The sequence below is a fragment of the Spea bombifrons genome, chromosome 4 (assembly GCF_027358695.1).
Source record: "Spea bombifrons isolate aSpeBom1 chromosome 4, aSpeBom1.2.pri, whole genome shotgun sequence".
NCBI classification, from domain to species: domain Eukaryota; kingdom Metazoa; phylum Chordata; class Amphibia; order Anura; family Pelobatidae; genus Spea; species Spea bombifrons.
In genome coordinates, this window is record NC_071090.1 from 63,973,426 (window position 1) to 64,117,604 (window position 144,179).

The 144,179-nt window shown below is 35.1% G+C and overlaps 1 protein-coding gene across 2 annotated transcripts; it reads right to left on the reverse strand.

The window, feature by feature from the left end:
* Positions 1-1,479: 1,479 nt before the first annotated feature.
* Positions 1,480-110,553, reverse strand: SEMA3A (semaphorin 3A). 2 transcript variants are annotated; one of them, XM_053465246.1, is made up of 17 exons: positions 109,964-110,553; positions 78,333-78,490; positions 74,800-74,862; positions 57,192-57,311; positions 38,528-38,621; positions 34,760-34,879; positions 29,419-29,561; positions 27,584-27,698; positions 27,299-27,368; positions 27,060-27,204; positions 25,927-26,146; positions 20,515-20,606; positions 17,504-17,545; positions 16,113-16,270; positions 12,609-12,676; positions 4,877-5,019; positions 1,480-3,112 (listed from the first exon to the last, which is right to left on the reverse strand). In XM_053465246.1, exons 1-17 carry the CDS (start codon positions 110,073-110,075, stop codon positions 2,657-2,659), a joined length of 2,319 nt encoding a protein of 772 aa, XP_053321221.1. In that variant the 5' UTR covers positions 110,076-110,553; the 3' UTR covers positions 1,480-2,656. The 2 variants fall into 2 exon arrangements, with proteins under 2 accessions (XP_053321221.1, XP_053321220.1); XM_053465245.1 differs by having other exon boundaries at positions 38,528-38,624.
* Between the last annotated feature and the right edge of the window lie 33,626 nt (positions 110,554-144,179).

Genomic DNA, 144,179 nt, shown 5'->3' on the forward strand with positions numbered 1-144,179 from the left:
ACTCATTGCACATATGTAGGTCACATGGGTTCCTAAGAATTACTGTGCCAGCACGTAAGTGCCATGGTCGTTAAAAAAAAATAACATTGTGCTATTGCAACCACTGTGACAATGAGATGTAATTGCAAACAAAAATATTCTGAATCAAATTCATATTTTGGATCCAAAGAATTGTGATTCTAGATTTTTTTTTTAGCCAGCAAGAACAAAAATTGAACAATTGCTGAATTCTTAATTAAAGTGAACTCAAAAATTAATGATATATATATATATATATATATATATATATATATATATATATATATATATATATATATATATATATATATATATATATATATATATATATATATATATATATATAGACTAGACCCCAGGGATTTCAATACAATCTTGAGTTTTAAAATAGTTTTACACATCAGACATGTTTTCTTTTGGGTGCTTAAGGGGGCTGAAACTCTAAAACTACTGGAGTAGTTCCAGAGTGTATGAGTTCAGAAACTTGGGAAAATTCATCAAGGATTAAGGAAATAGTACAAAACATGTATGTAATTAGAATAGGGCCAACAAAAGTACCAATCTTTCCCTAGGAAGATTCTTGTTCCGTGTCTGCGTTTTTACTGGCTTATATATCACATCACTGCTCGTGACATCACAATACATGTGATATTTCAGGAAACATTCAGCCTGGTGACAGTAGGCAGAAAATATCTACCCCCAAGAATACATATTTTTTTAAATTTTGTCCAGCTCTATATAGGATGTCTAAAGTCTGATGTATTTTATTACATTTCTAATGTTTGCTTGTGGTCTGTGTAGAGTCCATGTGTATGATAAGTTAAGTTCTTCTTAACCCCTTCACGACAAAGCCCATACATGTATGAGCTCACATGCATTGTCATTAATGGGTTTACGGAAAACCCGTTGTCCTTAAGGGGTTAAACTTGTTCGGGCTGAGGCCATGGATCTAGTCTGAACCTAGAAATGCCACAGTAAGGAAATACACCCTTAAAGGTATTCCTTATACACTTTTGAAATATGCTTTTATGCTTGAATACACCATAAATTCTAATGACATTTCTCAAAACCATGACTGACAGGCTCAGTCCAGAGACCTGGTCTGGGTTGTTGTTAAAGTGAACTTAAAGGGATGCTGGACCCCCATTTTAGGAAAATTATTGGGGTCGAGCATCTGTTACAAATAACACTTCCCCTCCAGCCAGATGTTCCTTCCAGTTGTGCACATGGACTTTTGTCTGCTGAAGGTCTGGTTTGGCTCCAGCTCAACTGGTGTCATGCATTGGCAGATTCAACTACAACTATTAAGAAACAAGAACTTCTAAGCACGACATCAGGCAAAAGATCCATTTTGACCACCAACTATAGACTCTATAAGGAGGATTATTTATAGAAAAACTATTTTTGTTCTCAAAATTTGGCCATTGTTATGGACAAGGTTCTACTGACTGCAAAAACTAATTTATTTTGTTGTGATACTTTTTATTTACACTTTTCATGAATGTTCATAACAATTGTGTATTTCATATCACTACAACCTTTGAATATACCAGTTACCAGCCCCTTAAATATTCTGAAAAATTTGTGATAGAGTTACATAATCTTACAAATTGACCCAGGAAGTGATGATCTGTCTGATGCATCAAACCAATTTCATTTTCAGTTTCAAAAATAACCAAATATCAGTATTTTCTTAGATTGTTTACTAGATCCAAAACATTCCCTCTTTTATTCAGAATATCTTTAAAACACGATAGGATGAAACATTTATCTTATTTCAATTTAAAGACAGTTGGGAATGTTATATTTAAATTAAGATGTTAATTAGTGTTACTACCATAGATATGTAACAAATAATAGGCTTGGTGAGCGTTCAATGGTCGACTCAATAAAATAATTATCCAATAAAATAACAATGCGAATAAAGATAAGGTTCAAATAATTACAAAGAAGTATACCAAACAAGTCAATGTTATTAAAAAAATGGAGAGAAAACACTAACTGCATATTTGTTATGGTACATTTAAATTATACTTAAGCAAATAAAACCAAAGTTCAAAGCTAGAAGGAGGCATCAGTAGTAGACCAATAAACTCCACCTGCTTGCTGAATAGTGGACAATTATTGGTACGGTTAACGGACTGTATATTTGTATATTCCCAGGGAGAGTTCATAAACACATGAAGGTTAGAAAGAAAAAAAAAATCACAGATTTAATCTAAAGTCGCTGTGTTGTCTTCAGAAGAAGGATGTGCAACAAAATGTCCGGATGGACAAAAACTCCGAATGGTAGCGGTGACTGACAAAAGGCCTTTTTCATTTCAGTTGCTGGGTTATGAATAGTTTCTTCTTGGGAAGGGAAGGAAGTATGAAAAAAAGTATTCTAATGAAAATTGCTTTAAAAATGGAAAACCAAGCTTAGTCATGTTGTCTTTAACATTTTAAATGTTGACTATGTAGTCTAAGTCTATTTGGAAAGTTACTAATGTGTTTTATTTAGACTTGGTGGAAAATTGGGTGAGCTTTCCACTTTGTAAACATCCAAATAATGCCATGAAAAACTTCATGAATATTGCATTTTTCCAGTTAAATGTCTATACAAATCCTACTCGGATGAGGTTTGAAGAGGTAATGCAGATCAGACACTCCTCGGTGCCCTTTCAAATTCATGGGTCCTCCTATTTCTACCCTTCTTATTTTCTTGTAGGTGCTTCCATTTATTTGTGTTGACTTGGGCATTAGCATTTTTTTGTCGACGTTGTTTGCGGTCTCTTTTCCACACTTGCTCACAGAATTCATCCATTGTGTTCAGATTGGGATGGTTAATTAGCTGCATGAAATCTCTATACCAGATTTTCTGAGTTGGTGACATGCTATTTGATGGCTCTTTGTGCTTATGGTTCTCCCCGTCATCATCTTTGTGAAGCAGTTCGTCTAGATGTTCTGTGTCAATTATTTCCAGAGTTACTTTGAGCAGACTCTGTATGAAACCATGTTCTATAGCATTGCAATAATATATTCCAGCATCTTTCTTCTTAAGGATACGGAGCAGAAGGCCGTGTTCTGTCTTTATTGTACGATCGTCTATTTTTATCTGTTCAATAAAGGAGAGAAAAAAAAAAGTCATTTCATTTTATTCTCAGACCAGATTTTAACACATTTGTGTGTTTTTATAAATCATTATTAATGGGGAATTTATGTGATTTTATTCTTTAAGATCTGTCTTTTTGCATAAGTAAATTACAGGCTTATTTAAAAAATGTTCTCTTTTCGAAGATTTAATTTTAATATATTCCTTTTTGAGAAAACGGCTTTTAGCTGTAGTTTCAAAAGAAGGCAACGGTGACGCTTTATATACTTTTTTCTAACTTACTCTAAAGTAATTTTACAAGCTTTTAACATTTTATAGGTGCTTATTGTATTGCCAAAGTCTTGTTTCCGTTACTCTCAAAAAGCTACATTCCCTGTAGTGTGATAAATACAAACACAGAAAAAAGGTTACTTCGCTATGGACTCAGGGGTTTATTCACTAAAGTGGACGTTTGCAGGAGTGCTATGGTTTCAACTAACTGAATTTACTATGTATTATAAAAGATTGTAATAATACATAGAGCTGAGATGGCCCTGCATAATCCATAGTTCAAACCATTAACCAGATGCACTGAAGAAATCTCACTTATTTAAATATCCTTTATAAAGGTCCAACCAAGCTATTTGTGGATAAGAAGCTAACCGGGGTTGTGCCTTCATAAACTAAGGAGAGGTCATGGAGATGAAACTTACTCTCATGTGAACTCCCTCTTTAGTAAATAAACCCCACAGCCTACTCCTTGGGTTTATGTACTTTGGCATCCTGATTAACTTATTTAGATTGCATATCAGAGCATCCATTAATGAGCTAAGACAAAGGAGGAGGTATTATCAATAAAGGAGCCTGGAACAGTTATACAAACATCAAGATTCTACAAAACTGTATAATTCCATTGGTGGAATGTATATGAAATAGTAACTTTAAGCAAATGCTATGAAACAACAAATATTTACTTTATGCACTTATAAGGTCACTATCAATATAATTCTCAGTTCGTAGAAAACAATACAATGTCCCAGTTTACTTGATTGCTGAAGGATCAGTTTAATGGCATCTGTCTAAAATGTTCAGTATGTGTAAACGAATTCCAAACTGTTAGATGTTTAGTTCATATAACAAAGAATTCATAATGACATCATATATCATAAAAAGAGTCTATTCCAGAACAAGGGTCTACAAAAGTTGATCTGTTAAGAAGTTGGAAGTTACTATTCAGCAACATCTGGAAAGCCGTAATATTGCTTTTCCTGACTGTATATGTAAAAAAGCTTTTCATAGAACTAAGAAGGTTGCACACTGAGCAACATAATTATTATATACCATAAAAAGTTAACAGTGTAAAAACGGCCTACTTTTAAAATCATTAAGTTAGACAGAACTTTTAAAATCATTAAGTTGGAGAGAACTTTTAAAATCACTAAGTTGGACAGAGCTTTTAAAATAGGGATGTTTTAATAAAAAGATATTTAAGGTTTCTTCACAAAAGTGGGAGTTTGCTAGGCAGCTGATCGTTTAACCCCATGGTTATTATTTATGAAGGTTTAATTCGTAAAATGGTACATATACAGCATAGTTATAGCACTGAGGGTTTCTGAAAATCATCTCACTCATTGAACTATACCTATGAATTAGGTTGATTTTACTTACTTTACATGGGACAAGATTTGGTAATTTGTAATATTTAATACAGAACACAAAAAAAGACAATATTAAGTGAAATGCATGGGTCAGAAGGAAGTCTGATTTATTATTCAGAATTGTAGTTACCTCTTCTTTTTTCTCTTCATTCAGCTTTTGAAACTGCCAGAAGACCAGGGCACGCTGTGATTTAGGGCTGCACTCCAAAAATGTGCTACTGTTTTCAACACCATAGATAATTTTTTCTTCCAGATTTTGTCTATGTGGATCATCTGTAGGAAGGGAAAACAATCAGGTCAGAACAATATAAAAGCAAATTTTGTTCCAAATATGTTCTTACAGCATACATTGGCTGGATTTGAGTATATTCATGCTCATGAAACATTTTTACCAATATCTCTATAGGCAGCAGAGTTCTGCAGAAGATGATATTTTTCACATAATTGATTATTACTAAAATCACAAACAATCGCATGCACAACTAGGTCATCCGGGGAAAATAAGTAATTATGGACATAAATTCTTGATTTAAAGAAATATCTGTATTTAACGAAATGGGTTCAGCGCTTAGTAAACTTACTACAGCTGAATAAAACTTGCAAATATGAGAAAACTGATATGGCAATTAGCTATTTTATATTAGAGGTCCCACGAATAAATATATTAGCATTCTGATTTACACCTTTAAGTCCTATTTAAATACAACAATAGAAAATAATAATTAAAGACTTATGCTGTATCCGAAGTCTTATTCTGTACATATGCTGGACTGAAATAGCCTGTATTTATTTGACCATCAAAATGTGGTTAGGACACAGATGTGAAATTTGAAGCAATTCACCATTTAAACAATAATCCCCCCCCCTCTCCCCACCACAAATTTCCTTAGTCCGCACACAAAAGTACTTAACTAAAGTAGAAGCATGTTAATATTGGTGGGATTGATTTCATTTGTATTGAGGTAAAGCCCTCTTTAACCAGTGAGACTTTTAAAAATACATTAAGCGGGGCAGTAACGATTTTAATATTATTTCCATAAATGTCACTAGTGAAGAGGGAAATCGGTCTACCCTCGTTTGTATTTAACAAGCAGAAAAAGCAACAAATGTAATATTTCTTCCCGCTAATATAGCATTTACATACAGGACATTCTGCAAGGGATTCTGTTAAAAGTATTCTAAATTCCTTTTTCCTCACTTGGTAGAATGCGTAGGGATTTTATTCATGGAAAATGTTGCACATATAAACTTGAAAAGATGTTGTGGTTTATCCTAAACCAACTTGTATTGCTGGTCATACAGGGTCCTTATAATTTACTACGTTTGCATATTGTTCTCTTCACGTTTATGGGAACAATTTACAATCAGTGGCAATGTTATTGAGGAAGCAATCTCCAATCAATTATTCCCATAATATATTTATACTCAACAAATTGGGAGAACAACAATGCTGTTGAAATGATTCTACTAATTATTTCCTTTCACAAAAAAAACCAAAAAAAAAACACGGTTTCCTGAGTATTAATCATGCTGTAAAAATCACTTTGCAATTATAGGCTATTATCCTCTTTTCGGACTGAAAATGGTGTTTATATTCCAAATCTTCAAAACAAACCACATCATTTAGAAAATTAGTATTTAAGGCAGTTGATTGACATAAAGCATGAGAATCCCTGAACATATGATAAAAACTTAACAGCCGTGTAACTCTGACAATGTCTAATTAGTATGGGGACCACCAATGCACAAGGTGACAAGGTCACAATTCCATTCCAACCTGTTACAAGCTGTTAAAAGAACAACACTGGGAACCAATCACAAGCCTGCTTTGGGTCTCTGTTTTAAGTGAAGGTGTTCCATGCCATACCACACAAGAAGAAGGACTCTCTTCAACTCTCTCCTTCAGGGCAAATATAATTTTGATGGTAAAACAAAAAGGGCTTAAGACACATAAATAAGGATGATTCCAGGCCAGTTCTGCTGTGGCTTGGTAGGGATTAAACCGTACACATTTTATATAGCCCATCATTTCAGTTTTACTACTATTTTAATGATCAGTTTTCAATGTTCTTAATGTTCGTAGGTCTATTCAATTATAACAGAAGCTGGCTTTACTAAAAAAAAAGACAATTTGTTGACTTAAGGACGAGTTTGCTAGTGGGTTACACTTCGCCAATAATAACTGTAAGGTGCCTTGTCTGTAGACTTACATGCATCTTTGTTGTAAGGACGTTTCATAATTTAAATGTATTTAGCATGTATATTGCTTTTAAATTTAAAAAGTTGTGATTTTTGTAGCTTCACTTACTCTACTCTAGTGATATACTGGTTCTGATTTCTCACTAAGCTTTAGGTGGTATCATACACACACACATTCACTTGCTAGCCTATGGGAACTCCAAGATAGCATGGTGGTTTTAGTGCCAAAAAACATGTAAGCTCCTGAAGCTGTTATAGTGGCGTTTTGTCCAGCGTCAGTCCTCCTTGTCTGAATAACCTTGAATACCGATGGACTGTAAACCTAGTATAAATATTTACAACTTTGACGATGGACTCTGACGCAGACTGGAGGGCTTTGGCGGGTCTGGTCTATCTGAATCTCTCGCCTATGCCACAGAATTAAAGTGTATTGCTGTGTATTACAGAGTTATAGAGTCTCTAGTTTACCCCTAGATGTTGGGTTCAACAGCTGCACAGTCTTTAACAGAGACACATACATTGAACCCTGGTTGGTGGGATGGAAAGGTCATTATCTCCTCGGACTAACGTGACAAATTTCAATGTTTTATTCAACACCTGAAGGAAAGAGAAACACACCGACCACATAGCCCCAGTCTAGAGTTAATTAGATCCCATCGGCCCAAGTGGTCTCCTGGGAAGATGTAGAGGACTCCAATCAGATATTTCGGAAGCAAACGTAAATAATATTCTACATACTTGAGGAAAGACAGGAAGAAACCTCTTTGGGCTCTTCCTCGAAACAAATTAAGGATAAACTTTATTTGTTCTAAAGAGACTGGTTAATCAGGTGGGAAATCATATTACTGTACTGATATATTTAGAATACACTTCATATGACAAATTCAGGATTAAATTAGTGACTTGACAAAATCAAGGATCAACATTATTCTAATGAGACTGGTTAATCAGGTGTAAATATTTTATTAAGTCCTAATCAAGCTTAGATAGGACACTTCAATTCTTGGCATTGATTTTTCCCAGATATACAGTATATCATGATAGCATTCATAATAAAAATCCATATTTTGCCCAAAGTACTATAAATAATCTTTATCCGCAAAGCATTGAGGACACAATGCTTTGATCGTGGATTGTATATGACTGAATTTATTTCTAGCCAAACTGTTTAAATGGAAGTCTTTATAAAACAATAAACTTCTGCAAAAATGACTTTCTATTTGTTTGTGCCTGCTTTCATCATTTTGATAAAGGGTACAATAATTTGAGCAGCACAGATAAAGAATACAAGCAAAATAATATGAATCATATGGTAACATTTTGTGATGTCCTTGAAATCTAAATCAAAATAATGTGGTAAACAAGTATATTACACAAGTAAGTTGTACAAAGAGGAGGCTCCCTAATTAAATACTAACAGAATTCATATGTGTAATCAAAGTCTGTAACAACAGGATAGAAGCAAACTGAAATCCTGCATCTAAAAAATAACTTTTATTGGTGTATCTGTATCCTCAAATAATCACATTTTTGCAACTAATCATCTAATAAACAGCATACACTCCTTCTATGAAAGGTAAAAATAGCCATTGCAATATTACATATATATATATATATATATATATATATATATATATATATATATATATATATATATATATATATATATATCACTGCTCCTATGTCTAGCTCTTAACACTGAGTCCTTACTAACATAGTGCTATTCACTGTGGAGTAGAAGACTTATTATAGCCTTATCTGGCTATCCACTAATTCATATCTATGGACTGCAAATTGTAGTTCACTAAAAATTCTATCATCTAACCCAATGTGCATTTTCACAAAGTGTTCACTATGATTTAATCAGGGAATTTATTACCCAAGTTAAAAAAAAAAAAAATGATGAAAATCATTCAGACACTAAATAATATACGGTATAATACAGTATACGCATAAAGTAAATACACTGGTGCAATATCTCCATGACATCATGTTGATTTGCAAAGTTCTAAAGATTTGGGTTTGAAATGCATTTCATACATTCAATTGCATATATTATATTATAAAACATGTATTATAGAACACGGGGCCAGGAAACAGTCTACTAAAGGTAAGTTATTGTGAAATGTTTTTGGTAGGGGGTGGTCTTCTATATCCAGTTCTTTTTAAATGTGGTCCCCAGACTTAAAACATTAAACCACTGCACTCAGTCATGCACTATTAGGTCTGCATCAGTTGAGCTATTAATCAGTAGTCTTAGGACCCTGAACCCTCCCAGACATACTGTCTCTATTTGTGGCCACAATACACCCATATCCAGTTGCACTTTGCCTATTTAAAATTGTTGGGTAATATATGTATACATAATATACACTAAATGAACAAAAGTATTGGGACACGAACATGGACTGTTATGATATCACATTCTAAATACATTGACATTAATATGTGGTTGTTCCCCCCTTTTACAGCTATAACTGCTTCCACTCTTCTGGGAAGGCTTTCAACAAGATTTTGGAGTGTTTCCATGGAAATTATTACCTACCAATGTCATAAAAGTCCCTGTTGGTGTAATGGTCAGGTGTCCAAATACTTTTGTCCATATAGTGATTATTATATGTGTTTAGTGTATTTTTTTCTCAATAAACTATAAAAAAAATACTATTACATTGGCTATTGTGCTAAAATGACACATTTCCATGTTTCGTGTGCGATTTTCAAAGTCATGTACATATCACATTGTAACATATACTTGACATTTCCTGGTAGACTTGATAAACTTTACCTGTGTATCACTAAATGCCATGTCTTGTATTTATTAGGATTTCTCAGTAGATTTTGTATGAAACTCAAAAACAATGATTTGACAACTCACTGTTATTTAATTTTAGGTTCATAGTCAATATTTGTCTTTTTTCTTCCCTTTTTAATATTACACCAGGGGAAACATAAAGAAAGGCATATGTGGTTCATATGACAGCTTAGGGAAATATGTTTCAGGCCATAGCTCTACATATAAGTTGTTTAATATTTGTGGATATCCGATATCCTTTAAATTGTTCGTGCAATGCAAGAATATATAGAAAAGTACTGTATTTACAAAAAACATGCTTCAATCTGTTAAGGTCCAACACCCCTGTTAGATCCTGAGGGAGTCTTGATGTTTAAAATAGTATTAGTGCTACGTATAAAGAAAATCAAAAAGTTCCCATGCAATGAAGCTTCCAAACTGATTTTTAAAAAAGGGGGCAAGCTAAAAAAAAATATTTCTCTACTATTTAAGTGGAAAACCTATGTGATACAAGCTATGTGAAATATATTGTCTTGTAAAACTGTGCCAATTAACTAAGTGACTGAGCCCCCAGTTTGGAAGCAGAAGGGCTGCTGTCCCCTGTACCAGCACCCACAATATGCAGCAAACCATAAACAATTTTTAGCCAACGTATATATCAAATCATAGTAAATACAGTGAGTGTGATATAACATTGTTCATGGTCATATAATAGAGATAGAGAGAAGCTGCATGTTTGTTTTAATTTCTGACTAAATAAAATTTGACCGAAACTAAAATGTAGCACTATAATTTTCCCCATGTAATGTTTCATCTTTAAAAGTAAGTTGTATCATTATTATTAAAATATGTAATATATTACATGTGCCATACTCTTATTATATATTTTGCTTATTTGTTTTGTTTATATATATATATATTTCTATATGCATGAAATAAATGGAGGAAATCCTTCACAGTCATCAAAGTTTTATTGTAGGAGTTAAATCTCTTCCAGATCAGTTAAAAATCTATACTATCTGATAATAAGAGATGTAGTTGTGTTAATAAGGGAAAAGACACTGCATGGCATAAATGAACTATTATCTGTATAATAGTTTATTTACTGCAACTGTTATTACCTAAATCTGCACACCAGGGGGAGCTATTTATCCATGTTTTGCATTAACCTGAAGTTTTAGTCACTTGTTCAATCTTCTTTATTAACCATAATTTAGCTTGCATGACATTTCAAAGTCTATCCTGTTAACAAAACGAAGTCTTTGATCTGGTTTTGTTTTTATACGTTAAAATGTTGATCAGAGTACCTTAAAACATGTAATCTATAAAACCACATATTTGGCGACAAACCACCACTAAGACTGTGGTGGTGTCTGGGACTTTGATGTAACCGAAGCCTTCCAGGGTAGGAATGACTCAAATCTATGTATAGATTAATAAGCAGATGTCTGTTTTATTTTGGCAGAGTTACCTAAACAGAATAAACAAACAAACAAATCCTTGTTCTTCTAAACACTTACTAAACACTGAAAGTGAATCGGTGAAGAGAACCTAGCGCCTTTCCCCACATCAGCAGTTTTCCTCCACACACATACAGAACAATCGACAACAACAATTCTGTTATACACTGGACAAGGATCATACCAGGAGAAGTGTTTAACCATTGAAGGGTCTTGATTACCCTTCACTCTTGAGAGTGCCATATAATCAGCAGGGTTGGGTTAATTTGTTTCCACAGTACATTTTTTGTCTCCTCTGTATGCAAGCCTGTCCAGGCATTTTTTTTTTTTGCTTCCATTAGATTGCACTAACCATACTTACTAAACTCTGTAGTTTTGCTTACTACCCTTGGGCAGCTTCTCTGCTTAGTCTGCCCTTAATAGGTCACATGTGGCCAGTTATTAGGAAAATATGGACTGCACTCTCCTATACCGCTTTCATATTTAAGATGAGTTTTATACATAATTAGAATGCTTTTCTGGTCCTGTCATAAAATACAAAGCCACGCATTTGCCTCTTATTCGCAATCATATTACTAAATTCTTTAGATTTTCTGTATTTATCTCAAAATGTACTCTAAAAACTCCCTTAAAGGAAGGTTTCTTCACAAGGCACTAAAACTCATCACATACAATTTTCTTGCCAACAGATCTGTCTTTACCTCAAATTTTGCTCATTTTTCACAAACATTTTTTTCCCCATTTATAAACTATGATAGCCAAAAGACTAATCTAACCATTTAGCCAGCAAAATGTATACATAAACTAGTTCTTCAAATGTTTAAAACTCATGCCCATAAATGATTTTCTATTATACGCTAAATCGCACTATCCATAGTTATATCACCTAAAAAGCATTTTATTTTAGTAGCGTATTTTATATCAAGGTCAGGTCTATGAACAAGACAAAACTGCAGATAAAATTGTTGAGTCTAGCTGGAACGACTGTTTACTTTTACATTGATATGGATGAATATTGCACCATTCTGTACACTTTATTTCTTTGTTTTCATTTGTTATGAAATGATTATTAATAGCTTAAATTTTAACAAGGCACACAGTTAAATATATTTGAAAATAACTGAATTATTATTTTGCATTTTATTATATATAGTTTGTGTAACTGTTTGTTACATCAAATACATTCTTAATGTATTTGAAGAAAGGGTCTTTTTACCTCTCTGCATTGAATATTAATATTGTAGTTATTAAGTAAAACAATATAGGGTTATAACTAAGTATGCCTGATGTCATTTTCTTACATGTGTACAAAACATTTTTTTACTTAAAAACTGTCATATTGAGTTAATTCTCCATACATGCAGGTTTTATGCGTTATTCTCAGTTAGGTTTAAAAGCGGATATTTGCTTACCATGGTGCTGTAGATCAGAACAGTGAGTTAAAGGATCCCCATTGCGAACGTCTTGCCTCCTTGTACGCCTGTGACATGAATACAAATGGTTAATTAAAGTGTCATTGGACCCAACATGTGTAATAAACTGCTTTCCTGCATGTGTGTGTGCGCAAAGCTGTTTTAAAAAAATATATATATATATAATATTAATATAATAAATATTAATATTAATAAAATTAATCTGTTAAGTCTATAGACAGCAAGTACGAAACAGTAGCAATACTTGGCCAAAGTAATGAATTTGGAAAAGGTATGGAAGATCCTTAACTGAATGTTTAGACTAATTGTCTCTAATACAGAACTGTCAACAAACTAACTTGCTTGAGATTTGCCTTCGTAAACATAGAGCAAAAAATCACTATTGTGCATCGTAAAAGAAATTTGTTAAACTTTTTTTAATGTTTGCAACTGCTTGAAATTTTTTTTTCTTCATTCTAGATGCTAGATAAAATAAACTGCAGTGACGTTATTTTATTCATTCTTGTTTTTAGTGGTGAATAATGTTTTATATGCTCTCATTAAATAACATAAAATCAAAGCATCAATAAATAATTCATTTTGAATTTGCTTTTGAAAACTTGCAAAGTGATGTTCTTTAACAAATGCAGGGGACAGCCTGAGGGCTTTCAAACTGTTTCACATTTCATATAGCACGCTATTGGCAAGTATTCTTTTTTTCCATTTGTTGTCATTTAATAGTTTCTTATCAAGTTCTTTACACATCCAATAACATGTTGCCGTGAGATCAATATGTGTTATTCCGAATACTTCTATTAGTGAGGTGTTTCGCAGTTTCTTCCAAGGCAATTGGAAATATTGATTTAAGTTAAATCGTAGACTTGCTGATGTTCGGCTCAATAAAACACAACAACCGTTTTCAAGGTAGCACATTTTTTGTTCAACCTACTGAAAGAACTGAAGGATTTAAAGTAGTCTCTCTTGCGAAAGAACTAAAGCCCTCTGTAAAATAAATGTTTGACACTTTGTGCTGTCTGATTTCTTCTGCGAAACCTGATAAAGGAGAGATCAAGCCTTCTTCATGATGTATTAAGAAAGAGTGGAAGAGCAATTATGTATTTCTCTCCTCTCACTGCGTATACAGCTCTATTGTGCTACTTAACAGGCATACCCAGTGTTTTTAGAGAAGCGGTACTAATGCTGTTCCTCTGTGACTCTTGTTTGCAGTCACCTGAGGACAGGCAGGACATTAAACACAATATCTTTTTATTTTAATTTTTTTTACATGACTTGCATTCCTGTACAATAATAAATAAAATGTATAAACATGCAGGTTTCAGTTTGTCTGCCAATTCTAGCTTTTCCAAACATTTTAATGTGTATATTGTAAGAAGCGCTATATACAATGTTGGTGATTAATAATAATAATAATAAAAGTAATAATAATAATGTGATAGGATACATGGTTTGCCTAACTGCATAGCTTAATTTGTCCTGAAAATGTGTCATTAATAAATGTAAGCTGTTTCTAAATCAATCACCTAAATATAGCCATGGCAAAATGCTATTTTTGGTTCTTATTTTTACAAGAACCTCTTCATTGATCATTTTAAACTAACACTTATAGTTGACCAGAGCCGAATTCAATTCATAAATAAATGCTAAGTGAACAAAGATTGGTTTAACTGGTGAAATGTCATTGTAAAAAGCCACTAGAGGATTTGCAAAGTCAGGACACAGCAAAGGGGATTAGTCTAAGAACAGAGCTGTAAATCCATTCCTAATCATCTCACTCAGCTTCCTCTATACAAAAGTCAAGTATTCTTGGTGTAGAGACACTTGGTTGCATCAGTCATGTCAGCTGTTACAGGAGGATAATCAGTTATTTTCTGCTGGGGATCAAAGTCATTTCATACAAAAGCTGGAAAGGAAGCACTGTGTGTCTTGACTGCCTTGGAAGGTTGTTTATAAAATAGATTACGTACATGGAACAATCTATGCTCTCTGTGCATGGAGCTGATTTGTAAAATTGTGTTGAGATGATTACATTTATCCAAGGACACCTTCAGTAAGAAGCCATATCATTTGAATAGAAGATCCAATTGTATACATTGAAATCTGTTTTACGCTGAGAAGCCCATTAGGGCTACTTGTGTGAGTTTTCTTGGTATAAGCATAACCAGGGCGAGAGAGAGAGAGAGAATCAATTTTGAAAACCATTTATCTAGAAACCACATTTAATCTTTCACTTTGATTAGTTAGAAAATCTTGCAGAATACTATTGTCATTTAGTAAGATCTAATTATAGAATTGCTGGGCATATCAAACAAATGTCATGTATGGAAATTAAGTCAACAGACACGTTTATGAAACATGACCCACAAAGCATCTGCATGCAGCTAAGTGGTAACTTTGTAAGCTCTCAACTGTCGCTCCATCTCTTTGAAAATGTAATGAATGGGAGGGCCCTAGAAGTGGAACGTCTCTCTTTGAAGAGCAGTGAGCCTAAGAAGCTGCTTCCTTAATTACATTTGTGCAAGGATCTCTAAAATCCCCTCCCATGGTCACCACTCACAATATGTTTTGTTTTGTTTAATGAAAGTACAGATGGCAAGTATGTTCCACAAAGTATTGGTAATTTTAGACTTTTGAACATGGCATCACCGTATTACACAATTTCATTGTGAAGACTGAAACAAGTAATGTATGAGCTCGTCATTCAACAATAAATATTTTATGTTATAGTTTTTTAAGGGATATCAATTTACACACTACTATGTAATAGATAAGTGCTCAAAATAATGTATGTAAAACTACATTAGAAAAGACCTGTTTACTAGTAGGATACACTATATTTAATAAGACTAACACACTGTAGATATTATATATATAGATATATATATATATATATATATATATATATATGTGTGTGTATATATATAAATAAATATATATATATATATGTGTGTGTGTGTTTGTGCGTGTGTGTTCAAAAGTCTTTTTTTTTTTTTAAATATAAAAATGTTGGCTGGTATGTATATAATGATGAAATGTGTCAAAATTGGCCAAAAAGCAAAACTATTCTGTAATTTGACCTTTACCCATATTAATAAACCTAGACAGAGTGAAATGTAGGAATGTGTGTTGATGTAATAACTCAAGACAAGTGCTGGCAAAATTGAAAGAACTCTATTATAAATACCTAATATAAATCGTGAATACTGTGTATAATACAATATTATTGTATTGATGGAGGTATGTCTAGACAATCAAAAGCTGTAACCAAAATGATGCATTATTTACACTCTGAAAATTAACTTCCCATCTAGGTAACCTTTCTCATTTGTATACAGAGCAGGGTAACTGTACTTGTATTGGGTTATATGTTACCTATTTATCTGTAAGATCTGGTTATTGTATGACAGACACGAAGGAATTTACAAGACATAAGATAAAACGTAGAAGACTAACAGTATACGCTCCTTGTATCTGAAAGGTTATCACCTTTTAGCAGTAGGAAAGTAACGAGAGCATGAAGATCCATCCCAGGCACAATAGGGGTCCCTGGCAAGACAACATTCAGCACATGCTTTTCCATAAACATCACAGCGGTGCAAAGGCATCTGGGAAACACCCATGGATGAACCAATATACAACTGTTGCTGTAAAAACAGATAATTTATTGTTAAAACAAAATGCGAAGTGAAAGCACATGTTTAAGTGCATTGTTTATTCCTTACAGAATTAGTTATTACTACAAGGAATTGCATGTAACATTATGCATGTGCAAATATTAAAAACACAATCTGGTTTATGTTCGCGATTTCTTACACAAAAGCTTGATCCAGCATCTAGGTCACGACTCAAACATTCTTTCCTAGAGCATGTGCAGAGTCTCTACTCGTACACTTAATGCCATTCAGGCAACACTTTCAAAACCCCTACTTTGTGGTTGCTTTATCTGGAGTTATCTAAGGAAACTATGTTTAGGTGCAGTTAATTGTTTCTCTGCCAACACAATGGATTTTTTTTTTCCGTAGTCAAAGGGTATTCTTGCCAGATACATTAAACTAAAACAGGAAACAAACACTCCTGTATGTATAGAGCTAGTCATTGCCAAGCTGTGTATGTTTACATTGTTGTGATATTGTTGTAAGGTTCTATATCAGAGCCAAATGTTCTGTTTGTAATATATACGTTAAACACAAGCTCACATATATGCACGTGATGTGTGAGCATTTAAATCTCAATACGCCATAAAATTACGAGACAGCCATGTCATAATCCTCTTTAATATAAATTCCTTGTTGCATTGTTTTGCGTATGTATTATGCATGGCTTCATCTGGAATTACAGAACGTGGCATTTAAGCGTGAAAAAAAGATATATCAAGGGACAAAAGGTCACATAATGTCTAACTTCAGCTTCTGCTTTCCAAGTTACATTAAAGAAACACAATGGTAAATTCCGCTACACCCTGGACTTATGGAAGGATAAACATTTGTTATATTTCATATCCTTAGCAGAGATGTTCAATTTAAATATAAAAAATTACTTTTTTAAACGGTATAAATAAATATTATGCTTTAGGGTGGATGTTTAATTTAAACATGATGATAGAAAACAAATTTTAGTATAAATCGGGTTTTCCTTTTTTAAATTTGTTTTTTTCTTCTAAGAAACTGTAATTTACGTTCCTAGTATGTATACATTTTGTTTTCCCAAGTATTATCAACATATGTCCACGTTTTCATCTTTAGATGGCTTTACTGCTGGTTTTATAATTTCTCATTAATGACTAAGTAAAGGAAAAATCTCCTATGAATGCCAAACCATTGTCATGAGAACATAAAAAACACTGTAAAATGAGTAAGTTAATTAAAGTCGCTGCATACTTGCTTTGTGGAAATCTCCATGGCTGATATAGTAGTTGGCTCCTAGAAAACAAAACAATACAGATTTAAGTACTTTTATCATCTGCCCTTTACTTTGTAAAGCTACATTTAACTAACACTATATTTCACAATATGAATTTTTTAAATATTAAGGAAAAACTAGAGAAGGTTTGGACCATATTCATTAAAAAAAACAACCACATTTCTATATTTGATAAGCAATGTTATAGTTAAAGCTGGAGGAAGTTTTACATTATTTTTTACATAATTTATTCTGCATTCTGTTTCCTTTCAAACATATGATGACATAACCTACCCAAATGCACATTGTTTGATGGAATAATGCTTTCTGCCTTCTGCCAGCTCATTGACTGATTCCATCAAATGGTATGGTGTACTACAAAACTCCCAAAGTTGAACTTCCTTCATTATTATTGCTAATATGTGTGGGGGCGTTACAAAATTGTGACTTAAAAAGGACATATGACATGATTTATGGTTTTGTACCACACGTTTATTGTAAATTAAGTGTAGCCAACAGGTAGCTGTTCAACTTTTACTAAATTGCAATACCAATAAACCTCAAAAAGCACAAAACTGTTTTCAGAGTGGTTGAATATCCTGATATACACAAAAATCACACTTCCTGAAAATATGACCATTAACTTTGTGTCCAAATCTGACCTCAGAATCACTTTAAAGCAGCTAGAACTATGCGTAACAATTATGTTAAAATATTTAGACCAGTATTTCGCATCAGAATTATAACCCATGCATTATATGACCATGGAAATCCTACCCTGAACATATCTCTCAAAAATATGTTGCCTACAGCCATAGCTAGTGACTAGTTTAGTTTGTCTGAGAGACCACCAGTCATCGCTTAAATTTAAGAGCATCTTGTACATTTGAATAAAACATACATAGTAATAGATGAAATCAATAATGGTAATAGCCCTCTTTAAGTTTTACTGCATATTGGTGTAAACAAAGCTGAATATAGATAGTCATGACAAAGAGCACAAGCCTCTTATTCTTCTTTTATAGTTTCTATGACAACTACAAAGTGAAACATCATGGCAAACCTAGCCAGGGGATTTTTTATAGTTAAGAATATTAATAAATGTACATATTTGTACAATACACAACATAAAAATCTCCTATGAAAAAATTATTTACAAAGCAAAAACACTGGCTTAATGTAGAACAGCAAATTAACAAAAGGCAATGGCTGAATAAATTGTCTAATAACTTCATGGCACATACAAATAAGAGTCAATACATGCTAATCCAAATTTACTGTGTAGATAGGTGTAGGTTCCTGTTGGTCCAGTGGTCTGCAATCTCCTCATTTGGGTCAGTTTAAGGCTAGGTGGTTTGGGCATGGTATATGGACAAATGGGTTGAGATGTTCATGATCTGATGCTATGTCCTTGTCATGATTTCACCCTGCTTGGCAGGGTCTTGTATGGATAATATAGGTTGTGGTGCTAATTCCACTGTTAGCCTGTAGTAAGCACTCAACGTAGAGTTCTTGTTCCTCTCTGATGGTGTCAGCTGGGCCTCATTATCTAGTCCAGCCCTGCTCTTTAAATACCTGGTGCTTATTGAAACAGGGCTTTGAATTTGGGTTTCTATGTTGTGGTGACATGCTTGATCTTTCTCCTGCTGCTGGTCCTGACTAGTGTTTCCTGTTCGAAGCTTCCTGTCCAAAGGCTATCCTGCCAAGTGCTCTATCTGAGGGCTTTCTGCCAAGTGCCCTACCCCAAAGCTATCCTGCCAAGTGCTCTATCTGAGAGCTCCCTCCCAAGCATCTTGTCTGAGGGCTATCCAACCAGTGTCCTATCCAAATGCTATCCTACCAAGTGCCCTATCTGATGGCTTCCTGCTTAGATCCCTGTCCAAGGGCTATCCTGCCAGATGCTTTGTCCTGAGGACTATCAAGCTTCTGCCCTGTTCATGAGCTTCCAGTCTGTTCTGCCCTTCTGGCTAAGTCACTGCCCTGCCTCAGTGCTCAGCCCTGCTGTCGGTGCTAACCCTGTGTTAATCAGTCCTGTTAGTACTATCTAGTCTTGCCTGTACCAATCAGCCTTGCCTGTATCAATCAGCACAGCCTATACCTAACAGTCCTGTTGGTACTCTCAAATCCAGGCTGTACTATTCAACCCTGTCTGTATGATCCAGACCTGTTTGTACCTTTCAGTCATATGTCAAGCATCATGGGGTACAGACAGAGTCCATCCTATCCCCTGCAGCGAGGCTTATCGTTGACCTTCACACCCAGGTTGTGGCATTCCTCTCCCTCCACCAAAGAATAATATTCCAAATACAGGGCTAGCTTGTTACGAACACAAACTTTGATTGTACTACTTTTTTGTTATGACCATTAATTTAAGACTTTTTTAGGAATCATGTTAGTTCTTGTTACAATGATATCACTTGTCATGATGCATTGACAACTTGAGCACCTCTTCAAACCAAATTATGTCTTTTGTAGTGGTGTGAAAATGGCAGCTAATATATGTATAAATGTACAAAAGGTCAACAATGCATCTTGCCTCAAGTAATCCTAGTTTCACTCAACAGCCTTTCTTGGAATTATACACATGGGGATACATTTCTTGTTCTTTCTTTGCAAATTTTTCCTTGGAAATTAAGGAACTATGGAGGACTATCAGCTATCAGCCTGGGAGCCAAACCCAGACAAATGGCCTAGCAATGCATCAAACCAAATCCAATTTCTTTTTAGGACTAACTAACTTTCTTAGTGGTCATTAACCAAAGAACATTTACTGTAAAAACTTCCTAAAGGCATTGTTACTCTACATACGTCATTGGCCACATGCACTTTAACATGGCCCAGGGGAAAAATGACCCAAATGAATCCCTGATATGACTATTCATTTCCAAAAAAAAAGAAATAAAATCCCTACAAAAGTGCTATGATGGTCATTAGGAACTGTGCTAAAGATACATAAGTTTCCATATAAAGAAATAACATTTACACTTACCCTAAATACAGTCATTTCTTCAAGTAGAACCTCTTCCAAATCATGCCAAGTTTCCCTTGGCACAGAAACTACTTTCAAAACTGTCCCCATATCTTAAAAGAATGAAGAAAATATTTTTACTGAAAAAAATGCATTCATTTAAAGGAATTTGTTTACAACCTACAAATGATACACATTTTCATTTGATTTGACAGTTAAAAACCACCGGAAAACACAAATATATACATATATGTGAGAATGTAAGGCAAATGTGTAAATTACAGATCTGTAAATCATGCTAAACATTTTCCAGAGTTGAGTTAATACTATAAATACTTATAGATCTTTTAACAAGGGATAAGACAGTAATAGTGCTAAGACACTCAAAAAGGCGCCCACTGGTTCATTAACTATTGCAGTCAATCTTTTGTCGATACCTACATACTTGACTGATTTAATGACTTTGTAAAATTCAATTTCTCACTATCCCAGCTGTTGTCAGCAATAAGCATGTGTGTGGGCAAGCATGCATGTCTAACCCGAGTGTTCTCCATTCTTTTAATGCCATCTACAAAATTATTAAATGGTACATAGCTTGGAAACAGTCTTTTTTCCCCCCTTTCATTTAAAAAGAAAATAACAATCGTAAAAAGGTATGCTTGGTTTTAAAATATTTCAACACAATAAAGCTGTAGGATATGCTCGTAGGAAAATGTGTATAATGCAGCCAGCATTACAATAGTATGAAGATCACCAGTTTTTGCTTTGGAATTTGCAATAAAATATAATGAACCAAAGCATGCATTTAGAATGGGAGCCAAAAACCCTATGTGTGATAATTTTATGTGGGTTATTTTTAATGATGGCTTTGAGGTACGGGGTTGTCAGAATGGGAAATTCTGGTTTTCACATGCATTAGGAAACTACAAGTGTACTTTATGGTATGGCTTCACTAGTTTTTATTAGAATCTCTAGAAAAAAAAGGTGTGTGTTTTCAATAAAAATGTTTTAACTACAGTCTGGCAAGGATGAAAGAGGACTTTTTTTCTTGCAAAGATAAAGACATTATACAGTAAAGCCATTAACATTTTCAGGCAGTTCAGTGATATACAAAACAATGTTGAGGTGACTGTTCTGGTCCTCTTGACCAGAAGTTGTACATTTTTTTGTCTCAAGATTCTGAGCCAGAGCACAAGAACAACTTGGAAATGTTGTTTTTTTTTAAAAAAGGAAACCTTCCTATTTAACTTTTCTCTCTAGTCAACCATATGTTTTAATACGAAAAACGATCAAAATGTTATTTGACCTTCAAAGTAAACATCTACATGTTATTCATATTTTGAGTAAATAACGCTATAATGTTTTGTTTTTTTACAAGAGGAAGGAACTTGTTTTAAAGCCACTTAAGATTTAGACACTGTATATTGAACTATGTTGTGTTACAAATATACAGCAGGATAGATAAGATCTGGGATGGTCTGTACGGGCATTTGTCAAGTAAAAATATGACTGCATTTACACTTCTGAATCCGTGCAGCTGCATGCTTGAGGCTGTTCAGTTAATATTGCCAAGCTGTATACCTGTAAAGAGCAAAGTTCATCAAGAATGAAATGTGTATCGCTGTCAGGTAACGGCTGACAAACTTTGGTGTCTGGGGCATTTTTCTCTCTTTTTTTTTTCTTACTTGTAATCAGACTATTACTATGGATGGGCAGGGACGTTTAAAGCAAAATTATGTTGGGCCCATGAGTGGGCAAAACAATTCAGTTAAGCTAATTGAGTCAACACTTAGAATACATGATTGCTTAAAGTATATTCTAATGATGTAACATAGTAAATGTGTGTCAACCCTGCAATGAAATGGCCCAATCAGCAACCAGAGTTCTGTCCTACTACATTTCCATTTCATTGCATTATTATGTTTGACAAGTTTTATAGTGGCACAAAATTTAATTCATAATGAAGTCCTAAGATCAAAAGGCTACCAGTATGCCATGTAATAAAAGTATTCAATTTACTAACCCTGGCCAAGGAGACAAGACAGCTGGACATGACAGCAAATATTGTTTGACTGGCTGCGGTATATTTGTATCAACATACTATGCAGGGGAATTCACATCCATCAATGCGGTTTTTGAAAGCTAATGGTGATAAATTGTGAGGATCCTTCAAATGGTTCATGTTGTATTAAAAGTGGTGCACATATTTACAGGGCTGAAATAGTAGAAACTTGTTGAGAACTTTTTTCAAGATTCTTATAGCCAATATGAAAAACAAAGTTAGTTCTTAACATGAACCAACATTGGGAATCAACACCGTGTGTACAAATTTCAAAGTGTTAGACTGTAGATGGAAAGGTTGATAAGGGTAATCTGACAGCTAACCTCTGAGCACCTAACGTACAACATAATCTTCATACCCTTTGCATCTGCAGAATCTTTTGAGGTCAAAGGTAACATAACTAAGTTAATTACTATGAAGACTCTGATCGAGCCTCAGGTACCAAAACTATACATTATCAGGGTTGCAGATCAAACTTTTACAGAGTAGAATTTCAAATAGTTTTACACAAAATAAAACTTTTCAAGATCAATAGATTCCAGTCTAGAGCGTACTTAAAGGATATGAGGGCTGATAATTTACTTTAATGACACGTTTGCTTCCCGTACTTGAGATATTTCCTTAGGATACGCATTCAAAGAATTGATTGACCAAGACGTTGATTCTGTATTCTTACTGTTTCAGGTCGTAGTGACAAAAAAGGCTTACATGTCATATACTCACTGTGTATTGAGCATTTTGCAGAGTTTTTTTTAATTGGGTCAAATGCTAATGAAGACAATTTAAATTATTAGCTTAAATGGTTCTAGCATATTTAAAAATATCAAGAAAATCTTTGTCATGCTCTAAATATATTTCATTAATTGACCCTGTGATTATTTTATTTTGACTGATAGGAGCATGTTTAAGTATTACAAGCTAAGGATGTGACAGTGATGAGGATTATCTAAGGAAGTAAGACAGCATTCTGGCAGCCAATTTCTGTCCCCTCTGAGTTGTGGACTTCACATTCAGAAAGAAGATCTGATGACCAGCTGGAGTTTAACCAAAATAACATGTTTAAAAATGATGTTATAGGATCTTAGTGGATTAAGTATACTACTAGTAGTAGTGTGTTTTGATGCATTGCACAGCACTTTCACAACTGTATAAATAAACATCATTGTGGAAAGAGTTAGGGAATTGCTTTTTAAAGTCTCTGGTGACCTGCTCAATTCTTGTTGTATTGTGTTTTCATTTTTCACTAACTTTTATTCACATTGATTTTTTTAAACTGGGTGATTTTTATTTTTGTGTTGATCTAATATTATCATGTATTTTGATGTTTCCTCATGCTTTGATATTTTACTCATAGGATGATCGTGTGAGAAACGTAAAAAGTAAATAAATGGAAAAAAAATCTACTCCGTCTTAGATTTATGAACTAGTTTTAAGAAGTTAAGGAATTTAAAAATCTTCTCATTGTAAAAAGATACAAATTGTATAATTTGTACCAAACATTAATATTGAATACCAAAACCACTACATAATAAATTATATGGATTTCATTTTGCTTTGCTCAACAAAATATAAGCACGCAGCTGGAAATATACTACATTTTATGTAAAGTCCTTATAACCGATTTCATGCTGCCTTAGATACGGTTACTAATGTGGTTAGAACACATTTAAATGAGTGAAAAAAGGGATACGACAAAATGGAAAGCAAAGTTTTAAAGTCATATATATTTGTAAGAATGGTTACAGTAATGTTTTAAGCTTTAGCTAGGAAAAAGTTTTGCTTAATTGTGCAAAAAAATATTGTGCAGGAGTTTAGTGCATAGTCTAAATTATTATGGAGAATGAAAACATTTTAATACAATAAACCGTTGAATTCTTTTGGAGTAGCTAACGGTTCTTTTGAGGACATAACAGCAGATTTGACCATGTGTCAAAAACTGCTATTTGTAAGTTAAGTAGCCTTAACTTACATACAACTGTAGCTAGGCATTCGAATTATGGTTGCTAGTGATGGCGTTATTACAAATTAAAACTGTGATTTCCTCGAAGTTACATTTCAAACAGTGCATTTAACAAGTATACTGTTTATTATAGAAATAAACCACAATAATTGCCTAAATCACCACTAATGTTAGGAACCTAAAGTATAATTCATGATTTCGGATCATAGTCACTGCTACAGCAGTTCCATTATCATGCATATTTATTGTCTTTTGCAGATCTGCAATGTTTGCATCCATAAAAAGTACCTCTAACGTTTCTCCATTGAAACACACATTTAATAAATATCTGAAGTCCATCAGAGTAATTTACAGATAGGTGTACTCATAATAAAATAATTATCATACTTTTTTCATAAAAGCTACATTAACGTTACCCTATTATGGACTGAAGAAGCTTTATGTGTTTACAATTTACATTTAACATATATAAAACATGTTAAACACAGAATGTTACGCCTACTAATGGTTGTGCTTAGCTCTGTGTGCCAAGGACCACTATAGGCATGATCAACCCGGCATTGAGCATAGATTTTACTTAATACATCTTTTGCTAGTGCCCTAGACGACTCTCTACTAATGCAGTAGCTTGCTAACAATATAACGTACCTCAAGCACACAGAATTATAACAAGCTGCTTAATTTATCTGTTTGATGGCGCTGGCCATGTATTGGGAGCAGTGGTTCTATACTGTCAGTAAAACATATGTTCCTGTGTTCAAATGACTTCACATACTGCCAAAAACTATTTGTCTGGCCTCAGTATTGATGGTATTATTGACTTATGTTTTTAAGACAGATACAGTATCATGGTTAAGCCCGTGTTCATGTGAGTAACAAAGAATGCACAGTATATAGCACCCAGATAATCAGATTAGCAGAAAAGGAACTAATTGTAAGAGCTCAACACTATAACACCCAGAGCAAAAAACATTTCACACTTTAATTCTCAATCCACAAATGCCCTTGCCTTGAACTAACTGTAAGACTTTCCCACACATGTAACATGTTAGTAACTGAAGATCCAGCTCAGTTTTCAGTTTTCCCCTGATTTATGTCAGGCATCAATTTGACCTGAGTCAGGAGATTTACGGCACAGGAATCTGAAAACTGACCCTCACGTACCCAATTGCATTCTTTGATGGCGGCATTTAGCAATAATATCACACTCATGAATGAAACAGATCCCTCTAACACACGTCTCTTTACTGTGATCTCATCCCAGCGTTAATATTTAAGCAATGCCTTTTATTCACATTTTGTACTGGTTCCTGTTTACCCTGCTGCCTAAAATTGCAAATGTTCGTAGGCGGCTATAACATATACTCCGTAGAAAACAACTAGACAGTCAACGGTTGGAACTTGAGTATACCTGTTCCGATAAACATGACATCATACTGGCCGTCTTCCGCTTCTACTCGATCAACCACTATCTGAGAAAACTGATAATCCACTTCCGTTTTAATTATTATCGGTCTGTTATTGATAGGATAAACAGCGTTGTACATGGCAGGGTGACTTCGTGCAAACATAATAACATCATCTGGAAGGTCCTTAGTCGAGTCAAAGCCTCCAAATGTCTTGCTTGGGCACTAAACATATAACATAGACAAAATGAATGAAAAAGTAAACACTTGAGCTTCTTGAAATCAAAATAATTCGTTATTTGCAACCAAAGGTGCAGTCTTAAAATCACATACACCAGGTGATAATATATATATTCGAAGAACATAATGTACTCCAAAATCAAAATCATTTGTTAAAAAATGTATTATTACGGCGATGATTTTTGTTGAAGTTCAAAGTAATCTATACGAGCTTCCATTAATTAGCTTGACTCCATAGTTTATTAGTAAGAAATCTTAGCTGAAGCCAAACCCTAAGTGACTGATAGAGAGACATATGTTGCCATGATAAATCATGTACACATTTAAACAATTCCACCATTGTTTTATTTTATTGAATACACAGCAAATGACAAAGGACTGAATACTAATGTGTCTGAAAGTGTATTTTATTTCGAGTTAAATATTACCAATGCATTCACATCATTCTGTTGAGAAGTACTCTATAATCTGTTAATTTAGTTAATATTATATACTTAAAGTATTTAAATGTGAATTTTGGTATGCCCAACTCCTATGAGAGAGTTTAAAAAAACAGAAGTGTTGGGTTCACATGAAATACAGGGAAAATCAATTCTCTTTCTTTTAACCTTGATCCACTTAATATTAATATTTAAATAGCAATGGGCTAAAAAAATCAATACCATCACACATACTGGTTCTAATAAATATGGTTTGACAAAATGCACACAATTAGTACAATGAGTTCACTGTGATTTGTTTTTCAAAAGTTACATTTTATTAACAGATTAGAATACCAATACCTGTGTTGATAGACTATACAATGATAATCTATAAAATAAATCATGTGTCCTATGATTTTTTTTAATGAGAAAAAAACTTTTTTTCCCCGTTTTAGAAGAAACATATGGATACTTACAGTTCCTGGTCGAGGATATGGAACTCTTCCTTGATAGGGTACCCACTGATAATTTGGACCATCTCTGTGTGCATAAGGCCCAAGGAATACTCTTCGAACATCAGCCAAGCTGTACATGCACACAGCGGACCCCTTAAATATATTACTGTAAAAAAGAAAAAACATAATATATACTTCATCAGATGTTCATCACTATTTTTAATAATGTGGATTACTCAAAGCATTTTTGTCAAATGTACCTTGATGTTGTAAATACAGCATACACAACTGGGTTCTTGGGGTCTTTTGAGTTCATTAAATAGATGTCCTCTGTAATACAAACAAATTGTTGAAATCTAGTTATTTTAAATCATTTTAACAAAATATTTGTTATATTAATGTTTCATTAAACCAGGTAGCGGCAAGTTCTGGCAGCCTTCATCATCACTGAACTATTTAACAGAGCAGCTCAATAGGTTAACGTTTTACTTTCTAAGCCCACCAGACCATTCATACCATTAAGAATACCATAATACCATACTTACGTAATTCATCAAAATGTGTGTCTATCCCATTAGGACCAGGCACAGAACAAACCAATCGAGCCTTAAGGAAGGTAGTCCATTTGTTGACTAGACTTCTGTGCCCACCAAAGTCGTTCTGCCAATAATTGCATAAACAGTAGTTAAAATAACAAGCAAAATACATGGTTATTTCACCATGTTTATAAATACAGCTACATATGCTTTATATATGACATTATCATTAACATCATTTTCTCCATAAAACAGAACGAAATCCCATAATCATTACTATTCCCTTATTTTGAAAACTGGGTTAATGTCAGGATGGGATGATTTATAGTCGTATTTTTAAATCCACCATGATATATTTGCAAAGTTAGATACTGCACCTTTCAAATGGCCAGAGAGAGACATTTCATTTAGGAGGTCTGCTTAGAAGTGCGACTAGAACATAGGCCTCTATCCAGAGCATGTGACCCATTTCTAACGGATGAATGAACTTAAAGTTATTTCATTCATAAACCTATTTCCTGAGGTTTTGATACACATTATTGTGACTTTAGAATCTCTAGAATTCCTACCTAACATTCTGACCTTTGAGAAAAGAGGAAAGGAAGGGCAGAAGGGGTTTAGGTCATATTGTTAGGACTGTTCTGTATGTTTTCTGTGCTAATTTAGCTTATTGCAAAAAACGTATTATGGAACTGTTCTATATTGCTGTACTTTTTTTTAAAAAACTATTATCCCTAGGGTGAGCATTGCCATTCTACCCATAACTGTCTGATGAAAGCATTGAAAATGTTAATTTTTCATATGTGATTTGTCATTTTGTAACATTAGTGTGGTTCAAATGCTGAACTATTTACATTTGGTAAGTATTTATAATGTGTTGCTCAAATTACAGTGTATGGATTCATGGTTTCTGTCATCAGCATGCACACTACCAAAGGAGTTTTTGATCGATAACATATACAAATGTCATTGGGCATATCTGTATGTATTTATGTATCTTAAAATCCTTTTGAACAGCTGGCACCAGACCCCCTATTAAAGAATTAGGGCATCTTTTTTATGTGGAAAAAAAAACATTGACAACAATATGTTGCCAAATATAATAAAAAAATAAAGATCTGTGTTTTGAGCTTGTCGGTATCTGGTTTTAGAAAACCTATTTTTTTTTAATTGCCGCATATGCATAGCATGAGGACATTCATCTTGTGACCTCTGCAGAATAAGAAAAAGCACTGCAGGCAATTTGCAACAGTATTCTGATAAGAGCCAGATGACGATGGGAGGAACAGCGTAAGAGGGCTGACATCGCCTTGATTAACCAGCTGCTGATTAAAGCGGTTAACCAGTTTTGGTTTGCTCTTTTACCTTACAAATGAAAATTAAGTAGCTATATGTACATGGCCTTGGCTAATTCGTCAATCAAATCTTTAAGTATAGACCGTATGTAGAATGGGTTGATCATCTGCACATTCTATTTTGTTTGGAGCTGGTCTGAGGGTATTCCTGGGAGTGTGTGTATGAGATGGGTGGAAAAAGTATGTTTTGCATGATTATCAGTTTGGATTTTATTCCACACAATTATAGCATTTTTCTGCTAATCACAAAGTCGGTATACATATTTAGTGCAGTGCATGGGAAAATTTTAACAAGTAAAAGAAAGTGAAGGATGTGAACCTTTTCAATGTTTGTCCCAGATTTGACAAAATGTTATGAAGTTACAAAGACAGCCTTAGGCATCAATAAGTTGGAATTTAATAACTAATGTAACTAAACCGTAAATATCAGACAGTGAGGAATAGGTAACAGCTTGTTATCACTGCAGTATTTAAACATCTCAGTTTTACCTTACACAGTTGTCCTATTCGAGCAATTGTTGCCTTGCCCGTATGTTCACCGTCTATTGCATTTTCTCGAAAGAAAAAATATACTTTATCATCTTCTGGATTGTCACTTTCTGGAACTAGGTATGCCCCAATGAACCTAGGATCTGTAAAAAGTAAAAAGTATTTGTTAAAAAGTAAAAAAAAGTGGTGTTGCATGTGACATGTCTCCGGAATGTATCAATTATGCAAATAGTTTAGCCTCGTCACCATAGGAGAGTCCAAACAAATGTAATCTCAGGGAGGCTGGCTACTGAACAACCTAGGTTGGCTCAAGGTAAATGTCCTTCATTCAAGCAATCTTTTGTGAAATACTTGGGTGCGGTCCCACTATTCACCATGCTGTTGACCTCTCCAAAATATTTCTTGTGCTCTTGAAATGCCACTTCAGACATTGATTGATTATCACCTAGATCTCATGATGTGGACAATTTATCTTCCATAAACAATACCCACCAATTTGTAATCAGTCATTCCCTAAAACAAGTAAGACTTTTATTGTCTTGTGAAATAAAAGCTAAAGAACCAAATCGGACAATCTGACATTGTCTTGACTTTTCCTATTATGGATTTTATGACGCTGCTTGCATTGTTAAGTATTTCAGACAGGATATCTGCTATTTAAAGCATCTTGGTTGTAATGTAGGCTTAGAAAATCAATCTGTTCTGTTAATCCTTCACTCATTGGTGTTTTATAAGTCCCTAAAAACCCATAAAAATGACTGCTTGTGCCAAAATGGCCACAGATTCATATTTCCAATGAAATCTACCACTTGGTTCATAGTGTGTCTTAATGTAAACTTGGAATATGTTCAGAACTATTTCACTTAGGGCACCTGATAATATAACGTGCTTGCTGAGTTATTCCTCCATTTCAATAATAATAATAACAAATGGCAGATCACGATCTGGAACAGCTGTTTTATTAGTAACATTATAATGAGAATTCCTCATTTTGTAAGAACTAATAAAAATATCTTAAGTTGGACACTTAGGAAAAGGTGAGAATAACTGTAAAAAAAGAATTTACTTAAATGTTATTAATATTCACTAACATAATTAAATTGGATTTTATATTATGCTATTATATAGCATTATTTTTTGTGTCTGTCTAAGAAAGAAAGTCTATCCAATAGTCAGAGACTTAGATTTAGGTCTGTCCTTGTTTTGAAATTGTATTATTTGTTGGATATGTGTATTTGTTGTAACTGAGTGTATCTGTGCTGGTCAAAGATGAAATACTAAGCAACTGCAGATACGCTTTATTAAAACATAAATATACCTTGCTATGATGCTAAAAGATACATTAAAATAAGTAAAATGAGTAAATAAGATAAAAGAAGATAAAAGTAAAATATTCAATTGTCCTAATAAAATCATATGGTGGAAAAAATATATCTAGGGGCAATAGTACCCTGAAAGTGCATTATGTTTTTTAGTATCTTATGCTCAATATTGTGTTTTTTTGCATTTGAAGTTTCTTATTTGTTGATAATGTCTGTTTTCTCTTTTAAATAAATGTGTCTAAAAAATAAATGTGTAACCTGAGGCTGTTACACGTATACATTTAGGGATTTTGGGTAGCTTGTGGTTTAATCCAGCTTTCTCAACCTACAGCGAGTAAGTGTAATCCAGATGTTTACACTCGTGCTTAATGTGACATAAGGGGAACTTGACAGAGGCCCACTAAAAGATAAATGTAAGTCTGGTGTCTGCTTTTTCTCCCCCATAAAGGTGAATTGCTTTGTATTTTAGGGCTGCACTGTCCTTTGTGTGTGGCATCAGTGAGCTAAAAGATCAGCACTAGGGGCAGACCGTCAGTGGCATAACACAATGTTACGTGGCCAACCTGTAATATCAAGGCTGCTTGACCAGTATGTAACCAGCTACAAGGAAAGGCTCCAGACAAGGTAAGGGATTCACAAGGGTTGAAGTGTGAGGTGTGTGAGAGAGAGTTGTGATACAGTGAGGAGTGAGATGTGATTTGGAGAGATGATAGAGTGAGTGTGTGTGTGAATTAGTGTGTGTAAATCTGCTTATGTTTGGGTGTGTGTTAGTGTACGTGTGTAGGAGTTAGTGTTCACATGTATGTTAGAGTGAGTGTGTATTTGTGAGTGTATGTTAGTGTGAGAATGAGTCTCTGTGTGTGCTATTGCATATTTTGGTTGCAGGAGGGGCTCCCGGCTTTGCCTGCCCCTCTAGGGCAGAAGGTGCCAGCCTTCCTCTGATCAGAACCATGACTGAAACATGCTCCAATATTTAAAATGAATTTTAAATATTAACAAAACAATATATTTAGCAGATTTACTTAAAAAAATATCATGAAAAAAGTCATGAACAAACTAAAGGGACATTCCAATGTCCCATGCAGCCACACTAACAAACCATTCATATTAAAATACCATGTAAGTACTATATATATTCATTCTTAAACATATATTTTTCTGCTTGCATACATTGAAATCGTATATATTTATAAGATCAGGTTGTTTATTGGCTAAATGTCTCTACTTTTGTGGACAGTTAATGGATTAAAAACTAATTTCCATATCACGTAGAACTTCATTCCTTATGCATTATATGCACCCCCTGTAGTATGAATGAAGTGGGAAGGAGCGATTCAGTGGACCATAGGGCTCCTCTGTCTCTCTGTTACTATAGTTATTTCACACTTAACCTTCACAGTGCCTTCTCCATAGCGAAATCATTTTGCTCAATTCGTCTTCATCAGATTGGAAAACAGCACTCAAATACTGCAATAGGCTTTTGTATACCACACACTAATCCAATTGTTTTTCCTTTCTACAAACTTTAGGTCAACAATCAAGCTGCCGCCAGAAACTAATTAATTTGCAAATGGGAATTATTTTCAGGGAAGGAGATCTTTACAAAGCTGTGTCAGTTAAGCCAGTCACACCACGGTGACATGCATTGTCGCGACATCTTCTTCCTGGTAAATATCCACTGTGCACATGAACTCAAATTACCCAGTCAAAAGTAAATCTCTATTGAGCACCAGCTGAACATTCAATGAGGTGGCCTGGACAGAGAATATTTTAACACTAATCGTGAGAATCATGGTTCAAGTTTTACACTTAATTTGACTTATTTAATGCTGACTATATAGCCAAAAAGTTGAGGGTAATAGATGAAGTTTGGTTCAAGACTGGTTAAACCAAAGATAGGTTGTCAATAGAGGACTGATATTTTGCATTTTAGGCTCCCTTATTTTTTAATGAAGGACGGTAAGGATGTTAAAAATGTTTGGTGGTCCTTGAGGAATGTCAGTATTGTCTATTGTTTGCTCTTCAGAGGTAGACAGGAATTGTGTATATATGGAAACCTCATAGCTGGTTGTGGTGGTTTTCAGCCTGAATGTGAGGGCTATGGTTATATACGTACAGACTGCAGGGGCCAGACAATTTCATAAATTCCAACCTTTCAAAGAGCCAAAGAGAGACACTTTTTATGGAGGATGTTGTTAAAGGTGGAGATAGGGGTGTGGGGCTTTATGAAGGCCTTTTTATGTGATTTAGTTATCTATTGGTAGCTATTTATGTATCCAAAGGTACTTAGTAGAGTAAGAAGGACTGTAGAACACTGTGTTAAACTCACACTAATCAACAGTCTGAGCTTTCTAGAAAAGAGAGACATCAGGAGTTTGGGTGCCTAAAAGAGACAGTCTTTCCAAAACAAGACACATAGGAGGTGTGTGGTTTTACTGATGTCTCTACCATGTTCTAATCTATACTGCTTTCGTAGGATGACCCGGTCATCACATTAAATAGTCACGAATATCAGGTTGTATTTACAAAGCCAAATTCTGGGTATAGGGTGAGAGATAGAGTAATAACGAACATTCCACTGATTTCTATAGTAATTTAAAATTTTACTATAGATGAGTAGGTAAATATTAATATAGACTAGTCATGTAGTGCCATGAACATCTCATTGTGATTTATCTGTAGAATATGTTTGTTGTTCTTTTCATTGATATTTACCAATGCTAAATAGTTTAACTTACCCAACCTTTTGGTTTCTTCACTATACACACTTGTTTACTTGCGTATCTCTTAGAAAAATTAACTTTTTTATAAGCTCATAAAAATGCATATCTAAGAAGATGAAAGTTCAGCAATTTGTTTTCAAGTTCCTTATTTACCAAAATGGAAAATAAGTTCACCTTTCCTTGACCTATGACCTGCAGAAAATAAATATAAAGCCCAGTGTTGTCTGTAAAGAATACATCATACACATCATGATGATGGTGGTAGAATACGGTCTTGTGACGTTAAGAGTCTGCAACCCCTGAGCCTCATAATCATACCAAGTCTTGTCATGTCATGTTGTAACTAAAATCATCAAACCTGCCAACTATCCCATTTTTAGAGAGACAGTCTTAATGTTCATGCACTCTGTACATTAATTTCCAGATACAACTGTAACATTCGTAATGTAACAATAGCAAAAGTCAAGAAAGTGCTTACATTTACACACGTGGGGACATATGGCATGGGTCCTTGCATGCATTGGAAAACACCATTAATGTGCACATGATGGCTGGGGTATCCCTTAAAGCTTCATGGAACAAGAAATGCAAAACAGAATCCAGAAACCGGATTATTTCTTGAATGTTAGTTACTGGTTCTATTTTTATAACAGTCTTGTTAATACTACAGACATCTACTGATTGACTCCCCGGCCCAGCAAATCATAAAACCAGAAGTCATTTAAATTTGTGAAATTCATCCTTTTCTCCAGTATTGAGTCATAATTTTGTTTGAAGCAGAGCTGGACATATTTTGGCTCTCTCTAGCGTACAAAACCTTAATAAAACAAAACAAAACATTCCACTCAATGTTTAAGACAATAAAACAGAAAGGAAAATACAATGAAAAATCATTGCCAAATCCTGACTGGTTTTGGCGAGTAAGTAAAATATGCCGCTACATGCAAATGTTCCAGAAGCAGTTGAAACAACTTAATTTAATCCCAAGTGGTCAGTTACTAAAACTACAATATGCGCATTTAGTTTAGCTTTTCTACTCATATTTCAATGAAAAATGTCTGCTTTAATGTATATATCAAAATAATAATAAAAAAGTATATTTTTTTTTAAATTGATGTGTATCACAAATATCTTTTCGTCTATCACATGCAAAAATAAATAAATAGGATAAGCTGCATGATTAGTACAGAATTCTTGACAAAACATGTGTTTTACTATTCTCAATGGCTTTATTTCAGAACCCAAAATGTAAGTGTTTCCATATCGACATAATTTTATATTAGGTGCTCTGCTTACCATTTAACCATCTGGAGTCATGCTGCTCTGTCCTAATTGGATGATGATTTCCAAGCGTGCGGAAAATGGCAAAATCTCTTCCCATAAAATCTGCTGCAGTTCCAGAATACAGCTCCCCATCTGTGAAATGGGAAAAAAGAATATATCAGTGTTTTTACATTATATATATATATATATATATATATATATATAAAATTTGTTTTTGTTTTCACCAGCTCCATTGTACATATAACCAGATATTGCAGCCTTATGTAATGGCTTAGTTATGTTGTCTTATAAAACTGGTCTGCTTGTGTTCTGAATTCAAATTAAGTGTTTTCTATAACCTTTTTGCGCAGTGGATTTTTTTTTCCGTTTTGTTCCAGAAAATCTACAGCAAATGGGCTGAGACACTGAGCTAGAAGACCACCCCTATAAAACATTAGTACTTACCAACCAAATCCTGTACTTGTGGATATTTTTCTCTTATATTAGGTATAGCCCAGATATCTAATAATTTGAAGCATTTATTATACCGGGTATACAGAGCCTAACATTGTTATTTATGTTCATCTTTGTACAACTTGGTATTTCATTCTTTTTGTTAAAACTAAATGCACCTAAATTAAGAATGGGCATGATTGATGAGCGCTACAAAATATATATAATAATATTATAATATTTATATATAATAATAATATAAAAGCTGTCTGTTTAATCAGGAATATACAATTATGTCTAAAAGATCTGTTAACCCTTTGGATACCATGTGCCAGTACATATTTTCTACCTTTGTGTCTGGGCTAATTTTCATAGTTTTCCTCTGGTTACATTTAGTGGAAGAAAACACAGTTTACAATTCACCTGGGAGTATATGCAGAATACCTAGGCATTCAATGGGGTTAAATGATTATTTATTTAATTATATATTATATACTGTATATACCATATCATATTATGAATGTGCACCTGCTTTTGTGGACTACAACTCCCATGACTTCATAACCATTGTAAAAGAGAATCAAGGTGGCTGTAGATCATGAATATTATCAGCTATTTTAATTTAATCAACCATTAAATAATACAAAAAACATGTATTTACTAAATATAGAATCAGAAAGCTTATCTAGTCTGCTCATAATTGTGTTTTTGGGGGGTTAATAGGTAGGGGAGCACATGCAATATCACAATAGCTTATTTTATGCTTAAAGAATGCACATTAAAGTACTAATAAAGTACTCATAAAATATGCATTATTTTTAGTGAACTGTCCCCTTAAAATGATTTATTTTAAAGCATAACTGAGTCATTTAGTCCATAAGTCACCTTGATCTGTACCTAACAAAGCATCATCAAATCTGCCCTGTTGGATTTGGGACCCCCTAACATGACTTGCAACTGTAAAACTCAATGCAGGCATTTCAATTATAATTTATATGATTGAAATAATTGCAATGTTATGTGTTAAGCATGGCCGTTTCAATTCTAAACTTTGGTAGGAAAAGTTTGGTAGAGTTGCTTTAAAAAAAAAGCAAATTATAAAGGGAAGAAAAGGTAGAAAATTATAGGGACGTAATTAATCACAGAAAAGATATGCACGTGACAGCATGGAGAGACCTGGAATTATATAGATTCACTTCAGACATTAAAAGTACTATAAATGACCCAGCTTACTCAGCAGGAGGCATATGAATACATTAAACGGTGCTACTTATTAACAATTTGTGTGGGTTTTAACTTGATGTACAGAAATACCATTAATTATAGCCTTTCCCATGTGATTACAAGGAAGAAAAAAAACTAAAATAAAACTTTAGTATTAAAGTGACTTTGCTGTGTTTCACAACCTTTATATAACCTTTTTGTGTTGTTATCACTTACACAACAGAGCCGGAGAAATCAATGGTACTTAATATAAAGGAACAAAGCACCTTACATTCCAGTGCTGAACGGACGAGGTCAATCAAAAATGTTCAGCAACATTACTTATCGAATATATACTCAAACCTTCGGCTCTATGTAAAGTGACTTCAAAAAAAAAATGGCTGCAATATAAATGTTATCTCATAATTACATTTCATTATTAGCCCAGAATTCAAGGTATAATTCAGAGCAAAAATCAATTGTCGGTACTCGGTATGAGACTGTTCTGTCTGCCTATAATTTGATCCAGCAGCAGAACAGAGTAAATGGAGCGCTTGGCGTAGATCCTGCATTATGCTGCAGTGCGAGTCTGATAATGTATAATATATCAGCATGGTTAAGTTTGATCTTTGCACAGATGCGGTATGACTGAACACGTCGAAGGAGCATGTTTTCCAACACACTTTTGTGCACTCTACGATCATGTTACAGAAAAGAAAGCATACTGGGGATAAGAGTTATATAAGTGACCAATCAATTGAAGATGGTTATCAAGGTGTGGAAATTGATTTCTGCTGTTAGAAGATACCTTTAGAAACACAACTCTTAAATCCCTTTTGTTTTTGCAACCCTTCTGAATAGGTTAAGAGGTCCATAATCTCAACGATACATATGTATTTAAAAAGATACATATACTAAGTCTGTATTTGATCTTTTATTTTGAAAGACAACAGTCTACAACCCAACTAAAACTTCTAGATTAATAAAAAAAAAAAATTAAAGTGTTTTCTTCCAGCTGTTACAATTATAGTTTGTATATATAAAGTATATAAAGCATGCAAACATTGGGTTAATGTTTCAACACAATAGCAATAAAATATTTGTAATAAAATCATATCTAAAAAAAAAAATTGGGATCAGAAGATATTTTCCTTATGCATAATATTTTTGTTAATGCCAATATAACATTAGTAAGTTTATCATGAATTAATATATTTTTAGCAAATTCCACAGCACTAGATATAGTGTTTAAAGCACATTATGCAACAATCTAGACAGAGACAACCCATTATAAGGGTCCTGCAAACAAGCATGGAGTCTACGTTTATATAGATACATGAATAAAACTATATTTGCATATCATCATTTCATACTTGACACACATCCAAATTGCTTCTCTAAGAAAACATTTGGAAGTATGGGTGACTCAACATTTCGTTGAAGAAATATTCATCTGCGGTTATTAACTGGAAAATATAGAGACAAAAAAAAATGAATTCTGATCAGCATTTCATGCAGGACACTCAGCATTTGGCCTGAAGGATAGAGTCTGTGGAACGACTAAATTACAAAAACAAATGCAGCAAGAGAACAGATGTATTCTCGCTTAAACAGTCAAAAGATAGCGTTGTCGAGGACAAATAACGGTTACCGTATCTGCTGGAGTAGTAAATAAGTCAGTAAAACAATGTTACATAAAGCAGTCAGGTAGTTTTACCAGAATGCGTATTTGTAACTGTAAGTTGTATCCTTTGCAAGGTAATACTATAATTTAACTGCTAAAACCAATTTGCCTGTTTTTTATGTTAATCTACATCTTGCTATATTCATCCATCTTTCCTTCCTAAAACTCCAGCAGTGATGGCAACTTAAAAAACACAGCTGTATGATACATGCATCTGGTTGTGGTTATTTAGATGTGATGTGGACACATTTTCACAATTTAGTAGTTTTCATAAAAATGTTAGTTAAGGAACTGCTATTGCAATGTCTCTAGGTAGGAAAAGAGAAAACGAGAGGCAATAAAATTATTATATATATATATATATATATATATATATATATATATATATATATATATATCCCATACATGTACATGCTACACATCACTCACTATTACCATACAAGCTATTATCGTTTACTCACCAATCAAAAGAGAGGCTGTTAACAGTTTGGGATCATAAGGACTCTTCCCTCTGCCATTCTCAAAAACGGTGTCCTCTAGTCTAAATATGTTATCCTGCTGGTCAAAAACACAAAAGAGGGGTCAGTGATTATATTGTGTAAGAGTAATTCTTTTTTTCAAGAACACAGTTCATTTAAAAATATTGTATTATGTATAAAAATACAGTGTAATAGATCTGTATACACTATTCTGGAAGATCAGCATTTACACATATTCTAAAACATGACTACCCACCTACCCTGCAGCTTGTGGCCTGGATGGCCATTAAAAAGTTGTTGTTTTTTTTCTATAATTTCGAGGAAGGTTGAGTTTTCCTTTTTACTAACAGCCATCAGCATTATAAATCAGAAGATACATGTATGACAAGCAGAGGCATAACAATCATGCCACCACTTGTTTCACTTGTCCGCCCCTTTAAAGCCGATAGCTAGTGGCTCGAAGAGTGTAGAGATCATTCAAAAAACGTTTTAATGGCGTTCAACCTACGTAAAAAAATGCCATTGTTTTACATTTCGGGTTTTTTTCACAGATTAAGGCAATTTGTTACATCAAAAGCGGAAACTGCTATTAGAGTGAAATGAGCGGAAGGAATATGAAGTGTTTACATGCTTCAGTTCAAATACAGTTCTGACATGTGAAGTCTATTTCTGTATCATTTAACCACCATCATCATAACTGGATGCACTCTCTGTAGTGATTCAGAAGTAGACCCTCAGGACCTAGCAATAAAACCATTTGTCTATTCTGCAACATTCCATTCATTTCAAGCTGATTAGAAGAGACATTTTTCGAGTACGTCAGAGAGCGTACATAATATCATGCTATACATTTCAACATATAATGGGATATGGATTTAACACAAAAGTAAACTTAATACTGCAGGTCAGAGGGCTTACCATACGGAAAAAAGGGATGCATGCACATCATATATGAGAGAATTCAAATTCCTCTTAGCGCACTTTGATGTTTAGAAATATATTAAGGTGTAGACAAATGTGTTGACGTTATTTTGGGATTTTCTTTTTTCTAAAATGGTATCTATTTAAAGGTTCCATAACACTTTTGTCTTGGTATTTGTGTTTCTATTTGTATAAGTGGGTATGTCTGTCTAAATATCTATCTATTCTAGATTGAAATACAGATCTGTAGAATTTGTTGTCAGGGTTAACATGACATTTTCACGATTGACAAAAATTAAAAAGATTTGGGAGTCTAATTGCATATGAAGCACTTACTTACAGGTCATTTCAGGGACATTTTTCAGAGAAAGGTTTTGTGTGACAATCCAAGCATAGATGTAATGAGGAGTATGCCACATTGGTTATATCACAACTGAATTTAAATTACATTATAATATTATAGACATGTTGTTGTTAACATTTATCCTAAGGTGTTGTGCGCACTATGTTTTTAAGGGAAATCCCAGTGTTGATGTGTTGGGGACTAGGGTATTGTGAGCTCAGAAAGTTGAGGATAGGATCCAGGAGGATGGCGTGGAGTGAGGATGAGGGTTAATGGTCATTGTCACTTCATATGGTGGGGGAGAGCCTGGCGAGGCCCTGCATTCCTTTCTGGTGTGCAGGAACATTGGAGTTACATGTAAAAAAATATTTTTTTTATATGGTTGCTGTAATTTTTCAGCAGGTATTTGCTGACATAAGGCATTCACATGTATTGATATATAATGATGAGATGAGCTTCTAGTGGGTGCACCTGTTACTGTACCTCCTTCTATGAAAACTTGAGATGGTATGTGATAAATCAGTAACATCTCAAGGGTACATCTACAATAGTCACATAATTGGGTATTGAAAAATCTTTTTTAGGTTACCTATTAAGATTCTAGAGTGTTTGATTTATTGATGGTAAAGCCTTTGAAGGAATCTGTGAAGGAATCTGTTGTTTATATATGTGTCCAAGTGGCCATAAGTAGAGTTGAAGAGGGTTCAAAGTGTGCAGGATGGCCAAAAGTGGATGTTCATAAAGAGAAAGAGGGTGGTTAGAAATGGACAGTTAATACACATAAACTGGAGAAGATATTATAACTCGCTGCTGTCTCCAACATTCTAGTCTTAAAGGCTTGCCAGAAGTTTCTCCAAATGACATAGCTTCATAACCTTCTCTAAGACACAAAACAGAATATTCATGTTGTAACATTAACAACAACTGAATATACATTCCTTATATTCCCTAATCTGTGCATAATTTAATATATCTTTTGTATAAGAGGTAACTTATTTTTGACATCAGACACTGAACTTGAACATTGGTTACACATATTAAATTTACATTTCCGAGGACTGACTCTTTTAGTATCAATGAGATTGTGTTATAAAACGAACACTATGCTATTAAATGGGTAGTGTATTGCATTAAACATCTACAGTAGCCAATTTCACCAATGTCCTTCTAGACTGTAGCAGTTGAGATCACTTCCCCAATTTGCATACAGTTAATTTGGGTTTTTCTTTTAGAAAATCAGTATTTGTAACACTACACAATAAAAAAGTCAGAACAGAAATCAGCCCATCCAATAGGAGACAAGGGAATTGTCTATTCCAAAAGTGGAATAAATGAAAGTTACTGCCATAACTGCATGTGTTCCAGATGCTCATGGTAATCATAATGCAAATGAGACTGACAGATTGTTGGTAACACCTGGATGCCAAACGGTTTTGGTGCGTTTTAGTAAACATAATAAAATAAATGACTAGTTATTGTACCGATCAGGACCTCCAAAGTAGCAATTTAGGAAATGTATGTGTACTTGAAAGGGCTATAAGACATTACACTTTTAATGTATAGCTAATATATTGTCCGAGTGTTTTTAAGAAATATACTGGATTATTCTTAGGGGTGCACAATCCACTCAAACGTTACATTATAGGGACATGTGAATGTTATATCATGTTATCAGCAATGTAATTTGTGATGTAAACTGGATACTTGGTTACATTTCATTACATTGGACATATGACTATTCCTTCAACACTTACAATGACCCTGCCATTCTCCCCTTCTTTTCATAGAGAAAAGTGCATGTCCCATAGGCCATGATCAGTACAGGTAGGGGTACTATCTGTCAGGAGAAGGGGAGCAGCCTACAATAAGCTAAATGAGCACCATTTCTAAATTAAACATTGCTCATATGACTGAAAGAATATCAAACTATTAGCCTCACCGATGCCTTAAAATAAAATAATTATTACCCCCCCCCCCGTGAAATAGTAGTAATACATGTTACATGGTTCACCATTATGTTAACTAAAAAAAAAAGGTAGTAAAAATGGATGAAGACATTAAAAGATGTAAATGTAGTCTGCATATGCTTTATGTAGAAATGCATACGCAGTTATGGAATAAATACAAATAAATGTCCCCACTATCTGCTGGCCACAAATGGAGTACCTTGCAGCATTTCATCGTCTTTGTGCCAGCGATGTGCCAGGAAATATTCAAATGATAAAGAACTCCTGTCATCGCAGTACGCACAAATTCCAGTGTCAAGCATTGCATATGTACTGTAATGAATCATCCTGATATTGCCACACATGCCACAGATACATACCAAGCAGCCAGGGCAGCTGTTTTAAATAACACCTTCTGTGGAAATATGGTTTGGAACCGCACAGCAATTGCACATTCCATATTGTGCCTTTTAATTTGAACTCAGAAAGATGAGTGATCTTGGAATAAATACTGCCCTCTAATTTTCTATATACATGGGAGAAAATGAACAGTTGCATAATCAAACATATTTTTTTTCTAAATACAGCTGGGATCACTCATAAAATGCACAATGTAATGTATGCCCATGTAAATGTGTAAAGTAGGCTTTGGTAGGCTTTGCTATCCGATTTACATAGACGTTAATCTTAAGAATGTATTTTGCAGATGCAAAATAGTACTAAATGTTGAAAGGGAACATATTTATCTTATTAAATGGTGCTTACATAAATTAGTAAACATATAATACTCTGAGTTTGAATAAAAATTATGAAAAATGTCATATTTTCTGCATACTGTTTATAGATTTTTTTGGTTGTTGCTAATTCAGATTCATTTATAAAAGTATGAAAGCTCATAAAACTTACAATTAAAAAAACAATAAAAATGGAGGTTAGTCCCGGCAGTTTTGGTTTAACAGTAAGATCTATAAATCATTTCTAAGTTTGTCTAAAACTGTTGCCTCTCGTTGCCCCATCTCATTACCCTCTAATCCCTTACTAACGCTGGCAATGTAACCTCTGTCCTATTTGTTATTTCTCTAGGTTAGAGGCCACTAGAGAAAATCAGCATTCCATTAATCATCTAGACATACCATGTATAGTATTAACAGATCGGAATACAGTTTTGTTGAGTTTTCTTTATTATATTAACAAAAAGCTGAAATCTTAACGTTTAATGTTGCGCAATCTACCAATGTAATAATAGTTCCGGATCTATATAAAAGACTAAAACAGGGGAAGACCAAACATTACAGTCTAATATTATTAATACTATTAGATTTAATGTCTGCACCAAACCATCATCTTTATTACTTGAAAGGAAACACAATTACTTGATTGTTGTTGACACAGAATAATAACAAAATGATGATTAGATCAGAACAGTTAATTATCTTTTAAGAAACATTTCCTGTTTTTTCCTTAAGTGTCATAAAAAAGAAAGAAGTTGAGATTATGTTACCTGGCAGATTCTAGACTATCTTGGTTTAAGAACAATTTCCTAAAGTTGCTGTATGAAAGTGTTTTGGGAAAAAAGTATTGGTTCACAGTTGTTTTTCATCCTCGCACCAAGCCAGCCTCCTGTCCTCGGCTATCTGACCTCACAATAACCCAGTCCCCAACGCATCAACATTGGGTTTCCCCTTGATAAACATTGTACATGCAACAACTTAGGATAGATGTTAACAACAATATGTCTATAATATTATAATGCAATGCATGTGTTAATGATCAATTATTGCATCAGTAATGTAATCCATAAAATACTAAGTATGACTATATTAAATACTGTTAATAAGTGTAGTTAACCTCCCCAAAACGCTAGCTACTACAGGCAAGGGCATGGAGTCTCAAAGTGATTGTAAAACTGCACAGAATCGTACAATTAGACATTTAAAGATACTTGCCTCCAGTGTGCTAATATAGAACAGAGCATAAACCTAGCCTATGTTGTATACAGTTATTTTAATAACAAATATGTACTAATTGCAATTACCTTTGGGGCAGCCCCTGTCCCCTCCACCTCCATGGTCAGCATCTCTGATACAATATATATACATATAACCATTTACATATATATATATATGGCGTCATATCCTGGCAGGCTGTTGCCTCAAGTGAGGGGGGCCCTTCTCGAAAGAGCTTACCATCTATCGCCCGGGAGGGAAATCTCTCCCCTGGTTATGTATCAGGGGGCTGCCATACCCTTGAACCTGCCGCACTAGGCCTGGGCCTACTCAGCCTAGGTCAGTATAAGTCACTGCTGGTGTGCTTATGGCATGTTTCCCAATATGCACCTAAGGTTATCCTTCCAAACCGGATAATCTTTATATTTTTAATGTTTCATTTGTCATTTGCTTTGTAACTATAGCAGATATCAGAATGCAGAAGGGCATTAGGTTTGTGCATTGTCCCATTTCTGTACATTATGATAATGAGCTGAATGTTCTTCATTAATATGACATTAAAAACAACCAGTTACAAAAATAGACAGTGGCAATTCAGCTGTGCATTCAGTCTGTTAACCTTACATGCAAACACATAGTATATGTCAATACAACAAATCATATCGTACATATGGACATTCATTTTGCTAGCTAATTATAATGAATGTGAGAAGTAAGAAGACAACATTGGTTTAATTAGAGAGAAGGAATAATACGCCTGTACAGGAGACTGGTAATTATATAATCTTTTCACTGACAACAGTTACTTATATTACGATCAACCCACACACACCGAAACATTTAAAAGGTAGCAAGTACTGTTACAATGAGGTGGTATTTTTAGTACATTTAATTCTTGACAACACAACAGTTTATTGACTTTCTTATGTTGCATAGACGTAATCATTTTGGGAGATAACACTTGATTTACTATTAATTATTTCTTCTTGTGTCTGCCGATATCACTTTTGGCATGATAAGAGAACCTGGTCCAAACGCACCTGGCTGAGACAGCATTCAATCTAAAATGCCATGAGCATCCTAGCTCAGCAAAAACGTGGTGAATTGGTGTTTTTCTCAATACAATGAAACAATATATAAGCAAGTTTAAAAGGTAAAGGTTAATGTCCAAAATTGACATATTATTATGTATTTGCGTTACCTTAACTTATTTTTAAAATTGTATTTTTTGGCACATGTCCCAGGTGAATGACGATTAAGGTAAAGATAAAAACACTTAAGTGTTCTGAACTACTTCCAACGTCATTTGCTAATGGTATTTTAACTGCTCTGTTTTGTATCATTATGGTATATAATAGAGGGAAACAAATAAAACACATGCTGTATTTTTCTTAGCTTAAGATTTGTTTTTAAGACTTTCACATTGAAAGGTGAGATCAGTTTAAGTTCAGATATGACAAGCCTAGCAGGAGTCCAGGCTGACAGCTTATTCCCTGGGAAAATATACTTTCTTGAATGAAACATTCCAGAACTTTTTTTTTACATAACCTTGCTCCGTTAACATGCAAAATAATTGAAACAGGAACTTGGATATATTATATTTTGCGGTATTTTCATGCTATTTAACCAAGCTATAACTTGCCATTTTTTTTTTCTGTTGTGCTATTCTTGTTTTTAGCTTTTCTAAGGATCTGAAACACATAAAAGTTTCTTTGTATCCTATGATAGATAAAAGGAGGGCAATTATTTTAAAAAAAATGTTGCACAGATACACAAGCAGAGAAAAGAATGGTTACATAATTATATCAAATGCATTGTCTTATTGAGGAATAAAAACAGAAAAGCATCTGAAATTTATGTTCTTTTTTTTATAGCAAGTTAGAAAGTAACGGTGGCTGTCATATGGATTAGGTAATAGAACAGAAATGGACAATTTAGAATTCATAATCCTCCATTTATTGACTGTGAGGCATTCTACTGAGATTTCTGGGTTGCATATAAGTGATAAATTACCATTTCTATACAGAAAATACAAAGATTTCCTTAACAATGGGGAGAAGTTTTATAACTGGGGAACATCATTTTCAATTGGCTAAGGTCCTGAAATCGCATATAATAGCTGAAAAACTGTATTTTGATTTTTATTATTATTTAGTTATTATTTCTTTTTTTTTAATGTTTGGTAATTCCCGTTCCTTCAAAGCACTAAAGAGTTATAGAAGAGACAATACATTTGTATGTGGTGATAATGACCACACAATAATGCCCCTTTAACATTCAATTATCGTCAAATGAGTATAACTGTTCATACTGCCAAGAAGTAATTTGGGTGTTAAGTTCAAAATGAAAACACTTCATGAGAGGAAATTCAGTACTCTTTTACATTTATACAGTCTTTGTCTTCTAGTTAAATTAATTTAAACAATGAGAATAACTATGACTTATTATGAGAAATAGTTTGCAAGACAATAACACATAATCACTTGTTTAGCAAAGTAGTCCCTTTACTACTTCCTTTTCTTAATAATTATTTGAATTTTCACATTTTTAGTGGTTTTCAGTTTTGGTATACTCTTAGATGCTAGTAATCCCAAAGTTATCGGGACAGTCCTGCCAACAAGCCAACAATTATGTCCTGGTTGCCAGCAATGGTTAACTTTGGCACTGCCTTAGGCGTTAACCCAGGGTAGCCACCCCTTGATACCTTTGCTGCTGTTGATCTTTATGTTTTGCTCTGGGATATTGCATTGTATCCTAGATTGCCTATTTTGAAATACACCACTGGTCATCAACGGTCTTTGCAAAAATCCAGTTAATTGGTATTGCAGATTGCATGCACAGTTCTCAAGGTGAGTGGTGCTCATGCAAGATTTATGTGGGGGGCAGGGTGTTCCTTAGGTGTAACTCCTGTGATGTCATGTCACAGCCCCCATAACATGAATGGTATATGAGGCTCACACAAACTGCCCAAATTGAGAGTGGACGAGCCCATGGCATCACATATGCTGAACTGTCCCAGATCCACTGTAAGGAATTTCATAATTATGAAATTAGAAAAAAATGTTCATGGAGATCTGGATTTACTCTCAGGATACAAAGACTGTTGACCCCATGCCCTGCTGAAGAATATGATTAATCAGGGCATGGGCCAGAAATGAGCAGCATGTACTCAAGCTCGGGTGATGGATGTCAGAAAATTACCTGCTATAACCTCTTCTTTGGCTTCATACAGTGTTCCCTAAAAAGAGTTCTAAGATCATCTGCCTTATGGTGAATCACTGTGTTTGATGAACTTAATATTGTCAAAGTAATCAGACAGGACAATGATTAATGCTTCTACATACACAGGGTTATTGGACCTAACGTTTAAAGACTGAAGCTGTAAAGGACACTGTACCCACCCCCCTAGTTCTTTCTAATTTCCATTTCAATGTTTTTACCTATAATTTCAAACAGCTAGTTTTAACAGGTATATAAATCTTTGTGGTGACAAAAGCGGAAAGGAGTGTTCCTTAACTTTATAACAGTGTGGCTTGGAAACATAGAAGTGTTTAGATCTACACAGTAATTGTAATCATTAACTTAATATGAAATTAACTATTTTGCAAGACTAAAAACATACATACTGGAAGTTAAAGATAAAATTATATTTTTGCTACTGATTCTGAATAAAAATTCCACGTCTAACATAATGTAAAGGTTATACAATTTAATAAGTAACTATTTTACAAGAGAATAAAATGGCTAGCTGGGAGGTAATTGTGCATGTCTTACCCTATAATGGCTGCAATTCCAATAAAAAGTGTTTCTCACTTTTTTTTGTATTTAGCCTTCATGTCTCATTTCTCTATTACAATTTAACCAATTCATTACTGTGTTTTGCAAAACAATAGGATTCTTCAGTGATCTGTATTCTCAGATCACAAGGTATATTATAGCCACAGCACATTAATGCAGGGCAGTATCTTGGCCTAGGCCAGCACTTTGCAGAGGCAGCATGAAATGTCACCTCCACCACATGATCAGATGTCCCTTAACAGAGTTGGCCCTTACATGGGTCCCAGGGTTCCTTCTGTAAGGATTTGTGGGAAAAAAAGTGTTTCTGTACCTCTCTTTTTCCATGAATCTATTTCCATTACTGGCCAATTGGTGCACTTCCACAAAAAGTGGTAGCCACAGGGGCAGTTTACTTTTCTGTGACGGTGGTAGATAAGAGGAACAACCTTCTAGAAGAGGTGGTGGAGGCTATTAAAGTGATGAATTTTAAACATGTATGATACAGACATCCAGCTATCCTAAATCTAAGACGAGAGTGACTATGAAAACAATGGCATTTGGGCTGTATGGTCACTCAGCTTTCTTCAACTCGCTTTTGCAGAGCTTAAGTGGTACTATTGATCTAATAAGATCCATACTTGCCACTTAAAATACGTATACTTAAAATATAAAGTAAAACAGTTCAACAGCTCAATACATATCATTATATGTTAACTTGGCATTCGGAAATATCTTTTCATTTTTAAGAAGTAGACAATGATATGTGACAGTATATTCACACAAATCAGTATTAGTACAAATTAGTATACATCTAATGCATGTATATATTATGTAGTTTTAAGTGGTATCCATGCTTGCTTGTTGGAATTCTGTTCACAGAATCCATATCCAACCTTTAGTTGAAACTCCTTTAAACATTTGCCACACTTCTATGAACAAATGATTTTCGTAACATGAGCTCCACTCAAAAGAAATGGGTCAGTTCACAAACCACATTACAGGCCTCAGCTGCAAAGTCTTATTTTCTAGTTGATCACCTCTGATTAACCATCTCACCTGTCCCAATATATTTTGGCTAAAACTAATTTCTTCAAAGAGTCACACTGCTGTCACATACCTAGAGTAGGTAGGTAAGTATAGCTGACTTACACAAGTATTCTTTCACATTCAAATTATTTCACACCAATATTTAGAATCTTGATGATTCTGTTAAACACCATTATATACTTTGTATGTTAACTGCTACAGAATGTAATTGTTAGCTCAAAAGACTGTGTTTAGCTGAAAAGGATGGTCTTAAAGAAAAACATGTACAGACTTGCATGCCTGTTTCATGAGCCCATAGATCTCTACCCAATTCAATCCAACTAAGAAGGGACCTATGAGGTCCTCAAAGCTTATGACATTTTTCTATGTTGGCCCGATATAAGAGTATTTTAAGAGTCCACCTTCTTTTGGACCAATATTAGAGTAGAAACATACAAGAAGAAAATGGGCAGAGCTTTTTTTTCCAAATGTTTTTCTTTTATTTCCATAATAAAGCTGCTACAAATGGCAATGTCAGATACACTGCCAAATTCTTGACTTATTTAGTCGTCTACTTTTTGCTTAAAAGATTTGCATATTCTCCTACTTTTTGGCATGTTTGTAGGGGATGTTAAGTACAGTTCAATAGCTGTTTTTTTACACTTGACTAAACAGACACTGAGGATAGTACTGTTAGCTTTCCAGCAGTGTCATAATTGCAGATCATGGAGGAGCCTCAATTTCCGACATGTCTTTCAGTCTTCCACCTTTAAGGGGATGATTGACTTTTGGTCTTAAATAATACTTTGTAGAAGTGACACCACCTGACTTTGGAAATGAGGAATAATGATACCTTGCTTTCTCAAGAGACATTCTAAGCGGAAGTTCTTAAAAGTGTTGAACTTGTCATAAACCTTAAATTCAAATGGGTCTGGTTTTGTTAAGGTTAATAACAAAATGTAGCCCTTAAATAGTTACAAACTCAGTGTTACTGACAGCAGCAAAATACAATTAAAAAACATATTTAGTTGTAGTGGTATTTTTAGCTAATTATGTGCCTGTATTCCCCATGGGTCGGAGTAATGTTATGTCTACCCCTACATAGACATGACTATTTTAGCCTATGCTTAGCCACCACTTTTGTTAAGATGTCACAGAAGGTATGTGTACATGGCTTACTCTTGATATTACCTAGATCCTACATTATTTTTATATTTGATATATCCATTCAATACTATCAACGTATTTTATTTTATTGTATTTTTAAGATGTTAAGTGGAGCCAGGCTTTGTGTCAAATAGAGCTGCATGAGAAGGCATTGGATGAAGCCCAACACTTGGATCTTAAAAGAAACAGTGGAACCAGCCAGGTTTGACCCCAACGAGAGGCTTTGGCTTGGTTTGGCTCATTCCTAGAGGAGTATTAGTTGGAGCTGGCTCAAACTCCTCCTCTCATTTTAGTAGATGCAAAGAGACACACAGAGGAACTTGAACCTAATATATGACATAATATATGAAGAGCTGGGACACAGCTAGTAATCAAAACTAATTCACTAGTAAATCTCCATAATGTGTGATGCATTAAAAAAACACAAAAAGTGAAATATTGTACAGATGATATATTGTAGTGTCTCTATAAGGTTCATTAAATTATATTGTTGTTGTGCCCCTGTTCTTTTCAATTTCATAAATTATAAAACCATTATGTGGAGCAGATTTGGCGGTCTAATAGTTTAATTCTCTTTGGGACTGAATAATGAAACTATTATGCAGATAATTAAACTGTAAAGTCTTCAATTTAAATAATAATGTTATAAATAAAAAGAGGGAGCTGATATAACAGATCCACTAAATTGTGAAAAGGAAAAAAAAGCAGCCGCACAAAATTTCCTCTTGATTCCAAAATGACAATCTGATGTGTCACTGCATCAACAAGCAATAACTAATAATATCATTTAAAAAAATCTATTCCCTGTATATTCTTCTTTTCTAAAAAAAAGAAAATCAGTCAACTCATATTTAAAGGCATCTATCGATAGAGTGTCTGGCATTGTCCCCATATGAATTTGCATAATGATGTCATATCCCCTCTAAGATGTCTTTTTTCTAGTGTAAACAAAAGTAACTTATTTAAAGCTTAGGTGTTCTTTTCATCCTATTTAATTTGTAGCTTTGTAACTTTTTCAAGCTCCATAATGTCCTATTTAAGGTGCCCCTGTCATTCTTTAACTTTTAATATAAGCTTATATCTGCTTGTGGCAGCCAGTTAGGTGAAAACAGTCTAGGTAAGATCCCTGGGTACCTTTTCTCTGTGGAAAAGACACACTTGCTGGGTTCCAACCTCCTTGTCAATTCCTGCCCTAACTCTAACTCAACATTGTGATGTGACATGACATTGTATTACCCTGGAAAGTTCAAGGACTTTAAAATTACAATGTAGGGGACATCATAACCATATATACCTGTTTTCTAACATTGGAACCAAATTTGACAACAGATAAGAACCATTTGGCCATCTGGTTTGTCTGTTTTTTATATTTGGTTTAAATCCACTGAAATCTAACAGCATCCAGTCTCTGCTTGTTCTGCAGCCTTTCTGTGTGAGACATTTACAAAACAGAATACCTATGTCCCTTTTTATTTGATGGTATATTGGCTTCTTCACCTCCTTTGTGGCTATCATAGCCACATAGGGATGCAATCCCATGCACTGCTAGCAGGAGATTAAGCACTGGAAAAATTTTGCTTGTTTGGAAGAACACTGTCAGCTTCCCTGATACCCAAAGTATCTCCTTAGAAGGAGTCAATATTCCATATATTAGTGAATTATTATTATAGTACAGGGGGAAGCTGACCCTGTACAGAAGTGTTCTTTAATGCATGTATCTTGTGCTGATGAATCAGCCAATGAACACTGTACAGCCTTTCTCAAAATGGATTATATGAACTTTTGATCAAACACTCAGCAAGGGAATGACCTAGTCAGAAAAAATAGAAATAAAAGGTGTATTCTTACTCAACCCTTAATTTCATAGTGCAATGTCTAATTATAAAATGTTGTGTGTCATCTTGTGCCAATATTTTTTACATTAAATATCTGATAACGCAGAAAAGGGTCTCCTTACATCTTCACAAGCTTGACTGCCTTCATCTTCTTTTGCCAACACTTGATATTGCTTCTATTCACTGAATACAGACTCTCATGACACAAAGGAAAGGTTGCGCTATTCAATTTTTTTCCCCTTTTGACAGGTCTATTTTTCTTTGCATTATGTATTATTTATAGTCCTAACATCAGATTTATAATTAGGACACTATACATTTCATCCCAGAGTAAGAAATATAAGCATGTAATTCTGCAGGTGTTAAAACATCTCCGGTTCTAAGATATATTTCTGGGGCTTTTTCTCTAAGTGGATCTCAGACCTTAAGTATTTCAAATTGTTTTGTTGCTTGATGCTCATGGTAACTAAGTAACTGTTTGTAAGAAGCTAGGCTTCTAGACCAGATCCGGTGGTTATTCTTTCTCACTATACATCTCATGATGATGGTGATGAAAAAAGTCAGGAATGCTAGTGATCACTGGTCAGAGAGCTGTACTAACTTCATGTGTACTTTCTACCCAATATATGAAAAACCCAAAATGTTTTTGATATATATAGCTATATATATATATATATATATATATATAAACATATATATATATATATATATATATATATATATATATATATATATATATATATATATACTTTCTTGATGGCCAATCAATGACCTAAAATGTTGAGGAGCTCTGTGCCTGCCATTGAAAAAAAGGTTAAGCAAACCACCTATGAACTATTGCTTTTATTAATATTTTTGGTATGTTGTTACTTAGCACCCACAGAAATCTCCATTACAAGTCTGCCTACATTAGAGAACAGTTCACAATCTAATTTTGGGATCTAAGGCTAGAGTGACTTGCTCGCCGCCTTTCGGATTAGGTTCTCCTTTCAAAGGCATGGTTATTGTCACCTTGTCACTCATTCTAGTGAAATGAATCCAGGGCATATGTTTTGAAAGCAGCTATGGTCATCACTATTCAGTCCATCCTTGTTTTAAATAGTCTGAAACAGAGATCTCTTGGCCTTTGATATCTGTTGGTGTTTGAGAACCACATTTACAAGAGGTTTTCTTTGGTATACATGACAGGCACATTTTCAGAGCAGACACTGACAAATTATAGACTAGATCAAATACCTGCATGGAGCAAGATGGAAAGTAGACAGATTTACTCTCTAATTTCTGACAGTTTCAAACTTTTATTTCCTGCAAGTGAACGCATGAGTAGTGACATTTAAAGAGCTATGTTAACATAATTACTGACTAGTAGATCTGTCAAGACACAAATAGATAGGGAAAAAACACAAATGTATAATTATGAAATATGCTTGGGCAACACTGAATATGCTAAATGGCAGCTGAATAGAATGGGTGATTAATTCCTACATAATGATTTAAGCATGACCTTGGAAGAAATATATATATATATATTTTTTTAATCTGTCATTTGATTGCTGGAAAATATATATGTAGAACTGTACTCGGCTTATTTGAAACACACAGAATTGCTATTGCGAATTACTATTATTACGCTGATCAGATAAATTGTTATGGATTTGGGCAATTCCTTGTGTCATCGTAAAATAGAAGGCTCACAAACACTGCAATATCAATCCACCAAAATATCCTCATTGCTTAAGCATTGCAAAGTCACTTTAACGCAATTCATTCAACTACTGTAAAACAATTAGCTATCTTTAAGACCGTTCAAATTAGTCATAAGCATTTGTGGAACTCTCTGGGTTTGACTGGAAGGCATGTGGAATTTATATCAATCTTTGGATGAATGAGCACATTATCTGATTTAATGATATCTGGGTAGCAGAGGCATTATTTAACACTAATCTACAACCACCAGACAAGCCCAGACACTTGATGGTGCCACATAACTCTTGTAGTGCTGCCACCACTGCAAGTGATTCTGGGTAGGCGTATGCAACTGAGGTTAACAATGATCACCATTTTTGCCTCTTGGAGCAAATGTACTCTGTACTAGACAGCCTTTAAACAGAGCCTGGGACAAAAGTGCAAAAGCCAGATCACCATTCATGGACAGCTGTTTCTTCCTTAATGGGGCTCATCATGAGGTTGGAAATAGGCTTAAAGCAATACGTGAAGTACACACAACATAAGTAGTTCTGGAGTAAAGGTGATGGAATCCCCCCACACTTAAAATTAAGGAGGTAGCAGAGGCATTATTAAACACTAATCTGCAACCACCAGACAAGCCCACAGACTTCCTGAGTTGTGGTCTGGCTTTTGCACCTCTGTCCCGAGCTCTGTTTAATTATTTTCTATTTTTTCCATTAAAGTCTAAAGTCGGATTGATATTCAGTAATATATTTACTAGAATCCAAGCCTCTTTTAATTTATTACACTTTCATGCATTTACCACATAGCTAAATATAAATATAATTCCCATCTGTTTTACTTTCCTACATTAATTGATTACTTCCACAAATATATGATTGCATCAATGAACCTAGCCCACGGAAACAATTGTAATACAAGCAAATGTAAATTTTCATGCCTGCAAATGCCTGCTACACGACATTATTGGACTCAAATATTATAAAATCCATTCAATGTTAATTTTACATTTTATTGTTAGTACAATTATTGCATTTTATGGAAAATAAACATAGGCTTAAGTAGGTTGTAAACAACTAATTCACAAGCTAAATGAATATGTGTACATAAAATTGTTTGATAAATGCATTAATAAGAAAGAAAAAACAAGGATAAAAGTGAAACTTAACACATTATTGGGTCGTGACCGCAATTAAAACTACTAACCCTTACTCCACACCCAGAATGTTTTGTGACCCACTCCAAATGCTAAGAGAAAGCTAGGAACTGTACTGTGAGGAAGGAATTTCCTGTTCGTTATTACTATGGATTAGAGGCCTGAGGGGACAGGTAAAACAAAAATCTACATTCCACGGAGATATTCTGTAACAAAAAAGTCCTTTAACATAAAACTTTATGTGTTTTTTCCTCTAAGAAAGAAGAGAAGATGTCTGGAAGAGTAAATAGCCATTTGTCATAATTATGCACCACCATATGTTCACAAAAGGAGAGCTTGTTTTTTTTTCCCCTCTGGATTAACTAGGTATTAGTAAACATGTTGAATAATTTCTTAAAGATATTCAATAAAGTACATCTCAAAAAAAAATATATAAAAAAGTGAAAAGGATGTTTTTAATTTGGAAGACCACTTTACCACATGAATTAAACAGTAAAATTGCTTAACACATCAGTCATGAAATAATATCTATGAGGAATTGTTTTCAGATGCTGTCACGTACATAAGTCATTTATTAAGGTTACAGTATCAATACAGTATTGGTTCCATTCCAGCTTTGTGTTTTTATATAACAAGGTTTGATCACACATATACATACTAAAAGTGATGCTTTGATAATCAAACTGGTACCGTAACTGATTTTTATTTACATTCAAATTAAATCTAGTAATAATAATTATAAAAATTTTACATATGATGAAAAAAAGTCTCATACAACATATACCAAGACTCTTACTACTAAAAGCATAATAAGGTGAGATTCACTAAATAAATTCTCGGCATTAACACACCTACTCATCCAAGCTATTTTTTTAATAAAATGTTCACAAAACTCTCTTAGTTTAAGAAGAAAAATAAACGCACGCATTTTTTCATGGGGTTCAACTTTTCCAAGTTAAGTGTTGATTAAAAAAATCTCTGCACCTGTTTTAGCAGCGCTTTATTGTGTTACTGTCCGTATGGAATGTATTTAAATGTGATCCCTATGTATTGCATCTAATAGTGTATATATTGCAGAGCTTGTATACGTTATGAGACAGAAGGGCCGTTAATACGTCTCTTAATGGGTATTTGGTCTAATCACCAATAGATTAGTTACCGTAATGGCCTCAGTTGGCACTGCTCTTGACTTCTCATAATCTTTCACATAAATCATGGAACTATAGCTATTGCAAGGCCGTAACTTGTTTTAGTTAAGTTACCATACATACAAGAAATGATTGCGTCATTCAGAGGTGATCTGGCCTAATATTTACAAACATTATTTTTTCCTTCACCTCATAACCCTACCATCCCTTAGAACATCATTTCTTCAGCAACACCTGCATAAACTTAGTACATTTTCATCACCATTAATTGGGTAGATTCAGTAAAATGTACAAAAAAAAAAGGCTTACCCAATACCGTTAACTGACATTTCTATATAACAGCAAAGCATTAAATCAACCTGCCGAGCCCAGACAATCTCTCCAATGTTATTCTGTCACAGTAATACCACATTCTTGTTCCAGCATTTAAGAATGTTAATCAAATATCCCCATAAACTCCATTACTGACTTGCCATCTGATGGCCATGATTAAGTCATGGCATCTCGTCAAACTTTCTTTTCTCTTGTTCCAATTGTACTTAAAGGTTGTCCTTCCACTACTACTGCCCAAACTCTTCCCAGAAAAAAAGTGCCTTATTCATTGTTTTTTCCTAGAAACACTTAATTGTCATGCAATTCAAAGGCAGTAACTGATAGCTTGTTTTTTGTGATTACATTTAAAGATGAAAAAAATAAAATAAAAGATCTGCCAAGGTATGATCTCATAACAATTAATGTTATGTAAGATTGCTTAACAATTAGTTGAATCGCAACGATAAATCTATCCTTTGTAATAAGACATCATTAATGTATTCGACTAATTCCTAGATTTAATGTAATGTCTATTAAAAACTTATCAAACAAGAAATCTAGGACACTTAATATGAAAGTTCTTAAAACTATTAACATTTTATATTAAGTGTTCCTTTGAGCATTTTTATTTGCAGTAATAGATGAATATAAAGGACTGATTGGGGTTGGAGTATTTACATCAGGAACAATGGGAATAGATAAGCCAAATGGTTCTTATCTGCTGTCAAGATTCTCTCGCTTGCTCAATAGTTCCATGGGATCTAATCAAATTCTCTGCATTATTTTAATAGGAGATCTTTCTGGTCAGTGATTGGCTACTTAAAGCAGCCAAAGCTAGTGCAAAAGCCCCTAAAGTCGGGGGGCTTTATGCTCTTTCATTCAACTGAAACAAAGTACCATAATAGACATTTTTCTTTGGCGGGGCTGCATGGGACATTGTCCCTTTAAGTGTAATAAGTGTTCAATACAATTCAAACTAACAAATCATCTTTCAATCACTCATTATACACATTTTGTACTATCAATATTCTTTCCAAAAAAATCCATAATCTATTTTTATCTATGTATAGAGAATGGTAAAATAAACATAATTACACACCATAAAGTTAGCCATCATTTCCAAGTAGGGCATATTGAACAACTTATAACCAGCTAGAACATGCAGCTTACAGTTATGTGCTATGTATATATAATACTTATGCATACATAGGAGTGGCTGTGTTTATATACATTTTATCCACACATACATCATTTATTTCTGCATGAATAAAAAGATGATATCTTTCAGAGATGGTGATGACACAGTTGCCTAATGGTCTACCACATCCACTAACATCTATCTGACATACTGTATAAACAAAATACATTAGAGAATTTTACCTCTGGGTAGTGGCCAACATCAATATAGGTACAGACAGGATGAAATGCCCCGGTTCCACAGGCATACAAGTGAGTATGGTTGTAAACTTTGAGCACTTTGATAAAGTTTGCACATTCCTTCTGTTGAAATAAAAAAATATATATAATGTAAAATAATGTTTTTTCAACAGGCAACCATCTGTGGCACATTAACCTTGGACCACAGCCAAGAATTCGCATCATTCATTAGCACACTCGAAGTTGGGGGAGGGTATATTGGTCATAGGCACATTTGCCAATGTGCCGATGGCCAGTCCATGCCTACTGCTATGATCATTTTTAAAGCAATAAACTTATTTTTCTACATGTCTTAACCACAGAGAAATCACATATATTTTTTAATATTTTAAAATTAGTGAAGCGGTAGTATTAAGAGTGGGTAACGAAATATCTACATCAGTTCTACATATCTAAATATGCTCTATATCGACTATGACGGTTCTTATTTTTACAGCCAAATTAGCTTAGCACAGGTGTGAGCAAACATCTGAACTCAGAGGAACAGCTGTTCGAAAGGTGTCAGAACAACAGTACACCTCACTCCTTACTCTTGGCCCATAGCCTAAAGTGACATTCTCTAGTAAGCAGTGTCCCATAGCCCCTAATAAGCCACAGCAGCATAATCCATTCATGTCACATGGTAAATCTGAGTGCGATAACCAAGGATGCATAAAATCCTAATTTCAGGGCAATTAGTACATCATTAGTTAATATACAAGATCTACTCAATGGGAATATATGTAATGTTCATTTAATTATAATTAAAACATGTTCAGGGAAAAGATTAGTGTAAACTATAATCCTTACAATTTTACATCATTTTTTTCCACACATGATTTCGGAGAACCCACTTGTGTTGTCAATTGGTTCTTTAATGAAAATCAAATGGAATTACTTGAATATAATTGTCAAAAACTGCTACACATGCCTGCCACTTGACAGACTAAAAGTATCATAGATACGATTGTATCTGCAGTATAATGAAATAGGGCTCTCATAACAGGCATGTGTTAAAGAAAGGACTGTTGATGTTGTTTTTTCTTCTCTTTTCTTATTTTATTTATTTTCTTCCTGTCCAGCATGGACCTTAGCCCCATTTGAGCCAGCTGAGTACGTTGTAGAAAGTTATCTAATTTGAAAAATCACAATTACAAAAGCTTACCTATCATAAAGTACTGACTGTTTTGGGTTTCTTTTGTAATTTATTTTATTTGGATATACTGTTTCTAAAATGTGTATATTATGCAATTCCTAGAGACATCAGATGAGAGAGATGAAGTTGAGTCAGGGAGTCCACTAAAGGAAAAGTAAGGAAATAGAATATAAGAACCTATTGCTAGTGAGTCCAACTCAAGTTCAAGAAAACTTAATAGGCAGAACTAAGCATTATGGTTCTGCTTCCAAAAACAGAAAGTTATTCACATTAATGGGCCTCCAAATCCATTGGTTCCTTTCCATCAGTAGCACATTTGCTGTAATTTGCATAGAGTAACAAAGTGCTAAATATAAACAGTAACCCTGAATAATATATTTGCCACATAGGCCCAGTGGCTAAAATGTTATTACTTCAAAAATACAGAGTTTGAAAAAACCCTGTGAAATTAGCACAGGGTTACATGTGGTTGTTGGGGAGATAATTGCCTGAAAGGGTTAACTGTAAGGGGTCAAATAAAGGACACCTTGTATAATCAGTGGTTGCGCTCGCGCCGCTTAATTTTACCGCCTTTTTGGTTTGTTTTGCGCTCGTGGCAAGCTCGCGCTGCTTAGTGCGCATGCGCCTTTTCGCTAACTTTGCGCTCGAGGACGGCTCGCGCTGGCTTTGGGCGGGAATTTAAACTATAAAAGGAGGGCTCCTGAGGCGTTTATTCACTTACCCTGGCTGCGTTAATCGACCGCACTGACCTCAGAGTCTGGTGAGCGGCGGTTTTCAGCGAGAGCCACGGGAGCAGCATGGAAGAGCTGCTGAATTGTCTTCAAGAGCGAGCCGGACGAAGAGGATTTGATGACTGGCTGAAGAATTGTCTGGCGACCGCTCCGGTTCCCGAAGAGATGGATGCTTCCATTGAAGTTGGCGACGCTGCTGAAGTGGCGGAAGACGTTTCAACTGCTGGCGAAGATGGCGTTCCGGCTTTTAATATGTTGCAGTTATCGCGAGACGTGGCTTCATCGTCACGGGTTCATGACGGTGTCACGGCTACGTCGGCGGTATGCCCGGAACGCGGAAGAAGATCCGGGAGGTCGTCGGCAACACAACGGTCTCAAGCTTCTAGGGCTGTTCGGGGAAAACAGCCCTGCAAGAAGCGAAAATACCGGCAAACGGAAGAATTAGAAGAGGATGCTGCTCCTCCTGTAGCAACTTGCAGGCGTCTATCTCTGGCTGCATCTGCTCCTGTGCTGCAGGAGGATTCTGAACAGCCTGGACCTTCTTCTGGACACAGCAGTGCGGGTACTACTATGGGTGAGTGCCCCAAAACTAATTTGGACAAACTTAGTGAGGTTGTGGGATCGTTGGTGGATTTAATGAAGGAATGGCAGAGCCCTAATCCAGCTCAGGCTTGGGGGGGTTCTAATGTTGCTCAAAGGAATTTGGTTAATGAAGTGAATATGAAGGAGGCACTGTCATGTGAGATGTCTCCACTGGGTTTTCACTTATCTAAAGTTTTGAAGGAAAAAATATGGAATAATGAATACATTGACATTCTTTCTTTACTCCCGGCTTCCAAAGAATTTTTAGTTAAACAGGACAAAGATGAGGATAGGAGGAGACCAGTCCCTAGGTCTTTTAATAACTGGCTGCAAGCCTTTTGCATTTATTCAAGTGTTTACTGCGAGAGGCATAGCAATAGCAGCTCAGGTTTGTTCCAGCACCTAGAATCTGTTCTGGAAGCGTATAAGAATTTTGGGGGTATGTCGTGGTTTAATTACGACGAGATATTTCGTCAAAAGCTTGCTGTACATAAAAATTTAAGGTTTGGTATGAAGGACGTAGGTGCATGGGTAAGCGTTATGTTGCCACAACGTTACAATTCTTCTAACAGATTTCAACATTCTAATGTTCAACAAGTAAGACAAAAGGGAGTCTGCTGGGCTTTTAATGAGGCTCAGTGCAAGTTTCTCAATTCTTGCAAATTTAAACACGAGTGTACTTTTTGTGGAGCCAATCACCCAGGTTCCAGATGTTTTCGCAGGAGTGGTTCAACCACCGTCAGTAGGGAACCCATTTCAAAAAGCAGTGACGCCGGTGAAAGTGTCAAGACTGCTCCTTTGTTTAAAAACTTACCCAGACAGGCAGAAGGCTGAGTTACTAGCTTCTGGTTTTGCACATGGGTTTAAGGTTCCGATGTATAATGTAAATGGCTGCATTTGGGTTGATAACTTGAAATCTGTTGTGGACAATTGTCAGGTGGTCCGTGACAAAATTGAGAAAGAGCTGCGATTGGGGCGGATTGAGGGTCCTTTCTCTTTTCCGCCATTTGAGAGGTTTAGGCTATCTCCGTTGGGTTTAGTGCCAAAAAAGGACCAGGGTACTTTTAGACTGATTCACCATTTATCGTACCCAAAAGGTGGGTCTCTTAATGACCAACTTAGTACGGATGATTTTCCGGTCAAATATGCTTCATTTGAGGATGCTTTGTTTTGGGTTAGGTTGTTTGGTAAGGATGCTTTATTAGCTAAGGTAGATATAGAATCCGCTTTCCGTTTGTTACCCATACATCCTGACTGTTTTCATTCTTTAGGTTTTCAATTTGATAATCAATTTTATTTTGACAAATGCTTACCAATGGGTTGTTCAATTTCATGTTTTTATTTTGAGGCATTTTCCAGTTTTTTAGAGTGGTTAATTAAGGATGTGGTAGGTTGTTTTTCAGTAGTGCATTATTTAGATGATTTTCTGTTTATAGGTAAAAAAGGTTCAGAGGATTGTAAGTTATTGTTGGATTCTTTTCTTCAATTGGCTGAGTTTTTAGGTATTCCATTGGCAAAAGATAAAACTGTTTTTCCAACTACATCCCTTCAATTCTTAGGTATTGTTATTGATACGGTTAAAATGGAGTTTCGCCTACCTTTTGAAAAAATTCATAAATTACGAGTTATCATTAATGAAGTGTTATTGGCTAAGAAAGTAACAGTTAAGAAGTTTCAATCATTGTTAGGTCAACTTAATTTTGCGGGTAGAGTTATGCCAATGGGCAGGGTTTTTTCTAGACATATGGCTAAGAGTATAGCGGGCAAGAAGGTAGGTTATCACAGGGTGAGGGTTAGTAAACAAGTGAAAGAAGACTTGAAAGTTTGGAGTTTGTTTCTGGCGAATTTTAATGGCAGTACGGTTTGGCAAAGTGAGTTTATCGATGCGAATGATTTTGAGTTTTATACTGACGCTGCTGGTTCGGTGGGTTTTGGCATTTATTGGCAGGGTAAATGGGCGGCTGCAAAATGGCCTGCTGCATGGTTTTCAGCTGGATGGACAAGAAATTTGGTGTTATTGGAACTCTTCCCTGTTGTGGTGGCTATTTACTTATGGGGAAAGGCGTGGGCTAACAAAAGAATTTTATTGAATTGTGATAACATGGGTGTTGTCTGGGTTATAAATACGCTTAGGGCCAAATCAATTCCGGTTATTAATTTGTTAAGGCATTTGGTTTTCTTGTGTTTACGGTATAATATTTGGTTGAAAGCTTCACATATTGAGGGTAAGAAGAATGGGATTGCTGATGCCTTGTCTCGATTTGATTTTAAGATTTTCAGACATCTGGCTCCGTTGGCAGACAAGGAGGGCTTGGCAGTCCCGGGGGATGTTTGGCAGCTAACATCGCCGAGTTAAGTCATTATTTGTTTAATTCTATCTCCAAGGCTAGTTGGCTTAACTATTCTAAGGCTTGGAGGGAATGGGTGACTTTTATGCATAAAGGTGGTTTGAATGAGTTTGATCATACAGTTGACAAAACATTGGAATTTGTTTTCATGTTAATACGTAAGGGTTTTTCCCGCAGTCGAATTGATTGCTATTTGTTGGGAGTGTCATTTTTTATGAAATTGGCGGGTAAACAACCTGTGAATAAAGATTTCTTAGTTAAGCAAATTTTGAAGGGTTTTGGGAAGCAGCATAAATTGTTGGATGATAGAAGGCCAATTTCATTTAAGTTGTTGCAAGATCTAGTGGGGAGTGTACAAAAAGTTTGCTGGGATGAGTATGAAGCTAGATTGTTTGCAACGGCCTTCATTATAGCATTTTTTGGCGCCTTTCGTGTAAGCGAATTGGTGGCAACTAACAAAAAAGGAGGTTCAGGGATCAAGTTTGAGGATGTTTTGTGTAATGATCAACTGTGGATTTATTTGAGATCTTCAAAAACTGATACATCTGGTAAAGGTTGTTGGGTTAAACTGAACAAGGTTTCTAATTGCGGGATTTGCCCTGTGCAAACAGCAACAATTTTCAATCAATACAGACCGGATTATAGGGGTCATTGGTTAATACATAAATCTGGTCTACCCTTAACGCAGTTTCAATTTCGTAGGATTTTGCAACTGTGTTTAATAAGTCTAGGTCTGGGCAATGAGAAGATATCCTCGCATTCTTTTAGAATAGGTGCAGCAACGGAAGCAGCACTTCTGGGTCTTGATGATTCTATTATTAAAAGATTGGGTCGTTGGGATTCGAATCGATTTAAATTGTACATAAGACCTCATTTGTTGTAATTACTTAATGCTATGTTAATGTCAATTTTTCATTTCAGGCACTCGTCCTATAGTGGTTTGGATAGTAGGACATTCTTATATTTTCTGGGCGCATCGCAGAGCGGCAGAAAGGTGTTACGGAGAGAATCTCGGTTTCAGTCCAGAAAAAGTCGTTATTTATTGGTTGGGTATTAGAGGTTTAAGCATTTTTCAGTTAATAGCTAACGTGTTAGATTTCATGTCTTTTTTCCCTTATCCAGATATTATGATTTTACACTGTGGGGGTAATGATGTTGGTAAGATCCAATCTGTTCAATTATTGCTGGCTTTTAAAGAAGTTTTGGAACATCTTAAAACTGTTTTTGCTGGTACAATATTTATATGGTCGGAAATTGTTCCTCGTTTGATTTGGTTACAACGTCAAGGTTTCAAAGCCTTGGAGAGGGTAAGGCGCAAATTGAACAGATCCATCGAAAAATTCATGATTTTAGAGGGGGGTTTGAGTTTTCGACATGTTGATTTGGAAGGTGGCTGCGAAGGGCTTTACAGGAAAGATGGCATTCATTTATCTGAGATTGGGTGTGACATTTTTAATGCGGATTTGCAGTGTATGGTGGATAAGGCCGTGGTTTTGGTGGAAGGGGCCACTAATGGATAATAAATATCCATTTGTGGCGGTTGGGGGTTTATGTAAGTGTAAGGCTAACCGGCTTTGGGGCAGTTGGCCTTGTTAAAGTATTGGTTTGCTCTGTGGTTCAGGCCAAGAGCTTTTGGTTTGGGTTTGTTACGTATGGTTACAAAGTGTTTAAATGGTATTTGGTTATAAGCTAAATAAAAGACCACGGCCTTTTCATCCAAAGAATGTGTCAGTTGTCATTTATTATTTAGTAAGTTTTGGTTACAACATTGCACCATACAACCACATGAAAAAACCCTGTGAAATTAGCACAGGGTTACATGTGGTTGTTGGGGAGATAATTGCCTGAAAGGGTTAACTGTAAGGGGTCAAATAAAGGACACCTTGTATAATCAGTGGTTGCGCTCGCGCCGCTTAATTTTACCGCCTTTTTGGTTTGTTTTGCGCTCGTGGCAAGCTCGCGCTGCTTAGTGCGCATGCGCCTTTTCGCTAACTTTGCGCTCGAGGACGGCTCGCGCTGGCTTTGGGCGGGAATTTAAACTATAAAAGGAGGGCTCCTGAGGCGTTTATTCACTTACCCTGGCTGCGTTAATCGACCGCACTGACCTCAGAGTCTGGTGAGCGGCGGTTTTCAGCGAGAGCCACGGGAGCAGCATGGAAGAGCTGCTGAATTGTCGCCCACCCTCCCTCCCCAAGTTTATTGATATGTATAGTTTTTTGAATAAAAAAAAAAAAAAAAAAAAAAAAAAAGAGAAAAGAAAAAAGTATATTTTAAAAAAAAAAAAAAAAAAAAAAAAATAAATAAAAATAAAAAATGATTGATTTTGTCTATTTGTCGTGGCTTTTATTGGGGTTAAGTTGCTCTCTGCAAAGGGAGTGAACGGATGGGGGTTTATGTAAGTGTAAGGCTAATCGGCTTTGGGGCAGTTGGCCTTGTTAAAGTATTGGTTTGCTCTGTGGTTCAGGCCAAGAGCTTTTGGTTTGGGTTTGTTACGTATGGTTACAAAGTGTTTAAATGGTATTTGGTTATAAGCTAAATAAAAGACCACGGCCTTTTCATCCAAAGAATGTGTCAGTTGTCATTTATTATTTAGTAAGTTTTGGTTACAACATTGCACCATACAACCACATGTCTCCACTTATTAACATGGGATACTCTTAAATGTAAGATAATAGTATTTATGAAGAAATTATAACAGATCAGTCTGATACGGACTCAGTGTCCATTTTTATTTGCTTTTTCCCTACCGATGCAAGGTTTAGTATTTTGTGATGTGCAGGAGACAAGACATTACAGTCTGGTCCAGCAGTGCTGTGAGAAACACATACAAATACATTAATATTTTAGATTCAGGTCTTTCCATGGTTTAAATAAACAATGAGAATAAAGACTACAACTTGGCATATTCTGTAAACAGAAATACAATCCCGCTGCACAAGAATGTATATTTAGCTAATTCATTATTTAAAGCAGAAGTTCTACATATTTTTGTCAATATGTCATCTTGGGCGTTCTAGCTTTCTTCTTAGGAGAAATTACATTTATGCTTCAGAGATATAAATAAACGCTTGATAAAGTACTGAAAACCCTTTGACATTACTGCTGTGATACACGGTTCATTTGCACTCAGTTTTGGTGTGGGACTAAGATCTACAGGCTAGTTTAAAGTACAAAAAATTATTTTTCTGAATTTTGTAGGTAAGCTTCATATTGCCAGTAAACATCATTACCCGTTTATCAAATTGGGTAGACATATATAATAAAGGAAGAAGACACAATTCTAATTCTATAAAAAAATGTTGGCCTGTGCAACTGGTTATACATTATCAATACATTCAATGACTGGAATATATTTTGCTATGTGGGATGACATAACTTTTGCAGGACTAAACAGGACAGTCATGTCCAATTCTCTTTTTTTACTTCTGAGCTGACTTTGAATGAGAAATTGTCAATAATGCAAGGTGTCTGAACACTCATAGTACTTTTTTCTAGGTGGTTGGGATCACATGCACTCAAAGGAGTTCTGCCCAAAAGATCTACACGTGCTGGCTGGTGTGGCAGGGCAATCAAAGATTGGGGGTGCTCATTCTCCTAGAAACATTGCAAGTTCATACATTAAAATAATGTTCATAGAGGATTTGCCAAATTATAAGCTTATATCACATTAGAAGTAGTGTAAGCATCGTACTAAGTGCTCTTTGTCTACTGTTCAGATTGATTCAAGGCTTTTTTTTCACACCAGACTTGTAATAAACAAATGCCTGGGAGATGCTTAAGGTCATACATTAAAAAAAAATCAACTATAAAACAGACTGTACACCCAGAGAACAATGGTTCAGCTATTTCATGCAGACTCTGCACGGACAGTAACAAAAATAAAGTCTATCCATCTGTCAAACATCTGCCACACACAGAGAAATTCAAACAAAATGTAGGAATGTTTAGATAGATCCAGGCATTATTTTCACAAAAGGAACTCTATATTTACTTCCTCTTTGGCGAGAATCAAAAGAAAAAAATATATTTAATCAAACATGTGGTTAATTGCATCAGCCAATAACATTTTTTAGAATAAACATTTTGTGATAAACTATCACTTATGGCCATCATCTGTCTACATATAAAGGACATGTCACAGTGGGAATGGTCGGCTCCCGCTTAAAGCCAAGGTCCAATCATAGTGCACTTGTTGCATATGATAAAGTGTGTGTTATCCTCAAAGTAAATACTAAAATGGCACTCTTAATACAACAATAATTCAGCTCAGTCTCATCCCATTTAAATGGCTGTTCATTGTTTTGTTGGTTCAGTTTTATCCTATTTTGTTTAGATATGGACTACAATCTCTTGTGCACAGAGCCATCCATTTTGCTCTATGGAAAGTGAACCTTTTGTAGCTATTTGTGTGTTTGGGCTATATTACTGGACAACAGCATATTCTAGAACTTTACATATACATTTTTTATTATTGTTATTAAAAAGGACCGTCCTGCTTTGTAAACTATTAAGAAGTTAGCTAAGGTCTATAGAGGCTAATGATTGTCTCTTTTGTAGCACCATGTGTATATTACACATTACAATATATTTTTTTAGACATACCGTAGAACACCGTATACATTACAGATGCTGAACATAATTCTTGTTACATTAAACTAGATGATTAAGTAAAAAATGCAATCTTTGTAATAGTTCGATATGAGTTGACCATGATGCTCTTCTGTAGCATGACACAATCTCTGATTCTGGCTCCTGAGAATTGACTCTTGAAGGAACAGGGTGGAGAGTAAACTCACATTAGTAGATCAGATAAATGTTCTTGAAAACTTGACAAAACCAGATGTTAATGAGCATTTGTAATTTCGGTACATAAAGCATGACATAATAATAGGATTGATGACTTATTAAGGGAGTTTTATGTTATGTCTTCATTACAAAAAAAACAGCAGATTGCATTCATTTAAGTACCTTTAGAATTATGATGTAAAAAAGTGTGGCATACATTCTACTGCATTGCAGTGTGCTGGTTTCAATAGATCAACTAAAATGAGATTAGACATCTTGCAGATTAATTTGATAGCATGCAAATTTCAGTTTATTTCATCTGGGAAAGGCTAATTAATTGGAAACCACTGAGATAATTGTAGGTCTTAAGTTATGATGCACTTACACATTTTTTGTGAATAAACTATGAAAGACTTCACATCCTTAATGCTTGCCTGTATATCTTGACATGCATATTAAAAACTACTGAAGCAAAACGTGTTTAATGTGCAATTTATCATCAAAACACTGGCCAAGAAACATACATTAAATTGTTTATCCAAATGGCAACATTTTGCTTCGGATGTAAATGGTTTGGAATGTGTAATTTAGTATTTTCGATAATATATGTTTCAGTTTAGTGATAATATGGTCCTTTCCACTGTCAGCTAAGAAGCCATGTAATAAATTAGCAGCAGATGTAGCTTTTTCACAAAGTCCTTCATCCTTTTCTGCTGCAAAAGTACAACTATAATTTAATGTCATTTTTATTTACATCATTCGCAACAGGTCCTCCAAGTTTTTCTTTCTTATTTCCATACTAAAGTAAGATTAATTTCATATAAATATTTATTTATTGAATATAGTGCACTTTTTGCAGGGCCAATGAAGCAACTGTGTGAAAAGTTTCTTGGGTCATAACCAGGCCTGGACTGGCCATCTTGCAAATGCCTGCTGGGCTGCTGGCCAACAGCTTTCTATACTCGCCCAACCTGCTGCTCCAGCTGGCTGAATAAGCCCAACAGCATGCTATGTCATCAGGCAGCCATTGCTCTTAAAGTGCCAAGACTCCTCGTCATCGCCAGTCGGCCCCTGGTCATAATTACTCAGCAGGCTTATTATTTTATAGACAATTATCTTTGGTTCAGTTGCACAACTGGTAGATTGTTTCTTATTCTAGTTTTTCGACTGCAGTGAATAACCGCTAGTATATCATACAATTGCTACAGTATTTGATGTGTTATGTTAACGCAACTGTGCTAAATGTTTAGACATACAACAATATGTCAATCCACTGACAGGGATGTACAGGCATTAGTTAACAGGATCTGTCACTAACTGCAGAGTGAATAAAGAGTAAGGTATAAATACCTCGGCCCCTAGTGCCTTGTTTATTGTGAACAGAATGTTAGCTGATGAAAACCCCTGACATTCTGGGTTCCCATCGTGAATGGACGCACCACAAAAGCTTGTTTCATAAGCCTTACCAGTAGCACACATCCGGTATAGCGATATCCTTTGTCATTTGAAATTATCTTAAAGGAGGCGGCCATTCTGCTAAACATGGAATAAATTTGAATACATTTATCCAATGCCATGTGAGCATGTACTTCCTAAGGCTTGTTAGGTCAGGAAATGAATGTCTTGGTTCATTTGCAAATCCATCATATTATTGAATGTGTACTTGTGGGATTTAAAATGCCGAACCAAAAGGTGTTTATAATAAAGAAAAAGTTTTGCCTCTCCAGTGTCCAAGTGTTTGGATAGATTGTAAAGGAATACATTGAACTAAAAATAAATGGTTATTATGGTTTTATTGTATTATGGCAATAGGATTTTACAAAGCGGGTCAAAAGTTTATCCATGTAATGTCCACAAAATTTCACATATGCGCAATTATCCAAATACAATAAGTGTACAATAACATAAAAGTGGAAAAAATATTCAAATGTAACGTGCATTGGCTGGTTTTATAATGTAGGTGTTATCCTAGTATCATCAAAGGAGAACTTGTTGATATATCTTGTGTACACCGAGGATCGTTGAAATAAGCAATGGATAAAAATGTGTTTTAATGTATGATCAGACTGATAAATGGCGATAGAAAGTATGCAACCCACTGTATTCTACAACTTCAGTCGGCAGCGGATTTCAAATCTTAGGTTAGCTGGGGATATGATAAAAAAGGAGGAATGTAGCTTAATGGCCTTGCATCAGAAACATAATGGTGTAAAAGGAGTGATAAGAAATGAAGCATCACTCAAACAATTGCTGAGATTTAAAGCATTGCGATAGTAAAGGTGTTGAGGAATGATAAAAGCTGATAACACAAAAAATCTTTGCCATTAAAGTGCTTTCATATTTAAAATCAAGAGCTTTAACAGGGAAAAGCACTTATTTTTAGATCTGCTGACAGCAGTATAGTTATGCGTATTAATATTTTTCCTTTTTTTTTTTTTTATCTTACACCCACGACGTGCACCAAAACAGGGAAGAATAGGTAACTTTCAGATCTACACAAACGCATACAAAAGCCACATGTTTTTTTACAGTTTTGCTTTGTCTATTCTAAGATCAGATTCTTAAGGGTGGTCACCATCCTCTTTCTCTCAGGGATTACTTAATTTGGTCTATGCTTAAAGAACGCTGTTATGATTGCTAAAGTAATTCTATCCCATGGAATGCCAAGTATTTAAAATTTAACTACCTGGCAAGTAGCCTAAACTATTAGTTTGGTCAAATTCAAAGAACATTTCGTAAAATATGTATAACAATGTGAAGAATATATTTAGAAAAATAAGGGAGTGTGATATTAAAGAGACAAAGGTAATCATTTACATCCTCCTGTTGTTTGGCAACCTTTGCTGCATATAAATATATATATATATATATATATATATATATATATATATATATATGTGTGTGTGTGTGTGTTTTAGCCAACAAGAACTACTAGTTACACACATATATATACACATATATACACATTTAACAACTAAACAGGAGTAGACAAATAAAAGATTGGTGGATAGCTTTATGGTCAGTCCTATGTAATAAATATAATACCGTTCAAAGAGATCACAGGCAATATTGCCTGAAAGACTCTGTGTGTTAAGGTTGATGCTTTTCCCATGGAACTTGATGTTGAGAAATGATTGCTGATTTTCCTAAAACTTAAAAATTGAATAGAACTGGGGGATTTTTGCATCTTGTATATGGGTCCTTCCAATGGCAAGGGCTTTAGAACCTCAACCTCAACTTAAGATTTTAATGAAGACACATCGGAAGGATGCAGAATATGCAGCACGCCAACTGTATTTGACTGTCTAATAAGTAAAGGTGTATATCAACAGATGTTGCCTCGCCAGGGCATGTCGGCATATGCTGATGGCTGAACACACATGGACCAAATGGTAAAATCCCTTATATCTGAGAATCTTTTTGTCTTTCAACTCCTTGTATAAATCACTTTCTGCCAACTTTTTTTTTGTTTAAATAAAAGTTGATCTGTCTGAAACTTGACAAAACAAGCCTACACATTACACAGCATGTCATGCTATATCAGATTTCTTTAGCGCAACAGCAGTTAAATATAAAACCTCACTACTCCTAGAAAGCATGTTATTTTTTAACTCTGTATAATCCTGTTTAAACTTTAACCTATTCCATCTCCCCCCACTGCGTAAAGTAAATTATATTATTTTTGGGATGGAACTGTGAAAATGAATGACTGTGTTTTTAGAGTGCCACCAATTGACACAATTACATATTTCATATATGGTGAAAATGGCCTTATTTACTGAAACATCATGGGTCATTATCTTCTTAAAAAGATACAGAAGGGTTTTGTATGGTTGGTATTTGCACCATATATACTGATATATAAACAAGGCAGTATATGTGATTTTGGTGAGCTTTAAAGCTATACAAGACATGGTTGTCTAACCTTAAAGCATATTTTATACAGGAAGAAAGTAGTATTATACAGTAAATCTATGGTATAAAGTAATTATGTGATGATATGATAAAGGGACTCTGTGATATTAGCAACATTGTTAGGATGAGATGAGAGGCAGGAACATTTGTTTGTAAAATTGTAATTGTTTCTTTTTTTAAACCTTTGAGTTGGTTTTACATTGCAGAACTTTATGTAATTGGCCCAGTATGAAGAATGTAATCCACAGACACCATCTCTTTGATGCATAACAAAGTATTGATAGTGGTAAAAAGTGAGTCCCACAGATCGTACTTCTTATTATCCAACCAAGCTTTTAGATAACGTTTCTGTTGCAGTCATAAATTACATTTTATTACACTAATTGTTGTGAAGAGTTTTTATTTTTATAATGTCTGTCCTTCACTATGTATGGCTTATTGCTTTGCACTATGGTTTTATGAGAATCTGCCCACTAAAATCTACTAATTGCTCGCTTAACACATTGGACCTGTGTGGTTTCATAAAGTCATAAACTTGGAACTGTGGCAAGGAGCTCCCTAACGTCATAAAATGAAATACGTAGCATGGAAAAGGTAAACAAATCCAATTATCTATAAACATTTTGGGTAATATTTTCAACTTGTTTAAAACTAACAGCAAAATATTCTGGAAGCTGGCAAAGAAACCTAAGAAAACACATTCTGTCATCTGGAATACACCCAGCATTCTAGCAAAAGTATTTTGAATGTTATTAAGTATTTCTGGCTCTGGGATATTCTGGAATGGGTTTGTATTTTTGGATAACTGGGTGATATTAAGGAATGCAATATGTAATATATAGGATTTATCCCATTTTGGTTTTTGAAATATTTAAAGTCATGTTTACCCAAAGCATTTTGGTAGTTACTTGCCACAAACTATAGATTAAAAGGACCTTAAGTGTCACTTTGGTGGAATTATGATAGATCTTGATTAACTGTCTGTGATTTTCATATTGTAGTCTCCAAGGCTACACAGGGATTGTAGGGAAAGTAAGGAATTAATTCATCAACGACACAGAGTAATAGTGAACTAATGATTGCACTTCCCAAAAAAAACTTTCATTTGGGAAAACGTCATGATCTCCACTTCCTACTTAATGTACTAATGTAATGAAAATAATTGGTTCATAATTATTACACCATTCTTAAGGAATAACAGCCTAGAAACATTACAGGACTTAGGGGTGATCTCTGAAGATTAAGAGTCCCATTTAAAACAGAAATTAAAATATGTCCGTAAAGTGAGGTATGTAAAATAGTGTAATGGCTTTCTTAATTATTGGGGCCTAGTTAGTCTCTTTGTAAATTAAGTTAGGTTACTATGAAATATACAGTATGAATCACCATGGACTGCTCTTGTACAGAAGCAAAATAACCTTTTTACCAATAGGTAGAAAAGATTTAGAGGACTAATCAGCAGACATAGTTTTGCACAATATGAAAATATCTGAAACCATAATGCAGATTTTTTTTCCAATAGGTTGACGTAGTTATGTAGGTCAGGTGATTATATATATACTTGAATATGCTCCCAGTTAAAATACATTTGCACTCCAGTGATCACAAACTGTGAAAAACAGGGGTTCTGTTACATTTGTTGATTTAAAAGCGGAATCATATTACAAAATAACCACTCGTAAATTTGGGTAAAACAGTATTGCCTCAGGAGCCAGACAATTTTGAATGGACACAGAAAGCCTAAGGTGAAGCTAAATATTTGGCTCCAGGGGGCTTAAACCTATCATTAAATCATCAATCTGCATTGGTGCTTGCTTTATGGGGTTCTACTCCTTAAGCAGATTTATATCTATAGAGGTACCTTTGACCTCTTTCTCTATTTAGCCCTGTGTGAGGTGTCAGTCAAGGCACTTATGAACTAGCGGTATAAAAAAGGTTCTATTGAGATTATTTGCTGAGAAATGTTATGTTATAAAGTGCTTAACTGAGTGCTGAGAGATATTAAACAAGTATTTTTTTTTTACTAAAGTAAAATATTCAGAATATAAAGAAATATCATATTTTTCTTATTTTGTGAAACTAAATAAAGCTTTACAGGCTATGTGGTTCACTTACTAAACAACAAACTCATGATGATTATTAGTGAAATAAAAAATCTCCTTTCACTGCAGTAACTATACGTTATGAAGGACCAGCCATGGACAGTTTCTGTTTCTAGAAATATTACTTGGCCATCTGGCTGTAACTCATCTTTATTAGTGAATAAGCTAATGTGCGTGCCCAGCTAACAAAGAAGTCTAAACCCAAAGTAGGATTGTTATTTATTAGCATCATGGTGGACTTACTTAGAAAAAAATCACAAACAGTATGGAATTTCAGCTAAAATACTAAATTTAACAGTTGGAGAGTTTGCATGTGCTTTGCATGAATACCACGTCAATGATTATTATTATTTATTGTTTTATATACTGCCATCATATTCCGCAGCACTGTACAATGGGATACAGGAAAATATACATACATAATATTATATATATTTAAAGATAAAAGCCCTGTTAGTACAGCTGCCCCACAACACATTTGGCACACAAACTTCCCTATACTTCACACAAACCAGGACTATCTTATTTACCAAATAGAGAATCTATGTAAAAACCATAAAAACACACAGAAAGGGTGTAGTAGTGAAAGGTTTTACTGTATTACTACACTTCTCAATGAAGGAAGAATGGTAGACTAGTAGCTGTTCCAAAAGATACCTGATCACTGTAGTGCAGATACCACTTATATTTGACTTATTTTATATGCATGTGATATTTAAGATTAGAATCTTAAATATTTCCCTCTCTGCCATTGAATTTCTCCAATTGTGTCATTTTAGTGAGTAATATCAATAGCAATGATGCACCTTTCAGTTGTTAGGGACAGGAAGTGTGCGTTCCAGACCGATTGGGACGATTACTCCAGATACTTGATACCAAGATTTACTAACCTACAATGTCTGCCAGATAAGTGCTTCTTTGATATGGAACATAAACCTGAAGCATGGTTCTACATAACTTCAAGCATGGAAACATTTCCAAGAATAGCATAGTCCAAATAATATAAACATTGACATTGAGTGGAATTTAAAAGTATTTTCACTAATTCTTTCCAGGCTTCCAACTACCACGTAAATGCTTTATTAAGTAAGCTCCTGAAATCTAGTTCTAGGCTGGGATGCCTTGATCCATACAGTATATGACACAGCCAGGGTGAGCACACATATACACACATAGGGTTAACTATGAACTATTCATATTGAGTATCATCCCAAAAAATCATATCATCACAAAAGTGTGCTTTTTTTCTTTTCTTAAAAGTGCCAAGTAAACTTACAGAAACCATAAAAAACCTAAACAGTAAATTATTTTCATATGACCAAGATAATATAAATAAAATACGTAAGCATATCTGCACGGTGACATGAAATATTGTAGCTGCAAGATATGTCCAATAATATATTACTGATTTAAATGATAGGGACTTGTTTGGGATAGTCTCAAGGTTAACTAGTGCAGTAAGTTATTAAATCAGATGTCTCATTCTTTGTTTATATATATTAGTGGTTTATGGCAGGAAAATCAGACGTTTGTTTTGTGATCATGCTCTGGAGATCAAAGACTTTAGGGTCCATGCTTTAGTCTGTATATTTTTTCTTCTTGGTGGACCTTGCACTGTACAAATTATAAGTAAGAAAATTCCTAAATAATCTGGGTGGAGATCATAATAATTAGACATCTGAGAATTGCAAAAAGAAAGCAAAATATGACCAAGGGATATCCTCTCCATCCACATAAATTTAGTTGTTCAAAAGACTTTATAAAACAAGCACCCGACTTGCTCAAATTTCTAAAATGTTAATAGGGCAACACAACACATATGTTTGATCAATAGACAGTCTTAAATTAATTTGATTTGTATGAAAAAATAAGACTTTAACTTTTAATATCACAATGCTGATAAAATATTAACATTTGGGTAAAAAAAAAAAAAGCACAACAGTTTGTACTTACCACAATATCTTTACCAGCCCACTTGCATTCATCCCTGCGGGTGTTACTCACAGGCCATACAATCTGAAATTAAGAAAACTGCATTATTTTCTGTTTGTGACACATGTTTATGTTATACACTTACTTAAAACTATACAGGAGAAATGAATTAGTATTGTGCTGCATAAATTGTTTGCACTATATAAATTAAATATAATACTAATAATAACACTACTAATAATAAGCCCCTTTCTGGAGTGTACAATTTAATGACTTTAGGATGTAATCCTTGGGATAGTAAGTTTTCCTTTAAAACTTTGAAAATACAATTTTAAGAAATACCAATTTTAAGAAAATACAATTTTAAGAAAGACCAAGCCGGAAGAACACAGTACTCCAAAGGAGTACTGGCTAGAAAATACTTCTACAAGAGTTTATGTATAGGGCACATTGTATTTAAAAGTGTATCACTGGAAGAAAAGTGAGATAACTTCAAATGTAAAAACAGCACAAAGTTACTATTCTCAACGTCTCAGGACATGCTTGAGCCGACCTGACCTTGGGTAGCTTGCTTTCAGCTACTTGCCTCTGCTTTGAATATAAGACAACTTCCTAGATAACTCTATGCATAGTATAGAAAATAAACATTTTAATGTTTCATGTATAATAATTAAAATATTAGTAGAATTATCCCTTTTGGTGCAAATTTATGACAGATTTGTAAATCTTGATCCAGCGATTGTGTAAAAACCTATGAAGCCTCAAGGCATTGCGCCCACTGTATAGGTATTTATGTATAGGCAGATTATGGAACTATGATTAGCACCACTAGTCTTTTAACACTGCCTAAGCTTAGTACTTCAGCAAGGTTAATGTAAGACTTCTCACACAGTGGAAAATCAAATGATCCTCACAGTCAATTATTCATGCTTGTTGAAAAGCTTTTAGGAATTATTTGTAGAATAAAACATGATCCTCATTTAATACCAGACCATGATTCAGTTGGGAGTCTCAGATAATGCAACAGTAATGGAAGTAAGGGTGAGTTACAGACAGGCATTTCAGGAAGATTATTTACACCTGACACTGAGCAGAGTCTGCGCTATTACTAGGAACAATTACCCTAACTCCGGGATAATAATTAACTGCACAAGGTTTTGTTGGATTTAAGATCATATCCCTTTTTCTAATATATCTGGATATTATACTTATTTTTGTCACATATATATATATATATATATATATATATATATATATATACATACAAACACACACCTCGGAACTCTCTGGAACTCTAGTATTTGGCGGTGCATGCTTCATGAAGCCATTCCCCCAGAAGAGGTAGCTCTCCGGGGATGATATGATTCCCAGATATGTAGTGTGTAGGCATATGTTTGTATATATGACACAGCTATGACTATTTAAAGAAACTGTACGAAAGCAATACTAGAGAAACTAGAGTCTTTTATTGAAATTGATACCTTCCATCTAGTCAACATAGAAAAAGATGCAAAATTACATAAACTTTTGGATTCTTAAGTGATGAAAACACTTAAGCTACATAAGGACACTTTTTCCTAAAAAAATGTTTTTTAAGCACTCAATATAATTTCATAGTAGCTCACATAATAATTAATGGTCATTTACTAATTATAAGTACCTCTCATTAAATAGAAGGTCAGAAACTCCTTCTGTTCATCTATAAATGAGGTTGTATGGGGAAATATTCTTATTTTTTTCTGTAGCATTCTGTTAGTAATCCCCGTGAATAACAAACTGTTTGAATTCACGCAGCCATGTATCTGAAATTATGAAATACAAAAAGCTAATTTCTAGATTAGTTGTCAGGATTGAGCACTACGTGACATAATAATCCTATTATTGATACTAATATGGTTACTTGATTGTAGGATAATTATAATTACTAGTCACTGCAAGAATATTACATGGTGGGTTTTTTTTTCACTGTGTTATGCATGATGTAACTAAGCTTGGACTTCTGTTCAGGTGAAGACATGGTCAAGTAATAAAAAGCAGAGCAATAAAACTAAAAAAAAGTTGTAAAAGTAGGTTATTTAAATGCAAACTGAGGACACAATGATATTTATAAATAGCAAACCTGGTGCAAAATGTCAGATGTTAAGCATTCAGTGGCAACCTTTACTTATGACACGTAAAAAGTACAGTTCATCTTCTTTTATCATGTGATCTAGAACTTGGTCCACAAAACAAAACGCCAGGGACTGGATCAATGGAATCTTTTTTAAACCACTATTTATCTGTGATGCTGTTATTACTATTATTACTACTGATGTACTTGTGTGTCCTTTTAATTCTTGAAAGCGAAACATGAAAGCCTTGTTCGGTGTTCGTTCCACATGTTCCTGTCTGTTACCACTGCCCTATATTTTGGCATCTCGCACTTCAGAGTGTTAGAACAAGAGATGGATTTCAGACACTATGTGACACGGCCTCCTCAGACAAATTACTACAACGCAAAACATAAGCGCCCTGATATGTTGGAGATTATTGTTTTGACTACATCATGGCTTTACATTTTCATGGAATGTCATAACAAATGGCTAATGAAAAATTGAAGGCCTTCTATTCCAAGTTTAACAGTATATGATTGAATACTACTCTTGAATATTGTACATTACATTACTAGTACTTGTGTACACCTGCCAAAGTTCACATCAAGTGAGTCTTGTGATGTGTCCATGTGTTTAATTTGTTATATGAGTAATATAGTAAATTATATATACCTTGTGTTGGCATATAAGTATAATGTAATACTATTATGTTTCATGCTTTCACTGAAGTCAGCTGGTTGGTAAATTGGAAATGTTTAATACTGTTACATTTTGGCTCATAAACTATTTGAGAATTTTCTACTGATCTAGAACCCCATAATGCATAAAGTCACTTTACAAGAATCACACCTCTCCTTTTACTTGTCACTAAGTGGTCTTAGCGATATTCCTAGCTAGGTTAGGTCTATAGGTCATTTGTAGATGCACAAAGGTCAAGAGAGAAAAAAAGGCCATGCAGAACATGTCTAAGAGACGAGAATGGGAAAACACAATCATTGCTTCTGACCTTAGCAAAGTACGTACAGATAAAAATACATTTTGGAGAGTTAGGGGAGATAAGCAATGTATCAGCTCATAGAAAAAAGTTTTCCAAGAATACAACAGAAAGAAACAGATTTTCATGTAATGTCGCACTTATATTGAAGGCTCTGGAGTTAAATAAGAAAAAAAAACATAAACAAAAGGAGCAAAATGGTGCCCTTAACTAAATAAATTAAAGGAAATGATTAATGAAAACTAATGTATTAACTGGTGTTGTACAATGTGATTGAAAACCTACATTCTACAATAATCTTTACTAATATAGAAAACAAATTATATAGATATAAATATCCTAATTCAATTACTTTTAATCTTATTTTTCTTTGACTAAGCAAGCTCCACGGTGTTTAGAAAGGGTTAAGTAAACAGTAGCTTTAAAGACAAATCTGTTTGAAGCCCACAATTTCATAAAAATAATACCTTTTGAAAGTCTTTGATGTTAGCCAGGTTAAATGAAAATATGTGATCCTTAGCCCCGACATATAGTCTTCCTCGTTCTTCATCTAACACAAATGTATTGTAGCTTGAACTATTGGCCAATCCATTGAATGTGATTAAATTGTTGGTATCCATCATTTCTGCAAAAGATAAGCAAGTCAATAATGTTAGAATTGTAAACAGGAGACACAAACAAGCAAACCTGTAAAATATATATTAATTTAAAATATGCATTAGAAAAAGTAAAGGCATGGTCTTTCATTATATAATAATTATTTTTTTATCTTAGCTATATCTTTCTTATTACTAAGCGACATATTCATACTGTAATTGAAGCAATGTCTATAAAACATATATATATATATATATATATATATATATATATATATATATACTCTATATCCACTAAAATGCAATTTGGGTATTTTATGTTTATATGTCAAATAATAATTAAATGTAAAGTTCAAATTTCAGAATTCCTCAATAAGATAAAACTCAGAAATGTGCATATATTATGGATATGATTTTTTCTCATGTGCTGTGTATAAATAGCTATAAAAAGGATGGATTTAGTCAAATATCTGTTTAGTTTTTACTCAAAAGTATTAAATCATTTTCTTGATAATAACTACATCAAGTGTTTGCATCAGCACTTTGGCTCATTCCTAAAAATGGAATAGATAGCTATCTTGTGCCAATATTTGTGGAGACAACAGATGAGCACAACAAAAAAAAATATGTGACGGTGATTAATTGCGCATTAAATTAGCCTCAGATCATGCTGTTTCAGAGAGTGTCTGGGCTTGTAGTCTGTTCCCTCAAGTACCCTTTATAATGCTGACACACAACCTACAATTTGGTTACTTTGAGATATCACAGACAAAAAAGGATTGCCACAAGTGTTGGCGACCTTCACCTCTTACTAAATAAGGCTTTCTAAACAAGCTCTTGTAGCCTTTGTGTACATATGTTGAACAGTTGCCAGTAAGGTTGATTTGGGTTGCGTTTCGAAAAACCAGAAAGGTCACTGTATATAATCAGTTTCCAAAGGGACCCAAATATTCCAAAGATTAGATATTTCCCACTAAATGTGCTGATGAGGGAGGAGAATGCTTTGCTCACATAGCAGACAGTCTCAGTTTATAAATGCATAGCAAATTGAGCATCTTTAATCTAGGCTGAGTGGATTATACTCAATTATGTTAAATCGAATTGTCCAAATGGCCCAGTAATATTGTGTTCCAAATAACATTTGGGAGTCAATAGGCTCAGTGGAAGGATTGAGTCCTGCCCTACAAACAATCAATAGATGGAACCATACAGAGAGTTAATAAAGTAACACAAAAAGTATTTGTGGTTCTACAAACCCGGTGGCATTAAGTGGAACTGCAGTTAATACAAACACATTGAGGTAGCCAGTAAGTTTGCAGGAGAACTGTGGGTTTAATTAATTATTCTGTATCATGATGGGTATCCCTAGCATGTATAATGCGGAAGTAACACAATACTGACTAGATACCTTCCAAGTAATTGGTGTCATAATGTTTAAATATATATGACAAAAAGCTTAACTGGACCTTGGCTGAACTAACCTAGAAAATAGAGCAGCATGTATGGTTACAAAAGAAGTAAACACAAAAAAACGTTTTCATTCAATGCCCTAGTTTATTTTTATATTGTTTGACTTATCTCTACATTGTTTTTTGTACCATTGGTCTTCAGACACAAATATTACTAGAAGATCTTAGGATGTACAGTAAATTGGGAGTGTCTGCTGTTTTTCCACGTATTTCAATGCTTGCTATCTCCAAATCATAGCCAAACAATAAGTCACCAGCTAGTTATAAAGACAAAGCAAAATGTTACTTGGTGGGAACATCTCCAGTTAAATAATTCAATAAAAATAGCGCTTAATAATACTTTTATTTTTGGCATTATGAGTGACTGTAATTATCTGAAACACTCACTTAAAGCCAAATTTATGTCAGAATGGTCATCTGTATTCCAAAATGCCTTTATTTGAGATCTATTGTGCAGTTATCATAGCTTTTTCTCGGTATGACACATGAACGTCAGCTGGATAAAGTGCTTTTATTCTTTATTTTTAAATCTGAAATAATGTATTTCCATGACAATAAAGTGATGGCAATGTTTATGCCAGCCTAGCTGTCTTAATGACAATAACCATTTTCACGCGTTTGAATTTGTTCCTGACACTTCTTTATTAATCAGCAGGACTACACTGACAGAAATTTAATTAAGCTCTAAACATTCTTATGGAGAATACCATAGAACAATACATGTTTCTAAGTGCTTCCTTCAATATGTCCACATAAGTTAACTTCCCAATTACCAATGAATGCATAAGTTTATATTATGAAATCAGTCATAGTGAATTTCAATTTTACAGCCGTTAATTCTAAATGTATTACAGTAAATGTCGTAATCAAGCAGTGTGAATTCTTTGAATGGTAGAATAGAATGATCCTAAAGATACATTGAGCAGATTTTTTTTCTAACATAGCCTTGCCTATACCTGCCTATGTTGACAAGATACAAGCACAAGTTCTAATCAATTACGAAAAATAATTTATTCCCAACACGAATGATAAGTACTAGTTGCAGCATTATGGAAAACCGCATAGCACTTAAACCAGATTGTCTTTGTCTGCCATCAATTTCTTGATTGCCTTGTGATCCCCATGGGAGTGAGCCAACACATATGCACACTATGCTTGTCATGTACCGATGGATATCAGTGTTTAATGAGCTTGTTTGGCACTATTGTGTTATATATTTTATTTCACATTAAACTGTTTGAAGTTCTCATTCATCTGTAGTTGTGATGAGTACAAAAAAAGAAATATAAAGTCAATAGCGATGATAGACAGACACAGCAAGGTTTTTGTTTTCCTAAGAGCATTACGTAAGATGTGACTTTCTAAAGTTGGTTGGATGGTTTCAAATATTAATTCAGAGCTAAGCAACCATTTTTTCAGTGCATCTTATCACTATCTAAACGGATATTACATGTGGTTCGTTTCACAAGCAATGTATGGCTTCAGTGTTGAATGTTCCATCGTGACAGGTGTCAGTCAGATGGCTATCTGGCCTTCTAGAAGAATGTTACCGATTGCAATCTTCAATTTTTCAAGTATTGTGTAATGAAACAAGGTTAACTTAAAAGATCGTATCACAAAATAGTTTACTATGAAGAGGCTCTAAATGTTTAACAGAAGTATTAAACTAACTTACATGTAAAAGAAAATATCCTCATGTTACAATAGTAACAGTGAGATAAAGAGCATGCACAGAGGAAACTCGGTGGGGTTTCGGAAGTGATAATATGAGAACTATATGACTACATAAAGGTCATACAAGTCGGGGGATGTATAGAGTGTATTGCTAAATAGCAAAAGGAAATACTTTTTTGCTATAAAAATAACAATGCCGTTACAATGCACTCAGGTTCAGTTTTCCTAGAAGGTATGGAATTATGTAAGAAATAGGGTCAGATGCCGGCAAAACTACATTCACTGGTCCTCTTGTCCTGTTGCAATATCCAATAAAGATCAGGAAGTTCAATTCTGGGATTCTGGCTAGAAATAATGTTTGCACTGAGCCAGCTTTACTGTACCTTTCAGCTCCCATAGTCGCAAAAAGCACTGATGAATCTCCTTCACACTCCAAATGTTAGGCAAGAGGATGGGGCATAGCTGAAAGTGGGTGAGAAAAAACACCATTCTCCCCACAACGAGTATAGACCTACCAACAGGTTTGGTAATGAGCAATGATTAACAGATGCCCCTTGTATGTATGTACATTGAACATAGCCAACTTAGGTGGAACATGGGTGGGAGAAGGTCAGGCTCCACATTTTTTCTACCACTATCCACCATAGTGGGAGATGTATGCACCATATGTTGCACTTTAGAATGGTATCGATTCTGCCCATTAGGCTATCTGGGCCTGTGCCTGGGCTGTAATTGCAGATAATGGGCCGGTCTTAAGAAGCATTAGTCCATTGTTCAATGACTTTTCATTCTTAGTGTATATGTATACTCTCTTTTCAGCAAGATACAGAAATGCTTCTTTGCGTTTTATCAGGAAAATACATGGCTGCCTTACAATGACAATAAAAATGTGTATTCCTGAGAATAACCATTTGATATTGGACTAAACAGTTACAGCAGTGGTATTCAACATGTACAGGCCCCAGACAAACTCTCTTTTTCTTTTATGATGCTGATTGAGCATTATATTAACTGCTTCACAGAGTTGTGGACAAGCATGCAGCAAAAAAAAAAAAGTATATCAGATTTCTAAAATGCAGCTCACCATTACAACATAACATAAAGAAAGTTTATATTTTAAATATGATTTTGATTTGACATGAATCTGCTCATCAATTAAGCAAGATATTATGTTGCATTGAAGATCAGTATTTTTCAGTTAACTATTACAACTATTTCTATAACAAAGCACTGAACTGAATATTAAATCACTATGCGGATGCCACATTATTAGAGAGATATAAAAACCTATACACATACCCATATACACAGACATTATTGTATTTGCCCCAAAGGGCATTGTATTACTGTTATACCAACGGATTACATACGCCTATTGATGTGCTTGTGCTAGATTACACACTTGGCATGGCACATTGTACAAATAATTAAATTAAATGGTTGAACCCTATGCATTTCTTGCATTGTGTCCCACCCACTGCATTTAACTGGGAAAGAAGACAGGTTTTAATGACCCTTATTACTATATTACAGTAGGCTGCACAATAACAAATAAGAAACAATGGATGGAAACTGTTTCAATTTCTTTTCTTTATGATTAATTCAATAAACCAGTCATGAAAGCAAAGATGTTTGATTGATGGGATTGGCAGAAATATACCGTATATTTTTTTATTTTTCAAAATGTTTCTTATTAACATTGGGAAGGCATAGTACTCTTAAAATTATTTATTCAGCATACATTATATAAACATCTTATGCCTCACTCACTTTAGAACTAAAACCACACGAAATGATTCTCATGAATCTCATCCAAAACGCATAACATCAGCAAATCTGCTAGTTTATTTTCATTAACAAACTTAAACATTTTAGTGAGGCAAAGATCTGCTTTTCTGTCGATCAATTAACTACTTTATATACACAATCAATCATTCCTCCTTCAGGGCTGCAGACAAACACTAGGCTGGATTAATTAAGTCAAAAGCACAGTTATGATATTACATTTTTTTTAAACAAAGAACTGTAATGTTCTCAAAAACAATGTGCCAGCATCGTCTGACAATTAGACACTGTTTGATCTCGGGCGCTGGGTAAAGCTACCTGATTTCAGCGGGTGCTTCCTTTCTTATTAAAAGAAACAGAGTTATAAAATTGTTACATGCAGTTAACTACTTTAAAGCTTAGCAAAGTGGGCTGAGGTCAATTTTTTTTTTCAGTGTGCCCGAAAGAGTCATAAAAAGGTTTTTTATGTCAGGTCTTCATTGTTTTCTTTGGGGAAAAAGTTATTTGAGCAAACATTTGCTTTCTATTAGCCGTACCCTTGCACAGAGGCAAAAGCCAACCAAAATCCTAAGAAGAATTTTAAATGTGCCGTGAAACAGTAATACATTCTTTACACTTTGCTGTTCTTCCGACCGTAATTAGGCCTTGAACATAATAAAAAGAACACAGCATCACATATGTAAAAGGGGAAAACAGTAAATGCATTCATCTGCCAAGCCGGCTCTGATGCTATCTTCTACAATATGAAACTTGCTTTTAGTAAAAGCTGTCCCATGTACTCTCGTTAAGACTTGTGTCAGACGTTGGCTGCATTTTAACTGTTAACTATTGCAAATGAGGAAAGTGACAGAAAAAATGAGCAGAAATATTCAAGTATTTAACACTCAAAAATAAATTAAACCAATGAGGTACCATTAAATATCCTGGAGTGCTTTGCACTGCATATTAAGATGCTTCTTGCAGCAATGGGTGTTAATGCAATTACTGAGTTCCCACATGGGATTAAAATTGTTTTCTCCACCTTAATATATTTATCAAGTAGTTCAGCAGGCATTGTACATTCCAGTGTTATTTTTAAGTTGTTCAGTTCTCTGGCACATAACAGGTTAAGTAATTATTTTAGAAATGCTATTAACGCTCAGCTCAAGAGTGATGTTTCTTACAGTGGCCTTAGGCTGTCATATATCATTATTATTAGATTAATTTGCACAATACCCCAATATAATTAGACAAATCTGTTAACTGTAAATAAAAGATTTAAACTATTCTGCTCAAGCACCCCAGTGATACAAAGTGATTGATTTCTCTTCACATGAAATTCGTGGTAACATAAGTCACAACCTGAATTCAGGTGTCTCATGCAGTTTAATGTGCTTTTGTTGAGATGTTGAGTAGAACTATAAAGAGTTAAAGGGACAATCAAATTAAATTAACTAATTTGTACCAATAATAGTACTGTATCAGACATATGTTCTATAAATTAATGTTGCGATCTATGGATCTATAGCTAAGAAGTGTTTGCGATATATATATATATATATATATATATATATATATATATATATATATATATATATATATTACATATATCACATACATATTAACCACTGGAGTTATTTAGCTTATATATTCATATTTTTATACACAGTTTTATATTCACTAAATAGGCATATTGATTTTGTTCTTGAGTAATCAAGACTAATATAAAGGGTCTATTATGTAATGTCAATTTCATGGTTGGAACCAAGCATACATAAGTATGAAGTCAAGTATTGTCAACACGGATGGTGTTTTAGCAAATATAAGTATTTCTTTTATATATTTAACATTTTACCCTATTGGACTACCAGCTGTAAAAATGTATTTTGTCATATAATGTGTTTCTGTGCTTTCCTCATTAAACACCCAAGTAAACATTTTGCATGATGGAAAATATTAACTATAATTGCCCTGACCTCTATATTGTTTATTGGGTTAAGCCTCTGCTTGCCACCTGCCTGACCTCTACTGCTCTATTGGATTTACCCTTTGTATGCCTTGAAAGAGTCTGGCCACTTTGTTCTCATTTATGAAAATTACTAGACTGAAACTGATGGAAAGATCCATTCACCGTGTCACTCATCTCGTGGTATTTTGGCTCTTTTTAGCACAAGTGCACAAACAAATCTTTAATCTTTATAGTGATATTACTGTTCTTAATGTACTTGGACATCAGATATATAAGCAAAAGAAAACAACCTATAAATTATTACACTAAAACTAAAGACTGGATTCTTATTTAATATAATATTAATCTTTTTGGCATTATATTTATTTGTATGCTAATCAACTATTACATTAGCTAAAGAACACTACTTATATATACAGTATACTATAAAATAAACATAAATCAAATCCCTGAAAACACATTAAGTAATGCCATTTAATACTTAAATTACATTTACTTTGTATATCCTTTCTTATGTATTATTTTACCTGGAAGAAGACTACTCGCCTTAGGAAAACTCTGCAGCTCCAGAGCTGCAGCATATAGCCCCACTCAATTCTCTACACTCCATGCTAGTTTTGGTGGTTTGAAGGCGCCAATCACTGGCAAGAAAAAGCCCCCAATTGAAATCCAAGAATACCTCTTTGTATTTGAATGCAAAATTAGGCAATTAACAGATAACGCCTCATAACTTGGCTGGAGTGGAAGATTAAACAGAACATCTTCCCAATATATATATATATATATATATATATATATATAAATATATATATATATATATATATATATATATATATATATATATAAATATATATATATATATATATATATATATATATATATATATATACTTCTTCTTGTATGTTCTTATGTATATTATTTTTGTAGCACAGGGACATGGAAATCATCCATGTACAATGTGCTTACAGCTACTAATATAGAAGTTAATATCAATTCTGTATAAAATTTATATAAATGTCTAATTTTAAACAAAGATTAAAACAAATATATTGGAAAGTTTGTAATGTGGTCTAATTCAAATTTGAAGAACTCAATCAACTCATCCTACTGACTTAAATGATGATTTTCAGTCTATTTTCCAGAAAAGACTGCACGTAAAATAACTTCCTAGACTATCAGCACTTTAGCAATTTCCCAAGCATAAGAACAATACAATGTATCTTAAGCAACGTAGCAGAAAGGATAAGGTAATGCCTATATCAGATTCAAAGGCTATGCTTTGATTTTTTTTCCTTCCCATGTCTTGAAGATCTGAAGACACAGCTGCTTTACAGGGAGTGTTTCCAGCTTCCTTTCAAAAAAGATGCTGGGCAGAAAATGCCTGATGTCTTATTTTAAGACAAAACCCAAAAACATTCCCACCAACACCCTTTCCCTAACATACTTTAAGATGAAAAAATAAACCCACCCTTGCATGATACTTTTTCCATTTTAACTTGCTAGTTACTTTTAGACCAATGGCTTTTAATTCCCCAACACAGCACTCCAATAATTGCAGGTTCAACATTGTTCTTTATGATACTAATAAGTAATAATATAACTGATAATAGTAATTAGTAATATTTCATATTGGAAAATATTTATTAAAGAAAACAATTTATTGACCAACATACATGTAAGTTCATAGTTTGCTATTCCAGAAATACTTTTAGACAAAGCTGATTAAGGCAAACCCAAGTTGAATCACTTTCTTTACCCTATTTCTAATGCTTTTACCCATTTCTCATTGTGCTGTGAATATAAAGCCTGCTTATTTATTTTTTAATGTATTTATACAGTCCTCTATACATAAAGAAATAAAACTGTTGATGAATGTAAAGATGACCCTGCCTACGTGCTCTTGACAAGTGCCTAGTAGAGAGTCTCCTGTTGTTATCTAATGCAATATATGTTTTAGCTTCTTTCATCTAGACTTTAGAAAAGTTACGGTTTCAATGGAGAAAATTATATCATCTGGTTTTATCACAGTTCACAATTCACGATATATGTATTTGTATATTGGAGCAATTATGATAAATTAAAGCTGATTAATAGATATTACTGACATACCAAACATGTTCCATAAATCCAACACAAATCTGAAATATATTTTCAATGGCCTTTCGTTATTTTCTTAAATAACAAATCATTGGTTTAGGGGCTAAGAAAGAATTAGGATTTGAAGGGCAGGCTAGTTTGAAATATTATATGACTGTATTAATAAACCAAGCCCGAAATAGGAAAAAATATTACAAATTAGTAGTATCTAATTCTTTATACTCAAGCTTCCATAGTAATTATCAGCCGGATGGTATGTGACCCAAAATTAATATTAGAGCCTTTTGCTAGTCACAGATGGTGCACATTTAATGCCTGGCCCGGACTATATAAAAAGTATGTGTTTCATTCCATCCATAACACATAAAAATTTTGTTCTGTATGGAGCCAAAATGAACCATATTTTGCACATGATACTAAAACATTGCTTTTACTCTCTGTTTACATCCTAAAAAAACGGTGACTGAGTTGCTCCAGCAGGACTTGATTAATATCAGTAACATGTTTTCTGTTGACTAATGGCTTGTATATATTTAAGTGGTATACGTTTTGGGGTTCAGCCAATAAAGCCGCTAATTTGGCTTGATGACTAGACTAATATAAATAAGAGTGAAAAAAAGATGATTTGCCACTCTTTGTGGCCCCTACTGTGCTATTTTATTGATCTTCCTGGCACCAAATGTTTGATGTTCATTTATTAAAATACCGATTAATGGCTTCCAACAGTAGGAATTCCCCTTAATGTCTACAATATGCCCATAAGCCTGTTTTGTAATTGACTAGGTGCCAAGTTTTTCGTGTCTAGAATTTGTTAATTCACATAAATTATGGGGTTTTCCATTCTTTCACAGCGAAAAATTGCTGAGAAAACGTATAATATAATGTGCCTGCTGTGATCACTAATGCTACGCTTTTATTGCGCAGAATAAAACCTTATTGTAAGGTTTTCACATAATAATAATAATAATACTAGCACTTTTAATAGGTTACAGCTTGAAGTCTGGAGTACTCTCTTATTATAATGGTAGAACGTGTTACTTAAAGTGGATTAACCCCTTAATGACAAAGCCCGTACATGTACGGGCTCAAAATGCATTGTTTTCAAAGGGTTTTGGGACCGCCCATTGTCCTTAAGGGGTTAAATGTTTTAAACTGTAAGCACCATGCCTGGATATATGTCGTGGTTTTAGACGGGGCTTTACGAAAATGTTTATGCGATTTTCAGACCTACTGATAGGTGTGCAACTGAGTAAAGGATTTAATAGAAAAATATTTTATTTACACAAATTAATTTATAAATATCTTTTCTGTTGTTTCTATGCGCTCATACCCAGCAAAAATTCTAGAATGTTCCTAGCGCTCCTAGGAAAAAAAAGAGACATGGGGGTTTGGGTCCCAAACACAAAAAAAAATATATTCATGGCACAAAAAATATTTTCTGATGATAAATTGCTTACTCCAAGAATGTCTTGTAGTAAGGCTTATATTGTGTTTAGTTTTTTCTTCTGTTGTCTACAATAACTACTCTACAGAGCACTGAAATATAATATGTTGCAGAGGCATCTTCCAGTATGCAAAAGAATAGGACTGCAAATGTAAGTAAAATAAATGGCTTTCTGCTGCAACAATATATTTTCTCCTGCCTTGACTTCTATGCCTCAGGGCAATGCATTCCAAAGACGGATTTTAAGGTTCTTAATAGGTATTATTTAACTACTGCAATTACCATGTTGCTTGTCAAAATCTAGTATTCACACAATGCACGCTGAAGGCAGCATTGTGAAACAGACCAATTAATAAAAGCTGATTACTACATACTGTAGCTCTTCCAGAAGCCTCAAATTATATTTTAATACAATTACGAATAATGAAATAGAAGCGGTTTAAAGAGATGCCGTCATTTTTTTTTTCTTACATACATATCTTCCTACAGATATTTACATGATTATTTCTGGGGTAAGAAATGAACTGCGAGGTGCTCAGTGGGTTACACAGCTTTTAATCATATGCATTTTTCTTTAGAGTAACAAGACTGACTACTATGTGTTCCTCTATGGTAGAATCGTGATGCCCTTCGTTGTCTTTTTTCAACTTGGTGAGTAATTGCTTTGTGTCCTTGTCGAGTTATTCTTACTTGTCTTCTCCTTGTTTGGATTGATTTGTTTGTTATATCATAGTCCTAATCTCTCCAGTGTATTTCTTGCTTTACTGCTCTTCTTGCCAGGAGATTATTCTGCGGTTCTGATCTCTTGACTGCGTAACATTGCTTAGATTCCGGCTCATGTATAGCCTGCTGTAACGGCAAACGTGGTAGCTAAATTTGAATGTCTACACAAGCCATAGTCACCTTTGTGCTCTTAGCTAATGTCCCTCTGTATTTTCTTGTCATTTTTCCTTTTCCTTTCTGTGGAAGTCTTTTTCATGATGTCCTCCATCTCATCCACCCTGCTGTAACTGTTTCTGAACTTTTTATCTCATTTTGTTTGCGATCATTCTTATTTATTCGTAAAATGTATTGTGTTTTGTGCTTTTTTTAGGCTTTTTATCCCTCTGTTTTACATGAATGTTGTTGATTAGCTGGTGTCCTTAAAATGCCAAGGCCAATTTTAATCCCCAGTCTGGCCCTGTCTCCACGGCACACTAGAATTATCAGTGTTTTCTGATACAATGTGAACGTTAAGATTGGAAAAAAAGGTGTTTCGCTTTGCTTCTGGCAACAGTGCAAACATCTATACTTATCTAACATTTCTGTCCCTTCTTTATAACCTTTCTAACTGCCTTCACAACAGACATGGCCTAAGTTAACTAAACCATTGAAGATTCTGCCAGGGAATACCCACAAGAGTTTTGTGTCTCCAGTAACTTATGTAATGGTTTACTCATTCTGCAGGGCTTTAAACCCTGCCGAGACCCAACAAGCCAGGACACATGGAACTATTCGAAATATATTAGTATTAGATCAACCATGCGCAACGTGTCCATATGCCTTGTATTAGCACAGTACCCCAATTAAGGGGTTGATCACAAATTAGTAAACATTGGCCAGATATAATACCAGACCTAAATTCACAAGATGTAATTGAAGAGCAATCCTCCCACAGACTGTAATAGGAAAGAATGAGATAAGGGCAGTGATACATTTTATCTCTATTAATGAATATGGCCCAGTTTGTTAGCCCACATTGTCTCACTGCAGCCTATAATTGTTTAATTACTTCTATTTTATCTCAACCATTTAATTAAGCCTGTTATGGTAAAAACAAAAAAAAATTGTTTTCAATTTAGGGTTGCATTCTTTTATGTTCCATTAAATACTTTTTAAATATTAAAGTATTAGATTGCCAAATACATATGTACAGAGGTAATGGTGCTACATTTAAAAATGCATTTAGTTTTTTTTTGGTGAATGAAATATTAAGTGTTAAGCCGAATAAAGGATCTTTTAACGTTTTACGAAGCCTACCTAAAAATACTACTTACCGCACACACAAAACATTTAAGTTAATGTGAGTAAAGACAGATGAGGCTTCATAGAGAAACAGCCTGGTAAGCATGATCATGTCATTAGGTGTGGAAAGCATTCCTGACCCTTTGATAAATGGATCAGTGCTTGTGAGAGCATGGTCGATCATATAATGCTGACACCATGGATGGTTTATCATATTCTGCCAACACTGTCGGGTACAATGGCTGCATTATCTCCTGTTTTATGAAAGATGTATAATACATTTACTAATTGCTTATATATTATGTTTAAATCCATTAACTGCAACCAAAGAATGCAACAAAAATCAGTGTATTTGTTAAAAGTGAGAAAGCTACATAGAAATATAGAATTTGAACCCTTTTGGCAAATCTAGTCTGCCTGTTTTTCCTAATGTAGAGATTCAAACCAAAGTTCAGTCCTTGGTCTCATCCTAGATTTATGATAGACATCTGTCTACGCTATACATGTTTAAATTCTCTCAATGTATTAACGTCAACCTCTTCTGCTGGGAGTCTGTTCCAATTATCTACCACCTTCTCTGTAATGTAAAACGTCCTTACATTCCAGCTAAACGATTAAACTAGACAATTTTATGCAACCCAAGTTCTAGGAAAGAAAAAAAAATCTAAAGCACAGTTGTAGTAAAATTATAGTTTATATGAAACAAGGGTTACATTTTAAAACATAAGCCATAATAAGAACATAAATAAAAACAATAAAAAGGCTTTCACTGACATCCTATTTTAACTGCTGCATTGCCAGCATATAACTTTCACATTGCTTCTAATCTTCATACAAACCACAACTGATCCCCTGGCACAGAAATTCCATATCTTAACTCAAAAGAAAACAAAATCCCATTGTGGATGTCTTGGGTTTCCCATTTCTTTTGGCACTTTCTTATCTATGCCATCTACATTTTCCATGGAGCTCTACATTACAATTCTGTCATCAATCACAGCCACAAAGAAAACTCTGCGCACATTATTATAACCTGTATCAAAAATCTTAACTGCATTTTATGGCACCATAATTATATAGAAATATTAGATTAACATTGATTAATGTACCAAAAAAATTTACTATATTTTTTATATATATTTTTTTATACCCCCTAGTTAATAATCTGGATATTATGAACTGCATAGCAGAATTTTATATACTATGCAGTTCCAGAAACTCCAATTGTCTCCTCATTACAGAAAATAAATTATCCTTAAGAAAACCAGTTGCCAGTACTGTCAAGCTTGACATGCATGACTCTGGCTTGAACAGTTCCTTGACCCAGAGTGGTAACTACCAGAATATAACAAGCCCCAATCAGCACAGCATTAAAACTAAGGATTTCAATTTCAGCTTGAGGTTGTTTGTCATTGTCAATTTCCAGAGCTACTGACATTTATTTTATTTTTTAATGTAATGTTGCTATTTTTGTTGCACTGTGTAAAATAGGCTTGCAAAAGGGCATCAGCTGACCTGTCAAAAAGAGGATAATCCTGATGTCAGCAACTTAATTCCACATTGAGTTTTCAGCAGTTGCACTGATCCATATACATTAGTTGTTAAGTATCACGAAAAGTGATAGGAGAGGACACATTTGGCCATTAATGGGCCAGTAATGGAAAAGGTTGGAGATCAATGCTATTAAAAAGTGTGTGTTCACCAGGGGAGGGCTCGCAGTCTAAGGCCTAGGGGGCAAGTCTAGTCATGTGGCCCGTTGCACCACGGAATCAGCCCACTATCCATGCCCATATTTTCCTGATTTTCTAATGCATATTGATGTTATGTGATGGGATTGGGAGTTCATCAGTACACTTAAAAAAAAGCCCAAAGCCACAATTTAGTGCCACCAATGCTTTTTGTTAATAAAATACGCGGATTGAAATAGAGTAAATAACACAAAACCTTTACATTTAACGTTTGGAAAAGTGTTCTCGAGATAAGCACTGATATTTGGCCAATGGCTGTATTGGAGATGACCAAGTGGCCCCGGGACTTTAAGGCCAGCCGCTGGTAAAAGATGTACGCATGCCCCACGTGGCTACGTGCATCAAGCTATGTTCCGCAGGACTATTAACTCTCCATTTAAATTGTGATCCTATGAAGTTGTCAAAAAGTTACATATTCTAAACATTTCAGACATTAAACAGGTCATCGTCTGACTTCCAGTAATGCCTTAGACCTTTATAGTGGAAATAAACTGCTGAATGGCTTTCCTACTTTGCATTTCTACTTTTACCTGTTTAAACACTGTGTTCCATCTTTTGGGTCATTTTTGTTTTGCAAAGCTGTGACATGATTAGTCTTTTGCCTGATGGGCTCCCTAGCTTCAAGGGCTCAGTAACTAAATGTTTACAGTGCCAGGTCCTGCCTTGGACCAAAAAAGGCACTGGCATTGAAATCATGTCACCCCACTAATTAAACAATTACATGCTCTCTGCTTATTAAATAGACCCTAGAATAGGTCTAGAAACTCTTTGACCAGCCCAGGCCTGGACAGAATCATATGGGATATACTGCACAAGCACTACAAACAGGAAGTAAACCATTATATCTCAGTATTAGTAGAGGGTGTAAATGACTGAGATGCTTTAACTTCCCCGTTTAGCACGCACCACATACAACACATATATTTCATTAGATAGAGGTAGATGTCATGCAGAGCTTTGACACGACAAAGATTTATATATAAAAAGTAGACAACACTTCAGTAAAGTAAAATCAGATGTTGGGAGGCTGCAGTTAAGGAGGTTGGGCTCTACAGTCCTGGGGCTACTGTTCAACATGCTTGTTATGCACTTAAGCAGTCGTAGCCCAGGGAAGAAGCTGTTTTCACCACAGGCTTTCAAGCATTAATCTGTCATGTGTACAAACTCAGGGAAAGTGGGTAGATTCCATACCCCAGGGATAGGCCTGTTCTAATAGTGGGTTATGCTTGGTGAAACGTCACGTTGGGGCTGCTTTAAAACCATCAGTCTTCACACCTTATTTTAATTAGCATAGTTTTAAAAGAATGAAGAGCAAACTTCAAGCGACTTGCATATTAATATGAGTGTTGAAACCGCCAATGCGATGTAAAGATGAAAACTACGCTTCACCTCAGCATCTTGACTTCATTACATATAAGGAATTTGTCTCCTGCTCACATTCCAACACACTGATATGATAGAAATATGGATTTTATATACAGCATGAAAATATGTGAAAAAACTCAGTTTTTCTTGACATAAGAAATTATTGTGATTTTACAATACATTTACATTCTTTTGTTTCATTGTTATATGGACTATTTAAATCATACTATGTGTAAAGAAATGGTGTACAGAAAAGAATTTTCTTAATTTGCTTAATAATTTATGTTAAACGTTAAACAGTCTTATACGCCTTAGGTTCCATCCAAATTTGAGAGAAGCTTGCTCCAATATAGAAATATAGCATTTGACGGTAGATAAGAACCATTTGGACCATCTGGTCTGCCCCTTTTTCCTGATGTAAGATTTTTTAAGTTTTTCTTAGATTCAGGATAACCATAAAATTAGAGAAATTGTATTCTGTATCTTCAAAACAGTATATATATATATATATATATATATATATATATATATATATATATATATATATATATATACATATAGATATATATTATAGTATCCCCTTAAGTTTATGTGCATGATACAAAAGATAGTTTCCAAAAGTCATTTTCATCTCCTCAATAAGTGCCTAGGAAACAACACAACTAATAATCACCTATGACTGATCCCATAAGATTAGCTCAATTGTCATGGAACACGGTAATTCTTCTGCTATCACACTAACGTGTCCCTTGATAATGTTTGGAGTTGTAGTGTATTGACGCTGCTAAATGCATCTGTGATCTGGAACCAGTAAAGGATCGGGAAGAAAATAGGAGAGAAGCATCTCAGAAACCTTTCATCCTTTATTCTTTGTCTACTGCCTGCTGTCAAAAAATAGCGTGGAGTTTCAGTGGAAACATTGTTCATATAAAAAGGTTTTGTATTATTAAAGATGATATTCTAAACAAAGGAAATTCAGTAACATGTGGCCTTAAGCAAAGGTATTTAAAAGAACTCACGTTACCCCTTAAGAAAACGAAGCAAAGGACTACATTTTTATACAAGCACCTGCTGTTCCGATAAGTACAACTTGAAGGAGTATCTAGTACAGAGAAATAATAACCTTGCACCTGGTGCTTTTTTGAGAAACCGATAATTACAACTCACTCATTTTAGGCTGAGTCATGGTAATATTTACATATTCCCTCATCACTAGGAAGTGGTTTTATTTTTATCCAAAGGTGTGTAACGAATATATGCACAGTCAGAATATTTACATACAATAAAAGTAATGTAACTATTCTTGATAAATGGTAAATTTTAAAATTATAAATTGCGTAGCCCCTGCATAAACGGAAAAATATACACAGATGGTTTCAAAGGAGCTGCCTGGACTAAGTATAGAGAACAGTTTAGGTTTCACGTTATTACAGTGCAGAGCAGTTTTTATGACATCACATGAGGTATGCATAAAGAATAGTGCAAAATAATAATAGTGGAGCGGTCAATATCATGAACTCCCTGGTAATTGTCCCATTTACCTCTCTGGGATTACATATGAAGTAAAACTTTGGATCAATGTATGAAAAACTAAATGTTTTGTTTTGGGGTTTTTTAATTGGGTTCTACCTATTTATTCTTTTTCTTGGAACTTTATTTTTTATTATGGTTTCAAATTATTAGCAAACAGGCAAGGTCACTCACATCATATATCTCTGCTTTGTAGAGCATTTGCAACATGCATTTGCTATAAGTAGTCTGTTGCATTTAGATATAAAAATGTGCAGTACAATACACAGGGTTATAATCTAATGCAATCTTTGTAGGAAGATTGTATGGGTGATATTGTCAATTGAGGAGTTAAGATGTATCATGCCACGGGCACACAAAATACATAAAATATTTAGTTTGTTTACATTAAAGTAGGGGTTTCTGAGAAATAACATGGTTTTCATATATATCTTCATCTGTAGTTCTTTCCCGAGAAAAATGCTGATTAAAAACACACATTTAATAGTAATTGCTAACCAGTTACTGGACATTTTAAATTAGATTTACTTATTCCCTTTATGTTTCCATGGGGAGCTACAATTGTGTTGATCATTGTGGTTATTTGTCAGAAAACACTAGAAATTCATTAAAGGGAAGTGCTGCATAATCCAACTAGCTATGCTATTTGCCAAAAGTCCCATTTAAGAAAATGGCAACATTTGGGATTGACTTTAAAGTGTTACATTTTCCTTTGAGTGAGTCAGATAAATGTGACATGGAATGTATGCTTTTTTGGGCTTTGTTTTACTAGACAAAAAAGGAAAATCCTATATCCGCAGAAAATCAATTCAATTTTTAATTTTTCCATTAAAATGTGAAAAATATGATATATCGTACATGAGTAACTGCAGAAATGTCTGTAATCTATGTATGGCTGCTGTCGGATTTTTTTAATCAGTTTACCACTGATTCAGACAAAATCATATTATGTAATTTATGTCAAGTGCAAAAGATGACCATATGACCTACGACTAAGATCAGAGGTGCCGCAAATGTGTTTTCCATTGCAGTATGCATAGCAATTGGCTTTCATTTCCAAAGGTGATAAAAACATCCCTTTTCCACTTCTGTCATAATCTGTAAATTCATTCCATGCTGTATCACAGCCAGGCTTTCCAGTTTGTGTATGTGTGATGAGGAATAGATATTGGGAGCCGAACACTATCCATGCCTCCAGCAAACAGCAACATGCTCTTTATTGTTTGACAGGGGAAAACAAATACAAAATTAGGAACTGATGTATAAAATATATTACGTAATATCTTTGCAAAAGAGAAAAAGAAAAACAAAATGTAGTATATATATATATATATATATATATATATATACATAAATGTATTTGATTATATATATATATATATATATATATATATATTCAATTGCAGAAAACCCAGTGTAACTGTAAGTGAAGAGGGGAAAAAATAAGTTTGAGCTCAGTGTACCAGCAAATGTTTAAGCAAATGTCCTGGTAATTTAACTAATTTAGTAGACAGGCTAAAAGTGAGTTAAGACAACCAATGGAGAGTACTGCAGCTGGACCGTGCAAGGTTAGGACAATAGAGCAAATATTTCCTCTCCCACTGTCTTCTGTTATGCAGTGTTTTCTTCTTTGATAGTGTAGTTTATATACAGATAGTAATCAGTATTGTCTCTTTCTTGAAGTTCTTTCCTTCACTCCCCATTAATCTTACTCTGCTTTCAGTTCATATCTTATCGATGTTGAGGATTCTTTTAGTGTCTAGGTCTATGAAGAGACTGAAACATTGACCTTTCTCTTTTGCTATCACCTCAGTAAGAAATGTATAAGAGCTGTAAGTCTGCCTTTAATCACACATACACAATGATTTATTTAGATAAAATACATGCACACACAGAGGTATGTTAAATAGCTTTTCTAGAATTGTATATAGCCACACATAACAAAAAATATAAACCCAATGGAATGAAGTGGTGCAGAAATCTATATGCACTGCACTACTTTCATTCACTTGTAAGATCTTTTCCAGCACATTAATAGTCTAAGAAACAGTGAGCTTGATTCAACGAGCAGCCTTAAATCCAGATTTATGAAAGAAAAAAAAAAGTGCTAAAACTATAACCACTAGCGAGCAATTTAGCTTCCATGCACACAGACAGGTAACAAGCACATACACATACTGTAAGATCTCCCTTTCCAAGTGCTGAAAAAGTTTGTTAATTTCAGTTCAAAATGTTGAGCATTTCAACATATACTAAAACTACAGAAATTAACATTTACAAACATATTAGTAATATGACATTAAATGTTACCTCTAAATTCTTCTTTAATAGTGGTTAATGCTTAAATCTCACACAACTTTTTAAAATTGGAATAACCGTTGTGATAACAGCCGCGTTATTATTAATACTTTTATTTCTATTACGGAGAGCAGCTGAGGGTATTGCTAACAAATAATAGGGTAATTAACTTTTGGGACACATGAAAACTCTAAAGTCTAGATATTTTATTTTATTCCTTATTTTTGTTTTCTTGGTTAACCATTTTTTTTATCGTATTGAAAACAACTATATACAGAATAAAAAAACCTATATTCTAAAGTTTTGTAAATGTGAAACAGACACTGGCATTTAAATGAGAAAAAGCCCCCCCTCCCATGACAAATTCAGATCAGGTGTTCCATTAGCAAAATCTGTTGGAATAGTCAACCAAGCTACCAAGGAACAGGAAACTGTTATTGAGAATATCTATATAATTAAGTGATTTATAAAAAGGATATTTATTCCAATGTTTGTGCAAGTTTTCATATACTTTCACTGCTTAGTGTCCATAACTTTTATGAGCAGTTTTCAGCCTAAAAGTATAGTGACCTCCGTGGTGGAGTCTTATATTAGCGTTAAATGATGGTTTCAACATGTAACATATGGAACATATTCAAATGGTACCCCATACTGATGATCAAACCGTGCTGCTAGAGTTGTGCTTTAATGCCCTTTAGTTAAGTGATTTCTCACTGAAGTTGTTCCTTTTTTCGGCAAGTCAATGACATTTTAATATTTTGGCAACCGTATTGCAAACAGGTACAATATGCTTTCAATGAATGGATGCAGGGAACGCCTCTAGGATCTTTCCTTCATACTATAAAAAATACCCTTTGTTAAAAAGGAAAATTAAATCAAAAGCACGTTTTGAAACAATGAATCTCCAAGTGTCATAAAGTATAACTATGTGAAGAAACGAAAGGTCTAAACTTTGTCACTCAATCTCTCGACTAGTTAAAACCTAGACATTTACTATGTGATGAAAAATACTAAAATAACTATGAAAAGGACCTAATCATAACAAAAATATATGATTTCCATGTATATTATACAAAGGTGACTATTTAAATCATGTGGAAATTGGATTTCCAATATGTTACATTTTTTCCCCACTTCATTAAATGTAAAGTGTTTCTGGAATAGAAATATAGAAGTTGTTAAGCTGCAGACAACCACAGTTTTCCATTTTGAAAGCAACAGTCACAATTACTTAACCACAGTAAGAAGGTCCGTGGACAAACATTTTAAATCCTTGCATGTGGTGTAGGTCAGACTGGGTCAAACCAATGTTCCATATTCTAACTTTACACTGAGATATTATAAAATACTCAAAGGAAGTATTATGGACCCAAATGTAAGGAGTAGAGTCCTACAACATAAGATTGATTTATTGAATGATGTAAGTTAAAAACATACATATTTAGAAGTCTGTTTTACACTCAAGTTATTTCTGTTAAATAAGCAGCCAGCCCAAAGGGGAGCTCATCTAATTACGTGGATACATTACCTTATTAGCAGAAGATACATGAGATGTCTGGAAAGCTCCAATAATGATTTACTTCTCTAAAAATTTATAAGGGTACTGTATGTCCCACATTTAAAGTTAGTGCTGAAACTGAAACCATTAAAGGTTTTTAAACCCTTATGATTTGTTAAAGAGTATGCTCTAAGAGTTTTGTTATTAAGGATTTGGTGTGCCCATTTCTGCTGAAATGTCAAATCAGAGTCCAAACTTTCTGCACATTCAAGTCGTAGGCTATTTGTTATGGTCATGTACACTGATATAAATTTCATAGTAGTGTCAGATATGTACTCCACAAGCAAACCCAAAAAGCTCATACTGGTTTGTAAAATAGGCTGTTTTCTATCTGTAATTTAAAGATAAAGTTCTCAATGACTTAAAGAAATATTCAGTTTTAAGGAAAAATGGGGGAGATGTGCTGCCTTGTTTTACAGGTGTACTTTGCATTTTTACTACAGTGAGTTAATACAATTTATTAATGGGAAGACTTGTTATCGAAACATGATTGCAAAAGGAACAAATCAGTCAACTTTTCTGTTGATTGTATTGTTCACCATTTTGCAACCAAAAAATAAAGAATGCCTTTAATAATAAGAGATACACAACCTACAGCTATGCTATGGACCGTTCTAAGTTAAATGCAGTGCCTTTTGAATTTCTAAGAACATTTAGGTACATCCTGTAATTTACAAGCATGTAAGTTGAAAGAAAAACATATGTCTTAATAACATATTTAAGCTATCCCAAAGTGTTCCTTTTTTTTATTTTGATGAAAAGAAAACGGCAATTTATATATAGAGTACAAAATTTCAAGATGTGCAGAGATGTTTATATGATGTCTGAAACCAAAATATGTGTACAAATACACATTAGTATAATCTCCTACATACAATAATTACTCTCATGTGTTGGAAGAGCGTACAGTGTGGCTGAGTAGTAATACAGGAAGTATTCATTACAACAAGTCACACCTTTTGTCATCTTGCTGTTAATGTTTTCAGGCTGTTAAGTAAATATTTCAAAGGACTTAACAGTGTTTGAAATTCCAACTCGACACTTTTTTGTCTAGGCCGAGCTCAATTAACTGTCTTCTTTGTTTCAGTGACACATATTCATGTGTAAGTTAAATCTACCTGTTCACGATATAGCTGCAACATTATATCCTGAATAACTGGAGCAAAATAATGGCAAGTATGATATTTCTACTGACTGATCTACAATATTTGGGGGAATTAAACATTACTTAAATTGGCTCATGGGTTGATTTTGGCTCTTCAGTGTGAGAGTCATGATATGTTTCTGAAATTACTGAAACTCAGCCATACATTCATGTATCTTACACGTTCTATCCTAAGAAATCACAAACATATAGCCTTGGCGAGAAGTGTGCATTGTAGACATGTTTTGGTATATACTGGACTCTGACTGGATACACACTGCCGTGTATTATGTTTTCATATTCACACAGTACACGGCCAGGCATATCCAGGCGGTGGCCACACTGCAGCATTTCTACTTAGGGGCACTAAAAAACTACAGCCACCCTTGCTAGCACTGCTCTTCAAACCATGACCCACCATTGCTCACATTACATAAACATTACATCTATAAAGGAAGCAATGCATGCTAGCATTTCCTGTTGGTGTACATAGGTTACTTTATTCCACTGACCCTTGAAATGGTATGCATATCTCTTGAGACTATCTATTTTTACTATCACTGCCATTTCTCCTTATACCCCTGTTTGTATGTCACTTATTCTCATGTAGTGTTATTTTCCATTGTCCTCTTTTCCAACACTGCCGCTAGAGTATCATTGCCCTTAATGTTACACATTCATCAACGATACCTACTACACAGGAATGGTCCAAGGATTAAAATTGGCTCTGGCAAGAACATACATGCAACCTCCTGCTAAATACACTAAATACACATCCAGCAGGTCAATACGCATTAAATGACATGATAGGCAGCACAAGTGACCATAAAGGTATACATGGGATGAATCGTCAGAAACTGTCCCCACCGTATATGTCCTCGGTTTGAACGATGGCTGGTATGAACCTTTCCACTAGCAATATTCAAGAAAGTTTGATAGACAAGCCAAGTGCACTATGGTATATATATATATATATATATAGTACACAACTTATGTCTTGAACAGGTCTAGAAAACATCTGTGAAACTAGTTGAGTGGAGTCTAGAATGACCAGCATTTCTATTATATTGTATACTGTGGTTGATGGTAGGAATTATTTAAACAAATCTGCAGTTTTTAAGTGTCCTTCTCTTGGTCCTTTGTGATTCTTTTCATTCGTATTAGTTGGGGTGTTTTTTGTTTTTTTACTAACTGAGAAGCAACTGTTGTGGCATCTAGACAGAGAAATGTGTTAAGGAAGCTGCCCGTACCACCTGTTAATGTCAGCCACCTACACAATGTTGTTACGAAAGCTGCACTTACTTTCCTAACTTACTTACTCTCCTACTTATTTGGGAAGCCACTACATAATCCCTGCTATGTTTTGGCAAGGAGTCGTTATGTTCACTTAGGCAGCAAGCCATCCAGCTATGACATATTGCCTTCGTTCCTGGGATGATATGTTTTACATTTTTCCTGTCACCACATATGACATGCCATAATGGAATGATGCAAAACCTCCAACTAATATATTTCTGTTTATTATTCTTTTTTTTGAAATAGGGGTATGCAGGAATTTCCAGTCACTAAGAGGAACCATATTGTTTTCCATATATGAGATCTTACTATCCATTTTGCTGAAAACAGGTACTTAAACATACCACTCAAGGCACCAGCGAAGCACAGAAACCACAGACATGAGGAGTCTGCCTCTGATTTTATCTCAGATGCTAATCCCCTGCCATTAAGCTACACATACCAAAATAATACTTTGCTGTATGTTTGCGACAGGCCGGATGGGATTATTATTTTAGAAAAACCTTTAGGTATACTTCCTATTTGGTAAAGTAAGTTCAAAGGTTATTAAAACAAGTACTACTTAAGGAAGAAAAGATGATTTCTTTAGCAGGTACAGTACAATGCATCACAAACTGTCAAACTGAAACACATCTGGATATGCCATCTTAACATGTATTCTCATGGGGAGCTCATTACCTCGAGTTTTAAATACTGAAATGTGGGTTTAGAGTTTGAGAACTGGGAGCAGGAGAACAGATAAATAGTATTCTAATGGCAATATAATCAGCAAAGGAATAGTATTTGAGATAGGTTGGCAAAGGTAATACTTCATTCACGGCTACTCCCTACTAAAGAGCCTATAGAAAGGTGAAGACACAAACTATAAAGCTATAGCTCAGATATGAAGTTCACAATTTGTTAAAATGAAAGTAGAATTATTAATAATAAAAATATTAAAAAAAACTAAAACAGAACATTTTCTGACATTTTCTTTACCAACTCACTATCTCACCATTGAACTGCAATACTCACGACCCTCAGCCTGAATAAATCTGTCCAAAAGAATGCTAAAGATTCATTAACATTTATAGTTCAACAACTGGATAGCAATCTTTTGGCTACCTCACATTTGTTAATTATGTTTATAGTGACTTTTTTTGCACAGATTATCCTTGTAAATTAAGCCTTCCTATTGCTGCTATCCCACTGTTTTTTCTCTATTTCCTTCCTTAGTCTTTAAGTTAATAATACATTTCCCATCATTACTGGTACAGACTGCTGTCTGCTCTTGCAACAGTAGTGAAGAACCAAAGGCATTTTGTGATCCTACACTTAGTGTCAAAAGGGTATAAGCATAATTGGTCATGGAGAAACCAATAAACAAAACTGGTAAGAAGGTGATTATTTTCCTTTAATTGCGTTCTTCACTTTCACAAAAAGAGACTGTTCATTTTTCTTACATGATATAGTTAGATACAGAGACAAGTTACATGTATTTATTTAACTACTTGATTCTTCCCAATTAATCACCATGGCAACTTAGTCAGAGTGCAATAGAAGTGGAATCTTTTAGAGATGTTTATTCTTCTACAAGTTATTAATTCCAGTGGCTTTACTTCTGCTACAATTCAATCCATCCCGTTAACAGGTTCTTTATTTATATAATCTTTGTAATTTAAATGTCATTTGACAGATGGTTTTTCTCTGAAATTATAACACAAAATTGAGAAAATTGCCAACACAAACCCACATCATTCCAAGATCGAGTTATGAGAAACAGGTATTATATGTAGATATTACCCAAATGGAAAAATACATGTAGTTCAAGATGATATAAGTATACCGTTTATTTTCTTTAAAATCTGTATTTATCAGGATAATTTCTTTTTTCTGCTTCATTTTTCAGAAACTAATCCATGCAAGAGTCCATCTTGCTTGAATAAGAGACTCCATTTTCTTCTTTATTCGGAAAAAAAAACAGATTTGTGCCTGCTGCCTGAGTTTGTTAATATGAGTATACAGTTTTATTTTATCTCCCTAAAAGAGTTAAAGAAACACTTCAGCCATCATATGAACAATAAGTAATGTGATAACCAAAGGGTCCTTTTAAATGTGGGTCTGCAGAATCCCACTGAATGCATTTGCTGCTTTCCTCACCCCCCAGCTATAGTTCAGCAGGACTATTCAGCTCCAGCTCTGGCTCGATGAACACAGGAATGGGAACCCTTTGCATTTATGCAGTAAGCACCCCCATTTCAATGAGGTGTCCTTTCTTGTTACTGGTTGGCTGCTTCAAGCATCCAATTAGGAGCATGACATCTCGGTACCATGGAGGTGGTGTCAGTGTTCATGCTCCCTAGGACACTTAAGTATCCATTTAAATGAAGCCTTCTTTATATTGTCGGTTAGCTTTTGACTTATATGGACAGTCAATTATAAATGTTGCTAGACTTTTACTTTGCTGAGCTGTACTTTGTGGTCTAGTAAGGTGTCTTAGATCTTCTCAGTCCACCAAAGTAACACTTGCCTTACAAAAGGATGTTATGGCTCAAAATACAATGTGGAGATAATACCAAATATTTTTTCATTATTCTACTCTTTTTAATACACGCAAATATAAAGGAGACCAGGCATTGACAAACTCACATAGTGCAGACTGGTATAATGCTTAAAGCTGCTTTTACTCATGCGTTCGCTATTTGTATTTTTAACCTTTCACAGCTGGTACACTTCACTTTGACTTACAATATCATCTCCTGTTGTATTTTTATGTTCTATGTAATTATTCTTGGAAGGAAGAAATGAGATGAATAAATCTTGTTTTAAGGCAATTCCAATGATTTCTTTCCATGGAATTTGCCCTGATGGAAACATTTGTTAGAAACATCTTTGTTCCTTTGGATTACGTCCATTAATTGAGGAATACCCTTGAATACTAAAACATATTGAAATAAAGAAATATACAGGAACTGTATACAAATATATGCGACATTGCAAAAGAAAGGCCACATATAAATGTATCTCCCAGTTCTTTCAAGCTACGTACCAAGTCCAAGTGACATGAGGTGCCCAAGTCAAAGCACCCCCAAAGCTGCTGGATCCACATGGAGCGTCTGAAGCCCCCTGAGTTGTATAAGGCATCTCTGGCAGACCTTAGACCACTCACCACTGATCTCCCTGCAAAGGTCATTAGGTGTAAGGCTAATCTGTTATAATTATATCTAAAACATTAGTAGCCACTAATATGGAAATACATACATATACTGTGCCTGTTAAAAAAAATTACATGTAATGTACATTGTAATTTCCCAAATTATTATATATATATATATATATATATATATATATATATTCTGCTTTGACGCCGTATGGTTACATTTTTTCTAAAAGCAAGCAAAACTGGATGTTTAAATGGATAGGAAGGAAGTGTCATGGTTGGGATTATGAGAGATAATTTATAACAAGCTGTAAAAATAAAGGTGATGTCTGATTATTTTTTTTTCTTCTACACCTTTACAAATAAATATCACAGAATTGTATAAAGCTTCCTGTGTATTCTCTGGTTAAATCCAGGAAACCTGATTAAAGTGTCACTTGAGATGCTGTGGAGTAGAGAATAAAACTGCAGTACTAATTCTAGCGAGCTCAAGATATTGGATTCTTGTGTCAACTGTTTCTAATATGCTGTAAGCCAAACATCCCCAAATCCGGTTCTTAAGGGTTACGGATGGGGCAGGTTTAATGGCTAACCCTTATAGGCACAGGTGGATCAGTTAGAGGATACGTGCTTTTGATGGTCACATTGATCTTAAGGACTAACATCTGACATGCCTGAAGTGAGCGAATAAATTATATATTAACAAACTTACATCAGGTTTTACAGATGATGGCAGCTTGTTTTGAAACAGGAAGGACGCGGGAAATGATTCACTATAAGACGCACATTGTACATCCAGAAACAATTGAGTTTTTAAAGTAATTTATCATACAAGCTACAAATTTAGAAGTTTTGGAGACATTTTGGGCAAGGTTTGATTCATCAGCAGAAAATGACTTGAATACGTTTGCAAACCTCATATAGAAGAAAGAATACTATATGAATAAGAAAACAACTACTTTTGAAGGAGATTTGAGTTTATTTTAACAATGAATAATTTGAAATGCTATTTACAGGTATTATATAACTTAAGTAACCATTGCCCACGTTATAAGTTTAGACAGTCTAAGTGTTTCAGATACCATGCTGGTAACATGATCTTCTTAAAAGAAAATATCGTGACCTTACATGGTACTTTCAAGGACCCAAACTTTTGGAGAAACCAAAGTCAGATGAGGAACAAAAGGCAAACATATCCAGGGGCTATTTTAAGAAACAGTACCCCTGACTTACATCATCTGTGTAAAGTGGCAAAAACCACTACCTGCTACCAAAGGAATGTGATGAGGAGACCCAGGGCAGGACTGGGCAAATTGCTACCCTCTAGCTGTTGGCCTACAACTCCTATAACCCTCAGGCAGATATTGACTAGTTGATGGTGCGGTTCCTAAAGTCCATCTGCAAGAGCATAAAGCAGCATTTTACTAGCACTGACAATGCTTATGTAAATAAGGATTATGACCATATGACATACAGACTGTCAGTGATAAAAATGTGATTTTAAATGTTCACCATCTTATTATTTGACTTTATATGGTACCAATAAATGAAAGAAACCCAAATACTGTAGGAAAAGGGCCATGCAGGCGAGCCAATACAATAAGCTTTAAAAGTAAGAAAGATATGCTCAGAGAACAAGGTTTTGGTTTTCCTTTAATCAAAAACATACTAACTAATGATATATTCAAGCAAATTTAGTTTTCCAAAATGCTTAATGTTCTTCTGCATTTTAATAGTAAAGTCAATTAATAAGATCTGTCGGATTTCACATCTTGCCATTCACTGTTTAGTAAATCTCCCCTATAAAATCTTTTCTACACCTTGGTTTTCCTTTCCCACTGACTGCAGTAGATATTCATAATAAAATATGTGTTTAATATCAACATGAATAAACTAAATATCACAAACATATAAATATCACAGCAAGCTCTTTATAAAAAAATTATTATGTGAAAAACATAAATACTGTATGCGATACAATTCACATAGATTCTGGAAAATACTTAAATAAAGACACAATGAGATTTTCATACTTGAACATTTTATTGATTTTTCTTTTTCCATACTGGTAGAAGTTATACATTGCTGTCGGTTGGTTTTTCAGCACAATAGAAAGAATCATAATTTATAGCCAATCTAGTAACTGACTGTAAGAAACCTCTAAATACCCAGTTAACTGTGTTTATGGTAGAGCATGCAGTGGGTATTAAACAATGCTACATTATGTAATAAAACGTTAAATACTCCATACTGGTTATGAGATTAGATGCAGTATTCATTTAACATTATAAATACTGTACTGGACTACAAGCCAGACATGAAAATAAATAAAGAGTTATTATTGCTGACAGATTCAAACTGGAATCCACTGACACCTTACACACCACATTATTTCAGGAACATATCCCACAAAGGGTTGTTAACCCTTTGTGGAAAATCAGGCTACATCTAGTTTAGCTGCGCATTGTTCAAGTTTATCATAATAGGACTCAAGCGACCTCTTCAGCAAACATATTTCTGAAAGCTTATGGAAGTGAATCAGTTGGGTCCTCATTCAAAAAAAATGGTCTTTTATAAACACAAATGTTATAAATTATTAAAGAATAAACATGTAGAAAAACACTTGCCCTGATAGTATCATTTGAAATAGTTTGATCGGTTTGATGGGATTGATTTAATCAATTAATTTGGGTGGGATTTTTTTTATTTGCAAAGGTTTTATTATTGGTATGTACGAATTTGTAGAGGATATTATGAATACCCTTATCACAATTTCTAGAATCAAGACTTCCTGATAATATTGATTACTCTACAATTTTTAGGATTATTTGAGATTTGCAATGAGTCATCCTGTAGTGAAAAAATATTTTGCCATTCAAACAGTTAACTAAAAATGTCCTTGGAAGTTGAGATTTCAGTCATCCCACATTTGCATGTGTAAATTTGCAGCCCAACCAACAGCTACATAAATATGAACCAGGCTATATTGTATTGACTTGCTTAATTTTACATAAACAAATGTGAGTCCTTACTTCATCCTATATATAGTCACCTTGTAGTAATGGGGTATTGTACCCTAAACATATGGGAAATGTATATATATAACTTTTCAATACAAGAGACAGAGATCACTGCATAAAACAAAAAAAAAAAAATACTTTCACCACTTAGTAATTTATATGGCAGACTGAAAAATGACAGAGCCTAAATTGCCCTTTTGAAACTGGTGTCCATAGGAAATGAGGTTTGGCAGGGATTTAACCCTTCATGAATCACTGTACAAATGTGTTTGGAACAAATGTCCTGCAACATGTTTGCAATGTGTTTGACATCATATTTGTTAGTAGAAGAAAAACAAGAAGCTGAAAAGCACTATTATTCTTCAAAACAAAATACTTACACATAACAACATTACTTTAACAAAAACAATTATATATGTTGTTAGAAAAGATGGTCGCCAAAGGAATGAGACAACAGAAAACTATAGATGGCATTCTTTAACTCTGCATGTGCCTTCTTCACTTGCCACATGTTTAAATGAAAGCCAGAGTGCTTAGAGTGAGGGGAGGTCCACTAATTGTAGGTGGCACATAATAGAATTTGCCTTTGAATGATGAATGGATTGACTTTACAAGTTATAGGAATCCTCACATCACATATAAGAGAATTCTGCTTCCTTGTCAATTATCTGCAATGAAGTTTATGGTCATACCACTTTATTGCTGCCATACCTGTTTTCATGAACAATTGTTTTATTGAGAGAGGAGGGGAAACCCTCAGAGCCAAACAAAACCTCCTTTTAGTTTTCAAGCAAGCCTAATAAATAAAGTATAGTTGATTGTGTTGCAATGACATGCAATGACAGGTCTGGTACTTGAAAAAAATATATTATATAAGTATATCTTTAAAAAAAAGTACATATTTTTTTTTATTTCTAAAATAAATAATTGGAGCAAAAGAGCAGAAAGAAAATCTTAATTATGCACTAAAAATTATAGGGCTAATGTATATATTGGCTTCCCCTATAATAATGCAATTATATATGTGTTTAAATACACTCAGTATGTTGTTTTAAAAGGAATGGAATGTGATGTTACTTTAAAATGGATCTCCAAGCAGCTACTTCTCTGAAATGAAGTGTGAAAATTGCATTCTGGTATCACAGATGTGTTATTCACACTTGTGTCATATCTTCCTATCACAAAGATGGTAATTCAGGGGGAAAAATGACGGAAGGTACATTTATAGCAGTCACAGCCAAAAATCCTTAAAAAAACAAATTTATCTTTAATTTGCTGATATTTTGCTGAAATATGTTTATTTACATGCAGATGTATACGGTATTATATTATGATCCACCTCCTATTACCTTTATGTATTAACCCTTTGTATTTTCAGTTCTAATCTGCAAGAGAAAAAGAATCCAGGCATTTTTTCTCTCTCTCTCTTTCCAAGCTGTAATGGAATTGGAGTTTCTAATTGTGGTGTGTTCACCTTTAAGACACAGCCATATGTTAAAAGCCTCTGCAGATTAGGCTTATACGAAACCACATTTGCTACCCTTAGACTATTGATTCCTTAAATAAGTAAAATCATTCGGAAAATAAAGAAACTCAAAAGAAGAAGTTATCCACAGCAATCATCACAGAAAGCTCCAGGGATCGTGTTATTATTAATTAGAAAGGATTTTACATTGTTGATTTTAAGTAAAATTGTACAAAAGCCACTTCTATTCAAACGTTTCAATAGATCAGCCTTTTAAAAAAAACGTGCAACAGACACTGGGAGAAGTTAAGACAAATTGCTTAATAAAAACTGCAGAGCACTTTATAAGCTATTGTCTGTATGTGCAGAGAAACGTTCCAGCGATTCCAAAATCTCGAATATTTCATGAAAGCGAATGATCGGTTACTGTATAGCAACCACGTGTGGACAAAAGGAATAAAGTCAGGCTATAAACTTTACAAGCTAAAAAATGGGGAATGAGGGGAAAAATCTCTTACCTTTGTAGGACAATTTAAGCCTTGGCACGTTATTTTTGACATCCTGACAGATCACCCTTGTTGTTATTGATACTCCCAAGAAAAGAAATGTTATCCCAGTAAAAGAGCCCATGCTGTGGAGTCAAACAGATCCTGGAGGTCCCTGAGCAGCCGACTGCTTGCTCTCCGTCCTTCTCTCTGCTGCAGTCTGTTAAAGTCCAAGGAAGCTGCAGAGTGGAGGTAACAGGTGATTTAGGGTTCTTTCATTGAATAAAGGCTGCCAATCTACCCCTCCACATCACCCCTACTTGTGGGTCAGGCACAAGAGAGAGCAGGAGGAATGGGTAACTTCAGATGTTCTGGAGAAATAATGAAGCAGGCACTAGATAAAGAGGCACAACTTGCACTGAGAGAGAAAAAAAATGCACAAGAGCTGCAGTGGTGGAGCTTTAGAAAGCCATCAGTTCCATATGAAGCTCTGCAGCAGCTTCTGCTGACCGGTTTGCAGAAGCTGATCCTGCTTGGTGTGTTTTGGTCGCTGTGTGGGAGCTGAATGAAAGGAACATGCACAGACGAAGAGTGGAGCCTTGAGAGCAGCACTGACTTTTCCTGTCCACATGCAGAGAGAGATGACACAGGATCTCTCACACAGGTTTTCCCTTTACCAGCAAACTGACAATGGGAGAGAGCAGGCAAGCACAACCCACTCCTTCCCCTGCTGTCATACAACACATGGAAAAACATCTAGGAGAGATTAGGAGGCAGCAGAAACCTGCAGCTAGCAGGGAAATAACCATAAATTCACCTTTAAAAGGATGTTAGTTATGCTTAGTATTTTTTTTTTAAGTTTAATGACAAGGGTCAAAGGCAGAACTAAGCACTGTCCATCTTGTAAAACAGGCATCACTGCACTTTTCATAGACATGTCAGTAGTTAAACAGTGTCTCCATAAACCTGGTGGTTTTTTTTTACAGCTTTCTTAGGAAACCCTTTCCTGCCTATTCTACAGGGAATTTCGTACTCAGAGCTCACACAACAATCATTGTGAGACATAGAATAACCCTGCTGTGGCTCATAAATTATATTTGCAGATTATCCAAAGGATTATTGCCATTGAAACATATCTATATGCTTCCAGCCATTTCAAATTCCCCGATTATTTCGTTAGTCGAATCCTCCTTGCCACAGATCCCCTGGCAAAAGTGAGAAGTAGGAGGAAAGGTCTTAAATAATGTGTCGAATCCCCTTTCAGAAGAAGAGGTACAATTTTCCATGCCAAGCTCCTAGTCAATTACCCCGGTAAACACCAGAAGTGAGCCTTAAAGCAACTTAAGGAAACTCCTTCCATATATTTCAATCACCCTTCAGTTGAACAAATTACAGATTCTTTGAAATCCCCTAATCAAATGAAATCCTGAAAAATCATGTCATATAAATCCGTACCCCGACAAAACAAAAGAACACTATCAAAAACTTGCCCCTTTGTCTCTTTGAATGATGCAATTATTTATTTATTTTTTTTAATTAAACTGCATTAGTCTGTAATACTGTAACGGTTTAATTTCATGGTAAAGAAAAAACCCAAGCTTCCTCTCATCAACGCTATTATGGCCTCACCACAGTATACAATGGAAACAACGCAGTTTTCACAAACTCTTCTTCTTCCTGAGTTGTATTCATCACTCCCACAGTTTTTGTATCTGCCAAATTTAGCAATTCCATTGATCTGTACTGTTCTTGTGAAAATAAAATGTCCCCCCCCCCTTTAAAAATGATGTTGATTTTGGTGATTCCCACACTTGTTATCCAGACTCTTCAGTATTTTCATGCTCCAGGCAGTGGATTAAAACTGTTCAATGACAAGAGACTCCTGTCTGTACTGCAGGGATTACCATAGACATTCACTCAGTAAAGGAATTTGTGCCGTTTTCAGATTATTTGCTGCATTTGCCTAATTAATTTCCCTCCATTATATATTTTAAACAATGGTACGCAGAACACAAATGATGCTCCATTTTCGGCGCCGAGTAGGGAAGGCCACACTGGATATGCAAATTAAGGAATTACATTAAATTTACAACTATCGAGATGAAAGGTCACCATTTAAAATCCTCTCACACTATAACAACTCACAGAGGTTCTGTTCATGTAATTTGTTCAATGGTGTCTAGTACATAATTACTTGTCGCCTTAACCTTTGACAGTACCTTCTCATTTTTAGAACAAATACTGCCTTAACAATTAGGTATCACTGGCGTAAAGATTGAAATGTATATTCGGTCATTTTGGTTTAGAGGCTCTAACCGGACCAAGATTTTTTTTTAGTTGCCTACTTTAAGCAACCAGATATTTATGACATGTCCAAGCTGCTATGAACGGCTTAACCCTTTCCTTGATCTGAAAAAGCCTACAATTCAGTTGGTAATGGCGTCTTTGTTCTATGGTATAATTCTCCGCTCTTGGTCCAGTTAGAGCCTCTAAACTAAAATTACCAATACAAAAGCAGGGTCATTAAATAACACTATGTTTAACAAAGAAAAGGCAAATGGTCTTCACAGGTTTATAAATTAGCAGATCACAAGACAATAGAAAGTGAAATGAAAGAGAAGGACAGATGTTAGCATCAGGGTGCTAACAGGGTCATGAAGGGAGATGTGATCGCTAGCAAGCCAGCACTGGGGGGGAATAACACGCTAGCTACACCATACTTCAGCAGGATGGTAGTAAATAAAGAAACAGCATAATCAACCCTTTCAGTCTGTTACTAATTTGGAGGATTTAGAGAGTCTCATTTAAATTCAGATAATAGGCCTGTCTTTAGGGTGATCAGAACGGTGTAATCCAGCGATGGACAACTTGTCCATTATGGATTCATATCCCATTTACTTTCTAATGAGATGCATAATTTAAGAAGTTCATAGGAAAATGAACACATGGTTTGAATATTTCCAAAAATAAACAAGAAGTTAGTTTGCTGTATAGCTGTAATAGGAACTCTTTATTGTCAATGCCCCAGCTGACCATATCAATATGAATTATATCCTACTCTGAGAAACTCCCCAGCAAACAGACTGAGACATAGTGTTGATATGTTTCTGACAACAGCATCTGGCATTGTATTTCGCTCTCTCGCTCCACTCTCTCAGTCTTAACCTGTGAAATATTTTCATATAGCATGCCCTATTCTTATGCTTTAATACAATTTAAACTAAAATATTAAAAACATATTATATAGCTATGAAGGGTTCGTAGGATGGGAAACGTTAACAGTAGAACTGGACAAATGTTCTTAAAATGTACTTTTTTATTATGTTAAAGTACCCACAGTATTCTTGTTATTGTTTCCTTGTTGTTGCAGTTGTAGGGAATGTTAGGCTAGAATGTGCAGGATACCTCATTAAAAGGCCAATTTTCAAAATGATGTGCAGATATATCTTTATCAAAGAGAATTCCAAGGTTGCTTATGTGAGTCAGATACATGTGAACTGACTTAATTTGATAACATTTAGTTTTTTTTACCATTAAATAGCATGACATTTGTGGATGCCAATGCATAGTGGTATAGAATGGCCACATTCAGGGACCCAACAATGGGCCTGTTGGTTTAAGGCCAGATCATAGGTGTGGGCTTCATACTTGATACATATGGCTGCAAACTACACTTTTATATTACTCTATATGGTGTATTCTTGAAAGTGGGTGGGAGGTGTTATTTGCATACCCGGGAGTCCCAGGGTTTTTGCCTGATTTACATAATTTTACATACATCCTATACTACATCCTATACTAGTAGACCCAGAAACTAGAGAAACCGCAGAGGGATGAGGACATAACATATTCAAGCATCAAAGGTTGAGCTCAAGGAGGTTGGTGCATGTTCAAATGAAGAGCAGAACACAGTAGAAAATCCATCCCTAGACTATTCCTAATGGTGGGTGGTCCAACATGGCAAGAGCTAAAGCATGAATTGTGAAAGCTTACATTAACTGCCAAGTCATCCTATGCAAACTGTTTAGTGTTTACCCTATCCTTTGTATATATATATATATATATATATATATATATATATATATATATATATATATATATATACATATCGATTCAGAGCTTAATGGCTCATTCTAGAACACGACCGTACCTGAACATGTAGATTACATGACGGCCAACTCAGATAATAAAGCTTTGATTTAATAAATAATCAGTGTTGACATACTTCAGAAATGCCCCAGAGTATAACTGAACACAGCACAAGCATTCTTTTAGAAAAAGAAGCCCTTAATTATGACAACTTTCCATCTGGGAAAACAAAGTAAAACATCTGTGTAAAACAATCTTGAAAATAAAAGTATAATGTTCCTTACTGGCATACAAGTAATAAACTATTATGCTGTATATTATCTATATAAACATCCATTGCGGATGAGTAATTTACCTTAAAGTTAACCAATTGATTACAGACAGAACATAACTCATGACATAATGCAAGATGAGGTCATACAAAATTACCTGTTTGATGAGTCAGAAGTTGTCAATATAAACAACTACTAAACTCAGCCCAATGGTCAAACACCTGCCCTTAGCTACAGTGAGGGTTATGAATAAAGGTGTCAAAACTGCAAAAGTGGACCAGGAAGTAAAACTGGCCCTGGCACTCACTTTAAGGCCACAACTGATAACTATGTACATCTGACTGCCGGCTGGATAAAAGCATAGACTTTGATGGCAGATAAAAACCTTTTGGGCCATCTAATCTTTGCCTGATGTAAAGACTAAAATCTTATAACTATATGCTTATCCCATGTATTATCCTCTACAACTTGTGCTGGAGGCTGTTCCACATCTATCACCTTATTAGAAAAGTAATAGCATAGCAGTTCCACAAGACCACAAGAAAAAGGATTACAAGGTGGTTGACATTTGTTCAGGGTAAACTTGTGAAACTTGGTTCACTAATCAGTTTCCTCATATAAGTAACAAGCAAACTGAAAAACATAGCTATTTAAAAAAATATTAAAATATTATTCAAGAAAATACAGCCACTGTACAAACTATTCTTTAATGCATTCTATTGTATCACTATATTTTTAAACACTATACTCTTCCACTCACAATAAAAAAGGCATTCATTCATTCACATACATTGACTTCTTTAAAAAATGATTTTGCAGAAGCATTATCTACTTATATTTTAATTTATTTACAACCTGTTAAAATATACTGTTAGTATTTGTCTCTTGGTATGCTCAGATCAAACGTATCAGCCTCTTCAGCTTATCTGTTTGACTAACAATTGCTCCATAATTACTATGTAAACAAGACAGCAACTACTCCTAACCTTCAAGTACCGGCCAAATCATGTACAAACATACATTTACCCCACAATGGAGTCTAATACATTAGAGCAAAGTCTGACAAGTATTGTTTTAACCTCAGTCTCCCCATTGTGAGCACAAGGTAACTACTAGAGATTAAAAATATCTCACTGCCCCTCTCTTTCACCCTGCTGTCCTCTCCTTTTCTAGGCTCTTAGCGTTTTTTGGCCAATAAGAAAGTATTGCATGTTGTATAGCACTAATTGTCATAATACTGTGTATAAAAACACTGGGAAATTTCTTAAGAAATTCGACCATATAAAATACATTATTCAATGTCTAGATTTAGCTTTAGTTACATAGGTTACAACGTCTGATAAAAAGCCATTTGCTCTAGCCATAGTTCTAACCACAACTTCTAAAGTAATGGTGTCCACTGTGGCCATTATAAATGCTAGGAGGTGTGGTAAATGTGCCTCGTTTCCTGGTTTGATGTGACCTGCTTAATTCCAGTTTCTGTATTCTCCTGTATACATCATTAGAACAGGACATTAATGTGTGAACCAAGCCTTGTGTGATGTCATAAAAGTCTCAACATTTGTGAAATATGATGCAAATATGCATATCAATTGTAAAAAAAACTATTAAATGACCATATTTGCATTTCTTACATTTTTTAGAGAAATATTTGAAAAATGCATACTCAATTTAGAAACAGTAAATACTAAATAGCCCATAATAACCCCTTTTACAAATAACCCCCACTGAGTGTAAATCTTTCTCAATTCGAAATCACTTATCTGCTGTATCCCACTAGTTTGTTGCATGTGTGTAGCCACTAAAGTGCGTTTTGTGGATGTCAGTGTCGTTAAACATTTTGTATTTGGTTTGATTGGGTATGGGAACCTTGGTATTGTGCGTGGGCAAGCCAGTCGCATACATGTCTAATATACTTGGTAGCACTGGTTGTGCACACACAACAAACTAGTGGGTACAGCAGGTAAGCAGCCTGGAATTGTGGAAAATGTGACAAAATACCATAGCATGTACATTATTAATATTATTTTATTATTTATTGTTTTATATAGTGTCATCATACTCTGCAGAGCTGTACAATGGGACATCATCAAATGATTTTTCTCTGTGCCCCATGGTATGTTTAAATGCTGCATGCTCTTTAATACAGGATGCTTCCCGGAAGTACCCAAAAGGACTTCTTAATTAATTGTGCAACATTTATCATCTTAGTAAATATGCTGAAGGATATCTCCAAACAATAGCATATTCATTGTGAAAATGGAAGACGCGCTGAGATTTAGCTGGGACACCGCTGTGGTGTCTGCAAGAGAAAAAAAAGCTCTCTTGTTTTTTTCACCGTATAGTTCACATGCACATAATACCTTAACATCATCCAAATTCTATCTCTGTTGGTAAAAAAATAAACCTTATTCTGCGTGAAGAAGTAATTCCAACCATATTCTAGTAGAGGTTAAGTTTCACTTAAGGAACGTATATTTCTGTTTGTGATCCCCCTTCATCCGCTACAACTCTTCTTTAGTATTTGTTGGTGAAATGTTACATGAGCCAAAACATTTGAGATTTTCGAATACTGTGAACCACGCTGCTTTTACAAAAGCCTTAAGTTAGGTTGCTCTTGAAACAGTAGAATAAAGATACATTTCAACTCCATCTTTTATATTTTGGAATTCCACTTTGGATTAGTATATTTACTCTTAATTAGGCACTTAATTTTTATGCCTTAAGTTCTTGTTAAATAAATAATCAGTTTCAAATGCAGCAACCTTGGTCTTTCAGTCGTGACTGTGAGGAGTTTGAACTTTAACCTCTACCATGAGGGTACTACAAATGCTAATCATCTCATTTATTTGTGTTTTATTTATACAACCTTCCATTTAACTGTGGTAGGAGATACCGTATAAGTTGGAAAGCAAAGACAATGACCGTTTTCATGTATTAAAAAAGCCTTTATATGTAGTATCAAATAGTACTGTTAAGACAGTGCTCAGAATTGCCTTCAACTAATTATACTTTACAATCACAAGTTGCATCTTGGCTTTTTGTATGACTTCTGGCAGTGACACCAGTGCCTGTCTTTTGATAACTCTACCCCCCTGATTAACAATTAGAGACAAATTGCAGTTGTTTTTCTTCTGTGTCACTGTTTTCCTTTGAAGTAACCCCAATCAGTGAACCTCTTTCAATTTGGTGGAGTAGATGTTCAAATGGTTACTGACAACAAAACCTGTTTAGGTGGGTTAAGGTCGTATATCCTGTAGGCATAGCCAAGAATCATTAAAATCACACTTAAAAGATAAGCAATCCAAGAGAAAACACCTTGGTCTTAATTAAAACATGTGTCATGTCTAATCACCTATCCTCTTAATTAAACAATTAAAAAATACTTACATGAACTTCTTCTTTCTACTATATTTTATATTGTGTAAGAAGCTGTCTACAGATGGAATGAATTTATTTAAAGGAAGCGTTGAACAAATACTGCAAATATATATGATGCTAAACATATAATAGACCATAATAAGTATGCAGTGAAATGCAATCACAAAACCTACTCATTATTTGGGGACTTTGTTGTGGACAATAGCTAAAACAGTATTACAACTTTTTATTTTTTTGATCACGTTACTGAAATGGAATTTTACAAACCTAATTTTTCTTAATCTCATATATTAAAACAATTCAAACATAGCTATTCTTGTCACCTAGAGGGTAATATATAAGTGTAAGAACCTTTCATCAGAAGTCGTAGATGTTAATACAGTGAGAAAAGTTAAACATGCTTTGGAACAAAGTTATCCTTAATCAAAGATGAGATCATGGACCAAATAAGGTTTGAGGTTTTTACAGAAGGAAACAATAGGTAAATCAAATGTGCAGAATGGTTCCTATAGGCCTCAAAATACTTCTATATTTTACATCTCAAAGAAAAAAAACCATAGACATAGACATAAGTCCACATGTAGAATATAGTCCCTGATACTGACATGTTTTTCAGGGCTCTTGGTGACTGCTTTTAAACAATCATGTATTAAATATGATTTTAATATGTGGAAAAAAATTCTCATTATCAAAATTAATTGTACAAAATGGTAGACAGTTTGGTATACTTAAATGTTTAAGTTTTTGGATTCCAATTAATATGTGATAAAATTGTAATTGTTCATCAACATGCTAATTGCTAAAAACCTGTTTTGTGTGCTTACCCTAAGTAGGGATTTGGATAGTTGTAGCTTGTAAGTTGTAAGCACTTTGTAAAAGCATGTGGTAAGACGCTTTTCCTTTGAGCTTTGATTTTTTTCGCAATCATCATCAAAATGTCATATGAAAGAAAAGGAAACAACTTAATATAAATTATTGTGGGAAGACAAAAGCTTAGATTGCAGATCAGTAATTTAAAAATGTTTTTCATTAGTTCTGCTTACATTACATGAAATCAGTATGTTTATCCCTCACACTTAACATGTCTCCACACAGTATGGCAATGTTTCCTTTGGAACTACTATATATATAATATAATGCAGTTGTATCTAGTTCATTCTTCATTGACCAGCCCCCCAAGGGAGTAATAGGCTAATGTTTTAGATAATCACTGGACTGATAGACAAGACATGTTCCTGATTGGATATTTTCGGGAAACTTACTGAATATCGACATACACATTTCCAAAATTTACAAGTCAAAAACTGTGTCATAAATAACTAAAGCACGTTGCAGAAAAATGTATACTATGAAGTATTTTCCAATAAAAATGAATGCAATACAGGAGTGTGTGACCTCCCCTCAAGGCTGACACAGTAGACATATTAGTAATTTGGTGAGCATGCAGATGAACGTGATATTTCATCCTCACACCTCCTGTCACGTGTATAACAGTAGATCCAAATGTCTTTTTTTCTTAGAAAATTGTTTAGGGTAAATACTGAAATAAATTTACATTATAGAGTTTTTTAAATAACTTTGCAGTCCCTTGGTCTCTTCTCATTAGGTATTTCTACATTAAAACAAGCTATAGCCTTTTTTTGCCAATATGGAGGACAATGAGTGTCTTTTTTTAAAGGCTGTCAGACACGTAGGGCTACAACCCTATATACTACCTCATTATATGAAGTATTCATTTAATGACATTGAGAATGTTCCTGCCGTCATACAAATTTGTCATTATAATTATAAATATTTTTATTTATGTAGCATCAACAGATTCTGCAGAGTCCTAAAATGGAACTATATTTAAAAATGGTGATACGTAACTAGCGATACAAGATGGGGCTGCTGTTTACAGATCAAGTTTTCTCTCACTGTACTAATGACATATGTTATCTAAATTGTATGTTTTATAAACATAAAAAACCATGTGTTGACAAAGCAATATTCTCCAAGGAAAGATATTTTAATTCACATTAAACAAATTATAAATAAACCAACATCATTACATAAAGGTTTACTTTAGACGACTGTCCCTTTATTCAGGCCTCTTTGAGGTAAGTCCATAGATGGCTCGGAAGACTGACATTTGGAAATCCTTTCACAGTGAGGTTGAATGATCAAATATGACCTATGCGAATTGTGACCCAATAACATTACCATTTAAAAAGCAGACCAGTGACCTCTGTGACATAATCTGGGGGTTTAGTTTTGGTTCCCAGTTAACAGGTAAACTCATCACAAAAAGTAGATTTGTGGCAATTGGATTCAAAGTCATTGTATGGCCAAAGAATGGTGAAATGCATTGTTTCATGTGCTAATCTTTTAACTAATTAAAGTATTTTTTTTATGACCTGATAATGTATATTGTTCACTGTAACATAAACATCAACTTACATTGTACTTTAAAATAAGTATGTATTAATCACTTTTTGTCTCTGTTTGTATAAGTTGAATGAACCACATGTGCCATAAATTATTGCTGCAAAATAAATGCCAGTTTGATTACATTGATCACAACTATGAACGATAATGTTTATATATATATATATATATATATATATATATATATATATATATGTGTGTGTGTGTGTGTATATATATATATATATATATATATGTGTGTGTGTGTGTGTGTGATAGGGACATAAAGATAAAATTAAAATGATGAATATTATCCTCACAATTTTCCCTTCCAGTTAAGGTTAGTATGCAGTTTATTCAGTTGTGTTGGCACCTTTTGAATAAAACCAAGGTAATAATGTAATTTTGTTTTATCAGGACCATATAGTGATCTGAAAAGAAAATTGTTCATTTTTTAATATAAACTTGCATGGCATTATGTTTATATGTGCTAAATTACAATACTATGAAGGAAAAATGATGATAGAAACTCGTGAAAGTTTGAAAATATACACCTGTACTAAACATCTATGTGTTCCATACAAAGCAGAGATTAGAAGACAAATTATGTAATTGTACAATGTGCCCAAACATATCAGCCTAGCTCCTGAAAGAACAGATAAATCCAGACTAATTGATGAGGTACAGTTGGAATTCCCAAGAAATCTGGTCATCTTGGGCATTTAATGCCATATTCACTCATAAGGTATCCCTGAATATTATGTCAGTCGTTCTCTATACTGTTTTTAATGCTTGGTATTTTTGAATTACAGTTTCTAAACAGTGTTTTTGTAACACAACATAATGGCTGTGTTAATCAGACAAGATGTCTTCAGATTTAGTAGGGGTCAAAACAACACTGGCTAACATCAAACTGTAAAAAAGAGCTTATCTCTACCGCAAATCCCTCCCATGCTCATCCATCAAACTTTTAGCTCCTTTACCTTATCCAACATTTCAAAGGTTTCTTTTTTCCTTTTTTTTTTGTTTTCGCATTAGGGTTTAAGTAAGCAATTGCTTTAAGGGAGCCATGCTAATTCCATCCAGGGATTTAGAAAACTAATCCTTCTTTTTCTTTAACGTAACCCAAGGACACTCTACATTCCGTGTTTTACAAACTGACATTATGTCTTTAACTATACAAAAGAGATATGGTTCCTATAGATGATGCCTTTCAGCGGAAGAAAATGAGCACTTTCTGAGTTTAAATTAAGAAAGCAATAATGGTTCACATGTACTTGAGTAATTAAACCAGCACTTATTTTGCCTAGAGCAATTCACCATCCATTCCTCTAAAAAGAATAAAAGCTACGGCCAACATTGCTGACTACTTAAAGGTTATTTTAGGTCAAGCCCAAACACACGCATTAGCGGGGAAATCCTGTAGGTGTCTATTAAAAGGAATTTTTCACCTTACTCAAAGCTCAATATTTTTTTAGACATGCATGTACGCCTTGTAAAAATGGCTGAAATCATCTCCATTGCATTGCTGCTAATGATAGGAAGACAGCTATTGAAGCCCAGTGTTAGTGTTTCTCAAGGGTTTATGGTGATTGCAAAAACAACGTCTTAGAATATTAGACTTAACAGAGCAATTCAGCCATGATGTTTTACTAATGCATTTTACATGACTTAGAACAGGTTGACAGTGTTTGCTTTGTGTCGATTCCAGTTGAAACAATGGAGCTCCTTTATAATAGAAATGAGAAAACGCATTGAACATGTATGGTAAGCTTAGTAAATTGCGTATACTCTAAATAACATAGATGGATGTTTTTCATTTCAAGTGAAATACACTGAGGACAGCATGTTAGATAGCACCAAACTGTTACATGCCTCTTTTCCCATTTGTGTTACATCCTCAATCGTGTCACACTCACTTGAGCACTTGTACTGCCTTTCGTCTTAACCAGAAGTAATAAATTCAGTTTGTCAAATTCAGTCTGTAATCTAGATTTCTGCTTCCCCTCTGTGACAGCAACAAAAAAGGACCTCAACATCCTACAAAATGTTATTTCTTTCACGCTTTCGCGATGATATAAATAAAAATGATGTAGTTAATGGTTAGCATTTTGTGTTATGAAAACTATTTTTGTAGTGATTAAGTATAGGTTATTGCAGGTTGAATGATATTTTGGTATCAACATTTTGTAAATCTTTTTTGGATGTCAGTGCCAAGTGTATGGCTCCTGGGTGCTATACAGTAAGCCCGTATATTCATGTGTATGGCAAACATAGGATACCTATATATCATATACATGTATAGAAAATACCTATAGAGTTATACATCAGAAAAGGCCAGTAGGAGTCCTTACTGCCAGAATAACCCCCTGCTGCTTTAGACAACAAAATCATATGCATTACAACAGAACCAACACGTTACTTTACCTCTCCTGGTGGACTTATCCCTCGTTGCCATCAGAAAAAGGAAAATATATCTTTTTTTATTTTTTATAATTATTATTCTTAGTATTATGTTTTGTTCCTACAATTTATGCAGTGCAGTTCAATATAAAACAAACTCATATTGACAGAGATTTGCTGAACTAATACAGAAGAGGACTTGCCTTGTAATTCCTGACATGATCTCTGTTGCATAATGTTCCCATGGTCCGGCAGGGTGTGTGCACCTTAATTATTGATGGCACCTGGGCGCTGGTTTCTAGTGAGACTCTTCTCATAAGAGTCATGATATCTGTTTCACTGTACGTCATCAAAATAGGGAGGCATGATAGGGGTGTTAGACAATGTTTGATTGTCTCAGTTTTGAAGTTTTGTGCTGGTCAGCAAAAGAGTCTGACTTAGGCTGAGGAGGTTTAGGAGGTCTAAGTGGGTAACTGGCAGTCAGTGCTCTGCAGCTCCAACAGCGTGCAGCCATTGGATATACCCAACCGCACACTTTATGAGCATAAAAACAAAATGCGTGGTCTCTCATATCCAGCTGTCAGCTGCACTTAATTTGGCGTCCAACAGCCTTAAAGTGCCAAGGGTCGCTTTGTTATCCCTAATAGGGTGCCCACATTTTTTTTCTTCCATTCAGGGCCACACTATGAAGCAGATGAGACCACACACAGGTGTGTGTGTGTATGTGTGTATGTGGCCAAACGATGGCCGTGCTGATTTAAATAAACTAGTGTTTAATGCACTTTGCTACAAAGACCCGTGAGTGCCCATTTTTCTTTGGTTACATATATATATATATATATATATATATATATATATATATATATACACATATATACATATATACACTGATTCACATATGAAAACCGTCACATACACATAAAATACATTATATATATATATATATATATATATATATATATATATATATATATATATCACATACACCCTGATTCACATATACTATTATATATTAATTATTAAGAAGCCTTGGAAACCATGTTGATTTCAGATGTAATAATATACATATACTCATTACACGCATGAGTAGATATAGAATGTTAACCCCTCTAATACCAGGCATGAGTAGTTTCAGAGAATTAACTCCTCTATTACCAGACATTACAAACAGTGACAAACAGACAAACACAGTCACACAAACAGACAAACATAGTGACAAACACAGTCACACAGACAAACAACGTCACACAAACAAACACTGTGACAAACTGACAAACCCAGTCACACACACAGAGTAAAACACACATACCTGGTGCTGGCTGCAGTTTACTCTGAGTTGGTGAGAAGGAGGGACTCAGCCTATCAGCAGAGGCTTCTGAACTCTCAGGCAATCAGGAGAGATGAGACATCTCTCCTGATTGGCTGAGACCTCCTTCACTGAGACTCCTCATTCCGGGACAAGTCATTGTCCCGGATTGAGGTTGACCGGACCCCGGGATTTAAAGTCCCATTGCGGGACTGTGGTCACCCTAATCCCTAATCTGGCCTGGCAGGCCTAGAGCAGAGCCTGATGTAAATAGGTTACCGATTACTGTATTTGCCCGATTATATGCCGCACTTTTTCCCCCCACTTTAAGTCTTTAAAGTGGGGGTGCGGCCTATATTCGGGGTCTAGCACCCGACGCCCGGGACATGCAGTTCCGGGCGCCGGGCAGGCAGCAGGGTTAGGATACAGATCCCCCACAGCAGTGCAGGGGACCTGTATCCTACTCTCCGATACGATCAGACAGCCTCCCCTGCCAGCACTTTCCACGGGGAGGAGTGCCGGCACAACATCCGGTGCCGGCACTTCCGCTGAGTGCCGGCACCGGAAGTTGTATACGCGTATTGCGTAGATGTACCCCGCCGGCCCCGCAAGACACCCGGGAGTCTGCTCTGGTAAATAGGGGGGGTAGAGTGGCAGCATATCTCGAGGGGGGGCAGAGTGGCAGCATATCTCGAGGGGGGGAGGACAGAGTGGCAGAATATCTCGGGGGTGGGGGGGACAGAGTGGCAGCATATCCATTACAAAACTTTTTCTTTAAAAAAGCACCAAACTTTTAGGGTGCGACCTATATTCGGGTGCGGCCTATATCCGAGCCAATACAGTATATACCAAGTATAAAAAAAGGAACAAAAGCATTTTAGCAATCGTTAATTAATAAAGTATTAACATACACGGTATTGCTATGCAACTTTGAAAAAGTTTGTACTAGACTGTTTCCTATAACAACAAAACATATGCACACAGTGTGAGACTGCATGTAAATTGTTCCTTTATGAATAAAGCAATCTGGGCTTGTGTTTTTTCATCATTAATCATTTTGGTAATTGCATGTTTGTTTCATCTTTTGAAATGCTAACAAAGAGATCCAACTTTATAAATTCTTGATGAACTGTTATTCTTTCTCAGATCTTATCTGATATTCTTTAAGTGACATTTCTTGCAAACCACTGGAAATACATTCACGTTTGGACATGATAAAATATACTTGAAAACAAAGGCACAGAACATTTATTATACTGTATATATTTGTGCATATGTTCGCCTTCAAGTTTATAAAATAAGATACTATTAATTAAAAGTGTTTTTTTAGTATATTGTATTTGTTTTCTAACAATTAACTATAACTATTCTAAGTATTGTTTGTGGTTAATACATGTAAAGTGCATATGTATTGATGAACATGTATGTAATAATCATTTCATATTCCTTTTTCATATTTATGGAAAAAACCTTACTCTACATCATTTCTAATTGTCAGGGAAATATATTTTACTGATTATTTCATTTAGTGGCAGGCATACTGAAATAGTTAGATGTTATTTGACACGCACCAGATCTTTCCTTGTTCCGAGTGTCTAGGGAGGACTACACTTCTACCGGGTCGAAGTTCATGCTCATAGATTCCATAAGCATTTGGTACATCCACATTGTAAAGTTTGCTGGTGCAATCATTAAATTCCAGGTTAAAAAGTAAACTGAGTGCATAACCCTGTGATGCTTAACCCCTTAAGGACAATGGGCGGTCCCTAAACCCATCAAAAACAATGCATTTGTCATTAAGGGGTTAATATTGAAGCCCTCTTTAAAACTAGTAGAACTCATATACATTGCATGGAAAATAATCTTAAATGACATATTACACGAGTAACATGAAACTATAGTGCAATTACAGTACTTTAAATATGTAAAAATAGGAACATCTTCATTAAAGAGGTGAAAACAGGGATTAAGAAAACGGGTAAACTAATTTATATGAATCGAAATTAAAAATAATACATAGAAATTCTAGTTGGTATTTTTTCTAAATGCACCAAATACACCAGGATTTTTGTCTAAAATTGGACGAAATAATCTAACAAAATTAAAAAAATAGCATTATGTTTGATATTTGTTTATGTTGGTCAGATTCGAATAATAGAAAGGGTGGAGGCTGTTAAATCACAGGTAGGTACCTCATATGCATTTCATAAATTATGCAGTTCAAAAACATAATAGGAAAAATATATAAAAGTGTGAGTGTATTGTAATGAGCTCACAAACATATGCACTGACTGCACATACGAACAGTTCGTCTAGACCTTTTTATTTTGTAAATATCCCAAAACATATGTACCCAGGCATGCCAGGTTGAATATAGCAACATGGACTGTTATAAAATTGATAAAATGTTTGCTTTACTCTTAAAACTAGCATTTTAGATTTTATTTTTCTTTTGCAATTTACTGCCTTCATCGTTTTAATTCTAAACAGCATACTGACTTACTTTTGTATGCCTTGTTTGTAATTGTTTCTGATGATCCTTTCTCTTCGATAATTATTAGTACAACCCACTATTTTAGAATGGAAAAGAATGGAAAATATATGAAAAAAATGTTTTTGTCAGTGAATGGCTGTAAAGAGGGACAGTTCCCTCATGTACTGCTTTGATTTAAAGATTATGGACCAATACCCGTTGGCTTTTTTTTTTTGCACATTTTGTGGTTCGCTATCACCTAAAGCTACAGTGATGACTTGTGTATTAAGGGCTTAAGACAATATTTACACACAATATTTACACACATAATTGATACTTTCTGTGTTGTCTGTATAGGTTTTAATGCAGAGGTTTTGGTACCCTTGTATCAGATAAGACTGGATAGAGTACACCAAGCATGTCACTGGTCCACTTGGGTAATGGAAGGGCAAATGCATAAAAGGGAGAAATATTTTCTACTTAAAATGTAAAAAAAATATAGAAAAATAATGCTCTGTATACTACATATTGGTATTTGATATTCCCTGGGTTGGTAAAACTCAGTGACAGGTGATGCCTTAGCATGGATGGCTGCAGGAACATAAAAGAACAGCACCAACAAGAAAATAATAGAATATAATAATAATAATAATAAGTTCCTTTATTTGATAAATGAAAGAGGTTTCTTTATTTCTTTTATGCCCATCTTCACAGCCAAGTTCTGTATTTTACTATTTGAAATACACATTATGTAATAATGTTCTGCTCATTGCAAACTTTTTAAATTGTATCTACTAAAAGTACAATACCGTGACTGATGTTTTTTTTTCTTGTAGCAGGATGAAGCTAGTCTAATATTGTTCATTCTTTTGACAACTGACATGAACCATGCAGATCAGACAAACAGATTTAATATGTTTGTGTTTTATCTTCAGTTTCAAAGCTTTTCAAAATGTGTTCACTTCCAAATCATTTAACAAGTAAAACATGCAATACTTTTGTATTTCTTCTTTATACTTGCGTTATTTTGAATCACATTAATACATCGAAAAAAAAAACAAAAAGAAAAACATCTTGGAAAGAATATTTAAACTTTTTTTTATTCCAAGATTTTTTTTCTGATAGAATATGTATTTAAACTAGGCAGGGTCCGTCTTTATCGGATCAGATAAATATTGAGTGATAAAATCAAGGGTGGGAGACTGAATATACAGTAAAGCATATGCATATTATGATAAATGCTCATATGCAGTTCGGTTACAGGGTGTCAGAGGAATTTGTTTAAGATAATGAAAAACTAGTTTAGGTTCACCGGAACTCGAAGGAAGCTCAAAAGGAAACATAAAAATGGCTACACTTAAACAATGGCAACATTCTGTATCATTGGGTATGCCTAAAACAGCAAGCATATGTAAATGAGATTGCCAATGGAATCAAGGAATTAAAAAGTTACATACCTTGTATATTTGTTTGCGTGTCATCGACATGTATTCTTTTTCTTACTGTGCTCTGTACAGTGGAGGTCGCTGTCACTTTTTTGCTCACTATTAAGCAGTGGATCATTGACCAGTAAGGCAACCATGCAAAAAATGTAATGTTATATTAATTTATGTTTTTAATTAATGATAAATTGTATTTATCTTTTTTTTTAAATCAGATGGCATACCCTCTACTCATGAGCTTCAGAATTATAAGGACATAGACTAGAACCAAGTAACACATCATTAGGGTGAAGCAGGCCAAGCATACATAGAATTGAGACTAACAAATACAAAGTCATTGGCTACTGCTGCAGATGCTTTTTTCTGCTTTTTTGAAACACTATCCTCATACACTGCCATAGGGATTATTGCCTGAAACTTTCCACTTAAATATTCATTCTATATCATTCTGGCTTACATGGGGTTGCAGGAGGATGGCTAGACTTCCTGTTCTCCCAATGCCTAGTGGAAAAAACAGAACTTTCATACCTCCAAAGCACAGATCTCTTCCTTGTTCCCTCACCAATATAATGTCACGTTTGTATACAGTTCTCCTGTTTCTCTGTCTAGACACCATGTGGATGGAGCACAAAATGGCTGACCCCCCCCCCCACAGGACACTTGAAATCCTTTAGTTATATTGCCATATTATTTCCCAGCATATATAAAGATTTTAGGTAGTTGATAAAAAAGGCTTCTAAAAATGTACTTGGTTCTTTCTTTTTTTTAACATAATACAGACCATCCGTGATACAGGGATTAAACCATTCTGATGTAGTCAAGACATCAGAGAGTCTTATGCTGAATTGTTTGTTTGAAAGTCAAATAACCAGAAATACCCAGCCCTTTAATTATGTATATTTTCAAGTTTTATGGCTCATTTATTCTAAAAAGCCTTTAAGCCAATTATTTTCACAGGGAATTTAGAATTGCAATAGGGGGCTCACAATATTCATAGCAAGAAAAACACCTGCATAGCCACTAAGATCAGCAAGCCTTCATTTTAAGAAATTCATCTGAATCATATTTTGCTGACCATGTAAATGAATATCTAAAGATTGTAGATGTGCACAGCTGTGAAGAATTAAAGTACCAAGATCGTGGTATGATTAAACATGTCATATCATTCTGCCACAGAAATTACATAAGGGACATACATATCAGATTTATTGGTGCAATCAGTATAAACCAGTTAAGAGCATCAGATAAATCAGTTAAGCCTATCAGTTTGCTTTTGATCACATTTATTTTATGATTCATGCATGAAAAATGTATAACGCATTGCCAGGATTACCAATTTTCTGCATCGTTGCTATGTTCTTATGAAGAATAATGCTAAACACTGCCTTCATGGGATGGTAACTTTTTGTTGTTTTTATATAATTCACTAAAAATCCCAAATAGTTTAGATTACATATTTTCCCCCTTTATTATAAATGTAAATGGAACCAAAAACACAATATTCTGAGATATACTGAGGTCTGTTGCAAAGAAGATGTATTATGGTAATGATGCCTACCACTCACCATTTCTAATGTTACGATTACTTCAAAGAATATTGTGTGAATGATGAGGTCAGAATTCATAATTCTTTGCAAAGCTCATACCAGCGCTGCTAGTATCCAGTAACATGACCCCCATGGGAATCCCAAAAATGTTTTTCCCCATGAAAATTTAGAAAGTCAACCTGACCAATAGAGAAGTAAAGAATTATTATTTAAGGAATCATTATTTGCATACTATGGACATATCTATGGAACTTATCCCAAAACATAATTTTTAAGTACCACTTATGTAGTGGTTTTCAGATATATTTTCTGTATTTGCCAATTTGACCAGTGCAATGTTCTCGTAGCTGTGATACAGTCTGTGTTAGGATATTTGCATCAAATTCAAGGATTCTATATATTCCAAGAATGTGACTGCAATGTACTACGGATGCAGCTGTTTCACTGTATTGAAGTGCTGCTTGGTGTACTATTTATAAACTAAAAAAATCATATTAAATCTCCTAAATCATCCTTGGCCTTTCTGTGCCCAAGGGGTAATTTGTTAGATTTGAGATGATGGTGAACCTCCCTTGGGATGAACTATTTGGGTTATGTCAGTAAATGCTTGCATTGCTAGAAGGATAACCTACCTAGATAAACCTAAAGCTGTCCCAAGGTTGTATTTCAATCAGTGTTTATAGGGATTGTTTTCACAATACAAAAAATCACTGGATATTTAAAGGGATTAGGCCACTACTTCATCAAATTGGCCTCTCCCATGTAAAGACACCCCACCTTATTTCAAGCCACCACATTAAATTGGACTAATCCTTTAAAGGCATGTGTAAACCACTGAGATTTCCAATCTCATCATCCCTTTATTTCGCATTTACTCTATAATTAAGGTTATTAGGGCAAAAGATTATTTTATTGCTCAAAACAAATTCTATATAAACCCCCTAAGAGGTAGCACTTCCAGGTCAGATTAGTATAATCCATAAGTAATCAACTAGAACATAAATGACTGCTGCATCTCAAAACATGCTTCTAAAATTTAGAGAAAATCCCTGATCCCAATGTATCCCTTACTGTTCATTGACCATCTTGCAGACAGATTAACTATTAGATACAATTTGAGTAGGTTTCCTTGAAAGAATAAAAACACTAGTATTTTTAAAAACAAGTGATTTGTGACCAAACACACCCAGGCACCTTGAAATGTATTCAAATAATAACCTGAAAATCATTTTTAGTTGTTCAAAAATATTGAATTACATTTAAACAATGGCACATTTAACAAAGAAAAGTTAAACCAATTCTTGGCTTTTAATGCACTTGTTTGGTTTCTTTATTAACAAATAACTCAGAGCTATACATAACTTCTTGGTTGTTAATTGTAAAGCAAGTTAACAAGTAATGGTATTTGATTACAAGCACTTGACCGTCCTTAGAATGGGATCTCCTAGCATCCTGTACAATATTTCAGTGTACCGCACTGATTATGTCACATGGAACTCATTCAAAGAAATATGTGTGCTGCAAATTCCATCCAACATCTCATACACAAGTTGCATATTGTAAAAGAGGCCACAAAAATCTGCCCTATCTTGAGCAATTTGCAGCGTCACAAAAAGGATGTCTGATATCAGAAGTCTGAAATCCAGCTAGGAGAGGCGATGCAGGATATCCATGAGGATAAGAACATTAGCATCTGTATAAGCAGTTCATTTTGAAATGTAAAGTAAATGTTAATAATAAAAATATTTTTTTGTGTATAAACAAATTATACATAAAACATAAATCTGCTCGATTAAAGCATATACTATGACAACCCACAAGTGAGACATTCAACTGAAAACATGGATACATCGATGTATTAACTTAATTAAATTAATTTTCACTGTCCCCCTATTGTAATAGTGCTACAGAATCTACCGTATTTGCTCGATTATAAGACGAGGTTTTTTCAGAGCAAATGCTCTGAAAAATACCCCTCGTCTTATAATCGGGGTCGTCTTATAATCAGACCTCAAATAGGTCTGACTATGAGACGACTAAGATCCAGATCCCCCGCAGCTGCAGGGGACCTGGATCTTCCTGTCCCCCCCCTTCCTCCCCGCCCCACTTACCGGTACTTCTGAGTCCCCGGTGTGTAGCTGGGGCAGCGTGTAGATGTCTACGCAATTCGCGTAGACAACTTCCGCAGCAGCAGGAAGGAGGTGTGGCTAGCAGCGGGGGGGTTGTCTGCGTCCATCACGCAGACCTTTCCCGGCTGTCAGAGATCAGAGTTCCCCGCACCGGTGTGGGGAACTCTGATCTCTGACAGTCGGGGAAGGTCTGCGCGATGGACGCAGACAACCCCCGCTGCTAGCCATGCCTCCTTCCGGCTGCAGCGTAAGTGCGTGGGATCTACACGCTGCCCCGGCTACATGACAGGGAAGTCAGAAGCACCGGTAAGTTTGTGGGGGTGGGGTAGTGTTAAATGGGGGGCATAAGGCATTTCTGGAGGCAGAGTGCTCTGTGAAATGCCTTTTAACCCCCTTAATGCCACTCTGCCTCCAGAAATGCCTTTTTAACCCTCTATACGCCACTCTGCCTTCTGAATGCCTTAAACCTCCCTATATGCCACTCTTCCCCATAATATGCCTTTTAACCCTCTAAATGCCAGAGTGGCATATAGGGGTATAAGGCATTTCTGGAGGCAGAGTGGCACATAAGTGGTAAAAAGGGATATCATGGGGCACAGTGGCATATAGGGTTAAAAGGCATATCATGGCGCACAGTGGCATTTAGAGGGTTAAAAGGCATATCATGGGGCACAGTGGCATATAGGGGGTATAAGGCACTTCTGGGGCAGATGTGCATAACTGGGGGCAGGTTGGAAAATAGAAGGAAATAAAACCAAAATATTTTTCTCAATCATAGCTTTTATTAAAAAAATAAATAGTTTAGACAAATTAACATTTACTGGTAAAACTTTTTTCCTATAGGGTAGTCTTATATTCAGGCTTTTTCTTTTTTTCCTAAATTAATATTCAGATTTGGGGGGTCATCTTATAATCGAGCAAATACAGTATATCTGTAAAGCTAGGAACCTTTTTTTGTTATATACTTGTTATGTACTAAATTGTGCACATCACATTTCATTCTATTGTTGTACTCAAATATGTATGTCAGGAAAGCATTAATAGTCACACTAGGGATAATTGATTCTCCATATAACAATTAAAGACAATAGCTGCCTGTAAAAGCTTTGCTCAAGGCAAACTGTATTCCAATTCCCACCCATAGATACAGTACCACACATGATACATAATCACTAGTAACATGAACTGTCATAGGTAACATTATATGAAACAATACAAAGATTCATGCAGGGGCTGGTTTCTCATTATGGTTATCAATGAACCAATGAATACTAAAGGTTGATTAAAAAACAGTTCCATCACGCTATATATAGTAATAAAAACAATAATTATTTGTACAGTTATTATATGACGCACTAGGGAAATACACCTGTGGATAATTGGTAAAGGTGCATAAAACATTTTGCCTTTAGGCAATCAGACACCCAGTTCTATAAAACAACAGTTAGTTGTTAGAAATCTCCACTAATAGTGTATCTTTTTCTTAATAAGATTTTCTAGTAACTAAACTGAATAAGATTACAATATCAAAACCTAAAACATGTTTAATATTAAATTGCAGGGAAATGGTACATTGCTACATTCCTTACATTTCATTACATTCCTTACATTTACCCCTTAAGGACCGGGCTGTTTTTTTTTTTTTGGGGGGGGGTTGTGTTTAGTGTACCCACACAAGTTATATATTTCTTTTCTCAGAACAATAATCTAATTTCCGATAAAGAAAATAAAATATGGTGAAAAATTGAAAAAATCACTTTTTCTCGATTTTATTTGAAAAATCTGTTTTACTCATCTACAAAAGGTAATGAACAAACTGCTAAATAGATTCTACTATTTGTCCCAAGTTTAGAAATACCAATGTTTTTATGTGTTTTTTGTGGTATTTGATATATAAACATTTTCCCCGCAATACTACTACCAACAGTTTTTGCAAAACTTTGACATCTGGTCATTCTGCCTCCATGTCCTATCTGGGACATCTTTGAAGCCGGCCAATTCAATATCCTCTGATTAATAGCCTCATATATTTTTTAAAACTAAACATCCCAGTGTATTCCAAATTGGGGTATTTTAACTCTTTTTACGCACTTATTCTACCACTACCCTTTGTCAAAGTATGTGCTGGTCTTTTTTTGTATTGTTTGTGTGCTTTTTTCCCACTTCAGCTACTTCAGGTATCAATTTATAGCTCCTAGTATATTTATATTGCTTTCAAACAACACCCTGATATGTGTCATGCATGGACGTGTTATGATGTTTTTGTTTGGGGGCTAAAAGGGAGGTGTGGATTTTCAAATTTAGAATTTTGGGACATCTTTGAACCTAGCCAATTCAATTTAACCCCTCAAACCATACGATATTTTAAAACTAGACACCCCATGGGTATTTCAAATGTTAGTGTTTTAACTTTTTCCATGCTAGAATTTTTGGGAAGAGACAGCTATCTTTTCTGGAGAGTGGCTTTGTAATGGGAGAGCTATAGGTGTTTATAGGTGGGACTAGCAATGAGTATGGGACTTGCGACCGGATTTGCTTTAGTTGGATTGGAAATAGACAGGTAGCAGTAGGGAAGTGAATGGATATACTCCCCTGCTAAAAGGGGATTGACCATGGTTAAAATGAGATTTGATGCTAGGTGTAGGGAATTGTCTTACTAATTTTAACATTGGGACAGTTTTTTTGTAACTGTTTTCAGATGGGGACTTCTAAAAGCAACTTGGGAAGCTTAGCTCAGACAATTAACTGCAAGTTTCTCCTGGTATTCACTTACTTTCAGAGAAATCTGTATAAGGCATTTCCAAGGTGTTGCTAGACCCTGCCAAGTTAGTTTGATCTAGCTATTTTTGGCCTGAATACATTTTTTACCGATTTTTATTTGGGCCAAATTGATGGTTAGGGAAAACGAATACATAGAGTAAGAATCCTCTAAAATGTAGTTTTCTCATTTTACTGAAATTCATGAGGTTGTACTTGAAAATATTTCTACATTCAGATACTGAAGTGTTTCAACCAACATATCATGTACATATGACTTTATCAACATGTTTAATGATATGAATGTACAGGTGAAGTAAATGGAGTATCTAATAATAACTTTATCTTTATAAATGTATTAATGCCCGTGCTTACATCAATTTGTTCAGTAAGTAAGTAAGGAATGAAAGGCTTGGATTGCATGTATCCAAACAATAGAAAAGTAAAAATACATGTGACCACATCAGGTGAGCATAGAAAAACATTTACGGGAGAAATATGTGAGAATGCATGCCAGAAACATAAGCTCTTACATCTGTGGGGAAACACAACCCTTTCTTTTAAATTCCTTACGTATTAACTCATTGGGAGCTATGAGAAAATGGTACTATACAAAAATGTACATTATTGGAGAAAAAATATTTAAGTGAACCAAAGCCAAAGGTGCTAAATTAAGTCCTTGAAAAACAGGCCAGTTTTTTTAGGATCCATCTATACACGTATTAGACTTGCACCAACTGACCAGTTTTAGTTTCCTGCGCTGTGGTTTTGGATGAAAATCAGAAGGCTTTTTATTTTCAGAAACAAAATTTGCTGTTGCTTACCCTCATTCACTTTCTTACTGAAGCACCTAATCTGGCACTGGAGCAGTAAATCAGATGAGTATATGGTGCTGTCAGTCAGCCTTTTCCCTCCCTACTATGTCTTCCCATGTGTAAGATTTTTCCTTAGCTGGATACATATAAACTGGAAATTGCTGGAGTAAAGGTCACAGATTATGGAGAAGGGGAAACACAAAGAGTAGGGAAAAAAGTGGGTTGAGGGAAAGAAGAATGTTGAAGTGTAGGATAGGTCTAGGAGGTTTCCAGACTGTCTTAATTAGATTGTCATGGGACTTGGTATTAATAAGAGTAATAGAAATTTTATATTTGAAAAGGAATCAACAACAAACATATGATTGGAATATTTTCTTGAAGTAAAATACAAAAGGGAAGTCATAGATTTTACTAAGGGAAATTATTCAGTTTTCCTGAAGTTGAGGTGCAAAAAGGCTGAGCTCTAGTTTATAGAAATAATGCTGAAAGGTCCCAAAAAGCAGTTTAGTAGCATAAAAGGGATCATGAGTCAGACAATTTCAAATCCTGAAACATATTGTTGGCACAGTATAAGTTCCATCGTAATACATATTTCAGGCCATCTTTTAGAGAGATTCTTACTGGGGTGGCCATTTATACCGTATAATTTAATATACTTCTAGCCTCTCCAAATTTCCAGTTTAAAATACATGCCATATTCTGTTAGATTTGGTTTTGCATTTTTGAAACTGACTTGTGGGTTCAGCTGGATTGTAAATTCTAGACACATTCTATCGTCCTTGAGCTATAGTATTTCAGCTATGCATTTGTGTATTTCTTAGCTTTTAATATGTCTCTCTTCCATTAGACCTAGCCATTATTTCATAAGTAGATGAGATGTTATGCTCTTTTTAAAGAAGGATTAAGGGAACAAAAGAAATTAAAGGATCAACATCTGTTCCTCTAAGTTTAGGCAGTGTATACAAAAGAATGGGGGGGAGAACCAATAAGAGTAAGTACAATTGCATTGTAGTTTATAGTGAATAATAAAAGAAAGGTATGCTTTGGTCAGTGTTGTACAGCTATACACTACAACATACATTTAGTCAATCAAATAATAAAAGTGTTCAAGATATTCTTTGATCACAACAAATAACATTATCCCATGTGAATAATAGCACAATATGTCAGCTAAACTGTCTAAGCTGTTTTAGTATGATGATACATTATGATTTTATACAGTGTTTTGGGGTAATAGTAGGAAACAACATTTTTTCTTCTACTCCTTTATATAGTGGTGGTAAATGAGCTTTAAATGTTCACAGATAAGGTAAATGGCCCATTTTCTGACCCTAGACGTTTGATCTTTGTTCTTAGGGTGAATGCAATCTAAATTATTGGGTTACTAATATTCCTAAAGAAACAATGCCCTACTTTAGGGGGAGGTGATGTTAATGTACTGGTAAGATTCTTGCCTCCCAGTGAAGAATAAAGCTGGCCACTTAACAGCAAATCAGTTGCCTTGAAAATGTCATGCCCTGTATATCTACAAGATATTTCACTTTAAATTTCTTAAATTTCACTTAAACGTGCTTGAGTCATTTTTATCATTCCATACATTTTTGGATCTAATACATCTTACCCTCAAGTACCTTCCAAGTTACGTGCTTTTTCTTCTGATTACCAATGCCCTGTTGCTATCATATTATTTTACCTTTTCTGAGATTTTGCTTGATTAGCTCCATACATCAGTCTCTGTTGTTTGTCACTAGAATATTCAATAAAACTAGGGTTGGCATTGCCATATAAGAAGATTAAGCAGTTGCTTAGGATCCCTATTGGCCTAGGAGGGCCCTGAAAGGTTGTGAAAAGGATGAAAACACAAAAAACATTCAAATTGAACACTTTGCTGTTTTTATTTTTCATACAATAAGGGCAAATTGCTAGAATTTGAGAGCTAAACCTAAAAATATTAAGCCTCCATCCAGATAACTTCTCTAAAAGTATGGCCCTTAAAACATAAATCATTTGGTGTATTATTATTCACCATTGGCAGGCATTTTTTTATATTTGTGCTTACCTTTTTTGCTCTTTTGTGTCACGTCTCTAGTTTTGAAGGGAAGTAAATATTTGAGGTCTAGTTGTTTGTAAAAATCAGATTGAGTTAGGGATACGCAGGGAGTAGAAGTGAAATTGACTGTGACTTTTCTTGAGTGGTTGGTAAACTTTGAATTTTCCACAGGAAAGCTACATAGCAATTATGCTATATGAATAATAGAGACTTGTTAATACGTATTGACATGTACAAGACAATGTAAATGAATTATTTCAAAGATTTATATCTAGATTTAAAATAACTAGTTTACTAAGACAGAATGAGCAATAGATATGGCTTGCAGCATTAACATTTAGGCGCAATAAGATATCACTCATTAGTGGTTGTTAATTTTTGTTACAGATAGGGTCAGTGCTGTGGTTAGACTAACCTAACAAATTACAATAGTTTAATAATAATAATAATAATAATAATTGTTTAAATCCAATGACTGATAAATTACTTTACTTGGCTAAGGAATAGTCTCCAGTCAGTAAATCATACTAGTACTGGTATATTAATCAAATAACCACTAGAAAGAGAATCACAAAGTAGAAGTGCAGAATATACAATTCTGAAAAAATTGGGGTAATCAAGCAGATGTTTCAAGTATCAAAAACCAAATACCAAAAAAGTGCAAAAAGGACTAAAAATAATTTAATCCAGGTTTAAAATGACCTCACCTTGTCAATTTGACTATTAATGAGGAAAGTAAAGCCTGTAGAGAATTATGAAAATACAAAATAGTGCAGTAGCGCTGTACAATTCCCTTCAAGCATAGAGTAGCCAATTTCCTGTCCTCTGTTTTGAATTATGTTCATGGCAGCTGTATTGTATGTTAGACATGCACATTTTAGTTAAGTTGCATACATTATTGTGTGATTCTTGTGTATCAAGCGAGCTGTTTACATATAAAAAAGCTACGTATATACCATGGAGTCCAAACGTAGTATACTTAATGCAGTATGATTGGATGGTGTGCTACTCATCTTTCAAGTTACCATCTTTCATGTTTGAGCAAAGGCAGTCAGCGCTTGGAGTCTGTAGTGTAAGAGAAATGTTAGAAAAATAGGTCATAGTCCTAAATTAGAGGGTCAGAGACTTAGAAATAGAGTCAACTCTACTGAGAGGGTGGTAGATAAGTGGAATGGCCTCCAAGCATAAGGGGTCGATGTAGTATAAGTAAAATTTTCATTTCTAGCAGTAATCGAATATACCACACTATATTATAATTTATTGTAAAGAGCTAATCCATAGACAGAAAACGGGCAATTCTGAAATGTCTTATTTTACCTCAGAAAGGCAGTTGCAATATTTCCAATATGTTTTTTAGCATTATACAGGGCAATGAAAAATGCAACATGGTTGTGAATAGGGTTGCCACTTATTACAGAGCCATTTTTCTGGACAATCTTTAAAGGCTTTCTACATTGGATATGACCAGTGTGTGTTCAGGGGTGTGGAAAAAGATAATATAAAAAAAAAGAGAAAAGAGAGAGATGAAAAAGAAATGTAAGAGGGAAAGAAGAGGGGGGACAAGAGAAAAGAAAGTATGAATGAAAGAAAATGGTAGAGACATGCAAGTAAAGATAGCAAAAGAGAGAATGATAGAGAGGAAGTGAGGTGGGATGAAAGAGCTTCAGCTCGTCTTCAATGCAGCACATGCCTTGTCTGAGCTGCTCAACTACTAACGCCGGGTTATCTAATGCACAGTTATGTGGCTGAACTAAACCCTGCCTCCTTTTCTGTTTAGAAACCACCACCCGCTTGGTGGTTTTGGGACATAGAGAGGTAAGTCTGGGACTCGGGACTTACATCTTTACTCCAGGATTGTCCCTGAGAAACCAGGATGGGTGGCAACTCTAGATGTGAAGCAGATATTTTTGACAAAAAATGCACTTTTTTAATTTTAACATTTGATAGTACAAGATAAAATACGTTATATAAGTAACTGTCATACACAAATCTCTATTTCAACAAAGTGCTAAAATAAAACACTTAAACAGTGCATAATGTGTTAGGAAAACAAAGCTGTCATGATAGAAAGTGATAATTAAGTTTACAGACAGCAACATGTTAAGTCTTATTTGGCTGAAATAAACTATTTTTATAATAATTTCTAAGGTGTTAATTGCAGAAAACATTTTTTCCTTAAATACTCTTATATACATTAGATACGTTATCTTTATTTTATAATTAGCAAGTAATTATAATTTATAATTAACAAGTTAAAGTAAGTGTTAAAGCAATAGTGTGCTTCAACTCAGTCATCTATGACATTAAAATACTTACGTTTATTTGGTGTCAATTACCCAGAAGAGTTATAAGGAACTAAAATAAAATGGGTTGAACTGGAGATATTGTCAATGTTTCTATTGACAGCTATTCTCACCAGCATAGTATCTTCTCTAACCTTAAAGGAACTGGGAGATCATCTCAGAGCAACATGCTGTATGCATAGAAATATAGAATATGATGGCAGATAAAATCTATTTGTTTCATCTAGTCTGCCCATTTTTTTCTGATGTAAAGACTTAAACCTTAAACATAAGAATGTTTTGTGTAACTTTCCTGAAATCATTTTTTGAACTGCTCTTTTTTTAAAAAACCCTGTCTTGATTCTCTTTCAATTACAAAATTTGTGTTTTTAAGTAAAAATGTTATTATCATTAAAGTGCAGTTAGGCATAGAACAATAAAGTTATTTTCTTGTGTTTCCCTTAAATTGTGAAATCTCTAAAACTCTGACTTTGACTCTAAATTGAAAGTGAGACATTACCGCTATTAGGCTTCATGTAGCTCTAAAAGGGTTAACCAGCAAAAAAGACTTGACAAATGTGATAAATCATTAATCACGCTTGTTATCTAGGTAAGCTGTTAAGTGTGTGAGACTGACTTTAAATACAATCACAGCTGCCAAAAGAGTCCATCAAATAGATTAGTAAAGTGTCACTCCCAGCCTAAGTAAATTAACTTTGTAAGGATTTCTTAAAGGGGAACTCACAGTATACAGTTATATGCATTTGGTAGACATGTGCAAATGGGCCACAAACGATTCAGGACAAATGTTTTGGTTTGTTTTTGGCCCATTTGTTTTCGAACAACAAATTACGTTCCTTGCCCATTCGGTCAGATGAAAATCTGGGGGCATTTTAAAGTTGCAAATGAAATTTGTTGCTCGGTGCCCACATTAAAGCTCGCACACTTTCATTCTCGTTCATGCTCTCTCTCATGCTCTGCAAATGTTTCCCTACCTTCTCTGTTGACAACTTCTGCATCGTCTTGTTCTTCACTTTCTTTCTTCTATGTTCTCTCTTTTAGCTTCTCTACCCTATCTTCTTTTTCGATCTTTGTCCACATCGCCACAGACAAAACCTGGCTCAAACTTCACCCAAAAAGATGATGCTTCCAGTGACATCCTTTCCCCCAATCCTCCAATCAAGGAAGAGGATGTAACCGAAAGTGCAGCCATTTTCAGTGTGAGAGAGTGTGAGTGAAAGGGCCACAACTTTTTTGCCTTGTTTTCGTGTCTTCATATGAATCACTGAATTCGCCAAAATTCTGTAAATTTACAATTTGTACAAATCCAAGTGCACAAGTCTAAAAATATCCATCTATGCATAAAGTACTCACCTACTCATTATTCTCTGCTATTTGAGAAGCAAGTTCTAACGACCTGGAAACCTGATGGAGACCCATCTCACAGATTGAGTGACATGTGATGCAGCTATTTCTGTAGGAACAGCAAGTCTCTCTGCTTGTCTGGTGGTTCATTTTGTGGGTGGCTTTTCCATCACTTTTGCCCCACCACAACTTATGTTGTGTGTAAATTTAACAGAAAAATAGTAATTGAGTGTGTGTGTATGAGGAGAAAAAGAAAGGCCTCATGCCGGGCATGGGCAACACCTAAAGATATTGGTGTTCCTTTTAAAAAAAGCAGATCTAAAAAGCCACTTGTGCATTTGTAAGACATTTCTTCACTTGAAATTAATGATTTGTGGGAAGCAACTTTTGTCGTTTTAAAATTGTCACTTTTAAGGGCTTCCCGAATAAATTGTTTTTCCGCTACCATATTCCTGTATGTAATCTCAACTGTTTCCAAACATTTACACAACCAGGCAGAATGTGTTTTATGTTAAATGATTTTAAAGCTACTAGGCACAATTTAAAAATCCTTTATCAGCTTATATGTTAACTGAAATGCACTGGAAGCTCTTTAAGCCATTTGTCAACAAAGTAGGAAATATACATTACTTTCCTATAGTTATCTGATTTTATTTTCTAAATAGTTTACTTAAATTAGAATCAACATGTCCAGTCCACATCTAACCTTTAACATTGCACCATTTATGTTATTCTATTTCAATAAACCATGACGTGGCTTCAGTCTATAATGTTAGGTTTGTGTCACGGCACAGCGTACAGAGGAGACTCCGTAGTCAGGTAGGACTGCAGGGATGGTCCAGAGAGCCGAGGTCAGGATACCGGAGAGCAGGAAAAACGAGGAGCAAGCCGAGGTCAGGATACCGGAGAGCAGGATAAACGAGGAGCAAGCCGAGGTCAGGATACCAGAGATCAGAATAGTCAAAAACAAGCCGAGGTCAAATACAGGAATCAAGCAGAGGAACGCTATCTGGGTGCTAGCACAGGGCATAGACGACCATCAGAAGGCAAGGTCTTAGTGTTCTGAAGTCTCTTAAGTAGGCACAGGAAGTTAGGCACTAATTGGAGATCTCCCGCCAAAATTTCAAAGTGCCGTTACGTCACTTCCTGCGCGGCCATCTTGTGGTTGGCGATTGCGTAATCGTCCTATATAAGCAGGTGCAGTTTCCTCGGGCGCCACTAGGTGGCGTGAAGAAGAACGCGTCCGGACACCAGAGCTGGACCTGTGAAGCTGCTGGGAACGCGACGTGGAAGAGGTAAGTTCCCCTTCCATCTGCAGCGGCTGTCTCTGCTGCGCAGAAGCGGGGGGTCTCCCCCTTCTCCGCGGCGGCTGCGCCTGCCCTGCAGAAGCGGGGGGTCTCCCCCTTCTCCGCGGCGGCTGCGCCTGCCCTGCAGAAGCGGGGGGTCTCCCCCTTCTCCGCGGCGGCCGCGTCTGCTGTGCAGAAGTGGGGGGTCTCCCCCTTCTGCGCGGGGACCGAGGTTGCCGTGCGGGAGCAGGGGGTCTTCCCCTACCTCGCGGCGGCTGCTGCTGCCGTTCAGAAGCGGGGGGTCTCCCCCTTCTTCGCGGCAGCTGCGGCTGCCGGACCGAAGCGGGGGGTCTCCCCCTGCCTCGCGGCGGTTGCTGTTGCCGGCCGGGAGACCCAGCGGGTCTCCCTGCCGGTGGTGTGACAGTACCCCTCCTTAAAGGGGCGACCTCAGGGCGACCCCTGCCCGAACCACGCTGCCTCTTAGCATGGAATGCACGCACGAGATGAGGGGCGTGGAAGCGAGCTTCAGGAACCCAGGAACGATCCTCTGGGCCATGTCCTCTCCAATGAACAAGATACTGAAGACTCCCTTGTTGTCTGCGACAGTCCAGGATGGCTTGAGGAATACGCCCTGAAGTCCCCGCGACAGGGGGTCTAGTAGAAAAACGGTTGCAGACCAGTGGCTTCAATAGGGAGACATGAAAGACTCGAGGGATACGGAGTGTCCTAGGCAGAGAAAGTTCGTAGGCAACAGGATTCACCCGACGGACGATCGAAAAGGGACCGATGAAACGCGGTGCCAGCTTCATGCTGGGCACGCGGAGTCGCAGGTATCTCGTAGACAACCAAACGCGGTCCCCCGGAGAATACGCAGGAGTACCGGAACGTCTCTTGTTGGCTTGGAGTTCCTGTCGTCTACCAGCCAGTTCCAGAGTTCTCTGCACCGAAGCCCAGGTGGACTGTATATTAGTCAGTCGTTCCTCCAAAGCAGGATCAGTAGAATTCGGAAAGGCTCCAGGGAAGGGTTGCGGATGAAGACCGTAGACACAATAGAAGGCGGACTCTCCCGTAGACTCTTGTACCGCATTGTTCCGAGCAAACTCCGCCAAAGGAAGCAGGTCAACCCAATCATCCTGATGTTGGTTGATGAAAATGCGCAGATATTGTTCAAGGTGCTGGTTAGCCCTCTCTGCAGCGCCGTTAGACTGTGGGTGATAGGCTGATGAAAACGCTAGTGTAACACCCAATGCCCTCGTGAACTCGCGCCAAAAACGTGCAATAAATTGGGTACCGCGGTCGGAGACGATCTCGGTGGGTACTCCATGAAGACGGACTATCTCCCGCAAGAATATGTCCGCCAATACTGATGCCGTGGGAAGTTTCCTCAAAGGTATCATGTGCGCCATCTTTGAAAAACGATCAATGATCATCAGAATCACGGTATGCCCCTTAGAGTTGGGCAAGTCCACTATAAAGTCCATGGCAAGGTGAGTCCAAGGCCTTGAAGGACGGGGCAATGGGTGAAGCAACCCGGCAGGGTGTCTCCTGGAGGACTTATTGGCGGCGCACTTGAGACAGGAGCGGACAAACAGGGCAGTATCCTTAGTCCATTCTGGCCACCAAAATGTCCTCGAAACAAGGTCCTTGGTACGTGCTAGCCCAGGGTGGCCGGCGGTTCTGGACCCATGGGACAGGCGAAGCACGCGGGTACGGAGGTGCGCGGGAACAAACAGTCTCCCAGCTGGCAAGGAGGCTGGAGCTCGGGCTTGAAAACCAGCGATCCGGTCAAGCAAGGGAGTTCGGCAACAAGTATGTAGAGCCGCCAGGACCTTGGTAGCAGGTATGATGGGTTCGGGCGCACGACCCTCCTCCTCGGGGGACACATGCATACGGGAGAGAGCGTCCGCCTTGACGTTCTTGGAGCCTGGACGATAGGTCAGGACAAACGAGAAGCGGGAAAGAAACAAGGCCCATCTGGCCTGCCGGGGATTCAGGCACTTGGCAGTCTCTATATACTGAAGATTCTTATGATCTGTCAGAATCAGCGTGGGAATAGGAACACCCTCCAGAAGATGACGCCACTCCTCCAGCGCAAGGATGACAGCCAGAAGTTCCTTGTTTCCCACATCATAGTTCCTCTCCGCCGGGGAGAATCTCCTGGAGAAGTACCCGCAAGGATGGAGAGGACCACTATAGGAAGCCCTCTGAGAAAGCACAGCCCCGACTCCAGACTCAGATGCATCGAC

Coding starts and splice junctions, on each gene's coding strand:
- SEMA3A (XM_053465245.1), bottom strand. CDS start 110,075: ATGGGCTCTTTTACTGGGATAACATTTCTTTTCTTGGGAGTATCAATA. Junction 27,369..27,583: donor CACACATTTTGATGAATTAC/GTAAGTATGGTA, acceptor TTTGTATTACAG/AGGACATCTATTTAATGAAC. Junction 27,205..27,298: donor GCTGTATTTACAACATCAAG/GTACATTTGACA, acceptor TCTTTTTTACAG/TAATATATTTAAGGGGTCCG.